Source organism: Mustelus asterias, chromosome 15, assembly GCF_964213995.1.
Source record: "Mustelus asterias chromosome 15, sMusAst1.hap1.1, whole genome shotgun sequence".
Taxonomy (NCBI): Eukaryota; Metazoa; Chordata; class Chondrichthyes; order Carcharhiniformes; family Triakidae; genus Mustelus; species Mustelus asterias.
In genome coordinates, this window is record NC_135815.1 from 2878351 (window position 1) to 3022529 (window position 144179).

General features: G+C 46.8%; 3 protein-coding genes across 4 annotated transcripts; 1 reads left to right on the plus strand and 2 right to left on the minus strand.

Annotated features, from left to right (window-relative positions):
• Positions 1–11024: 11024 nt before the first annotated feature.
• LOC144504273 (guanylate-binding protein 1-like) lies at positions 11025–39912 on the minus strand. Its single transcript, XM_078229370.1, has 10 exons — positions 39855–39912; positions 37018–37224; positions 36199–36326; positions 34924–35033; positions 28540–28727; positions 27060–27308; positions 22199–22476; positions 21396–21608; positions 20603–20705; positions 11025–11507 (listed from the first exon to the last, which is right to left on the minus strand). The coding sequence occupies exons 2-10, from the start codon at positions 37208–37210 to the stop codon at positions 11260–11262; spliced, it is 1710 nt and encodes a 569-aa protein (XP_078085496.1). The 5' UTR covers positions 37211–37224; positions 39855–39912; the 3' UTR covers positions 11025–11259.
• A 4653-nt stretch (positions 39913–44565) lies between these two features.
• LOC144504269 (guanylate-binding protein 3-like) lies at positions 44566–77237 on the plus strand. The gene is made up of 10 exons (XM_078229366.1): positions 44566–44751; positions 52473–52663; positions 53880–54007; positions 57608–57717; positions 59843–60027; positions 64799–65026; positions 65773–66035; positions 69886–70101; positions 73080–73182; positions 76916–77237. The coding sequence occupies exons 2-10, from the start codon at positions 52492–52494 to the stop codon at positions 77035–77037; spliced, it is 1527 nt and encodes a 508-aa protein (XP_078085492.1). The 5' UTR covers positions 44566–44751; positions 52473–52491; the 3' UTR covers positions 77038–77237.
• A 32006-nt stretch (positions 77238–109243) lies between these two features.
• On the minus strand, positions 109244–128557 carry LOC144504271 (tripartite motif-containing protein 16-like). 2 transcript variants are annotated; one of them, XM_078229367.1, is made up of 6 exons: positions 127816–128557; positions 120689–120784; positions 119705–119938; positions 117668–117839; positions 114978–115073; positions 109244–111474 (listed from the first exon to the last, which is right to left on the minus strand). In XM_078229367.1, the coding sequence occupies exons 1-6, from the start codon at positions 128524–128526 to the stop codon at positions 110942–110944; spliced, it is 1842 nt and encodes a 613-aa protein (XP_078085493.1). In that variant the 5' UTR covers positions 128527–128557; the 3' UTR covers positions 109244–110941. The 2 variants fall into 2 exon arrangements, with proteins under 2 accessions (XP_078085493.1, XP_078085494.1); XM_078229368.1 differs by having other exon boundaries at positions 109250–111474; positions 119756–119938; positions 127816–128444.
• Between the last annotated feature and the right edge of the window lie 15622 nt (positions 128558–144179).

Sequence of the window (144179 nt, forward strand, 5' to 3'; positions counted from 1 at the left end):
CATCCCTGCCCTGTGAAACAAAGCGGATAGCTTGCAGTATCTGGGCAAGCTTTTCCTCCCTCCTTTTGGGACCCCTCGCATGTAGGATCTGTGGGGTTTACAAGTCCCACACATCTCCCCTGCAAACCTCTTTTATATTTGCCAACTTGTCCCTTACAGGATGTTTCTGATGCATCTACAGTATATAAGTCATGAGGGGTCCACCCAGGGGTGGCTACAAATAGGGCTTCTACAGATTGTGTTAACGGGTAACATACAGTTCGATTCCCATGTAAATGTATGCGAGCTTTATTATTATCTTCCAGCCCAGTCAAATTTACAGTTGCCACAACGCAAAATAATAGTTACATACGCGATTACATACATATCCGCAACAGTCATAAAACTTAACACCATAATTCAATTTTTTACAAGTTATTTTGTTTATTAACCCGCGCACGCCGGCTCTTGCTTGCAGTCTTTGCCTGTGTTGAGGAAAGCAGTTCTGTTAGTTCATCAATTTAGCTACTTATCTCCTTTGTATAATTTCAGTTGCAAGTACAGTGCTTCCAGACACCTTTCCCTCTTATGTCTATACAGGCACAGGTGTCCCCACTAATTATGATTTCATATGGCCCATTCCACTTTGGTGCAAACCCTGGTTTGTCGGGTAGTGTTTTCACTAGGACGTGACTTCCCACTGTTGGGACGTCAGGGAGCATTTCCAGCTCTCTCTCTGCGTCTTTTATTTCCTGATTATCTCTTACCAATTTGTGCATCCCTTTTAGCTGGATGCTCAGGTCCAGAACGTATCTCTTGATTTTATCTTTTAGTGGACCGACATCGGTCCCACCTGTTATGATGCTTTCTGGTAATTGCATCGCCCGTCCTGTCATTAGCTCATAAGGGGTTAATCCGGTTGTCCGGTTTGTGGTAGCTCTTAATTTCATTAGTATGGTGGGCAATACCTCTGTCCACCTTCTCCCTGATGTCTGCATGGCCTTAGCAAGTGCATTTTACATTTTAACTCTCTATCCCCCTTCCATAGAAAGCTTAGTGTGAATTTGATAACACTTTGTAGTGGCCTTTTTTGGCTGCAGTTGGACATCCATTCATTTGTATGCAATCTTATCAAAAGACATCGCTTTCCCCATTAAAATCACATGCCATACAGTTCCGATCTTTATATGATGTACTCTTACATTATCTCTAATTTGATCATTTGTTTGTGTGCAAGCGCTGCACCATAGTACTTCACAAAATAATTATGTCTTTATCAATGCCCAATATAGTATATGAATATATCATACAAAGTTGGTTAAGGCTTTTCAGGATTTGATGTTATTCTTGTGTCTATATGGCAGTGCTATACTGTATAATAAAAATAATCAAGCGGCAGTTGTATCATACCACTTTACACATCGTAACCGTGATATCCAAACCCTTTTAATTCAAGCCGTTTCCATTTTTAAACTGAGCTCCAGATCAAAACCCCTGCACCCTAGGGAAAATAACAGGCGCCGAATCAAAATCAAAGTAGGTACAATACATACCAGTTATTTGATTAGGAACATTTTGGTTTCTTAACTGGCTAGATTTTAAGCTTTGCAGTGTTTTTATATTTGGCAAACCTTGAACAATAAATGGCACATGAAATTCCGATGGCAGTACATAATTTTAACCAGTTCAGAATACTAAACTATCTGACGTTCGTAAATCGCGATATTCTGCGATTAATACTGTATTTCACTGACTTTATATACTTTAAACTGACTCATAGACAATATATTTACCTCAGTCTTTTGTTCCTGCTTTTCTACCTTTCCACAAAATTACTTATTTTCTTCTCTTAACTCCTCAACTAACTCTTATAATTTCTACTTCAAGACAAAGGAAAGAGCACATGCTTCCTTCCAAGGTTTAAATTCTTTCTTAACATTAAAACATTAAAGCAAACAACAACAAAACATCCACGCAACCACTTTGTTTAAACACACACACACACACACACATGAAAGCTTCCAAAAGTCATTCCACAGCACATCCTTTTTCATTCAAACTTATCATTTCAAACTGGGATGAGTGTAAAACATTCAAAGAGAATACAGAACATTGATTCAAACAGTCGCTTTTATTCTTCTTTCTTCCAAACTGTAATTGACTCAAAACAGAAGTAAATTCAAGAAATCTTATCACTTTAATCTTTAACAGTTTTAACACTCTCCCAGCCCCCTGAGGCTAAACCAAGGTGCAATGCACTGCACCCACTGCCTGCAACAGACATTCCACAGGAACAAACAGGCTTCTCCAGCTCCCGGCTCTCAATCTAATACAACAACAACCACCTACATTCGACAAGCTACCAGATCTCACAAACACACTGAAATACAAAAACTAAGATCTCTCCTATCCATCTCCAGGTATGCCACTAGCCCATTCTACCAATTCATCGTAATCACTCCCATTTTTAGGATGACCTGGTGAGAACTAGAGAGTCCATCCTTAAAAGCCTGGATGAACGCTCGATCTCCTCGCCCTGGATTCCCTTGTCCTGAGCACTCTTGGTATATCCGGAACAGTCGTTCCCCATACTCAGAGGCTCCTTCTCCTTTTAGTTGCTTTGTGGTGGTAATTCTGCTCCAGTTAGTGGGAGCAATCCCTAAGACCCTCTGAATTTCTTCTTTAAACTGTAAGAAGGGTGCCTGTTGGGCATCTAACTCTTCTGTTAGGGGAATTACATGTGTCCACCGTCCCCCATTATAATCCTGTGCTATAGGGGCAACGGGTCCCCCTGCTACCTGCCTCCACTTATCCACTGGACAGGCTGCCCTGACCAGCTGGTGTATGTCTCTTAGGTGTAATTGGTGTCCTACCCAGATTGGGTCTAATTCTTCCCAGAATGTAGTGTTCGCGCTTCTAGTTTGTAATTTGCCCAGGGAAGCCATTATCTGCTGTCTCTCCCCTGGGGTAAAGGGTTTATAATTTGCCTTTGGTCGCGCTGCTGTCCCCCCTCTAGTTATGGGCGCTAAGTTGTGTTCCAGCTGTTCCCATTCTTCTGAGGGAGCGGTTGGTCCTTGCTGGGTAGACTCATAAGAAGGTAGAGGGTCAGTTTCTCCTCCCCATTGCCTTTCTAAAACCTGATTTTGTTTTTCCAATTCCCTCACTCGGGATTCTAATTCTCTAATTCTTTCTTTATCCTCCCTCCATTTCCTTGTAGAGGCAGCTACTTGTTCAATTAGACCTGCTAACTGATGTGTTAACATTATTCCTATTTTCTTCGTTCTGTTTCTTTTTTCCTTATCTATCCACTTTCTCTGCTGCTCTAAGGTTTGAGAAGTATCCCAGCCATCCTTTTGCATTCTCTTTATTAACTCCTTCCTGTCTGTCATGTAGATTTCAATCAGGGAACCTGTAGATCCCCTTTTAACTTCACTATCTGCCATTTCGCAGATTTCACTAACCCCGGCTACAATTATTCTTTAGTAAAGTGTGCTCTCTACCGTAGGGACTTCACTACCCCCGGCCACTATTGCTATTCTCACACCGTGTTTCACTGCCGTTACAGGGTTTCAAGTTATACTCACGGCTTCCACGATTACCACTTCGGCAATGTGCTTCTCCACCGGAGTCCGGTTTAGGTCAGAGTTGATCAAACTCCTGTTCCGCCCCGCTTATCACAATATTGACAGTACAGTTCCCAACTTTTCAATACTTTCATGCAATCAGATGGCAACTCTGCGTCCGTTCGCCACTACAGAGTTTGATGTTAAACCGACTTCTGCCCCTTTGTGCTTCACAATCCTTTAGTGCCCTTGGTGTCTCTCATTCACTTCAATTCCTGACCTTCACGTGGCAGATTTCTGCTCTTAATAGCCAGTCTAAGGCAGAGGTTTTGAGACAGGCACTACCTTGTCCTTTTGTCGATCAGCACAAATCACAGTTACTTATTACTTTCAGCAGTTAGTATTTATCACTATAACAAATACTATCACAAATACACAGTACAAATATTTCCCCCTTATAAACCGTATTTTCTGATCCAGTCTGACTGTCACAGATTCCGCGATCTCTACCCCGGCTGCAACCGTGGCCAATCGATCTCACCAGTAATAGGATCCTAGCCGACTACGCCATTTGTTGTGGGAAAAATCCACTAGTAGTCAGACTTCGAGATTCAGAAAATACGATTTATTAAACGGAGCTCCGTGGAGACAAGGCACATGTCTGTAGCAAACCTTCTCTCACTAGTATGTCGGGAGCGGTTCATTTTTATACCCTTTACACAATGGGTAAGCCGGTGATTCGAACATTATCACATCGTTTAAGTGAGTACAAGCAAATATAGACATTTAACATTTTATGAATGGGTACATTTCCTCATGTCTGTATCTATCAATGGTCAGTTTCGTCTCATTCAGGTGCTAATTGGTTTCCTCGCATTCATATTTTCCCGCTCTCCTTTAACGTTAATCTCTGCTCTTTGTTTCGATTTTTCCTTATCTTAAAAGATGTTTTGACCCTTGGCTTGGCTTCCTGAGGTGTTTGTTTGCTATGAGTCACTGTCTGTGATTTAGGAATGGCTTGTCTGTTAGGTTTTGATTTAAAGTGATTTCTGAACAGCGGGAGCCTGTGTCTGCTCTTTTGGCTTCTTTCCCAGTTAACCCTTTATGTGCCAGGCAGCCATTTTAAAGTGTGCTCCCTTGTATTTTTCCCCTTACATCAGTGATAGACAGCTTGGTTTTTTGAAGGAGATAGTTTTTCGAGGAAGTGACGAAGATGATAGATGGGGGAAAGGCAGTGGATGTTGTCTACATGGACTTCAGTTAAGCCTTTGACAAGGTCCCTCATGGCTGACTGGTACGAAAGGTGAAGTCACACGGGATCGAAGGAGGGCTGCCAAGATGGATACAGAACTGGCTTGGCCATAGAAGACAGAGCGTAGCAGTAGAGGGGTGCTTTTCTGAATGGAAGGCTGTGACTAGTGGTGTTCCACAGGGATCAGTTCTGGGACCTTTGTTGTTTGTAATATATATAAATGATTTGGAGGAAAACGTAGCTGGTCTGATTAGTAAGTTCGCAGGTGACACAAAAATTGGTGAAGTTACGCATAGTGAAGAGGATTGTCAGAGGATACAGCAAGATATAGACCGGTTGGAGACTTGGGCAGAGAAATGGCAGATGGAGTTTAATCCAGACAAGTGTGAGATAATGCATTTTGGAAGGTCCAATGCATGCAGGAATTATATAGTAAATGGTAGAACCGTTAGGAGTATTGACAGGTAGAGAGATCTGGGCAGACATGTTCATAGATATTATGTTCATAGAATCCCTACAGTGCAGAAGGAGGCCATTCGGCCCATCGAGTCTACACCGACCACAATCCCACCCAGGCCCTACCCCCACATATTTTACCCGCCAATCCACGCATCTCAGGACTCTAAGGGACAATTTTTAACCTGGCCAATCAACCTAACCCGCACATCTTTGGACTGTGGGAGGAAACCGGAGCACCCGGAGGAAACCCATGCAGACACGAGGAGAATGTGCAAACTCCACACAGACAGTGACCCGAGCCGGGAATCGAACCTGGGACCCTGGAGCTGTGAAGCAGCAGTGCTAACCACTGTGCTACCGTCCACCGATCACTGAAAGTGGCAATGCAGGTGGATAAGTTAGTCAATAAAAGCAGCTGGAGTGGTGGTTCAAGTGATGAGAGCTCGTAGGTAAGAGGTATTTTTAACTTACTCTTTTTTTCGGAGTTTTTTTCTCTAAGGCAACCGGGAGTGTAAAACCGGAAGTAGGCCCCAGTGAAACCTGGAAAGTTTTTTTTCCTCTTAAAAGGTACTTACCTTAGAGGGTTCGACGTCATTGTTCCAGAGGAGCAGTTAGAGTGGTGGTTCAAGTGAGGAGAACTAGTAGGTAAGAGGTATTTTTAACTTACTCTTTTTTTCGGAGTTTTTTTTTCTCTAAGGCAGCCGGGAGTGTAAAACGGGAAGTAGGCCCCAGTGAATTCTTTTGAGTCGGAGCAAGGGAGGCAGCGAGTGGAACGCGAGACTGCGCAGGCACCTGACGTCAGCCAGTAGCACGCGGAAGGTTTAAAAAGCAGGCCACTCTATCCAGCGGGCAGAGTTGTGAGCGGGTGGCGGAGTGAGAGGGAGCAGAGTGGGACAGCTTTGGCTCAAACAGGCTTCGGCGTGAATGGGCAGAGGCGAGGGTAGGTTCCGGTAAGTTGTTTTTGTTTCTTCAGAGTAGAAAGAATGCCAGGCAGGATGTTGGAATGCTTCTCTTGCAGGATGTGGGAAGTCAGGGAGACCTCCGGTGTCCCTGACAACAACACCTGCAGGAGGTGCATCCAGCTGCAGCTCGTAACAAACCGCGTTAGGGGACTGGAGCAGGAGCTGGGTGACCTCCGGATCATTCGGGAGAATGAGGAGTTTATAGATAGTAGCTTCAGGGAGGCAGTTACGCCAAAGGCACAGAGCACAGGTAATTGGGTTACCGTCAAGCAAGGGAAAGGGAAAGGGCAGGCTGGCCTTTCCCCTCCACAACAAGTATACCGATTTGGATACTGTTGTGGGGGATGCCTTACCTGGAGCAAGCTGCGGCAGCCGGATCTCTGGCACTGAGTCTGGTTCTGCAGCGCAGAAGGGAGGGTGGAAGAAGAGGAGAGCGTTAGTGATAGGGGACTCGATAGTCAGAGGTACAGACAGGAGGTTCTGTGGTCGTGACAGAGACTCCCGGATGGTTTGTTGCCTCCCGGGTGCCAGGGTCAGGGATGTCTCTGATCGCGTGCACAGCATTCTGAAGTGGGAGGGTGATCAGCCAGATGTCATGGTTCACATCGGTACCAATGACGGAGGAAGGAAGAGTGAGGAGGTCCTGAAGAGTGAGTATAGAGAGCTTGGTAGGAAGTTAAAAAGCAGGACCCCGAGGGTAGTAATCTCAGTGAGTACCAGTGAGGGTAAGAGTAGGATGCTCAGGCAGATGAACACGTGGCTGAGGAACTGGTGCAGGGGGCAGGGTTTCAGATTTCTAGATCATTGGGACCTCTTCTGGAGCAGGTAGGACCTGTACAAGAGAGACGGGTTACACCTGAACTACAAGGGGACCAATATACTTGCAGGGAGGTTTGCTAGTGTTATTGGGGAGGGTTTAAACTAGATTTGCAGGGGGATGGGAACCAGAGTGCCAGAGCAGATAGTGGAGCAGGGGTGAAAATAAATGATGTTAATAGTTGATGCAAAATCACAAATAGAAGGGTTGTGTGTGGTGGTAATAATCTTCTGAGGTGTGTCTATTTCAATGCCAGGAGTATTGTGGGGAAGGCAGACAAGCTGTGGGCGTGGATAGACACATGGAATTATGACAGTATAGCCATTAGTGAAACTTGGCTCCAGGAGGGGCAGGACTGGCAGCTCAATGTTCCAGGGTTCCGATGTTTCAGACGTGATAGAGGCAGAGGGATGAAGGATGGGGGGGTGGCATTGCTAGTCAGGGAAAATGTTACAGCAGTGCTCAGGCAGGACAGATTAGAGGGCTTGTCTACTGAGGCCATATGGGTGGAGCTGAGAAACAGGAAAGGTATGACCACATTAATGGGGGTGTATTATAGACCACCCAATAGTCAGCGAGAATTGGAGGAGCAAATCTGCAGAGAGATAGCAGGCAACTGCAAGAAACATAAAGTTGTAATAGTCGGGGATTTTAATTTTCCACATATAGATTGGGACTCCCATACTGTTAAAGGTCGAGACGGGTTAGAGTTTGTAAAACGTGTTCAGGAAAATTTTCTAAATCAATATATAGAGGTACCAACTACAGAGGATGCAATATTAGATCTCCCATTAGGAAACGAGTTAGGACATGTGACGGAAGTGTGTGTAGGGGAACGCTTTGGTTCCAGTGATCATAACGCCATTAGTTTCAACTTGATCATGGATAAAGATAGATCTGGTCCTCGGGTTGAGGTTCTAAACTGGAAAAAGGCCAAATTTGAAGAAATGAGAAAGGATCTAAAAAGCATGGATTGGTCTGTTCTCTGGCAAGGATGTGATTGGTAAGTGGGAGGCCTTCAAAGGAGAAATTTTGAGAGTGCAGAGTTTGTATGTTCCTGTCAGGATTAAAGGCAAAGTGAATAAGAATAAGGAACCTTGGTTCTCGAGGGATATTGGAACTCTGATAAAGAAGAAGAGAGAGATGTATGACATGTATAGGCAACAGGGAGCAAATAAGATGCTCGAGGAGTATAAAAAGTGCAAGAAACTACTTAAGAAAGAAATCAGGAGGGCTAAAAGAAGACATGAGGTTGCTTTGGCAGACAAGGTGAAGGATAATCCTAAGAGCTTCTACAGGTATATTAAGAGCAAAAGGAGAGTAAGGGATAAAATTGGTCCTCTTGAAGATCAGAGTGGTCGGCTATGTATGGAACCAAAAGAAATGGGGAGATATTAAATGGGTTTTTTGCATCCGTATTTACTAAGGAAACTGGCATGGAGTCTATGGAAATAAGGCAAACAAGTAGGGAGGTCATGGAACCTATACAGATTAAAGGGGAGGAGGTGCTTGCTGTCTTCAGGCAAATCAGAGTGGATAAATCCCCAGGACCGGACAGGGTATTCCCTCAGACCTTGAAGGAGACTAGTGTTGAAATTGCAGGGGCCCTGGCGGATATATTTAAAATGTCGGTATCCACGGGTGAGGTGCCGGATGATTGGAGAATAGCTCAAGTTGTTCCGTTGTTTAAAAAAGGCTCAAAAAGTAATGCGGGAAATTATAGGCCAGTAAGTTTGACATCAGTAGTAGGTAAATTATCGGAAGGAGTCCAAAGAGATAGGATCGACAAATATTTGGATATTCAGGGACTTATTAGGGAGAGTCAACATGGCTTTGTGCGTGGTAGGTCATGCTTAACCAATCTATTAGAGTTTTTCGAGGAGGTTACCAGGAAAGTGGATGAAGGGAAGGCAGTGGATGTTGTCTACATGAACTTCAGTAAGGCCTTTGACAAGGTCCCATGTGGTAGATTAGTCAGGAAGGTTCAGTCGCTAGCTATACATGGAGAGGTAGTAAATTGGATTGGACATTGGCTCAATGGAAGCTTATGGTATTTGCTACCAAATAAATCTGTTGGACTTTAACCTGGTGTTGTGAGACTTCTTTCAATGGAAGAAGCCAGAGAGTGGTGGTGGAGGATTGCTTCTCTGAGTGGAGGCCTGTGACTAGTGGTGTGCCACAGGGATCAGTGCTGGGTCCAGTGTTGTTTGTCATCTATATCAATGATCTGGATGATAATGTGGTCAGTTGGATCAGCAAATTTGCTGATGATACAAAGATTGGAGGTGTAGTGGACAGTGAGGAAGGTTTTCAAAGCTTGCAGAAGGATTTGGACCAGCTAGAAAAATGGGCTGAAAAATGGCAGGTGGAGTTTAATGCAGACAAGTGTGAGGTATTGCACTTTGGAAGGACAAACCAAGGTAGAACATACAAGGTAAATGGTAGGACACTGAAGAGTGCAGCAGAACAGAGGGATCTGGGAATACAGATACATAATTCCCTAAAAGTGGCGTCACAGGTAGATAGGGTCGTAAAGAGCACTTTTGGTACATTGGCCTTTATAAATCAAAGTATTGAGTAGAAGAGTTGGAATGTTATGGTGAGGCTGTATAAGACATTGGTGAGGCCGAATTTAGAGTATTGTGTGCAGTTTTGGTCACCTAATTACAGGAAGGATATTAATAAGGTTGAAAGAGTGCAGGGAAGGTTTACAAGGATGTTGCCGGGACCTGAGAAACTGAGTTACAGAGAAAGGTTGAATAGGTTAGGACTTTATTCCCTGGAGCGTAGAAGAATGAGGGGAGATTTGATAGAGGTGTATAAAATTATGATGAGTATAGATAGAGTGAATGCACTTCCACTGAGGCTAGGGGAGAAAAAAAACTAGAGGACATGGGTTAAGGGTGAAGGGGGAAAAGTTTAAAGGGAATATTAGGGGGGGCTTCTTCACACAGAGAGTGGTGGGAGTATGGAATGAGCTGCCAGATGAAGTGGTGAATGCGGGCTCACTTTTAACATTTAAGCAAAACTTGGACAGGTACATGGATGAGAGGGGTGTGGAGGAATATGGTCCAGGTGCAGGTCAGTGGGACTAGGCAGAAAAATGATTCAGCACAGCCCAGAAGGGCCAAAAGGCCTGTTTCTGTGCTGTAATGTTCTATGGTTCTATGCTTGCTTTCATCGGTTGGGGTATTGAGTATAAAAATTGGCAGGTCATGCTGCAGCTGTACAGAACCTTAGTTGGGCCTCATTTGGAATATTGTGTACAATTCTGGTCGTCACACAACCAGAAGGATGAGGATGCTTTGGAGAGGGTACAGAAGAGGTTTACCAGGATGTTGCCTGGTCTGGAGGCTATTCGCTATGAGGAGAGGTTGGATAAACTTGGTTTGTTCTCACTGCAATGACGGAGGTTGAGGGGTGACCTGATAGAGGTCTCCAAGATTATGAATGGCATGGACAGAGTGGATCGTCAGATGCTCTTTCCAAGGGTAGAAATGTCAAGTACTAGGGGACATAGGTTTAAGGTGCGTGGGGGCAAGTTTAGAGGAGATGCGCGAGGCATGTTTTTTACACAGAGGGTGGTGAATGTCTGGAATGCGCTGCCTGGGGAGGTGGTGGGAGCAGGTGCGATTGTGGCATTTAAGGGACAACTAGACGAACACATGAATAGGATGGGAATGGAAGGATGTGGACTCAGTAAGTGCATACGGTTTTAGTTTAGTTCGGGCATGATGATCGGCGTAAGCTTGGAGGGCCGAAGGGGCTGTTCCTCTGCTGTACTTTTCTTTGTTCTTTGTTTTGTCCTTTGTACATGTGACTCCAGAGCCACAGCGATGTGGCTGACTCGAACTGCACCTCTGAAGTGGTCAGTTCAGGGACAATTAGGGATGAGGAACAAATGTCGGCCTTGCCAGTGACACCCACATCCCATGGGAGAATAAAAGAATTTGTCTGTGTGCAGCCTCAACTCTCAAACACTGGCACACGTCTCAGTTGCAGCCTTTATTGATTGAAAATAATTGACAGCAGAGCAAGTAACAGTATTGTATAAAATTACAGCAGACATGTGTGTGATACAAATCAAAGTTTCATTGCAAATCCACCTTCGATTGTGCTGTATGAAAAATAGGTTCACCATGGTTACTTGAGTAATTATTCTCCATTTTGACTGAAATACCTCACCATGTTAGTCTAACTCCTACCTCCTCACCATATTAATGTTCTTCACTGTATGGTACAGGGGGGAGAATTACTTTCTTTTTCCATTTTTGCACGCTCTCTAAGCTTTAGTTCATCAAGTTCCATCGTTTGTCTCTTTGCTGCTTCCCTCTCATCCTCCAAAATTTTCATGAATTTGTTCATCATTTGTTCATTGCTCCGTGCCACAGATTCCATCATCTCTTTCATCATTTGCAACTGATGATCATTTGCAGCTTTTTGCAGCTCCAGCTGGGCCTGTTTTTCTTTCTCAGCTGTAAAAATTACAAATATTAATCCTTGAGGATTTTTAACAACATTGGATGAATTAATCACAACTTATTAAACTATGCAACACAGTGATGTCATAATGCTTCCACCTGGTTACATATGAAGGTGATCTTAAGGTACAAGACATTGGTATGGCCGCATTTGGAACACCGTGAACAGTTCTGGTCACCCTATTATAGAAAGGATATTATTAAACTAGAAAGAGTGCAGAAAAGATTTACTAGGATGCTACCGGGACTTTTGATGGTTTGAGTCATAAGGAGAGGCTGGGACTTTTTTCTCTGGAGTGTAGAAGGCTGAGGGGTGATCTTAAAGAGGTCTATAAAATAATGAGGGGCACAGATCAGCTAGATAGTCAATATCTTTTCCCAAAGGTAGGGGAGTCTAAAACTAGAGGGCATAGGTTTAAGGTGAGAGGGGAGAGATACAAAAGTGTCCAGAGGGGCAATTTTTTCACACAGAGGGTGGTGAGTGTCAGGAACAAGCTGCCAGAGGTAGTAGTAGAAGTGGGTACAATTTTGTCATTAAAAAAGCATTTGGACAGTTACATGAGTAAGATGGGTATAGAGAGATATGGGCCAAATGCGGGCAATTGGGACTACTTAGGGATTTTTAAAAAAGGGTGGTATGGACAAGTTGGGCCGAAGGGCCTGTTTCCATGCTGTAAACCCCTAAGGCTCTATGACTCTATGACCTGTGACATGATTCAGATTATGGATTAGGATTGTAACGCACGCCCTAGTTCTCATTAATTGTCATCTAATTTGCAATGGTTTAACACAACTGAGTGTATTGGTTTGTGAAGTCACTTCAAAAGGCTGTTATTAAGTATGTAGGACTGGAGTCACAAAGGTTAGAATGCTGGCCATGTTCCTCACCCCCTTCCCAAGACCAGCTTCCAACTCCCCAATCTCACCACTCACCGTGTTAGTCTAGCTCCCACTGCCTCACCATATTAATTTCTTTCCATCTGTACATTGCTATTTCAACTTGATGACTTCTTATCTATTCCAGCAGCCTCCTGACCAGCCTCCCACATGTTCATCTCCATAAACCCGATCCCAATCCCTCTCAAACTTTTGTCTGTTTTAGATTTAGACCGGGTCTCTCGCCGCACTAACAAAGAACAAAGAACAAAGAACAATACAGCACAGGGACAGGCCCTTTGGCCCGCCAAGCTCACGCCGCTCCCTGGTCCAAACTAGACCATTCTTTTGTATCCCTCCATTCCCACTCCGTTCATGTGGCTATCGAGATTATTCTTAAACGTTCCCAGTGTGTCCGCCTCCACCACCTTGCCCGGCAGCGCATTCCAGGCCCCCACCACCCTCTGTGTAAAATACGTCCTTCTGATATCTGTGTTAAACCTCCCCCCCGTCACCTTGAACCTATGACCCCTCGTGAACGTAACCACCGACCTGGGAAAAAGCTTCCCACCGTTCACCCTATCTATGCCTTTCATAATTTTATTCACCTCTATTAAGTCTCCCCTCATCCTCCGTCTTTCCCGTGAGAACAACCCCAGTTTACCCAATCTCTCCTCATAACTAAGCCCCTCCATACCAGGCAACATCCTGGTAAACCTCCTCTGTACTCTCTCTAAAGCCTCCACGTCCTTCTGGTAGTGTGGCGACCAGAACTGGACGCAATATTCCAAATGCGGCCGAACCAACATTCTATACAACTGCAACATCAGACCCCAACTTTTATACTCTATGCCCCGTCTTATAAAGGCAAGCATACCATATGCCTTATTCACTACCTTCTCCACCTATCCATCTTCTCCATCCTATCTCTAAGAATCCTCTCCAACAACTTCCCTACCACGGACATCAAGCTCACCAGCCTATAATTTCCCGGGTTATCCTTCTTACCCTTCTTAAATAACGGGACCACATTAGCTATCCTCCAATCCTCTCGGACCTCACCTGTGTCCAGTGACGAGACAAAGATTTGTGTCAGAGGCCCAGCGATTTCATCTCTCGTCTCCCTGAGCAGCCTTTTCCCTCTGAAATTTCAATTTCCCTGACAGTTTCTTTTATCATCTTGGCTATCCACAATTTATCTTTTTATTTATGGCTTATCGGCGAATCAATAAGAACAGCAACTATTTTCATTTATATAACACCTTTAACTTTGTTCAAACATCCCAAAGTGCTAATGCACAGTGGCATTATTAAATAAATTTTGACATTGACCCATATGATGAGATATTAGAAAACATGACAAAACTTGGTCAAGGATGTATGTTTTAAGACCACAGGAAATAGGAATGGGAGTAGGCCATTCGGCCCCTTGTGTCTGTCCCATCATTCAATAGGGTCATATGCAACAATTTGGAACTCGTGCAGCATTATATGAGCTAATTTATATCGCTCTGTACAAGCTCAAAACCCTGGTATACTGTGTCACCCTGAACTCCTGCACTAGGTACAATTCCAAAGTTACACCTCATTCCATTATCATGGGTATGTGTGAAAGACAGAACCCATTGAGATGCCGTTGTCATGGGGAAAACTACAGTGACATCACATATTTTAAGTGGACATTGTGTGGAACATCTAATTAGCCTTGAACTGAATTAAATTGGTGTGGAACAGTCCAGTGAAGAGGTTTCAATGATTTTTTTCTGTGTTCTTGCTGCAGTAGAAACAATTTGTGGGCCATGGCCCTCCTGGCCCAGGTGATGTCTGATAACAACCCACAATTCGCAAACAAATACTTTGCCCAATTTTCCAACAGTTACAGCTTTCAACACCATACCAGCTCCCCAAGATACCCACAATCGAATGATAAGACAGAAAGAGACATCTGCACTCTTAAAACTCTCCTGTGAAAAAAATGACACCTTACCAACAGCACATCCATTAACTCACACATCCATCCCAAAGCAATGTGGGCTAGTCCCACAGAACTCCTGATGGGCAGAGAACTCAATTCCCTTCCTCTCAAAGAAACTAATCTCAAGATTGACAGTCATTAACAACCAAAATATTCAGGACTGAGAACAGACCTACAAAGAGCAGCAGGCTTCCACATACATTGCAAGGTATTGCCAAGTTATTACAGGTACCATACCAGAAACCTGCCTCAGTTACCGAAAGGGGACAGAGTATGAACCAGGAACCTTGAAAGAGAGGGCTCTTTGTCTGCACGGGGAATAGTCAGCCAAGGTCACACGTCATCCATTCACCGAGAGTTACGATCAGGATGAAGAGAAGAAGCCTCTTCCTCATCCCTCAAGGTAAACCTCCTGCTATCTGCTTGAAACTATCAGAAGAAGATGATCAAGTGCCAGAAAGACAAGCAGATGACAGAACCCCCAAGTAAACAAAATTTTCCCCAATCAATGGAGCAAAGTCATCATGCACTTCTCCGATTGTGACCAGAATGAGATCTGGAAGATTCATCAAACCTCCAGACTGCCTGAATCTGTAAAGTCAGAGACTTGAGGGGAAGAAGAAGAGACAGCTCAATTATAAGGTAAATGCATTAGTTAGAAATTTAGGGGAGGTGTAGTATAAGGGTATCTGGCATAGCAAGGGTTAATGTGGGACTGGGTACAGTGCCGCCTACAGTGACCTGTAAAGGGTTACAGGACTTGAGACTGGAGAGAGTTGTGGACCAGACAGAGGCCTGTACAGAAGTAAGCATGGAGTTAGCGCATAACTGTTTATTTGTACTTAGTTATGTGATACCAATGAACACTTATGATTAGCAATACAAGACTAAGAACCTCTTCATGAGACCTACTGAATATAAAGCATACAACAGCTATTATCTCATCTGTACGGCAGAACAGGCATCAGAGGACAAATGCTCTGCTCCTGTTCTTGTTTTTTAAAGTTCTTACACACATGAAAGGGTTAATAATCACATAAGTTTAAAAATCACAGAAGCTGCTATAAAAGAAACCAGAGGTCTTTATTAAAGTTGACCAAATAAGCATCAAGGTCCTTAGTTTTTGTTCAATCATGAAACATGGGCATCGCTGGTCAGCATTTATTGCCCATCATTAGTTGCCCTTGGAGGGCAGTTGAGAGTCAACCACATTGCTGTGTGTCTGAAGTCACATGTAGGCCCGACCAGGTAAAGATGGCAGATTTCCTTCCCTTAAGGACATTAGTGAACCAGATGGGTTTAAGTCTGAGAGAATTGAGTCAGTCAGACATCTGAGAAGTGATTGATATCCACAAACACAGACACAAGCTGGGACGTCAATAATAACTTGTAACAATGATGAATTAGGGCAGCTAACATGACTAAGTCTTCATGCTGATTGGATATTATAATTAAGAAAGATTTCGATGGTAGTGATTGGTGTTTAACATTTGTAACTTATGCATGATGTAATCTAAATCAATACTTGTGACGGGATAGAGATCACTCCTATACCTTGATTGGTACATGTTAGTTACTTGTAATCAAATTTGAAACTATATCTGCTTGTGTGTTCCTCAGTTCTGTACTCTAGCTGGTCACAGATGAAAAGATAGAATTCTATAGCTATAGAATGAATGATCATTGTGAAATAATCTATGGCTCTGTCTGGGTACTTGAAGGAAAAAAAGTAGTAAATGCACTAAAAGGTGGAACATCAAAGAAAACTCCACAACACCACCAATCACATTGCACTGGATACCAATCCAGAATTTAATGCAAGGGTTCTGGGATAGGCTGGACTGGGGTTTGAACTTTTTACTTTGAATGCTGACACTAAAATGAGGGCTTGATCCAGCAGGATACTAAATGCTGCATATTCTATCAGTGTTATAGTAGTTATGGGGATACAGTGCTGGATATGAAGTTTTCTCCGAAGTGTTTATAGAATTTATGTCAACTGGATTAGGAGCCAATAGCAGCACGATATAAGAACATAAGACTTAGGAGCAGGACTTGGCCATCTAACCCCTTGAGCCTGCTCCACCATTGAATAAGATCATGGCTGATCTTTGTGGATTCAGCTCCACTTACCCACCCGCTCACCATAACCCTTAATTCCTTTACTGTTCAAAAATTTATCTATCCTTACCTTAAAAACATTCAATGAGGTAGCCTCAACTGCTTCACTGGGCAGGGAATTCCACAGATTCACAACCCTTTGTGTAAAGAAGTTCCTCCTCAACTCAGTCCTAAATCTGCTTCCCCTTATTTTGAGGCTATGCCCCCTAGTTCTAGTTTCACCCACCTGTGGGAACAACTTCCCTGCTTCTATCTTATCTATTCCCTTCATAATCTTATATGTTTCTATAAGATCTCCCCTCATTCTTCTGAATTCCAAAGAGTATAGCCCCAGTCTACTCAGTCTCTCCTCATAAGCCAACCCCCTCAACTCCGAAATCAACCTAGTGACTCTCCTCTGCACCCCCTCCAGTGCCAGTATATCCTTTCTCAAGTAAGGAGACCAAAACTATACACAGTACAGTTTTGGTGTGACCTCACCAGCACCTTATACAGCTGCAACATAATCTTGCTGTTTTTAAACTCCATCCCTCTCGCAATGAAGGACAAAATTCCATTTGCCTTCTTAATTTCTTCTGAAAAGGAAGAGGGAAGCTTATGTAGGGATGAGGAAACAAGGTTCAGATGGCCCGATTGAGGGTTACAAGTTAGCAAGGAATGAGCTGAAAAAGGGGCTTAGGAGAGCTAGGAGGGGACATGAGAAGTCCTTGGCGGGTCGGATCATGGAAAACCCCAAGGCTTTTTACTCTTATGTGAGGAATAAAAGAATGACCAGGGTGAGGTTAGGGCCGGTCAAGGACAGTAGTGGGAACTTGTGTATAGAGTCAGTAGAGATAGGCAAGGTGATGAATGAATACTTTCCTTCAGTGTTCACCAAGGAGAGGGGCCATGTTTTTGAGGAAGAGAAGGTGTTACAGGCTAATAGGCTGGAGGAAATAGATGTTCGGAGGGAGGATGGCCTGGCAGTTTTGAATAAACTGAAGGTCGATAAGTCCCCTGGGCCTGATGAAATATATCCTAGGATTCTTTGGGAGGCAAGAGATGAGATTGCAGAGCCTTTGGCTTTGATCTTTGGGTCCTCGCTGTCCACGGGGATGGTGCCAGAGGACTGGAGAGTGGCGAATGTTGTTCCTCTGTTTAAGAAAGGGAATAGAAATGACCCTGGTAATTATAGACCGGTTAGTCTTACTTCGGTGGTTGGTAAATTGATGGAAAAGGTCCTTAGGGATGGGATTTACGACCATTTAGAAAGATGCGGATTAATCCGGGATAGTCAACACGGATTCGTGAAGGGCAAGTCGTGCCTCACAAATTTGATTGAATTTTTTGAGGAGGTAACTAAGTGTGTTGATGAAGGTAGGGCAGTTGATGTCATATACATGGATTTTAGTAAGGCGTTTGATAAGGTCCCCCATGGTCGGCTTATGATGAAAGTAAGGAGATGTGGGATAGAGGGAAAGTTGGCCGATTGGATAGGTAACTGGCTATCTGATCGAAGACAGAGGGTGGTGGTGGATGGAAAATTTTCGGACTGGAGGCAGGTTGCTAGCGGAGTGCCACAGGGATCAGTGCTTGGTCCTCTGTTCTTTGTGATTTTTATTAATGACTTAGAGGAGGTGGCTGAAGGGTGGATCAGTAAATTTGCTGATGACACCAAGATTGGTGGAGTAGTGGATGAGGTGGAGGGCTGTTGTAGGCTGTAAAGAGACATAGATAGGATGCAAAGCTGGGCTGAAAAATGGCAAATGGAGTTTAACCCTGATAAATGTGAGGTGATTCATTTTGGTAGGACTAATTTAAATGTGGATTACAGGGTCAAAGGTAGGGTTCTGAAGACTGTGGAGGAACAGAGAGATCTTGGGGTCCATATCCACAGATCTCTAAAGGTTGCCACTCAAGTGGATAGAGCTGTGAAGAAGGCCTATAGTGTGTTAGCTTTTATTAACAGGGGGTTGGAGTTTAAGAGCCGTGGGGTTATGCTGCAACTGTACAGGACCTTGGTGAGACCACATTTGGAATATTGTGTGCAGTTCTGGTCACCTCACTATAAGAAGGATGTGGAAGCGCTGGAAAGAGTGCAGAGGAGATTTACCAGGATGCTGCCTGGTTTGGAGCGTAGGTCTTATGAGGAAAGGTTGAGGGAACTAGGGCTGTTCTCTCTGGAGTGGAGGAGGCTGACGGGAGACTTAATAGAGGTTTATAAAATGATGAAGGGGATAGATAGAGTGAACGTTCAAAGACTATTTCCTCGGGTGGATGGAGCTATTACAAGGGGGCATAACTATAGGGTTCGTGGTGGGAGATACAGGAAGGATATCAGAGGTAGGTTCTTTACGCAGAGAGGGTTGGGGTGTGGAATGGACTGCCTGCAGTGATAGTGGAGTCAGACACTTTAGGAACATTTAAGCGGTTATTGGATAGGCACATGGAGCACACCAGGATGATAGGGAGTGTGATAGCTTGATCTTGGTTTCAGATAAAGCTCGGCACAACATCGTGGGCCGAAGGGCCTGTTCTGTGCTGTACTGTTCTATGTTCTATGTAATTACGTGCTGCACTTGCAAACCAACTCCTTCAGATTCCTGCACAAGGACACCCAGGTCCCTCTGCACAGCAGCATCCTGCAATTTTTTACCATTTAAATAATATTCCATTTTGCTGTTATTCCTACCAAAGTGGATGACCTCACATTTACTAACATTGTACTCCATCTGCCAAACTCTCACCCACTCACTTAAATTATCTATATCCCTTTGCAGACTTTCAGCATCCTCCGCACACCTTGCTCTTCCACCCATCTTAGTGTCATCTGCGAATTTTGACACACTACACTTGGTCCCCAACTCCAAATCATCTATGTAAATCGTAAACAATTGCGGTCCCAACACTGATCCCTGAGGCACATCACTGGTCACTGATCGCCAACCAGAAAAACACCCATTTACCCCCACTCTTTGCTTTCTGTTAGTAAACCAATCCTCTATCCATGCTGATACATTACCCGTAACACTGTGCACCTTTATCTTATGTAATAGTCTTTGGTGCGGCACCTTGTCAAATGCCTTCTGGAAATGCAGATACACCACATCCACAGGTTACCCATTGTCCACTGCACATGTAATGTTCTCAAAGAATTCCACCAAATTAGTCAAACATGACCTTCCCTTCATGAACCCATGCTGCGTCTTCCCAATGGGACAATTTATATCCAGATGTCTCGCTATTTCTTCCTTGATGATAGATTCAAGCATTTTCCTTACTACAGAAGTGAAGCTAACCGGCCTATAGTTACCTGCCTTTTGTCTATCTCCTTTTTTAAACAGTGGCGTCACATTTGCTGTTTTCCAATCTGCGGGAACCACCTCCGAGTCCAGCAAATTTTGGTAAATTACCACCAGTGCATTTGCTATTTCTCCCGCCATCTCTTTTAGTGCCCTGGGATGCATTCCATCAGGACCAGGAGACTTGTCTGCCTTTAGCCCCATTAACTTGCCCAACACTACCTCTTTCGTGATAATGATAGTTTCTAGGTTCTCACCTGCCAAAGCCTTCCTGTCATCAATTTTTGGCGTGTTATTTGTGTCTTCCACTGTGAAGACCGACACAAAATACCTGTTCAATGCCTCAGCCATTTTCTCATTTCCAGTTATTACATCCCCCTTCTCATCTTCTAAAGGACCAATGTTTACTTTCGCCACTCTTTTTCGTTTGATATATTTGTAGAAACCTTTGCGATCTGTTTTTATATTCTGAGCAAGTTTACTCTCATAATCCATCTTACTTTTCTTTATAGCTCTTTTCATGGCTTTCTCCTGATCTTTAAAGATTTCCCAATCCTCTAGGTTCCCACTAATCTTTGCCAGTTTGTATGCATTTTCGTTCAATTTGATACCCGCCTTTATTTTCTTAGATATCCATGGCTGATTATCTCATTTTCTACAGTCCTTCCTTATCACTGGTATATACTGGTGTATCACTGATGTGTACCTGTGATATGTACACATGTCACGGGGATTAAGTTTGAAACACTTCTGGTAAAGTTATGGAATCAGAGTGAGAACAGTTCAAAGGAAGTTCCTGGCCAGAGGAATTAACATGTTTGGAGAAAATTGCTTGCCTTCTATTCTCTTTTGTTGTTCTGTGAGTCCCTGATCCATCTGTCGAATGCACTCCGATTCAGACATTTTCTGATCGAGAAACTCTTTAAGAATTTCCTTTGCCTATTGAGTGAACAGATAAAAAATCTTAACATGATGATTTCAAAAAGACTGCGCCTTCACACCCTTCCCAAAGAGTGGTGCTAACCCCAGACCACCACAAATCTCATCCCCAAATGCCTGCCCACTGAATTTAAAACATTTACCTTCTCTCTGGCTTTAAACTTGCTTGCTTTATGGCACATCCTAGTCCTAGATTCTCCACGTCATGCTTTATGGCAGCCAGTGCTGTAAAAATTAGGGCGTGGCTTCCTTACATTCGACTCACCTAGACTTGAGTGTAGGACTCAAGGAGCCCTCTGCACTAGAGTGGCCTCACCTGGCCCTGAGCTGGAAGATCTGGCAAGACAGGAGCGTATTTACTTTCCAGAATGGAAAGAAGAGTGGAGTGGCGATCCAACTCAACTGCAACTCCGAAAGAATTTGCAGGCCAAGACTTTTACAAATTTATCATGCATTTCTCACCACATAAAAAAAGATTTCTATCACTCATGTCTGTCCCAGGTGAAAATGGTGTTGAAGAATGAATGTGTCCACTTGATTCCTCTTGTTTCAGGCATCATAGTCCCACCAAATAAACCCACAACAGCTACATTATTTCAGATGATCAGTCTAAATAGTCCTAACAGACAAAAACTGCATCATATTATTATGAACAATCATTTTGATTATATGAAAAGTCTTAACAATTACCTTAACTCCTTTTTGTGGATTTGAATTATAACTTTTCACAGCATCTTTTCGATCTGTCAGATACTCAACGTATCCTCCAGCCTTTGCATAGCTGTTACTTGTTATTTTTGTATCTATTTCCTCAAATAGTTCCTTCAATAGGTCTTTGCATTTTTCCTCAGATTTCTTTTCATTTCTTTTACTATAATCTTCAAAGATTTTCTTAACAACAGCCTGTGAATGTCAAGAGAAGTTAATTAGGTTACAAACATGCAAACGTGGGCCAGGATGAGGCCATTCAGCCCATTAAGTCTGCTTGGCCATTTAATAAGATCGTGACTGATCTGATAGTAATCTCAAATCTGTATCCTGCCACTCCTGATAACCTATCACCCCATCGCTGACCAAGAACCTATCCACTTCACCTTAAAAATATTCAAAGACTCTGCTCTCACCACTGTTCTAGGAAGAGAATTCCAAAGACCCACAACCCTCCGAGAAAACTTTTCGCATCATCTCTGTCTTAAATGGGCGATTCCTTATTTTTAAACGATAGTGCCTAGTCCTAGATTCTCTGACAAGAGGAAACATTGTCTCCACATCCACCTTGTCGATACCCCTTAGGATCTTAGATCACCTCAATCAAGTCACCTCTTACTCTTCCAAACTCCAGTGGACACAAGGTTGAATATTCGTCTGCTTCATAACACAATTCCAATCACAATATTTTTATTGTATTTGGAATTGTGATTATAATTTTTCTGAAACTATTCTTGCCATTGATAGTAAAGTTGATGTGTTACATTTGTTCAGCTGGTACAAACCTCCAGTTTGTCTTTGTGCTTCTCAGTGCTCCCTAAAGCACGTTTCAGGAAAATGTCAAATGCTTCTTTGTGACACTTTTCATGAATGTTATTCAGTTCCGCAGCAGTTTCTGTTGGGAGAACCACCTCCTGATTCATATTCACTTCATAGTGTTTCTTAGCTTCATTCACTGCTTTCTCATTCTCTGCTTCAGCCAACGTCGCAACAACTTTGTCAAGAATGGCAAGCTTTCCACTGCCAATTGTGTCAACATATGTATTCACAAGATGTGCAAATACTAGAGAAACCAATAAAAATATCACATTGAGAAATTAAAATTAAAAACAATGTTTTTCAGATGCTGAAAATCTGAATTACAAACAGTAAATGCTGGAAACACTCAGCATCTTCAGGAAGAAATGTTGGGGTAGAAACATCAGGGTGACGTTTTGTGTTGATGGCCTTTCTTCACAACTCAGAAATACAGTAAAGAGTTCAGGAGGATGTAAACAGACTGATGAAATTGGCAGACACATGGCAGGGTCCCCGAGGCAAAGGCAAAGGTCGAGTGGTATTATCGCCAGACTATTCATCCAGAAACCCAACTAATACTTTTGGGACCCGGGTTCGAATCCGCCACGACAGATGGTGGAATTTGAATTCCATTAAAAATATCTGGAATTAAGAATCTTCTGATGACCATGAAACCATTGTCAATTGTCAGAAAAACCCATCTGGTTCACTAATGTCCTTTAGGGAAGGAAATCTGCTGTCCTTACCTGGTCTGGCCTACATGTGACTCCAGAGCCACAACAATGCGGTTGACTCTCAACTGCCCTCCAAAGGCAACAAGGGATGGGCAATAAGTGCTGGCCAGCCAGCGATGCCCATGTCCCACAGATGAATAAAAAGGAAATTTAGTCCAGAGAAGTGTCGAGTGATACATGTTGATAGGGAGAAAGGCTGAGCTGGAACAATTTTAAAGGCAGTTCTGGAACAGAGGCTTGAAGGTTAATATAGACAAATCTTTGAATGTGACAGAACAAGTTCAGAAGGCTGTTAACGTGCCAATTGCCCCATTTGGCTCTCCTCATTTTTCCTACCAGAGCTTTATCACATTTTTCTATGTTAGATTTCATCTGCCATGTATTATAGAAACATAGAAACAAAGAAAACTACAGCGCAAAACAGGCCCTTTGGCCCCACAAGTTGTGCCGAACATATCCCTACCTTTTAGGCCTACCTATAACCCTCCATCCTATTAAGTCCCATGTACTCATCCAGGAGTCTCTTAAAATACCCTATTGAGTTTGCCTCCACCACCACTGACGGCAGCCGATTCCACTCACCCACCACCCTCTGTGTGAAAAACTTCCCCCTAACATTTCCCCTGTACCTACCCCCCAGCACCTTAAACCTGTGTCCTCTCGTAGCAGCCATTTCCACCCTGGGAAAAAGCCACTGAGAGTCCACCCGATCTGTGCCTCTCAACATTTTAGATACCTCTATTAGGTCTCCTCTCATCCTACGTCTCTCCAAGGAGAAAAGACCGAGTTCCCTCAGCCTATCCTAGACCATAAGACCATAAGACCATAAGACATAGGAGCGGAAGTAAGGCCATTCGGCCCATCGAGTCCACTCCACCATTCAATCATGGTTGATTTCAACTCCATTTACCCGCTCTCTCCCCATAGCCCTTAATTCCTCGAGAAATCAAGAATTTATCAATTTCTGTCTTGAAGACGCTCAACGTCTCGGCCTCCACAGCCCTCTGTGGCAATGAATTCCACAGACCCACCACTCTCTGGCTGAAGAAATTTCTCCTCATCTCTGTTCTAAAGTGACTCCCTTTTATTCTAAGGCTGTGCCCCCGCGTCCTAGTCTCCCCTGTTAATGGAAACAACTTCCCTACGTCCATCCTATCTAAGCCGTTCATTATCTTGTAAGTTTCTATCAGATCTCCCCTCAACCTCCTAAACTCCAATGAATATAATCCCACGATCCTCAGACGTTCATCGTATGTCAGGCCTACCATTCCTGGGATCATCCGTGTGAATCTCCGCTGGACCCGCTCCAGTGCCAGTATGTCCTTCCTGAGGTGTGGGGCCCAAAATTGCTCACAGTACTCCAAATGGGGCCTAACCAGTGCTTTATAAAGCCTCAGAAGTACATCCCTGCTTTTGTATTCCAAGCCTCTTGAGATAAATGACAACATTACATTTGCTTTCCTAATTACGGACTCAACCTGCAAGTTTACCTTTAGAGAATCCTGGACTAGGACTCCCAAGTCCCTTTGCACTTTAGCATTATGAATTTTGTCACCGTTTAGAAAATAGTCCATGCCTCTATTCTTTTTTCCAAAGTGTACGACCTCGCACTTGCCCACGTTGAATTTCATCAGCCACTTCTTGGACCACTCTCCTAAACTGTCTAAATCTTTCTGCAGCCTCCCCACCTCCTCAATACTACCTGCCCCTCCACCTATCTTTGTATCATCGGCAAACTTGGCCAGAATGCTCCCAGTCCCGTCATCTAGATCGTTAATATATAATATATATATATCCTCATAAGGCATGCCACTCAATCCAGGCAACATCCTTGTAAATCGCCTCTGCACCCTTTCAATCTTTTCCACATCCTTCCTGTAATGAGGTGACCAGTATTGAGCACAGTACTCCAAGTGGGGTCTGACGAGGGTCTTATATAGCTGCATCATTATCCGGACTCCTAAACTCAATCCCTCGATTGATAAAGGCCAGCACACCATACGCCTTCTTAACCACCTCCTCCACCTGCGGGGCCGATTTTAGAGTCCTATGGACCCGGACCCCAAGGTCCTTCTGATCCTCTACCGTACTAAGAGTCTTTCCCTTTATATTGTAACCCTTCATCCCATTTGACCTGCCAAAATGGACCACTACGCATTTATCTGGGTTGACGTCCATCTGCCACTTCTCCGCCCAGTCTTGCATCCTATCTATGTCCCTCTGTAACTTCTGACATCCCTCCAGACTATCCACAACCCCACCAACCTTCGTGTCGTCGGCAAACTTACCAACCTATCCCTCCACTTCCTCATCCAGGTCATTTATAAAAATGACAAACAGCAAGGGTCCCAGAACAGATCCCTGGGGCACACCACTGGTGACCGACCTCCATTTAGAAAAAGACCCATCTATACACACTCTCTGCTTCCTTTGGGCAAGCCAGTTCTGGATCCACAGGGCAGCAGCCCCTTGGATCCCATGCCCTCTCACTTATCCATTATCCATTTCATCATTCTGACAATAGCCTCCTGAGGTCTATTACTGTCTTCCTCATTGTTGAAAAAGAAATAACACTTCCAAGTTTCGCTCTATCTTCAAATTTTAAATTTTGCTCTGCACACTCCAAGTCTAAGTGATCAACATCAGAGACAACTGGGGCCCAGGAACTGAATTTGGGTAATCCCACTTCCCTCCTGTCTGAAAAAAAAGTCATTCACAGTTTCCATTTTCTATCCATTAGCCAATTTTGTCTCCATACTGCTTCTTTTATCACATGGATTTCATTTTTGTTAACAAGAGGATCTTGCCAAAGCAACAAACCATCTGACATGGACACATTTCCCTTTTACTTTTTTTTATTCATTGATGGCCGTCATGGTCTGGGAGAGCATTTATTGCCCATCCCTAATTGCCCTTGAACTGCATGGCTTGCTAGGCCATTTAAGAGTCAACCACAATGCTATGGCTCTGGAGTCACATGTAGACTAGACCAGGTGAGGACAGCAGACTTCCTTCCCTAAACAACATCAGATCATTGGTCATTAATACACAAAACCCACTGCTCTGCTCTCATCCACCTTTCCTGCTCTCACCAGAAAGCTGAATTGGATTAGCCAAACATGATTTGCCTTTAATAAATCTGTTCTTTGCTAGCCCACACATATCCTCAATGGCTGTTAATTTTTTCCCAGATTATAGTTTTTAAAAGATTTCTCACCTCTGAGGCTAAACTAACTGGCTGCAGTTGCCAGATTTAACCATCACCCCTTATCTGAGCTTATCCGAACAACTGTCATCCAGTATTTTGGAACCACCCTCTTACCTTAGAACACCTACAGTGCAGAATGAGGCCAATCAGCCCATCAGGTCTGAACCAACTCTTCAAAAGAGCATATTACCCATGCCCACCCCACCCCCATGCCCTATCCCCGCAATGCCACGCATTTACCACGGCCAATCCGCCTAACCTGCACATTTCTGGACACTAAGGGGCAATTTAGCATGGCCAATCCACACAACCTGATGCAGATACAGGGAGAATGTGCAAAGTCCACACAGTCACCTGAGGCCAGAATCGAACTGGTGTCCCTGGCTCTGTGAGGCAGCAGTGCTAACCACTGTGCACTCCCCCCCCCCCCCCCCCACCGCTCCCCCCCCCCCCCCCCCACCCCACCCCCCCGCCCCACCACCACCCCATGATACTGGAAGATTGTGGCCAGCACCTCTGCAATTTCTATCTTCACTCTGATATCAATCACTTGTAAATGAATCAGATGCATGAAGTTGAAGGAATGCATTTAGATGGATGTATCTAAAACAGGAGGCCATTCGTTAACGGCAAGGTGCTGCTGGAGGTGGAGCTGGAGAGAGAAACTGAGGGAGTAAAACAAAAGGTGAATGCAGGCAATATTTTCATGCACCTTAGATTTGTGTCAATGGTTTCCTTGTAGCTTGTGATTGTTACTGTGACCAGAGCCAGGAAACTGCTTCAAGTACACCAACCAATAGCAAAATCTCAAAATCAACCCAAACAAGTTGTATGGTCGATATTCCGTCCTGCTTTTTTACTTATTGGGCAGCTTTGATGGTTTAGACAGAATTCAAAAGGACTTACTGCCACCAGTCACCACCTTGTTCCCACAGTTAGGAACTGTTTTCCCCTTTGCCTTTGTGTAAATGAAGTCACAGAATTTATTGCATGCTTGAACAAAACCTGGTTCCAGTTTACTCTCATTGACTGTTTCCACGTTCTGAAGAACGTGTCTATTTCCAGGGCAATCAAGCACAAAGCAATTCCTGGAGCGAAAGTAATATCTGATACACTGTTTCGGCAAATTGAACTTCTTGGATTTCTCATCTGAACCTGTAACAGAAAAAAAAAATCACTTATTGTTCATACAGATCAGTGCCGAATGAGAAATGCGACGGGGCAGAATTCTAACTGTCAAGGGGAAGCTCATCTGGTTTATTACTTTAATAGTGATGGTAAGCTGCAGGTTCCTGCTTTTCATTGTGACACATCTGGCTCCCGACAGGTTTTGCCTGACGATTGAGCCAACACTTTCAGCATTCAGGTTCAGTTTGCAGATTCAGTTGCAGCAATGAATTAATGTAAACAGATCAATGTGAACAAGATCAAAGGTCAAATCTAAAGGATATCTCGGAAACTGGTAAACAAAAAGAATTTTAATAAAGGAGGAACAGTTCATTATAGAATCCCTACAGTACAGAAGGAGGCCATTCGGCCCATCAAGTCTGCACCAACCATAATCCCACCCAGGCCCTATGCCCGTAACCTCACATATTTACCCTGATAATCCCCCTGACACTAGGATCAATTTAGCATGGCCAATCAACCTAACCCACACATCTTTGGGCGGGGCTGAGATGAGGTGAGACAATAGAAATATCAGGAAAATGTAATGATTGAAAATGGCCGATCTGATTAAAGAGAAGAGTAGGCAGGATTAAAATGGAAAATGTAATTAATAAAAGGAAGAGGATATTGGCTGGGCAACTGAACACAAAACTGAAGAAAAGATCAGCGATGAGTTTGATACGAGCCTGATGAAATATGAAGCTGAAATTTGGACACTGAGGTCAAGAAGGTCAGCATCCAATGAGATGTGCATTTGGAGATACACAGAGAAAGTAAACTAAATAGATAAGAAAAGTACTGAAACGAGAGGACCCAATATTGGTTGATATCAGAAAGGGCAAAGGAATTGGGTTGCACATGGGATTTGGGATCAGATGTTGAAGCGATGATAGAAGGATGAATGGAAGCGAAGAAACTAAAGGGAGATGTTTCTGCACAACCCAAAGAGAGTGGGATTGTACAGAGAACTGAGAGAGGCATCAGACAGGATTGTAGAGAAAGGAGATTGGAGACAGATCCTGCCTCAGGCAGCCCATTGATGATGATGTCAACTGGAGAAGGCGATCATGTGAGGCTCCGACCATTGCTGATGTTTCTCAATATTGCTTTTGCCCAATAGGATTGTGCAACATGCCCAATGAAGATTAGCGTCATTTATTAAATTTGCATAGCACTTAATTACCCGCGAGTTTTATCAATTGTTTCACTTCCTTACCAGGTTTCAGTTGAAGGGCATTCTCCAAATATTGATCTGCTGTTATTGATTGCTTATCAATTTTCAGCTCCAGAGTAAAATCTCGCACAACCCAGACAAAACCAGGAAAATATTCCATGAAGTCTTTTCCTTCGTCATTTTCTGTTCCAGACTTGGTTTGAATGATGCTGGTCAGTTGCGTCACGTAACTGATCGACTGTTAAGCAGAATAACTAAGAAATAGGTGAACACAGTTCTCACTGCACACGGAGATCTCATGCTGCAACAAAGAGTAATATTGAAAATAGCAACAACGGAAAGATGGTTTTATGAGTGCGATTGCATTAATTGAAGCACGTACAGGTGGAAGGTATTGGTACAATACTTAATAACTGAAACTTGATATTAAACACCTGTCAAACCCTAAAGTCTATGCATGTGTGAGATTTGTGCACAATTGAATCATTTGAACACAAGTTGAGACTCTAGAATTCCTAGATTGAATTTCATTAGTTTTTCAAATTCCATGACATATTCTTCAGTGGACCGATTGTCCATCTTCTTATCAAATATTGACAATGCCTGCTCGGCTTCCAACAAGTTTTTTTTAAAGTTTATTAATTAGTGTCACAAGTCGGCTTACATTAACATTGTTATGAAGTTGCTGTGAAAATCCCCTAGTCGCCACACCCTGTTCGGATACACTGAGGGAGAATTTAGCATGGCCAATGTACCTAACCAGCATGTCTTTCGGACAGTGGGAGGAAACTGGAGCACCCGGAGGAAACTCATGCAGACACGGGCAGAATGTGCAAACTCCACACAGAAAGTGGCCCAAGCCAGGAATTGAACCCAGCTCCCTGGCACTGTGAGGCAGCACTGCTAACCACTGTGCCACCGTGCCACCCCCTAGGCATCGTTTTTTTGTTTTAAAAAGTAATATTTTTTTGTAAATTCTGTCCATGAATTGCATTGGGATCATTAATCCCTCTTTGATGTCTTAAGTCTGTTCCATTCAGTTCCGAAATTGCTTTATTTCTAATCTTATTTCTTCCTGATGAAGACAAGGCCAAAGCCTGACCTTGCTTCATGTTGGCTGGAGAAGTGAATTGAGTCTGCATCTTCACCTCGTTTTTCCATTGTTCATCCGATTCCATAAGACATAGGAACAAAAGTAGGCCATTCGGCCTATTTGAAATGCCCACCATTCAATGAGATCAGGACAGATCTGAGGTGATAATCCTCAACTCCACTTTCCCCTTTGAACTCTATAACCCCTCATTCCCTCAGTGAGTAAAAATCTGTCTATCTCTGCCTTGAACATACTTAACAAGCCCAGCCTCTACAGTCCCCTGTGGTAAAGAAGTCCACAGTGTTCTGATGACCATAAAGGATACGGGGAATCATCGATAGATCTCCACATGGGCTTAATGGAATACGAACTTCCTTACTGAGTGAGTGGAGGCTCGCCCAATGAGAAGCAGACAGTGGGGGCTCGTAAACCTGCCTCTCAACCCAGATCAGTGTTGTATGTCCCGAGGCGTAGACTATCCTGCTGTAAGGCACAGGCACGGCCCTTCTCCTTGGTGGATAATTAAAGGTGTTGAGTGATGGGAAACTGGTGTTTGGCTAAATTACTGCACACAGATTCCTTACCCTCTGGAGGAGAAATTCCTCCTCACCTCTGTCTTAAATGGGTGACCCTCTCACTCTGAGATTATCCCGTCTGGTCCGAGACTCTCCCACAAGGGGAAACAAACTCTCAGCTTCTACCCCTGTCAAGCCCCCTGAGAATCCTATCTTTTTTTGAAAGTTTATTTATTAGTTACAAGTAATGCTTATATTAACACCGCAATGAAGTTACTGTCAAATTCCCATAGTTGCCACAGTCCGACGTCTGTTTGGGTCAATGCATCTAACCAGCACGTCTTTCAGAATGTGGGAGGAAACCAGAGCACCCGGAGGAAACTACGCAGACACGGGGAGAAGGTGCAGACTCCACACAGACAGTGACCCCAAGCTGGGAATCAAACCCAGTTCCCTGGTGCCGTGAGACAGCAGTGCTAACCATTGTGCCACTTTCAATAAGGCCACTCTGATTCTTCTAAACTCCAGTGAGCACAAGCCCAACCTACTCACCCTCTCCTCATAAGAAAATGCAATTCCGAATTACCTGGGGGTAATCATTGTTTGTGTTCCTGCAGCATGACTCGGCCACTTCACCTGAAAAGCACCTCGAGCTTTACCTTTATCAGAAACAGGGACTGGTTTCTGTCTCTTCCCACCTCAAGACACTGACGTCAATCCCCTGCTATCATGTATCGTGCTGGGGCGGCACGGTGGCACAATGGTTAGCACTGCTGCCTCACAGCGCCAGGGACCCGTGTTCAATTCCCAGCTTGGGTCACTGTCTGTGCGGAGTCTGCACATTCTCCCCGTGTCTGCGTGGGTTTCCTCCGGTTTCCTCCCACAGTCCGAAAGACATGCTGGTTAGGTGCATCGGCCGTGCTAAATTCTCCCTCAGTGTACCCAAACAGGTGCCGGAATGTGGTGACTAGGGGATTTTCACAATAACTTCATTGCAGTGTTAATGCAATAAATAAACTTTGTTTTACAAGTAAATATCCATTTTCTGAATTAGGCAACATTCTGATGATTCACCGAGATTTTATTGTAATATTACAGTTCAATGCTGACACTGATTTCCAATCTTCCCTTTTGAATCCTCCCCCTTTAAAAGCATCCCCCAACAATTGGATCCCAGGCTGCTGTGGGAGGCAAGGCAGGAAACTGCAGGGACTCTGACGCAAATTGTGAATTCCTCTCTGGCCAGGGGGAAGTCCAGTAAGAAGTTTAACAACACCAGGTTAAAGTCCAACAGGTTTATTTGGTAGCAAAAGCCACACAAGCTTTCGGAGCTCCAAGCCCCTTCTTCAGGTGAGTGGGAATTCTGTTCACAAACAGGGCATATAAAGACACAAACTCAATTTACATGAATAATGGTTGGAATGCGAATACTTACAACTAATCAAGTCTTTAAGAAACAAAACAACGTGAGTGGAGAGAGCATCAAGACAGGCTAAAAAGATGTGTATTGTCTCCAGACAAGACAGCCAGTGAAACTCTGCAGGCCCAGGCAACTGTGGGGGTTACAAATAGTGTGACATGAACCCAATATCCCGGTTGAGGCCGTCCTCGTGTGTGTGGAACTTGGCTATCAGTTGCTGCTCAGCGACTCTGCGCCGTCGTGTGTCGCGAAGGCCGCCTTGGAGAACGCTTACCCGAATATCAGAGGCCGAATGCCCGTGACCGCTGAAGTGCTCCCCAACAGGAAGAGAACAGTCTTGCCTGGTGATTGTCGAGCGGTGTTCATTCATCCATTGTCGCAGCGTCTGCATAGTTTCCCCAATGTACCATGCCTCGGGACATCCTTTCCTGCAGCGTATCAGGTAGACAACGTTGGCTGAGTTGCAAGAGTATGTACCGTGTACCTGGTGGATGGTGTTCTCATGTGAGATGATGGCATCTGTGTCGATGATTCGGCACGTCTTGCAGAGGTTGCTGTGGCAGGGTTGTGTGGTGTCATGGTCACTGTTCTCCTGAAGGCTGGGTAGTTTGCTGCGGACAATGGTCTGTTTGAGGTTGTGCGGTTGTTTGAAGGCAAGAGGTGGGGGTGTGGGGATGGCCTTGGCGAGATGTTCGTCTTCATCAATGACATGTTGAAGGCTCCGGAGGAGATGTCGTAGCTTCTCCGCTCCGGGGAAGTACTGGACAACGAAGGATACTCTGTCCACTGTGTCCCGTGTTTGTCTTCTGAGGAGGTCGGTGCGGTTTTTCGCTGTGGCGCGTTGGAACTGTTGATCAATGAGTCGAGCGCCATATCCTGTTCTTATGAGGGCATCTTTCAGCTTCTGGAGGTGTCTGTTGCGATCCTCCTCATCCGAGCAGATCCTGTGTATACGGAGGGCTTGTCCGTACCCTTCGTTGTCCAGTACTTCCCCGGAGCGGAGAAGCTACGGCATCTCCTCCGGAGCCTTCAACATGTCATTGATGAAGACGAACATCTCGCCAAGGCCATCCCCACACTCCCACTTCTTGCCTTCAAACAACCGCACAACCTCAAACAGACCATTGTCCGCAGCAAACTACCCAGCCTTCAGGAGAACAGTGACCATGACACCACACAACCCTGCCACAGCAACCTCTGCAAGACGTGCCGGATCATCGACACAGATGCCATCATCTCACGTGAGAACACCATCCACCAGGTACACGGTACATACTCTTGCAACTCGGCCAACGTTGTCTACCTGATACGCTGCAAGAAAGGATGTCGCGAGGCATGGTACATTGGGGAAACTATGCAGACGCTGCGACAATGGATGAATGAACACCGCTCGACAATCACCAGGCAAGACTGTTCTCTTCCTGTTGGGGAGCACTTCAGCGGTCACGGGCATTCGGCCTCTGATATTCGGGTAAGCGTTCTCCAAGGCGGCCTTCGCGACACACGACGGCGCAGAGTCGCTGAGCAGCAACTGATAGCCAAGTTCCACACACACGAGGACGGCCTCAACCGGGATATTGGGTTCATGTCACACTATTTGTAACCCCCACAGTTGCCTGGGCCTGCAGAGTTTCACTGGCTGTCTTGTCTGGAGACAATACACATCTTTTTAGCCTGTCTTGATGCTCTCTCCACTCACGTTGTTTTGTTTCTTAAAGACTTGATTAGTTGTAAGTATTCGCATTCCAACCATTATTCATGTAAATTGAATTTGTGTCTTTATATGCTCTGTTTGTGAACAGAATTCCCACTCACCTGAAGAAGGGGCTTGGAGCTCCGAAAGCTTGTGTGGCTTTTGCTACCAAATAAACCTGTTGGACTTTAACCTGGTGTTGTTAAACTTCTTACCGTGTTTACCCCAGTCCAACGCCGGCATCTCCACATCAGGGGGAAGTGCCAGAGGACTGGAGGACGGCGAACGTGGTTTCCCTGTTCAAAAAGGGTGGTAGAGATGAGCCAGTGAGCCTCACGTGACTGGTCGGGAAACTATTGGAGAAAATGCTGAAGCCTGTTTGGCTGCATTAGCAACGCCTTCCTTCAAGGCCAGGCCGTCCTGGGGTGGGACTCGAACCTGGAGCTTCCAGCTCAGAGCAAAGAACAAAGAACAAAGAAAATTACAGCACAGGAACAGGCCCTTCGGCCCTCCTGCCTGCACCGACCATGCTGCCAGGCTGAACTAAAACCCCCTGCCCTTCCGGGGACCACATCCCTCTATTCCCATCCTATTCTTGTATTTATCCAGACACCCCTTAAAAGTCACGATCGTATCTGCTTCCACTATCTCCCCTGGCAGTGAGTAGGGCTGTATGGTGGCACAGTGGTTAGCACTGCTGCCTCAGCGCCAGGGATTCGGGTTTGATTCCCGGTTTGGGTCACTGTCTGTGTTGAGTTTGCATGTTCTCCCCATAGCTGCGTAGTTTCCTCCGGGTGCTCTGGTTTCCTCCCACATTCTGAAAGACGTGCTGGTTAAGTGCATTGACCTGAACAGGCGCCGGAGTGTGGCGACTAGGGGAATTTCACAGTAACTTCATTCCAGTGTTAATGTAAGCCTTACTTGTGACTAATAAATAAACCTTTTTCCAGGCACCCACCATCCTCCGTGTGAAAAAACTTGCCTCGTACATCTCCTTTTGACCTTGTCCCTCACAACTTAAACCCATGCCCCTGAGTAATTGACTCTTCCACCCTGGGAAAAAGTTTCTGACTATCCACCCTGTCCATGCCCCTCATAATCTTGTAGACTTCTATCAGGTCGCCCCTGGACTTCTGTTGTTCCAGTAGGAACAAACCAAGTTTCTCCAACCTCTCCTCATAGCTAATCCCCTCCATACCAGGCAACATCCTGGTAAATCTTTTCTGTACTCTCTCCAAAGTCTCCACATCCTCCTGGTAGTGTGGCGACCAGTGGCGACCAGGATTGAACTCGATATTCCAAGTGCGGCCTAATTAAGGTTCTATAAAGCTGCAACATGACTTGCCAATTCTTAAACTCAATGCCCCAGGCGATGAAGGCAAGCATGCCGTATGCCTTCTTGACTACCTTCTCCACCTGCATTCCCACTTTCAATTACCTGTGTACCTGTACACCCAGATCCCTCTGCCTTTCAATACTCTTCAGGGTTCTGCCATTTACTGTATATTTCCTATCTATATTAGACCTTCCAAAATGCATTACCTCACATTTGTCCAGAGACAGGGTCAGAGGTAGGGACACTACAAACTGCACCACAAGATCTCCTCATTGTTAACCATTCCAGAGTTTTAGTGTCATTTTGAGTTAAATGCAATCAATTGTTATTTTCTGATAAAGAGAATTAAGAATCTCATGTGAAGGATACTCGATGTCCTGCAATGCCTGTTGATCGATTGTTCCCTTGCTGTTGTACACTAACATACTGCTCAGCAGAATGGCTAAAGCGAAAAGCTTGTTATCATTGCTTTCATCACCCTACAGTACAGAGGTAAACAGTGACTGATATTAATCATCATGGTTTATTGAATCAATTACAATCCAATGTTTCAAATAAAACTCTGAAAGTGAAGATAAGGCACCCCAGAGATGAATTCCTAATATTTAAATGGAAAACATACTGAGTGAAATGGATTGCTGTTTGCATTTCAATTCCAGTTTCACAATCAGTAATTATGAGACTGGAGGAAGATGATAAAGCTTCACTTCTCAAACCCTTCCCACCAATTCCTGGGCAGATGAGGTCGAGGGTTGTGTTTGGGCAGAGCTGAAATTTGTCTTGGTGATGTTCCATTGCATGTCCCTGTCTCCTCCCAAGCTGTGAAAATGTGTCTGATCTCAGGCTGAGGATATGAAACAAACAGGCCAAATATTGGGCACATTTCCCAGCATCTGCATCACACGGACTGTCTGTTCACCCCGGTTCCAGCGTTTACATTTACAGACTCCACAAGAAAGAAGAAATATGAAAGGCTTTCGCTGGTACCGGAACCTCTCACGCCATGGGGACAGTAACGTCATCGTAAGAATTATTTTCTATTAATTGGATGTTGATATTCTAGGGCATGTCAATATAAAAACAAAGGAGGTGTTGGGTACTTAAAAAGGATCTATCCCAGAATACTGAGCAAGGTGAGGGAGGAAATTGCTGAGACCTCGTAGGAAATCTTTCTATCCTCTTTCGTAGAGTTCCCAGAGGACTGGAGAATAGCCAATGTTGTTCCTTTGATTAAGAAGGGCAACAGGAATAATCCGGTAAATTATAGGCCGGTGAGCCTTACATCCGTGGGAGGGAAATTATTGGAGAAGATTCTTGGGGACAGGATTTACTCACATTTGGAAATATATGGGCTTATTAGCAATAGGCTGTATGGATGTGTGTGTGTGGGGACGGAGCGGGGGGACGGGGGCGGGGGGGATCTTAAATGTGTTCAACCACGGGGCAGCCACTACCCTCTGGGAAAGTGAATTCCAAAGATTCACAGCCCTCTGTGAAGTGATTTCCCCTCACCTCAGCCCTCAGTGATCGCCCCTTACCCTGAGACTGTTGAATTGCGGCAGATAGAATGTGTGCATTTATTCAGAAGACAGTAGACGTGTAAACATTGTTCTCCATGTTGCTGTGAAAAGTAAACATTTCTACCTTTTCCACATCTCCAAGACCTTCAGTGTCCAACAGCACCAAGCAGTGATCGGTCATCCGTGGATGTGGGCGACACCATATCCAGATTCCCTTGGTTTTTGACTGTACACTTCCTCCAAGAGCAAATCCTGGTGAAATAGGATAAATTATAAGATGTGTGAGAATTATTTTCTCGCTGGTATTTAGCGCAACGTTCTTGACAGTTTTACTCAGTTAATAGTTTGTCTTTTTGTCAGAAGGAGTTGTCTTTGAGACCAATGCCAGCATTTATACACAGAGCCTAGGCTGCTACATGCAAAAGTGAAGGACTGACAACCTTTTAAAGATTACACCTTGCAGATTAATCTGAAAACAAAAGTCTCACTTGCCTGTAAACATTAATATTCCTCAACAAAATGTTTTACTCAATCAAGACGAACCAAAAGTAGATATTTGCCATGATGAGTTAACAAATGCATTATTGTAGTGTCACATGATCCCATTGAGTCTTTGGTTGAGTGGTAACATTTCTAGAGGGAGACAGTCACATTGCGGCACACGCCCCCACTCCCAATGTTTCTCTGCAACACATAAAGTTCCGGTCCATCCATTTTGGCCAAATTCTGAGCCAAGGAGGAAATTCTGGGCTCTTGGGGATGAGGTCATTGTTCACACTGACTGAGTGCTGAATCGGACATTCTAACATCATAAAAGCTCCTTCCCATTTGCTGCAGGGCCACCCACCCCCATCAACATTCCTTCAGTCTTCAGCTCACAGAGTCAGTCATCAGCCTCCACAATGGGCAGGAGGCGTCAATTCTTTCACAATCTCACACTTACCTTCCTGTTTTCCTGCAAGTCGGTTTAGCAGAAATGATTTTCCTGTGCGGTATTTTCCAACAATCGCCACAACAACCAAAGGCTGGCCAATTCTCTTTAACGCGTCCACAGCATCTTGGCACACAGACAGGCTCCCTTCTGCCGAGTTCTTAATCAGAAGCATTGGAGATTCTATTTCTGTGTATGGTGCCATCCTGTTAACTGAGACTGTATAGGATTATTGCAGAGAAATACGATATACATGCTGTAACTACTGGCATTACTAGTGTCATGTGGGTGTACTTTTTAGAAAGCTTTTTTTTAAAGTCATGCAGCTTGCAGCTTGAGCGATGTCATTGGGGGTGGAGCTAAGCTGTGGCAGTCAGGTGATAGCGGTAGTTTCCTTTGGGCTTTCAGTTTCATTTTGGGAAGTTTCATTCTGGGAAGCAATTTGGCAGCAAGCTAGGAAGCAGTCTCTCTCTCTCTCTCTCTCTCTCTCTGTTCTTCTGTTTAAGAAGCTGTGTTTTGGGAAATAGATTCGATTACAACTTTCTTCACAAGGGATTTTCAGCATTCAGCCCAGGAGGCGGGATTCCTGTAATGAGTGGGCATTAACCTGTGCTGTATTGTGCTTATTTGGAGGGTTTTGTGTATTGGATGTTGGCTTTGTTTGGAGCACATTAGAGATATTTCCTGAAGTGTTATACATTATCGTAGTTGTTGTGTTTCTTGTTTGTAATTGTTAAAAGTTCTGGCTAATTGTCTTACTATACATGTTAACAATATTCTTAATTAAACTTTGTTTTTGATAAAAGCTCCTTGTGGGTCAGTTGAATCACACCTGAAGTGAAACCTCCCGTGCTCATCCTAGCCAAATTCAATGTAAAACATGACAGGTCAGGCGAGCTTCATGGAACACCTTGGAGTATCCGACCTGACTTGTAACACTAGGCTGTTAAAATATCACAGGAATTCATACAAAATATTATAGTTGCTCCCTTACTGGGCATCTTCCTTAATACATCCCACAATTCACAATCAAGGCTTTCACGCTGCCCTGGGGTCTATTGTTTATCCCAATGATAGTTGACTTCAGTTTTCATCTATTAATTCTGCCCAAAATGATTCCATGTTGAACCTGTTCTTTTTTTTGTATCTTCTCTCTCACATGTTCTAAGATTTGAGTTTTATATAGACTGTCACCCCCGCTCATTTTGTTCCAGTGTGGTCTCTTCTAAACAATTATATATTTGAAGATCTGTAACTCACTGATTAGAATCTTAACACCAGTTCTTTATGATGTTAATAATGTCGACTCGATCAGCCCTTCTCAGACACTCATTATTTGTCTCTCATCATTTCAGTTAGACTTGGACAACTTTGGTTCATATTTTCACAGGTACATCTCAATGTTCTCTCCAATTGGTGTCGATGTTTTCTGTATCAATCTGAACAACTGGGGCAGCTTGGTGGCACAGTGGTTAGCACTGCTGCCTCACAGTGCCAGGGACCTGGGTTCAATTCCCAGCTTGGGTCACTGTCTGTGTGGAGTTTGCACGTTCTCCCCACGTCTGTGTGGGTTTCCTCCAGGTGCTCTGGTTTCCTCCCACAGTCCAAAGATGTGTGGGTTAAAGTTTATTTATTAGTCACAAGTAAGGCTTACATTAACACTGCAATGAAGTCACTGTGAAATTCCCCTCGTCGCTACAGTCCAACGCCTGTTCGGGTACACTGAGGGAGAATTCAGCATGGCCAATGCACCTAGCTAGCACGTCTCTCAGAATGTGGGAGGAAACCCACGCAGACACGGGGAGAACAACGAACAGTACAGCACAGGAAACAGGCCCTTCGGCCCTCCAAAACGTGCAGACTCCACACAGACCAAGCCGGGAATCAAACCCAGGTACCTGGCGCTGTGAAGCAGCAGTGCTAACTGTGCTACCTACCCTGCTGCCCCAGGAATAGGTGGATTGACCATGCTAAATTTCTCCTCGGTGTCAGGGGGTTAGTAGGGTTAATAAGTAGGTTATGGGGATAGGGCCAGGGTTGGATTGTGGTCAGTGCAGACTCGATGGGCTGAATGGCCTTCTGCACTGTAGGATTGTATGATTCTATGAACTCAGTATCTAGTTTACTCACTCTCCTGCTATTCTCCCTACCTTGCTTAAAAATACATCTCTCCCCACCCTCCACTTTGTTTCGATGGAAACTATTCAATATTTACAAACTCCCTTGATTGAAAATTGTTTGAAGAATTAATACCCTGATTCTGAGTATCAAATTGTGAGCCATGGTTTGTTTTGTGTATTTACCCTCAGTCTGGATTCTCTCGAAAGTGGCACAGGGAGCAGTTCAGCAAAAACTACACAAAATGTCCTGAATTCTAGTCTCCCTGTATCCAGAGGATTTATTCTCACGCTGAGAACAATTGTTGCCCTCCTACTCCCTGTAGCGTTCTAACAACTCAGAACATCAGATTACCGACCTGTGCGGCGGCTAACAGATAACATTCACCCCCACCCCGGGTCTCATTTACACACAATTCTAACTGGAAGCTGAATAATCGAATCCTCCAACACTGCATCTTGTCTCCGAGTCTGTCTTTGCCTCCCTTTCCCGAACAGGCTGCGGGAGTACCCAAGGGTACGGGAGGAGGGAGAAGTACCCACCACTGTCACCTCTTGTCTGACCTTCATCTCTGCCCCCACCCCACTCTCTGGCAGAGATCCCTCTCCTGTCGGTACCAGGGGGACCCCTCTCCTACACCGAGCCTCAGATTTAAATAGGACATTTTGCTGTTTCACACTTTATATTTTCTTTCACTGTCTGATCTGTCTGACACGTGTTGAAGTACTCACCACTCCGCTGTTCAGATTCTGTCTTGTTCTGTCCCAGTCAGTGTGAAGATGAGTCACTGCCTGTTCCTGGAAATGCTCCAGTATTTATAATGCAACTCAACCAATCACAGTAAAAGCTGTTTTTACATGTAGTAAGAAGTTGACAACACCAGGGTAAAGTCCAACAGATTTATTTGGCAGCAAATGCCACCAGCTTTCTGAGCGCTGCTCCTTCGTCAGGTGGAGTGCAGATATCTGCTCACAAACAGGGCAAGAGTTTTAACAACACCAGGTTAAAGTACAGAGACACCTTTAAATGCAGAACAGGAAAATCTTTTTAAACAGCCACTGTAAAAACCTAGTCTCAGCAAAAACTACAAGAACTGGTTAGAAACAGGAACAACTAGAGGAGGAGGGAGAAGGAACTTTCAAATCACCTCGGGATTGTCTCGAAATTCACACTTTAAATTCCCAGCAATTCTAAATTTTATCATTAGTTAGAGATAATTTTGCCAATATTTTTAGAAGGGATGTGGGTGTCAGAATTTCTTGCCCATTTTCTCTCCCCACAGATTCTGTCTGACCTGTTGAGTTTGTCCAGCGTTTTCTGTTTTTACCCCAGATTACCCAGGAAGGGTGAGGTATCTGAAAAAGTTACAGCGAAAGGTAAAACTAGCTGTATCATGCTGCTAATGTGCAGTAACAACACGAGTTGTACTTAAGGCACAAAGATGTTTTGCCCACCATTTGTTATGTCAACATGACTGCCAGTGCGATGCCAGCGACATAAACCGTACAACTAAATGGCAGGTGTCTTAGAGGCAAAGAGCTGACATGCCACATTTTCTTAGTCTTCTGAGAAAGTAGAGGCTTTCCTAACTATAATGTTGGCATGGGGGGATCAGAACAGGTTGTTGGTGATCTGGACACATAAAAACTTGAAGCTTTCAACCCTTTCTACTTCATCCCCATTGATGTAGACAGGGGCATGTTCTCCTTTACACTTCCTGAAGTCAATGACAATCTACTTCATTTTGTTGACATTGAGGGAGAGATTATTGTCGCCAAACCAGTTCACCAGATTCTCTATCTCATTCCTGTACTCTCTCGTAATTGTTTGAGATTCAATCCACTACAGTGGTGTCATCTTGAAAATCGAATTGGAGGGGAATTTGGCCGCACAGTCATCGGTGTATAAGGAGTATGGTAGGGGGCTGAGAACACAGCCTTGAGGGGCACCGATGTTGAGGATGATCGTGGAGGAGGTACTCTTGCCTATCCTTACTGATTGTGGTCTGTGGGTTCGGAAGTTTAGGATCCAGTCGCAGAGGGAGGAGCCAAGGCCCAGGCCACGGAGTTTGGAGATGAGTTTCATGGAAATAATAGCGTTGAAGGCTGAGCTGTAGTCAATAAATAGGAGTCTGAGATAGGTGTCTTTGTTATCTAGGTGTTCCAGGGTTGAGTGCAGGGCCAGGGAGATGGTGCCCGCTGTGGACCTGTTGCGGAGGTAGGCGAACTGTAGTGGATCCAGGTAGTCCGGGAGGCTGGAATTGATTCGTGCCATGACTAACCTTCCGAAGCACTTCATAATGATGGATGTCAGAGCCACCGGCCGATAGTCTTTAAGGCACGCTGCCTGGCTTTTCTTTGGTACTGGGATGATGGTCATCTTCTTGAAGCAGATAGGGACCTCAGATTGTTGTAAAGAGAGGTTGAAGGTGTCTGCGAATACCCCCACCAGCTGATCCGCGCAGGATTTGAGTGCTTGTCCAGGTACCCCATCCGGGCCAGTCGCTTTCCGTGGGTTGACCTTTGAGAAAGCTGCTCTGACATCTGCACTGGTGACCCCAGATACAGGTTCATCCAGGGCTTCCAAGGTGGAGGGCATGCTCTCACTGACCAGTCCAAAGATGTGCGGGTTAGGTTGATTGGCCAGGTTAAAAATTGCCCCTTAGAATCCTAAGATGCGTAGGTTAGAGGGATTAGCGGGTAAATATGTGGGGGTAGGGTCTGGGTGGGATTGTGGTCGTTGCAGACTCGATGGGCCGAATGGCCTCCTTCTGCACTGTAGGGTTTCTATGATTTCTATGATTTCTTGCTCAAAACCGGCATAGAATGTATTGAGCTCATCAGTGCGTTGGAGCCGGCAATTTTACACACCTTCATCTTGTAACCTGCTATGTGTTGCAAGCCTTGCCATGGTCGGCGGGGGTCCGTGTGGCTAGCTTGGGACTCTAGCTTGGTCCGGTTCTGTCTTTTGACATCTTTGATGGATCTCCTTATATCGTATCTGGATTTCTTGTATAAGTCAAGGTCGCCTGACTTGAACGCCTCAGACCTGGACTTCAGCAAGCAGTGGATATCCCTGTTCATTCATGGTTTCCGGTTGGGAAATACACGGATTTGCTTCTTTGGCACAGAGTCTTCGACACACTTACAAATGAAGTCAGTTTCTGTAGTGGCGTACTCGTTCAGGCTGGTCGCAGAGTTTTTAAATACTGACCAGTCCACTGACTCTAAGCAGCCCCATAGGAAACATCCGATTCCTCAGACCAACATTGCATGACTTTCTTTAATGGATTCTCCCGCTTCAGTTTTTGCTTGTAAGCCGGGAGCAGGAGCTTGTGGTCTGATTTGCCAAAGTGTGGGCGGGCGATAGAGCGGTAGGCATGTTTGATATTTGTGTAGCAATGGTCTAGGATGTTTGGGCCTCTGGTGGAACAGGAAACGTGTTGGTGGTAACTTGGTAGTACGCTCTTGAGCTTGGCCTGATTGAAGTCCCCGACCACGATGAACAAGGCCTCGGGATGTTTTGTCTCAAGGCTATTTGTAGTTGTGTATATTTCATCCAGCACGATCTTCACGTCCACATGGGGTGGAATGTAAACTGCTGTCAGGAGAACGGAGGTGAACTCCTGCGGAAGGTAGTAGGGGTGACACTTTAGCGTCAGGTATTCTAGGTCAGAGGAGCAGAAACTCGCCAGTGTTGCTACATCTAGGCACCATGAGGAAGCAGACCCCACCTCCCCTAGCCTTGCCTGAGGCCGCTGTACGGTCCATTCGATGGATTGAGAAGCCCTCTGGTTTAGGGCACTGTTCAGTAAAGGAGGAATGAGCCAGGTCTCTGTGAAACAGAGCACACAGCAGTCCCTCACTTCTCTTTGGGAAGTGAGTCTGGTTTTAAGTTTGTTGAGCTTGTTTTCCAGAGATTGAACATTTGCCAGGAGTGAGCTGGGGAGGCGGGGGAGGCGGGGTGGGGGGGGGGGGGGCCTTGTGACTGCGCTGTTTCACTCTCACCTGCAGGCCTGCACGTTTCCCATGCTTCCTAAAACTACATAGACCCCGGCAGGACTGGAAAGAGACGGGGGGGGGGGGGGAAATTCCATCTTAGGACACCCAGAGTTAAGGTTTTGGGTAAGGCATACAGGAGGAATGTAAGGAAGATGGGCAGCATGGTGGCACAGTGGTTAGCACTGCTGCCTCACCGTGCCAGGGACCTGGGTTCAATTCGAGCCTTGGGTCACTATCTGTGCAGAGTCTGCACATTCTCCCCATGTCTGTGTGGGTTTCCTCCGGGTGCTCTGGTTTCCTCCCACAGTCCAAAGATGTGCGGGTTAGGTTGAAATAAAAGCAAATCACTGCGGATGCTGGAATCTGAAACCAAAAGAGAAAATGCTGGAAAATCTCAGCAGGTCTGGCAGAATCTGTCAGGAGAGAAAAGAGCTGACAGCTTTGACAAAGGGTCGTCTGGACTCAAAACTTCAGCTCTTTTCTCTCCTCACAGATGCTGCCAGATCTACTGAGATTTTCTAGCATTTTCTCCTTTTTTTTTAATTTGGTGGATTGGCCATGCTAAATTCCCCCTTAGTGCCTCAAGGTGTGTAGTTTAAGGGACGAGCAGCATAAAGGTGAGAGGTTACAGGGATAGAGCAGGTGGTGGGCCTGGGTAAGATTCTCTGTCAGAGAGTCAGTGCAGACTTGATGGGCCAAATGGCCACCTTCTGCACTGTGAGGATTCTATGGGGCAGGATACTCAGGCTGTTCATGCCAGCAGGGTTTTCCAGTCCCGCTGCAATGAATGGAGATTTGGTTGAGTGTCAAATTCTCCGTCCTCGCTGGCAGAGGCGGGGGGGGGGGGGGGGGGGCGGGGGGAAGGGGGGAGATGGCAGAAAAATCTGGCCTATGATTCAATGAAGAAACTTTTAACAGCAAATGGCAGTGACCCAGAACCTGCTACCCCTGTGGAGATGGTCAATGGTTTCAAAAGGAAATTGGATGGGCATTTGATGGAATTACAGAGGAGACAGTGTCCTCAGGGTTACAGAGATCGAGGGGAGTCAGGGGAGGAAGTGGGTTGTTCTACAGAGGACTAGCATGGACCTGATGGCCCGAATAGCCTCCTTCGGTGCCATAATGATTCTGTAACTCTAGTGAACCAGATAATCCAGAGTTTCAGAAACTGAGTTCAATATTTCAAACAGCCAGGTTGGAATTTGAACTTATCAGAAACATCAGCACTGTGCACTTACTGATCAGAGTTCAAACTGAGTAATTTCCACACGAAAAAATTAACATTGACAATATCAAAAAACATCGAGGATATTTAGAATTCCTTCGTAAAAATGTCCATCTCTATACAATGTTTTATTTCCATTTGTACGATCACATTGAGTTTTGGGGTAATTGCGAAGATTTTATTACGAGTTTAAATACCGACAGATCATGCATTTCAGGTTCCAGTTTCACTGTGTTGTGGTTTCGATTTGAATCAAGGGCTGAGTAGACACAAGTTGATTGTTTGACCTGAAGCTCCCTCTGTCGTTAGGTACATCCCGTCTCACTGAGTGCCTCCTATAGAAAGCCCGGAGACTTCCGAGTCTCAGCACACCCCACAGAACCAGCCAAGTGACACAGCCTGGTGAGTGCCTTAGCTCTGCTTTTACCCTCTCTCACCATTTCTGTCGTTCCAGCTCTCCTCTCAAATCTTCCCTGCCTTTGAATATTCTCACTCTGTGTCCTCTGGATGTGAGGAATGTTTCTGACAATGGAAATGTCTTTCAATCTTCTCTCCGCCTCAATCCCCCCGCTCTCACTGCTGCCTCCTTTACTCTTCTCTTTGGAGGAGAATTGGCGACCTATTTCTGATTGAAATATTCATAGTTCATAGAACATAGAACAGTACAGCACAGAACAGGCCCTTCGGCCCACGATGTTGTGCCGAGCTTTATATTCACTTGTAAATATTGGATCTATTTCCTGAAGGAAAATTGTGCAAACCAGTTCGTTATTTTAGGCTCAGTAAATTTGTGAAAACACTAAGTAATTAATTAGAAAGTCACAGAGCCCCGAAATCACAGAGAAATTTGAGCGACCGTTTTAAGGTTTTTAATCTGTTTTCATTGTGACATTTATTACTGTTGATATGAATTGAAAAGGGTTTTCTTGTCTGAATTCACATTTCCACAGCCTGTTTATGAAACTTATCCACTCCATCTGACAAAGGAGCTGTGCTCCGAAAGCTTATGGTATTTGCTACCAAATAAACCTGTTGGACTTTAACCTGGTGTTGTGAGACTTCTTACTGTGTTTACCCCAGTCAAACGCCGGCATCTCCACATTATGAAACTTCAGGCAGGGGCAGTGCAATTAGATGTTTAGTGATGTGAATGTACTGAGTTAGTTACCACATTGTTCAAATCCTTTAACTTCATACAGAGATGAAGGGATGTAAATATCAATGTTTAATAGCTGCAAACTCCAGTTCATCTTCCTGACACTGCCGCTGTGAAAGGTGCAGACTCCAATAGAGTGAAAATTGCCCCTTCTGTGGGAACTGGCTGGAGTTTTCACAAAGCCCACCCCCCTCCCCCTGTTAAAAAACTGGAGAAAAGCAATTTTTTTGAAAATTCCAATTCAATCAAATCAAGTCCAATTCAGAGTCTCTTGAGACATTCCCGATCCAAGCTGACAAGACAGGGCTCTCACCTCCTGTAGTCCCCTCACAGATGGCTGCCAGACCATAAGACCATAAGACCATAAGACATAGGAGCGGAAGTAAGGCCATTCGGCCCATCGAGTCCACTCCACCATTCAATCATGGTTGATTTCAACTCCATTTACCCGCTCTCTCCCCATAGCCCTTAATTCCTCGAGAAATCAAGAATTTATCAATTTCTGTCTTGAAGACGCTCAACGTCTCGGCCTCCACAGCCCTCTGTGGCAATGAATTCCACAGACCCACCACTCTCTGGCTGAAGAAATTTCTCCTCATCTCTGTTCTAAAGTGACTCCCTTTTATTCTAAGGCTGTGCCCCCGCGTCCTAGTCTCCCCTGTTAATGGAAACAACTTCCCTACGTCCATCCTATCTAAGCCGTTCATTATCTTGTAAGTTTCTATCAGATCTCCCCTCAACCTCCTAAACTCCAATGAATATAATCCCACGATCCTCAGACGTTCATCGTATGTCAGGCCTACCATTCCTGGGATCATCCGTGTGAATCTCCGCTGGACCCGCTCCAGTGCCAGTATGTCCTTCCTGAGGTGTGGGGCCCAAAATTGCTCACAGTACTCCAAATGGGGCCTAACCAGTGCTCTATAAAGCCTCAGAAGTACATCCCTGCTTTTGTATTCCAAGCCTCTTGAGATAAATGACAACATTACATTTGCTTTCTTAATTACGGACTCAACCTGCAAGTTTACCTTTAGAGAATCCTGGACTAGGACTCCCAAGTCCCTTTGCACTTTAGCATTATGAATTTTGTCACCGTTTAGAAAATAGTCCATGCCTCTATTCTTTTTTCCAAAGTGTACGACCTCGCACTTGCCCACGTTGAATTTCATCAGCCACTTCTTGGACCACTCTCCTAAACTGTCTAAATCTTTCTGCAGCCTCCCCACCTCCTCAATACTACCTGCCCCTCCACCTATCTTTGTATCATCGGCTGAGATTTTCCAGCATTTTTTTCTTTTGGTTCCCCTACCCCTGTTGTCTATTCGTGCAGTATCGACATGCTGTGCTTGGTTGAAGTCGTTCGGTGACATTTTAGCTTCATTTGAAGCAATTTTGAAAAGCGGCATCTCGGCCTTTTGGCTAAGATGCAAATGAGGTCAAGCCTTGGAGGAGGTGAAATGCCTGCTCCAATCAGCTTGGATCATGTAGATCAAGCCCAATAAGAAGTTTAACAACACCAGGTTAAAGTCCAACAGGTTTATTTGGCAGCAAAAGCCACACAAGCTTTCGAAGCTCTAAGCCCCTTCTTCAGGTGAGTGGGAATTCTGTTCACAAACAGAGTTTATAAAGACACAGACTCAATTTACATGAATAATGGTTGGAATGCGAATACTTACAACTAATCAAGTCTTTAAGAAACAAAACAACGTGAGTGGAGAGAGCATCAAGACAGGCTAAAAAGATGTGTATTGTCTCCAGACAAGACAGCCAGTGAAACTCTGCAGGTCCACGCAACTGTGGGCGTTACAAATAGTGTGACATGAACCCAATATCCCGGTTGAGGCCGTCCGCGTGTGTGCGGAACTTGGCTATCAGTTTCTGCTCAGTGACTCTGCGCTGTCGTGTGTTGCGAAGGCCGCCTTGGAGAACGCTTACCCGAATTTCAGAGGCCGAATGCCCGTGACCGCTGAAGTGCTCCCCAACAGGAAGAGAACAGTCTTGCCTGGTGATTGTCGAGCGGTGTTCATTCATCCGTTGTCGCAGCGTCTGCATAGTTTCCCCAATGTACCATGCCTCGGGACATCCTTTCTTGCAGCGTATCAGGTAGACAACGTTGGCCGAGTTGCAAGAGTATGTACCGTGTACCTGGTGGATGGTGTTCTCACGTGAGATGATGGCATCTGTGTCGATGATCCGGCACGTCTTGCAGAGGTTGCTGTGGCAGGGTTGTGTGGTGTCATGGTCACTGTTCTCCTGAAGGCTGGGTAGTTTGCTGCGGACAATGGTCTGTTTGAGGTTGTGCGGTTGTTTGAAGGCAAGAAGTGGGGGTGTGGGGATGGCCTTGGCGAGATGTTCGTCTTCATCAATGACATGTTGAAGGCTCCGGAGGAGATGCCGTAGCTTCTCCGCTCCGGGGAAATACTGGACAACGAAGGGTACTCTGTCCACTGTGTCCCGTGTTTGTCTTCTGAGGAGGTCGGTGCGGTTTTTCGCTGTGGCGCATTGGAACTGTTGATCAATGAGTCTAGCGCCATATCCTGTTCTTATGAGGGCACCTTTCAGCGTCTGGAGGTGTCTGTTGCGATTCTCCTCATCCGAGCAGATCCTGTGTATACGGAGGGCTTGTCCGTAGGGGATGGCTTCTTTAACGTGTTTAGGGTGGAAGCTGGAGAAGTGGAGCATCGTGAGGTTATCCGTGGGCTTGCGGTACAGTGAGGTGCTGAGGTGACCGTCCTTAATGGAGATGCGTGTGTCCAAGAATGCAACCGATTCCGGAGAGTAGTCTATGGTGAGCCTGATGGTGGGATGGAACTTGTTGATGTCATCATAGAGTTGTTTCAGTGATTGTTCACCATGAGTCCAAAGGAAGAAAATGTCATCGATGTATCCAGTGTATAGCATCGGTTGAAGGTCCCGTGCGGTGAAGAAGTCTTGTTCGAACCTGTGCATGAAGATGTTGGCATATTGAGGTGCAAATTTGGTCCCCATGGCTGTTCCGTGTGTCTGGATGAAGAACTGGTTGTTGAAGGTGAAGATATTGTGGTCCAGGATGAAGCGGATGAGATGTAAAGTTGCATCTGGAAACTGGCAGTTGTTGGCGCTGAGCACTGAGGCCGTTGCAGCAATGCCATCGTCATGGGGGATGCTGGTGTAGAGTGCCGAGACATCCATTGTGACGAGGAGCGCTCCTGGTTCAACTGCTCCATGTGTGCCGAGTTTCTGTAGGAAGTCCGTCGTGTTGCGACAAAAGCTGGGGGTTCTTTGTACAATGGGTTTCAGGATGCCCTCGACATAGCCGGAGAGGTTCTCGCACAGGGTCCCAATGCCCGATACGATGGGACGGCCGGGTGTGTTTGCCTTGTGTATCTTCGGGAGGCAGTAGAGATCTCCAACGCGGGGAGTACGTGGGATGAGAGCACGGAGGGTGTTCTGAAGGTCCGGATCAAAGGTCTTGATCAGAGTGTTGAGTTGACGGGTGTGTTCTTTGGTCGGATCTGCAGGTAACTGTCTGTAGTGTTCCTCGTTGTTGAGTTGTCGGTACACTTCTTTGCAGTAATCTGTTCTGTTCAGTATGACGATGGCCCCTCCTTTGTCTGCTGGTTTGATGACAATGTTGCGGTTGGTCTTGAGAGCGTGGATGGCGTTACGTTGTGCTTGGGTGATGTTCGGGGCTGTCTTGTGAGTGCGGCTGATGAATTTGGTGTTGACGCACCTCCTGACGGCTTGGGCATACATGTCAAGTCGAGGGCAGCGGCCTTCCGGAGGAGTCCAATTCGACTCTTTCCTCTTTGGATGCACTGCGGATCTCTCTGTCGGCTGTTCCGGTTCATTGGCTGTCTCATTGTGTTCGTTGTTGGCCTCTTGGGGTTTGTGGAAGAACTCCCTCAGCCTCATTCGCCTGATGAATTCCTCTGTGTCTGCTGCGAGACTGATGGGGTCTATTTTGGTGGTGGGGCAAAAATTAAGCCCTCGGCTGAGAACTTCGATTTCATCTGGCTGAAGTGTGTAGTCGGACAAGTTGACAATGGACTTCCCTGCAGTGGTACTGTTTTCTACTGTGGTACCGGGGGAGGCTTGGTTGCTGCTGGTGGTGATGCCGAGTTTCTCAAGTTTCCTGTTCTTGGTGTGCATGTCGATGGTGTAGTTCCTTTGTCTCGTCTGCTTGGCAGAGGTTCGCAGCTCCTCCGGAGCCTTCAACATGTCATTGATGAAGACGAACATCTCGCCAAGGCCATCCCCACACCCCCACTTCTTGCCTTCAAACAACCGCACAACCTCAAACAGACCATTGTCCGCAGCAAACTACCCAGCCTTCAGGAGAACAGTGACCAAGACACCACACAACCCTGCCACAGCAACCTCTGCAAGACGTGCCGGATCATCGACACAGATGCCATCATCTCACGTGAGAACACCATCCACCATGTACACGGTACATACTCTTGCAACTCGGCCAACGTTGTCTACCTGATACGCTGCAAGAAAGGATGTCCCGAGGCATGGTACATTGGGGAAACTATGCAGACGCTGCGACAACGGATGAATGAACACCGCTCGACAATCACCAGGCAAGACTGTTCTCTTCCTGTTGGGGAGCACTTCAGCGGTCACGGGCATTCGGCCTCTGATATTCGGGTAAGCGTTCTCCAAGGCAGCCTTCGCGACACGCGACAGCGCAGAGTCGCTGAGCAGAAACTGATAGCCAAGTTCCGCACACACGAGGACGGCCTCAACCGGGATATTGGGTTCATGTCACACTATTTGTAACGCCCACAGTTGCGTGGACCTGCAGAGTTTCACTGGCTGTCTTGTCTGGAGACAATACACATCTTTTTAGCCTGTCTTGATGCTCTCTCCACTCCCATTGTTTTGTTTCTTAAAGACTTGATTAGTTGTAAGTATTCGCATTCCAACCATTATTCATGTAAATTGAGTCTGTGTCTTTATAAACTCTGTTTGTGAACAGAATTCCCACTCACCTGAAGAAGGGGCTTAGAGCTTCGAAAGCTTGTGTGGCTTTTGCTACCAAATAAACCTGTTGGACTTTAACCTGGTGTTGTTAAACTTCTTACTGTGTTTACCCCAGTCCAACGCCGGCATCTCCACATCATGATCAAGCCCAAGACAGGAGGTGAGAGCCCTGTTTTGTCAGCTCGGATCGGGAATGTCTCACTTGTTGAGACTCTGAATTGGACATGATTTGATTGAATTGGATTTTTAAAAAAATAAAGATTGATGTCAGTTGGAATCTGGAATGAACTCCCTCAGGGGGATGAGCTAAAATTTATCTTCTCAAACCCAGACTTGCTCAATTTTCTGTGTCACCCAAATTGGTTCGATGGTGGATGACAGGAAGGAGCTTGGTATCAGATTGTTATTGTGATTTGATTTATTATTTTACATGCATTGATATAGAGTGAAAAGTATTGTTTCTTGCGCACCAAACAGACAAAGCATACCGTTCATAGAGAAGGAAAGGAGAGAGTGTAGAATGTAGTGTTACAGTTATAGCTAGGGTGTAGAAAAGATCAACTTAATGCAAGGTAGGCCCATTCAAAAGTCTGATGGCAGCAGGGAAGAAACTGTTCTTGAGTCAGTTGGTACGTAGCCTTAGACTTTTGTTTCTTTTTCCCGACAGAAGAAAGTGGAAGAGAGAATGTCCAGGGTGTGTGGGGTCCTTAATTATGTGGCTGCTTTTCCGAGGCAGTGGAAAGTGTAGACAGAGTCAGTGGATGGGAGGCTGGTTTGCGTGATGGACTGGGCTTCGTTCACAACCCTTTGTAGTTTCTTGCGGTCTTGGGCAGAGCAGGAGCCATACCAAGCTGTGATACAACCAGAAAGAATGCTTTCTATGGAGCATCTGTATATATTGGTGAGAGTCGGAGCGGACATGCCAAATTTCCTTAGTCTCCTGAGGAAGTAGAGGCATTGTGGGCTTTCTTAACGATAGCATCAATGTGGAGGGACCAGGACGGGTTGTTGGTGATTTGGACACCTAGAAACCTGAAGCTCTCGACTATTTCTACTTTATTCCCAGGGATTGTTTTGGTCCTCTAACACAGGGAGAATAGACGTTGAATTCCTGTCATAAATCCAACCACCAGTACTGAACACAAGCCTTGTGTTTCTGTGTCAGTTATTACCGTTTGTTACATCCTGTAACTTACAGAAGTTTGAAATAATCAGATTATTTTACACAGATACAGGAACAGATACCAAATATATTTCTCAGATCTCATGCTGTGCCCTCGAACAATCTTCCCCCAAAAATTCCAAGTGTCATCAAAGTCTGAAAAGCAGAGTGTTTCACTCTGGTTTCATCAGCGAGTTACTCCGTGCAATCTTCCCACACTCAGTTGTTTGGCAGTCGGGAGTTTCACGCCGGTGGAAGGGGGGGCGGAGTCAAAGCTCACCGGGGAAGCCGGCTGCTGAGCACTCGGGCGCAATCATGCTGGCGCTCCGATGGGAGACCTCCTGCCATCCCCATCTCCCCACAGACATCGGACAATCCCCTATCATTGGCAGCAGTGTAACCTCCCCCCCGCAATGGCAACATGGGTCACCAGCATCGGGGCATTGGGACCCTTTCAATGTGTCCCCTGTCATGACCCCCTCCGCAGCCCCCCCCTGCAAGCCCCCCCCCCCTACCTTCCCCAACCCCCTCACCCCAGCGCCCCCCCCCCCCCCCCCCCCCCCCCCCCGCCGCCCCCCCTGCCCCCAGCCCCAACTTTGTCGATCACCCTTCATCTGCCAATGTGGCGTTCTGGATATAATGTACATTATACGCTCATTGCATTTAAAAAGCACCTGGATATGGACATGAAGTGACATAACCTACAGGACTACAGGCCAAGGGCTGTAAAGTGGGATTAGATTGGATAACTCCTTTTTGTGCCAACAGGAACTCGATGGTGAACTGGCCTCCTTTTGTGCTGTAGATTTTTCAATGTTTTCCTCTTTCAAACAGCTTGATATTTTCCAGTCAGATGGAGGCTCCCGTTTGTCTCATTCAAAACACAAACGATGGGAAGTTTGTCCCAAGACCTGATGCTCTGAAAATTCTCATTTCTCTCAACCAGCCATTGGTTATTGTGTCTCTGGTTGGGAAATACGGCACGGGAAAATCCTACCTACTGAACATACTCGCCAACAGAAATGGTAAATATTCGAGTAATAAACTTGTTCAATCAACATACATAAGAACATAAGAACATACGAAATAGGAGCAGGAGTAGGCCATCTCACCCCTAGATTAGTTTAAATCCTGGATTATAAATGTTTGAGGAATTGTTACCATTTAAAACATATTTTAAACAGTTTTGATCTTAAACAAGTGATTGATCCGAGGATTGTTGTCCCACTGTTGAAGCCGTGAGTTATGAACCTGGGGAATTAGCACCAGCAATTCAACAGGAACAAGTGTCAATCATTAGTACGAGAGTGTGAGTCAACTGGAGCAGCAGCACGACACGGAGCTGGGAAAAATATCCAGGGATTCCAATGACAAAATCCTGACGCCTCTCAGCTCCAATAAAAACAGAAATAAAAGAAACAGAACCTGTTGGAAATCTAAACCGGGAACAGAAATTTCTAGAAATCCTGAACAAGCATCAGGAGGGAGAAAGGATAGGCTGATCTGTCAGTTATGAAATCACAATAAAGAGTCCATCTCCAGAACATTATCTTGTACATGGGAGACCGAGATGGACATTGAAACCTAACTCGCCAGAGGACTCGGCTCACAAGCCCACCCAATTTTCATAGAACCCCTACAGTGCAGAAGGAGGCCATTTGGCCCATCGACTCTGCACCGACTCTCTGACAGCCCCCCTTCCCCCTCCCGCTCCCCCTCCCCTCTCCTTTCCCCTCTCCCTCCTCCCCTCACTCCCTCCCCTCACCCCCTCCCCCCTCACCTCACTCCCTCCCCTCACACCCTCCCCTCACCCCCCCCCCTCACCCCCTCTCCTCATTCCCTCCCCTCACCCTCCCTCTCCCCCTCCTCCCTGGTTATTTCCCCCTAACCCATATATTTTGGTACTCTAAGGGGCAGTTTAAATTTAACATGGCCAATCCACCTCACCTGCACATCTTTGGATTTTAATGGTTTTCATCAAGAAAAAAAACAAAGAATTGAACCGAACTCACCCAGCAATTAAATTAAAAAATACTCCCGAAATATTGGTGACTCTTGCGTCATAACCGGAGAAATGTACTTGTCCCCAATTACATAATAAACACAGTGTTCTGGAGACGTTTGAACAATTTATTCTCACCACGGGAGATTCTCACAAATCCTGCAGATAGTTAATAATCTAAACACAGTCACATTTTGTCTCTGACAGCAAATTCAAATTAAATGTATTTTTCTGCTCAGGTTTTTCAGTTGGAGAGACGGCACAAGCTCACACAAAGGGTATCTGGATGTGGTGTGTCCCACACCCTCGCAAACAACATCACTGCCTACTGCTGTTGGACACAGAAGGTCTCGGAAATGTCGAGAGTGTACGTCAGCTTCATATCCTTAAGCACAAGCTGCAAAACATCCACATCGAGGGAGTACTGTGTCCTGAGCTCCTGCCATCAGTGAGGAGACAGTAAGAAGTCTCACAACACCACGTTAAAGTCCAACAGGTTTTATTTGGAATCACGAGCTTTCGGAGCACTGCTCCTTCAACAGGTGAGTGACTCAGCCAACTCAGCTCAGGACTCATCTGAGGAAGGAGCAACACTCTGAAAGCTGATGATTCCAAATAAACCTGTTGGACTTTAATCTGGTGTTGTGAGACTTCTTACTGTGCCCACCCCAGTCCAATGCCAGCATCTCCACATCAGTGAGGAGACGAGCCCACCAAACCGGATATGATGGGCAGAGTGGTCAAGGGTTCTGACTATGCCTTGCTCGTGGACAAGGCTGCCCTTTGGTAGAATTACCTTGAGTAATTAGCACCGTGGATGCAATAGTATCAATGTCACCCACAATGCTGTTCGGGAGGGATCAGGATGTGTCAGTGTTATTTCTGGTGCCAAGGTCGATGCTGGGTCTTATTCCTATTTAATTTTCTGTGGTGGGTTGGTACAGCTGAGTGTCTTGCCACGCCGACTGAGAGGGCAGTTAAGAGCCAACCACATTGCTCTGGAGTCAGCTGTAGGCCAGACCTGGTAAGGATGGCAGATTTCCTCCCCTAAAGGGGAATTAGTGACCCAGATGGGTTTTGACAACCCAATAGTTTGTTGGTCACGGTGATTGAGAATACCTTTTCATTCCGGATTTATTCATTCATTGAATCTAAATTTCACCAGCTGTCACTGTGGGATTTAAATTCAAGCTCCCAGAACATTAACCCTGGGCTTCTGGATTGTGGTCCAGTAACTTTCGCAATGCCACCATTAACAGTATGGAAAATAATGATTCATGGAGTTGGGAATATTTTAGCCGGGATGGAAGATCGGTTAACAGAGTAGATGCAGAAAGCAGGAGAAAATGGGACATTTGTAAATTGACAGCCTGTAACTGATAGACTGCCTCAAGGATCAGAGATGAAGCATCAATGATTACAATCTGTGTCAATGACTTAGACACAGGGACCGGGAGTAAGGTATACAGGTTTGCTGACGATATAAAGCTGGGTGGAGATCTAAGCTGCGAGGAAGACCATTATGAGCAGCTCCAGGTGAGATTCGCCAAGTTATTGATCCGAGCGAGACCCCTCGATTCGTCACCATGTGGCTGGAATAGCCCCGATTGTCACAAACCCGGCTGGGGGAGGGGTGACTGCCTTTATGTCCTTATTCCACACCCCCCCCCCCCCCCCCACCCCCTTCCCCCCCCCCCACCTCTCACCCTCTGCTGGCAGCAACAAAGGTTTAATCCAACAAGGGTCCCTTTCGCTTGGATACCTTTTTCAGACCCGATGGTTAATTTTATAAAGGCTTTCTTGAGTTAAGATAGAATAAGTTTATTAATTACTAAATGGATAAGGAGAAATAGGAAAATACATACAACTAGATTCAGATGGATTCGCAATAACTCTGAATAAAAAGTTACACAGGAGTCTTTGAGTTGCGCGGAGTGGAGGATGACACTTTGCAACTGTTTGCCATTTTTTGAATGCAGTTGGTTTCTGCTGCTGAATAGTCGATTCTTCGGTTCAGGCATCCTGAAGTTTGACAGAGAGATTATCTACCATATGCACCATTTTCCCCAGTATCCCCATATCTCTTGATGTCATGAATCTCCAGAAATCAATCGATTTCTGTCTTGAACCTGCTCAGTGACTGAGTGTCCTCTGGGATACAGAATTATAAAGATTCACTTCACATTCTTTCAGTGAAGCAATTTCTCCTCACTTCAGTCAGAAATGATTTTCCCTTCATCCTGAGATTGTAGCCCCTTGTTCGAGATTCTCCAGCCAGGGAAACATTCTCTTTGCAGGCCCTGTCCTGGTCACTCCAGTGTGCAGTGACTTTCTGCTGCTGTTTCTCAGCGCACACCCAGACCAAGCAACAGGCCGACAGAGAGAGAGAGAGCGGGGAGGGAGGCAGAATCACAAAATGGCTGAATGGCAGCCTAGTTTTTAACTCCCCATATATATATCCCAAATGGGGGCTGCAATGTACTCTATCTGTCTGGACCATTTTATGATGTGGAGATGCTGGCGTTGGACTGGGGTGAAAACAGTAAGAGTTTTAACAACACCAGGTTAAAGTCCAACAGGTTTATTTGGTAGCAAATATCATTAGCTTTTGGAGCGCTGCTCCTTCGTCAGATGGAGTGGAAATGACATTTGACAAAGATATTGTGACATTTCCACTCCATCTGACGAAGGAGCAGCGCTCCGATAGCTAATGGTATTTGCTACCAAATAAACCTTTCGGACTTTAACCTGGTGTTGTTAAAACTCTTACTGTGTCGACCATTTTAGACCGGAAAGTCCATTTGTCTTCGAGAGCTGATAATTAGACAGAATGTGTTTACAAGTACCTTAAACTGTCTGGAAGTACAGGAAGATCCCATTGCTCCATACAGACCCTCTGGACCTTCAATATCTCTTGTCCATTTAAAAAAAATATACAACTCATGTTCTTTCCATGTCAGACTCCAAGTTTTTTCTCCACCACCGTAACAGGACACAGGCTAAATAACAAGTGAGTGGGCAACATGATGGCAGACGGAATATAACCTGAGGAGCTGTCAGGTGTTTTGATAGTAGGAATAAGAAAACAGTCTTTTCTTTAAAAGGCGTGAAATGTGAAATGTTGCTGTTCAGGGAGACTTGGCATACTTATACAATGTTCACACAAATTAGTACGCAGCGACAGAAGCAACTGGAAAAGCAAAAGGCCTTTATTGCAGGGAGACTGGAGTACAGGAAAAACAAGCCTTACTATCATTTGAGCTTTGGTGAGGCCACACCTAGAATATTGTGTACAGCTTTGGTCTCCGTATTTAACAAAAGATTTATTCCTCTGGACAGCGAATGTTCATGAATTAGTTCCTGTGAAGAGAGACCCTGGACTGACTAAATTGGGCCAATAATCTCTGGAGTTTAAAAGAATGAGAGATGATCTGACTGAAACATACAATGTTCTGAAGGAGTGTAACGGGGTAGACACTGAGAGAATGTTTCCCTGGCTGGAGAATCTCGAACAAGGGGCTACAATCTCAGGATGAAGGGGAAATCATTTCTGACTGAAGTGAGGAGAAATTGCTTCACTGAAAGAATGTGAAGTGAATCTTTATAATTCTGTACCCCAGAGGACACTGAGCAGGTTCAAGACAGAAATCGGTCGATTTCTGGAGATTCATGACATCAAGAGATATGGGGATACTGGGGAAAATGGTGTATATGGTAGATAATCAGCCATGATCTGTTTGAATGGTGGATCAGGCTCGATGGGCTGAATGGCCGACTCATTCTCGTATTTCCTCTGTTCCTACATTTACCGAATTGCCACAGTGCAGATAGTGTACGATGCAGCCACTGTTTGGGAGGTTCCTGGATGAAGCAATATCTAGAATGGTATATGTATAGAAATGTTGTAATTATTATGATTTGAAGCTTCAGATTTCACAGGGATTCATTTCTTCTGCTGTTATTACAGGAAATCGAAGAGATTGACATGTGGATATGCGCTCTCGCTCTCTTGTTTAGTAATGCCCTTGTGTTTAACACTATGGACGTAATTGACCACGCTGCTCTGATGAAGCTTCAGTATCCTTAAAGTCTTCACGTTTTCATGGTGGATTTTATATTATTCCATCAGCCATTTGCTTCTTTCCGATCTTTGATGGGCTGCAGTATAGCAGAGGTAGGCTGGCGAGAAGCAGAATGACCTGCGAATGACTGTCCTGCCTCATTCTCTACATCTTCAGCGTGAGATGCCCAGCTTTGCTCAGCACCCCAGTGAAGGCGAGGGGGAGAAATCGGATTCCATTGCAACTGAATGGATCCATAAAACACCAATTCCATAGGGATGTCCCCAGTGTCCAAAATGTACTTGAAATATGACCAAGCCCGGATTAGGATCACACTTGAATGAGGAGGATTAATGCCTGATTTAGCTCCCTGTGCAGAGTTAGACTTCCCCGAGCATTAACTCGCTGTGTTGATCTTTTACTGGTGTTGATCTGACCAATAGCTGTCATCTAAACGGGAGGTACAAGTTTTATGTTAAGGTTGACAGGGAGTCAGGAGTCCCAGGAGAGCTCATTGAGAGACCAAAGATCACTTCCAACCCCCAGGGAGCCCTCCCCTATTGTCCTCACTCCTACATCTCAGATGGAGATGGTATCTCATCCTGAGCCAATGGACAGCAGCGTTGCACAGTAAGACATGTGTTCTCTATATTACTGCTTTGTGACATTAACGGAAATTATTGTTTCAAATTCACTTCAGTCAAATCAAACCTTATCAAAGGCTGCGATTAAGGGGCCCTCCCTCTCCAATCTGACAGACCCCTTGTTCTCTGGAGATTTCACTTCAAAATCCTTGTTCTTTGACAGCACAGAAAGAGGCCATTCAGTCTCTTTTCAATTCTCGTACAGGAGTCACTGAGCTGCTGTTTTCCCATCTCCGTGTTCTGTCCCCAGAGAGCAGTGTGAGCAGTGGAAAATCCACAAGTTGATTGACAGTCACGATGTGAACACTCCTGATACCAGGAACTGATTGGGCTAGCCCTACGCAGCAGGAGAGTTTTATTGGCTTTCACAACTCCATTCAATAGTTAGGGGCCACCCACAAGCACTGGAACATGGACCCCACCGGGTGTGGACCCAGAGCTCTGAACTGAAGATCCAGCCTCCAATGAAACGCACTGTATGAAATGGGATTTGAACTTTGAATAAGAGGGTGTCGAGGTAGAAATGCTGCCATTGAATTGTTACGATAAGGAACTGAGCTACTGATATTAATCAGTGAAAAAGACTCAACCTCAATGCATTTTTTATGATGAAATATTTTACTTTTATTTGAAAACATGGTCGGCTCTCTAAGTGACATCAAGGAACATAGAATCATAGAAACCTACAGTACAGAAAGAGGCCATCTAGCCCATCGGGTCTGCGCTGACCACAATCCCACCTAGGCCCTACCCCCATATCCCTACACATTTACCTGCTAATCTCTCTAACCTACGCATCTCAGGACACGAAGGGGCAATTTTAGCATGGCCAATCAACCTAACCCACACATCTTTGGACTGTGGGAGGAAACTGGAGTACCCGGAGGAAACCCACGCAGACACGAGGAGAATGTGCAAACTCCACACAGACAGTGACCCAAGCCGGGAATCGAACCCAGGTTCCTGGAGCTGTGAAACAGCAGTGCTAACCACTGTGCTACCGTGCCACCCTAACAGTGTTCTATGGTTACAGAGTGTTCCAGTAATTAGTGTCAGATGTCTTTGATGTATTTTACTGCACTCTTCCTCATGTTCCATTCATTGAATTGACTCTGTCCCAGAGGAAACCTGATGTGTTCATAATCACAGCTGCTTTCTGTTACTGTCCATTTTCAATTACATCAGATATTGTTAAAATCTTTGTCTTTTTTTCAAATAGGATTTTCACAGTAACTTCATTGCAGTGTTAATGTAAGCCTATTGTGACACGAATAAGTAAACTAAGAGCTAGTATCCATTCTGCACCACTGCCTGATGAATTTTACCTCATTTTAAACATCAGAATGGTTTCATTCACTAATGTGGCTGCTGCTTCTAATGATTGACAAGCAATGGAAGCATGACCTGTTGTCTAAATCATCCTGCTGGCTCTGTGAGTCTCGGTTGCTCCTTCAATGTAGACCGTGTTGTGGTTTGATCTCCTTAACCCTGAATCAGCAATGCAATGAAGTTGGTAGCAGTCATTAAAGAACGGCTCGAGGCCAGTGGAACTTGTGAAGATTGGTTAAGGTCTGTTCCTAACTTAGTCTGGGCGATGCGGGACTTTGCTTTGGATCTGAAAATCAATGGAGCGAAAGTAACATCAGATCAGTATTTAGAGCATATTCTTCAAAGAAGGGAAGGTAGGTGAACCCAAAGAACAGGATGAGCATGCAATTAACATGACCAATTTGGAATGATGTTTCAATAATTTTACCCAAGTTGTGATTTCAGTTAATGTAGAGTTTGGTTATTTGGACTGATCATTAGTTTATGTTCCTTTGCATATCTGAAACTATTTTTGAGGGGGATACCTGATAGTTCAGTGAATACCAACTTCGATCCAATTATATGCATTTTATTTGTTTAGAAATTAGATTTATCTTTGGTTGTAAAGGCAGATGTTGCATTGGATCACCCCAATCACGCAGCTACACTGTGCTGCCATCTGATTCCTTGATGTTCTTTTCAGTATAGACTTGATTCAGCTGATTCTGCTGGACTAGAGTAGTCCCCCCAGCAGCTCACCTGGCCAGACCCCCTGCCCTCACCCTGAACTTGTATCTTTCACCAGTTTCTCTCCCTTTTTTTATTCATTTGTGGGACATGGGCGTCACTGGCTGACCTGCATTTATTGTCCATTCTGATTGCTCTTGTTCAGAGCGCAGTTGAGAATCAACCATATTGCTGTGGGTCTGGAGTCACATGTAGGCCAGACCGGGTAAGGACGGCAGATTTCCTTCCCTAAAGGACATTAGTGAACCAGATGGGTTTTTCCGACAATCAACATGGTGGCATAGTGGTTAGCACTGCTGCCTCACAGCGCCAGGGACCCAGGTTTGATTCCTGGCTTGGGTCACTGTCTGTGCGGAGTCTGCACATTTTCCCCATGTCTGTGTGGGTTTCCTCCAGGTGCTCCAGTTTCCCCCCACAGTCTGAAAGACATGCGGGTTAGGTGCATCGGCCATGCTAAATCCTCTCTCAGTGTACCCGAACAGGCACCGGAGTGTGGCGACCAGGGGATTTTCACAATAACTTCATTGCAGTGCTAATGTAAGCCTACCTGTGACACTAATAATTAAACTTTAAACTTTACAAAAAGGTCAGGAGATGTAATCCACCTCCCGACCACCCTGCAGCCCCCCCCCCCCCCCCCACACCCCCCCACCCCCGATAGCCTGTCCCCCATCTACAAGGCACAAGTCAGGAGTGTGATGAAATCGTTCCCACTTGTCTGGTTGGGTTCGACTCCAACAAACTCAAGAACTTGATACCAGCCAAGACAAAGTGGCACCCCATCTATCACCTTCAACATTCACTCCCCCACCACTGACACACTGTGGCAGCAATGTGTATCATGTTCAAGATGCACTGCAGCATCTGACCAAGGCTCCTTTGACAGCATCTTCCAAACCCCCAACCTCTACCACTGTTACATATTTAAAAGGGTTGCAGGTTGCTTGAAGAACTGATCACATGATTTGATAGTGATGTCATTTGGGTGTTTGCAGAGGCTGCTGTTTTATTTTCTGAGCAGGGAACATTTATTTCAATAAAACCTGTAGTGTGTTATTTTGAATCTAAGTGTGCAAACCACATTATTTTCTTTCTGTTAATACCTACCATCCCTAACACAGTCAGGATAGTACAACCCCATAGAAGGACAAGGGTAACACCTACAAGTTCCCCTCCAAGCCACACACCATCTTGACTTATAATCACTGTTCCTTCACTGTCACTGGGTCAAATTCCTGGAACTCCCTCCCTAACAGCACTGTGGGTGTACCTACAGCACATGGATTGCAGTGCTTCAAGAAGGCAGCTCACCACCCCCTTCTCAAGGCCATTTCGGGATGGAAAATAAACGCTGGCCCAGCCAGCAACACCCATACCTCCAAAGAATGCTCCCAAATTAGTGCCTAACTCTACTGAAACTCCATGCTTGTATTCAATCGGCCATCTGTTTCTGAGCTGTGCTGAAATCAATCTTATCAAAGTCGCAGATGATATGCTATGTAATTGTCCCACAGATAAATTATCCATCCCTGTTCTTTGTAGCCCATCTGTAGACTTTAACATGATGAACCAAACCATCTCCCTCCAAAGCCTTTCCTCCATCATTCAGCTGGGTGAGTCCACACTTGCCCGGTTCCATTCTTACCTATCTAATGCAACCAGAGAATTGGCATCAATAGTTTCTCTTCCCAGTCCCACTGTTATCTCTGGAATGCCCTAAGGATCTTTCCTTGGCCCCTCCCATTGCTCATCTACATGTTGCCCCTCAGTGACATCTTTCAAAACCATGGTGCCAGTTTCCACAGTGCCACTGATGAGGCCCAGCACCATCTCGCCACCAACGCCTCCTCCACTCCTCTTGAATACTGCTCAACATCCAGTTCTCGGCAGGACACATGTTGTGACATTGGAGACTTGCTGTGTCAACATATCAATATGACACTGACTAAAAACACAACACTGGAAATACCCCGCAGGGCAGGCCGTGTCTGTGGAGAGGCAAAGTATCATAGTTTCTGGTCAAGCCCTACCTGCCTTTTTGTGGGATTTCTGGAACATTCCTTGATCCAGTGCTACACACTGATGACTGTATGGGTGCCATTGCCTGCTGTCACCACAAACTGGAAAATATCACTGACTTTGTCTCCAAGTTCCACACTTCTCTCACCTTCACCCCCTCCATCTCTGACTCTTCGCTTCTCTTCCTTGACTTCTCTGAATCTTTTTCTGAGGAAATACATTCAACAAATAGTCAGGTCTAATCTCTACCTTTAACTTGTGTCCTCAGCGCACTCACTGCTGATGGATGAGGGGGGACATTCCCAGTTGTTGTCCCACTTTAATGCCACTTTTCCCAGATTTCTGCTGCTCTTCCATCGACAGATGAATGGGACAATTTTAGGAAAATCACCCCCTCTTCCTGATGAAATTGCTGGGCCTCTGACGGAAATCTTTGTCGCTTCTTTGGACACGGGTGAGGTCCCTGAGGATTGGAGGATAGCGAATGTGGTCCCGTTGTTTAAGAAGGGTAGCAGAGATAACCCAGGAAATTATAGGCCGGTGAGCTTGACGTCCATGGTAGGGAAGTTGTTGGAGAGGATTCTTAGAGACAGGATGTATGTGCATTTAGAACGGAACAATCTTATTAGTGACAGACAGCATGGTTTTGTAAGAGGAAGGTAGTGCCTTACAAATTTGGTGGAGTTTTTTGAGGAAGTGACAAAAACGGTTGATGAAGGAAGGGCCGTGGATGTCGTCTATATGGATTTCAGTAAGGCATTTGACAAAGTCCCACATGGCAGGTTGGTTAAGAAGGTTAAGGCTCATGGGATACAAGGAGAAGTGGCTAGATGGGTGGAGAACTGGCTTGGCCATAGGAGACAGAGGTTAGTAGTCGAAGGGTCTTTTTCCGGCAGGAGGTCTGTGACCAGTGGTGTTCCGCAGGGCTCTGTACTGGGACCTCTGCTATTTGTGATATATATAAATGATTTGGAAGAAGGTGTAACTGGTGTAATCAGCAAGTTTGCAGATGACACGAAGATGGCTGGACTTGCGGATAGCGAAGAGCATTGTCGGGCAATACAGCAGGATATAGATAGGCTGGAAAATTGGGCAGAGAGGTGGCAGATGGAGTTTAATCCGGATAAATGCGAAGTGATGTATTTTGGAAGAAATAATGTAGGGAGGAGTTATACAATAAATGGCAGAGTCATCAGGAGTATAGAAACACAGAGGGACCTCGGTGTGCAAGTCCACAAATCTTGAAGGTGGCAACACAGGTGGAGAAGGTGGTGAAGAAGGCATATGGTATGCTTGCCTTTATAGGATGGGGTATAGAGTATAAAAGCTGGAGTCTGATGATGCAGCTGTATAGAACGCTGGTTAGGCCACATTTGGAGTACTGCGTCCAGTTCTGGTCGCCGCACTACCAGAAGGACGTGGAGACGTTAGAGAGAGTGCAGAGAAGGTTTACCAGGATGTTGCCTGGTATGGAGGGTCTTAGCTATGAGGAGAGATTGGGTAAACTGGGGTTGTTCTCCCTGGAAAGACGGAGAATGAGGGGAGATCTAATAGAGGTGTACAAGATTATGAAGGGGATAGATAGGGTGAACGGTGGGAAGCTTTTTCCCAGATCGGAAGTGACGTTCACGAGGGATCACGGGCTCAAGGTGAGAGGGGCGAAGTATAACTCAGATATTAGAGGGATGTTTTTTACACAGAGGGTGGTGGGGGCCTGGAATGCGCTGCCAAGTAGGGTGGTGGAGGCAGGCACGCTGACATCGTTTAAGACTTACCTGGATAGTCACATGAGCAGCCTGGGAATGGAGGGATACAAACGATTGGCCTAGTTGGACCAAGGAGCGGCACAGGCTTGGAGAGCCGAAGGGCCTGTTTCCTGTGCTGTACTGTTCTTTGTTCTTTGTTCCTCCTTACACTCCTTGTGTGCCCAGAATGGGAAATGTTGCCTCGCACAGCACTGACCTCTCTGACTTTGCTCAACAAATTGATATCACTGCTGTCTTCTTTCAATGAATGGAAATTCTACATTTAGGGAAAGAGGTGCATTCCAGGAATGCAGGTAAGAAAGAGCCAGAATTGATCTGGGGTGGCACAGTGGTTAACACTGCTGCCTCACAGCGCCAGGGACCCAGGTTCAACTCCCGGCTTGGGCCACTGTCTGTGTGGAGATTGCACGTTCTCCCCGTGTCTGCGTGGGTTTCCTCCGGGTGCTGCTGTTTCCTCCCACGGTCTGAAAGACGTGCTGGTTAGGTGCATTGACCCGAATAGGTGCCGGAGTGTGGCGACTAGGGGAATTTCACAGTAACTTCATTGCAGCGTTAATGTAAGCCTTACATGTGACTGATGAATGAGCTTTACTTTTACTTTACTTTACATCAGGTTCCAAAGGGAAAACACAGTTCAATCAGGCAACGGAATCTTTGCGGAGATCCTTTCCCAATCGGAAATGTTTTGTCTTTGCTTTTCCTTCAACAAATCGGAATCAGAGATGCCGAGGCAAAGCTGGAGAGGAGGAATTCATTGATGATTGTCAGACATTTTGCAACTATATATATGGACTTGACCCAATAAATCCCTCCGCAGCTAGCAACAAGGCCAGTGGTGAAAGTAAGTCATTGAGCGTGATACACAGTTCGACATTAAACAGAGGCACCATCTGTTGTGGCCTGGTTTATAAGCCAGTGTCCAATGGGTTACAATCTGCTGGACAATGGTTTATAATATGCTGTTTAAATCAACTGCAATCTGATTGATGAGCTATTCTGTGCCAGTTTACAAGCTTTGTCTGATAATTTATGATCTATCCTGTGTTGGTTTATGATTTGTTTTACAATAGTTGAATGTCCTTTGTAAAATCAGCCTGTGAATCAGCCTGTGAATCAGCCTGTGAATCAGTCTGTCAATCAGTCATTGAGACTGTAGTTCAGGCTGTGAATCAGCCTGTCAATCAGTCTGTCAACCACTTTCCTATTCAGCCTGTCATTCAGCCTGGCTGCTGTGTTGGGGGCCACGGGAGAATGTCCGGGGCTTTGAGAACCCAAACGTCTGGGTTTTTCAGACATAAACTCTTCCCCTCTTCCAGTGAATAGCAGCGGGGAGAGGGGTGGGTGGAGAAAGCAGTTTAATGTTGTCCTCAAAGGCTAACGGATGTGAGGAATAGGAGGGTGAATGGGGAAAGTGGTGAAACCAGCAACAATCATGAGTGAGATGTGATTCGCTGCATTTCTGGAGAGAGAAGGGATTGAGGCTGGGGTTACAGGGATTGACTAGTTGGACTGATTTTGCCTTTATCTGCTTTTAAAATGTCTTCAATTCGAAGAGTTAATCTTTGGCACTCACCCTGTTCCCTGCAGGATTCGCTACATTTGTGAAAGACTGCGTAGGTCTGCTGATCTCCTGCCATAACACAAGTCTGCCACCACAATCTCCAGACAGAAATGTTGAAGTAACTGTGCCACCTAAAAAAATGCCACGTTCCAGCAGCAGCAGCAGCAACATGGAGAGTTTTCCCAATGGAATTACAGGGCCATTCCCCAACAGTTACGATATGTCAACCTGGGAAAATGAGGCTGCATGTAATGAGAGCTCCAATACGGTACAACTCGTAAAGATGGAGGTATGTGATAAGGTTGTGGGTTGTAGAACTTGTCGCATGTGTACAAAACAAACTGACTGTCAATATTCAATTCACTCCAGTAAAACCCTTGGACCGCCATTCTCCTCTCTCATATACACAAACTCAAAATGATTCATAGAAACGTAAAAACTAGAAGCAGGAGTAGGCCATTCGGCCCTTTGAGCCTGCTCTGCCATTCATCATGATCATTGCCGATCATCGAATTCAATATCCTGATCCCCTCTTCCCGCTCATATCCCTTGATCTCTTTAGCCCCAAGAACTATATCTAATTTCTTCTTGAAATCAGACAACGTTTTGGCCTCAACTACATTCTGTGGGAGTGAATTCCACACATTCACCACCCTTTGGGTGAAGAAATTTCTCCTCACCTCAGTTCAAAAATGTTTACCCCTTATCCTCAAACGATGTTCCCTAGTTCTGGACTTCCCCACCATCGGGAACATTCTTTCTGATTCTACCCTGTCTAAACCTGTTAGAATTTTATAAGTTTCTATGAAATCCCCTCTCACTCTTCTAAACTCCAGTGAATATAATTCACACCGACTTAGTCTCTCCTCATATGACAGACCAACCATCCCGGGGATCACCCGGGTAGACCTTTGCTGCATTCCCACTGTCGCAAGGACATCCTTCCTCAGATACGGACACCAAAACTGAACACAATATTCCAGGTGTGGCCTCACCAACCCCTGTACAATTGCAGCAAAACATCCCTATTCCTAAACTCAAATCCTCTCACTCTGACAGCCAACATACCATCTGTCTTCTTTACTACCTGCTGTACCTGCATGCTTACCTTCAGCGACTGATGCACAAAGACACCAAGGTCTTGTTGAGTATCTATCTCTCTCAATTTACACATCTTCAAGTAATAATCTGTCTTCCTATTATTACTACCAAAATGGATAACCTCACATTTATCCACATTACACTGCAGATGCCCAAACACTCAGCCTGCCAAAATCACACTGAAGCATCTCTGCATCCTCCTCACAGCTCACCCTCCCACCCAACTTTGAATCAACTGCAAATTTGGAGATAATACATTCAGTTCCCTCTTCCAAATGTGAATAGTTGGGGTCATTGCACAGATCCCTGCGAAACCCCACTCGTTACTGCCTGCCAATTGGAAAAAGACCCATTCATGCCAACTCTTTGCTTCCTATCTGCTAACCAGCTTTCTATCCATCTCAAGACATTACTTGCAATCCCATGTGCTTTAACTTTACATAGTAATCTGTTATGTGAGACTTTGTCGAAAGCCTTCTGAAAGTCTAAATAAATTACATCTATTGGTTTATGCTACCAGTTACATCCACAAAAAATTCCAATAGATTCATCAAGCATGATTTCTCTTTTGTAAATCCATGCTGACTTTGTCTGATTATAGCACTGCCTTCAAATGCTGAGTTATAAATGTCTCAGTTTTATCATGTACAGATTAGAGCTTCCTTCTTACACCACTTATATTTATTTGTTTTAACCAGTCTTCTGAGTGTAGACATTGCTGGCTCGGGCGACATTCGTTGACCATCCCAAGTTGTCCAGGATTTATCTACTTGAAAGAAAGGTGGACGCAAATTCAATTGCAAACTTCACATTGGAACTGGATCAAAAATTTAACAGGAAAAATGTGCAGGGCTGCTTGGAAAGAGCAAGGGAATGGGACCATTAGGATAGCTCTTTCAAAGAGTGGGCAAGATGGGCTAAATGTCCTCCTTCTGTGTTGCATGATTGTAAGGTGAAGTGATCCTTCTTCTTGAATCACTGTAGTCCATAGTGTAGGTACAACCAAAGTGCTATTAGAGAGGGAGTTCAGGATTCTGATCCAACGACAGTGAAGGAATGATATAATTCAGGATGGGGCTTGGTTTGGAGGGGAAGTTGGAGATGGTGTGATGCCCATGCACTCTCTGCCCTTGTCTTTCTTGGTGATGGAGGTCGCGTGTTCGGAAAGTGCTGCCATAAGAACCTTGGTGAGTTCCTGCAGTGCATCTTGTAGTTGGAATAATGGGGAAGTGATGGGAGGATTCCCAAGCTGATTATCAGCCCATTGAACCATCCTAAGAACTAGCAAGTCATAGACACCAAATCCTGGGACTGGACTTGAATCTGGTGCTTCTGGTCCAGAGGTAGGGGCACTACCATTGTGCCAACAGAACTCCTTGCCATAGGGTGATAGCGATCCAACCATTTGAGGAAATAATCCAAGAAGAATTCAGCCAGGGAACAAACAGAACTTTGAGAACTTGGAACACGTGGAAACTGAAAGCAGCAAACTCAAGTGTCAATGACGACATTGGCATTGTCCATAATCTTCAGAGTTCAGAGTTTGAAACAGGGAAAAGTGTTAATGAAACTGGGGCAGAAGTAGAGACATTCCTCAGGCTGAACGAGAGATTGAAGAGGTTAAGATAAGGGTAGAGGCCAGGGTATCACTAGAGGAGTAAGGACCATTGTAAAAACCCTAGTGACACAATGTTAATGCAAACATTAATTCTCAATGCAGTGAATCTAGCTGTTGGCTGCGACAGTGAAGGGGATTCCATCCAGACATCCATTTAAATGATCAATATTTCTGCATACATGCATCATTCACTGTCTCAGGCCATTCCAAATCTAGTTACAACCAATGAGATCTTTTTGATGTGATCATTGCTGTCATGCAGGAAGATAAGAGAGAGAGTTTTACACAGACTCTCCTGCAACTCTCTTCATCTTTCCAGCTTCAGTAAATTCAACATTTCCCAATTTTAGAAGCAAGAAAGGAAAGAAAAATTGACAAGCAAGTACCAGCACCTGCACGAGGTGGCACGATGACACAGTGTTTCGCGCTGCTGCCTCACAGCGCCAGGGACCCAGGTCACTGTCTGTGCGGAGTTTGCATGTTCTCCCCGTGTCTGCGTGGGTTTCCTCCGGGTGCTCCCGTTTTTTCCCACAGTCTGAAAGACGTGCTAGTTAGGTGTATTGGCCATGCTAAATTCTCCCTCAGTGTACCCGAACAGGTGCCGGAGTGTGGCAACTTGGGGGTTTTCACAGTAACTTCATTGCACTGTTAATGTCAGCGATTTGTGATACTAATAAATAAACTTTAAAAAAAACTTAAAACCTGCGCTCGGAGTCGTGGACTGAAAACTCCATTCACCAAATAGTCCCATATTTTAATAAATGTTTTCGTAAAAGGGATTGCCAAACTGTTAGATTGTCACAGAAACCCATTTGAGTGGCTAATGTTCTTTAGGAAAGGGAACTTGCTGACCTTACCTGGTCTGGGCCTGTTTGTGACTCCAGTCCCTCACCAATGTGGCTGACTCTTTTTTTTAGAAATCATAGATAGAAATCATAGAAACCCTACAGTGCAGAAGGAGGCCATTCGGCCCATCGAGTCTGCACCGACCACAATCCCACCCAGGCCCTACCCCCACACATTTACCCACTAATCCCTCTAACCTACACATCTCAGGACTCTAAGGGGCAATTTTTAACCTGGCCAATCAAACTAACCCGCACATCTTTGGACTGTGGGAGGAAACCGGAGCACCCGGAGGAAACCCACGCAGACACGAGGAGAATGTGCAAACTCCACACAGACAGTGACCCAAGCCGGGAATCGAACCCAGGTCCCTGGAGCTGTGAAGCAGCAGTGCTAACCACTGTGCTACCGTGCCGCTCTTAACTGACTTGACCTGAAAAACGGAGTAAATGTATCCTCAGCAGCGCTGCCCATTTCCTGAGTGAATAATTAAAAGCAGCATTCTAATGTAACAGTGACATATTGATTCAATAATGACACATCAATCTTGTTTGAACTGATGTCTCCAATTCAGATTCAGCATCGTTGCCAAGGTCATGACCCTGAACATAATGAAGAAGATGAAGAATTGACAGAAAAAAATCAAAATCTCTTAAAATCTCTGTTTGAACCAGTGGATGACAAGTTAAAGGCCGGTGGCTATGCTGTGATTGAAGGTTATCAGAGATATGTGTGTGAACGAGCTGAATTGGAAGAAAGATATCGCTGCGACTCGGGCAATACAATGAAGGTATAAATATTAATCATCCTGAATTGCCTTTGAGAAGGTGGTGGTGACCCAACTCTTAACCTGCTGCAGTCCGTGTGGTGTAAATACACCAGAGCGGGTCTGGAACTGAGTCATTGGCAATTTGGAGACAGTGAGAATTCGGAGAAAAGGGGAATGATCGAGTATATCAAATCAATCCATATATATTCGATGATGATTTCGTTTGATTTATTATTGTCACATGTATTAACATACAGTGAAAAGTATTGTTTCTTGCGCATTATACACACAAAGCATACCGTTCATAGAGAAAGAAAGGAGAGAGAGCCGAATGTAGTGTTACAGTCATAGCTACGGTGCAGAGAAAGATCAACTTAATGCGAGGTAGGTCCATTCAAAAGTCTGATGGCAGCAGGGAAGAAGCTGTTCTTGAATCGGTTGTTACGTGGCCTTAGACTTTTGTATCGTTTTCTCGATGGAAGAAGGTGAGGAATGTCCAGGATGAATGGTGTCCTTAATTATGCTGGCTGTTTTTCCAAGGCAGCGGGAAGTGTAAACAGAGTCAATGGATGGGGGCTGGTTTCTGTGATGGACTGGTCTTCATTCATGATCCTTTGTAGTTCCTTGCGGTCTTGGTCAGAGCGGAAGCCATACCAAGCTGTCTTTCTATGGTAATCTGTAAAGGTTGGTCAGAGTCGTAGCTGACATGCCAAATTTCCTTCGTCTTCTGAGAAAGTAGAGGCATTGGTGGGCTTTCATAACTATAGTGTCGGCATGGGGGGACCAGGGCAGGTTGTTGGTGATCTGGACACCTAAAAACCTGAAGCTCTCAACCGTTTCTATTTGATGCCCATTATATAGACAAGAGCATGTTCTCCTTTACGCTTCCTGAAGTCAATAACAATCTTCCTCGTTTTGTTGACATTGAGGGAGAGATTATTGTTGCCGCACCAGTTCACCAGATTCTCTATCCCTTTCCTGTACTCTGTCTCGCTGCTGTTTGAGATCTGACCCACTACGCTGGTGTCACCAGCAAACTGGAAAATTGAGTTGGAGGGGAATGTGGCGACACAGTCATAGGTTTATAAGGAGTATAGTGGGGGGCTGAGGACACAGCCTTGTGGGGCACCGGTGTTGAGGATGATCGTGGAGGAGGTGTTGTTGCCTATCCTTACTGATTGTGGTCTGTGGGTTCGGAAGTTCAGGATCCAGTCGTAGATCCAGTTGTGATAGTCAGAGAGGACATGCCGAATTTCCTCAGTCTTCTGAGAAATAGAGGCGTTGGTGGGCTTTCTTAACTATAGTGTCGGCGTAGGGGACCAGGGCAGGTTGTTGGTGATCTGGACACCTAAAAAACTGAAGCTCTCAACCATTTCCACTTCGTCCCAGGTTACAGCTACAGGAGCTGGCCTGTGAGGGAGCACTGATGCAGAGCACTCCCTACACACACGGGAGGTAACTTGTTTTCTCTACTTTAAAGCTACATTAAGGTGAGAGTTCTCGGTCTTTTTTAAACAAAGAACATTAAATAAATTTCTAATGGGCATATATTTAACATAAGTATCTTTAGACTAAAGTTACGGCGGGGAGCTCAGTCCTGTGTGTTGTACCGCCTGCAGTAGATGGGAATTCCTAGATGCTGCTTGCAGTCTGGATGACCACATTTACAGGAAGTGCCATCGGTTTGATCAGCTTGAGTTGCGGGTTTTGGAGTTTGAGCATCGGCTGGAGGCTCAGCGATGCACCCGCGAGGGTGAGAGTTACGTGGACAGCAGGTTTTAGATGTGGTCACCTCGCAGCTTAAGGAAGTGCAGTCAGAGAGGGAATGGGTGCCCATCAATCAGAAGAAGGGAGGCAGGCAGCTCGTCAGGAAAGCCCCAGAGTGCATCTCACTCAAGAACCGTTTGTCTGTGTTGGAAATGGTGAGAGTGACGCTTCCTCTGGGGAGTGCAGCCAGAGTTTCCACTCTGCATAAACTTGTGCTCATCCAAAACTCTGTACCCTCAAGACATTGCCTGCAATCCCATTGTGCTTTCACTTTGCATAGTAGTTTGTTATGTGAAACCTTGTCAAAAGCCTTCTCAAAGTCTAAATAAACCACATAAACCTAGTTTTGCATGCCTGTTACATCAGGTTTCTATCTGTTCCCATTCCCTCTCCCAGGTGAGGTTTGCACTGCTGCCAGATTCACCCAAAGTTTCCAGTTTACTTACCGTAGAACAATTCAGTGATTCAGATTGAATAGTTGGTTAAGAGATTCTGTCTGAACTGAAATCTACGGTTGGACGGGGACTGAGCTCCATGGAAACAGTGCAGAAGGAGGCCATTCGGCCCATTGACTCTGCACTGAGCACAATCCCACTCAGGCCCGATCCCTATAACCCCATGCAGTTACCGTAGCTAGTCCCCGTGACACGAAGGGCCAATATAGCACGGCCAATCCACCTATCCCGCACATCTTTGGAGTGTGGGAAGAAACCAGAGCAACTGGAGTAAACCCACGCAGACACGGGGAGAACATGCAGACTCCACACAGTGACCCAAGCCGGGAATCGAACCCGGGTCCCTGGTGCTGTGAGGCAGCAGCGCTAACCACTGTGCCAACGTGCTGCCCCACTTATATAGACTCCTTTTCAAAGTGACCTGGGCCCCTCATTGCCCAGGTCATATACAGCTGGAGTGGAGATGTCGATAATCTCAACACATCTGTCACACATGATTGCAGGTCTGTCGCATTTTCTTGGATATTTTGGAAATATTTGCCCCTTTCGTGGTGAGAAACACATTTTCTGATGTACAAATTAACATCTGAACTGCAACAAATGTATCTGAAAGTTCACCAACCATGTAAATACCGATGCCTACTTCCTCATTCCAAGACTGTTGGGAATGATCTAACTCTTGTGTCTCAGGGAGGTGTTATCTGCGCATAATAATCATGGCGATATTCTCAGTACACAGGTGTACTTTCTCACTCACATGTTTTCTTTTCAAAACAGGCAAATGAAGTTTTGGAGAAGTATTTGAAAGAAAAAATCACTGAATCCGAACTGGTTCGAATGATGGATAAATTAATAGCAGATAAAGCGAGGGAACTAACAGGCAAGTTACATTTTGATGATTGTGTTTCATGCTGGAGCAACAGTGATGAATTATTGATCCTCACCACCCTGACTTGGAAATATATCACCGTTCCTTCACTGTCATTGGGTCCAAAGCCTGGAACTCCCTCCCTAACAGCACTGTGGGTGTACCTACAGCACATGGACTTCAGCGGTTCAAGAAGGCAGCCCCCCCATCACCTTCTCAAGGGGTAATTAGGGATGACTAATAAATGCTGGTCGAGCCAGTGACACCCACATCCTGCAAATTAATAAAAATAATATATGTCCATTTTTCAAAACTAAATTTCAAAATTGAAAGTCCAATATATCTGTCTGTAATTCAATGTTTTTTTCTCTGTCATTGTGACAATGTCGAATCTCTCAACAGTGACTTTTAGACATTTGTGGGATTATAATTCAGATTTTCTTGGCAATTTGATGTAAGGTTCTTTCTGAGGTATAACATTCGCAATAATTGCTCATTTTTTTCTTTGAAAGAGAATAATTTTGATTGTAAAAACTCACTTGTTGAGGTAATTTTGACCTTAAGCAGGGGTGCAAATTGGCCACCTGTTATATACCTGGTGTGAATTCCATTTCCATTGAAGTCAGTGGAGAGAAGAATCAGGAAGACACGTAACAGATAAACAACCTGCTGCCGTCTGGTTTCCTCCCCTGTTCAAAATGAGAAAGAATTCTGTCGTAGTTTTCACTTCTCTAAACTTCTAAACATAAGTTCAGGTTTCTTTACTCATTAACACCATTTTGTCCCATCTAATAACTATGTGAATGGAGGATTTGGTTGTTGTGTTTCCAATGATCTGGTTCCTAACATGTGGCCACTTCCAGGTGAATGTTTCCAAATTGATATCCTGTTCAATACTTGTGACCCATACACCGTCTTGTGATGTTGTTCATTCTATAGAAGCTTAAAGTCTGGCACCAACTCAACAAGAAAGGAAGACAAGCGTCGCCTTCACTGGAAGGCTGACTGTCTGGAAAGATGTCCTTGACATTTGTGTGTACAGCTAGATGGACAATGTTTAAAACAAACACATCATTCCAGCCTTACGGTCTCAACATCAAATTCAACAACTTCAGATGATTAGCTCTACCCCACCTCCACCCCTTTGTTTTCATTTTATTTAATTTTTAACTGTTCTCTACCTTTTATTTATTGTCTTTCTTTATTCCCCCCCACGCTTTCCCCTTATTTTATCCCCCTTTTCTTATCTTTTCTCCCCATTTTTCTCAATTTTACCTCTCTCCCACCCATTCCCCCCCTCTCCCCACATCTCCATCTGTCACATCTTACCCTCTGATTTCAGCTTCTCTGCTGTTTGGCCATTCACACCCTTTATTCTCTCTATGAGCTGCCATTAGCAGCCTTTCCCCTGGTTTCTGTGGCGATGACTCATCTTTCATTCCCTCACCCTCCATTATAAATATCTCCCACTTTCGATGCCTTTTAGCTTTGACAAAGGGTCAAGTGACTCGAAAAAGGGTCTGGACTCGAAACGTCAGCTCTTTTCTCTCCCCACAGATGCTGCCAAATCTGCTGAGATTTTCCAGCATTTTCTCTTTTGCTTTCAGATTCCAGCATCTGCAGTAATTTGCTTTTATCCATCTTCAATGTTCCTGAGTAATTGCAGTCCAGTTCAAAGTGCACCCCAGAATGTTCTTGAGCGTACCACCAAATGAAAATTATTTTAGACTGGCTCGTTTTGTTGGGGAAATGTTGGTTTTTGGATATTCTGGGCCTCACTCAGGATTCCTCAGCACGACTCACAAGGCTGAAACTGATCCGGGGTCAGATATTGGCGATGGAATTCTTTTGAAATCTTCAAGTGGACACCGACTGCTTGGACTCTGACGAATTTGAGAGAAGGGCCATTAACCCCCCCAACGCCAGATAGAAAGTCTGGGAAGAACACAAAATCAGAGATCTTTCAAATCTTTAGGGAACTTGAGTGCTCTTCATTGACATTTGACAGAGAAAGTTATGAGGCTTCTCCTGGAGTTTAATTGGGACACGGACCAGATCCCAACTTCCAGGATTTCAGGCAAAACATTTTTAAGGTTGAAGGGTGGGATTTTTGGAGCGATCCAGAAACTCTCCAAACATAATCCTTTGGCACAGCATGAGGGGTGGACAGTATAATCCTGGGCCCATAGGAAAAGGCTGCTTGGAAAATATATAGAGCAGTATCGTAACAGAACCAGGCCCATTTTCCAGCTCTGTCCAGCAAGAATACTACTCTGAGCAGACACAGGAACAGTACTCACTGAACAGATGCATTGGGTAGATCATTCAATCCCTACAATGCAGAAGGCGGCCATTTGGCCCATTAAGCCTGCACTGACAATCCCACTCAGGCCCTATCCCCATACCCCCTCCTATTTACCCTGCTAATTCCCCTGACACTAAGGGGCAATTTGCCATGTCCAATCAACCTAATCCACACATCTTTAGAGTGTGGGAGGAAACCGGAGCACCCGAAGGAAACCCATGCAGACATGGGGAGAATGTGCAAACTCCACACAGACAGTGACCCAAGCCGAGAATCGAACCCAGGCCCCTGGAACTGTGAAGCAGCAGTGCTAACCACTGTGCCACCGTGCCGCCCTGACAGTGTTCTATGGTTACAGAGTGTTCCAGTAATTAGTGTCAGATGTCTTTGATGTGCCTTATTCCACCCTTCCTCATGTTCCATTCATTGAATTGACTCTGTCCCAGAGGAAACCTGATGTGTTCATAATCACAACTGCTTTCTGTTACTGTCCATTTTCAATTAGATCAGATATTTTTAAAATCTTTGTCTTTTTTTCAAATAGGATTTTCACAGTAACTTCATTGCAGTGTTAATGTAAGCCTATTGTGACACGAATAAGTAAACTAAGAGCTAGTATCCATTCTGCACCACTGCCTGATGAATTTTACCTCATTTTAAACATCAGAACGGTTACATTCACTAATGTGGCTGCTGCTTCTAATGATTGACAAGCAATTGAAGCATGACCTGTTGTCTAAATCATCCTGCTGGCTCTGTGAGTCTCGGTTGCTCCTTCAATGTAGACCGTGTTGTGGTTTGATCTCCTTAACCCTGAATCAGCAATGCAATGAAGTTGGTAGCAGCCATTAAAGAACGGCTCGAGGCCAGTGGAACTTGTGAAGATTGGTTAAGGTCTGTTCCTAACTTAGTCTGGGCGATGCGGGACTTTGCTTTGGATCTGAAAATCAATGGAGCTAAAGTAACATCAGATCAGTAACCAGGGTCCCTGGCGCTGTGAAGCAGCAGTGATAACTGTGCCACAATGCCGCTGTAGAGATTCCCATCCCACCTCCAGTCAGATTCCTGGTGGGCGGGAACAGAGAATCCTGCAGAAGGTTTTAAACCCACCACCATAAAAACAGTTTGTAATTCTCCTGATAATGGCTTACTGACAGGTCGCTGATGACACTATGTGTAGCGGTCTGAATTCAATTTGTGTTCACTGAAATCCCGTGAATGCCCATTGAAGCAACTGCTCACTGCAATCTCCTCACACTTTCCATGTACATCATGGTGTGGGAAATTACGTCAGCCTCAAATCTGTTTGAAAATGAGTGGTGTGCACAGGTCAGACATTGGTTCCCTTGTGACGTTGAGGCGAGTGTAACATAAGGAACGCCCATGGGATTTCATCCCTAAATTCTTTGTGGGTGAATAACTTTTATTCATTTTCTGCAGCTGCAACTGGACAACTTGCTCTCAGTGAACAAGAAAACAGAACGCTGTGTCTGAAATTGGAGGAGAAAGAGCAAATTATCAAGCAACTGAAAGCCCAACTCGGGTACCACGAGGGAAAGTGAGTCACTTCAAGAGATGATGATGCAGGAATTTGCAGCCACTGAGTCTCTCATTAATGTTGCCTACAGCGCGACTTTGTCCATCTGTGCGATTATATTAGAAAACAGAACTCACTGCGAATGTAAATCGCTGAATATAAATTTGAATAAATTGATATGTTCTGTTCTTTAATCACAAGCAAAAATAAACCTTGATCGATTCATTTGAGACTGAATTGATTTTAATGAAGTGTTGTTGTATCTAATGTGTATAAAATGCTTCTTCTTTCATCAAGTCCACCTCCAGGTCAGATTGTGTCTGATAATACTCCTGTGAATCATCTTCAGTTTCCTGGATCAAAAACTCTGGAAATTAAAATCAGATTCGTAGAAACTCACATCAGGAAAGAAAGGAGGCCATTGGGCCCATTGTGCGTGTACTGGGTCTTTGTGCTTCATCCCACATTCCTGCTTTTTATCCACAATCCTGGCAATTCCTCATCCTCCAGCACTTGTCCAACTCTCTTTTCCGATTATTTCTGGAATCAGCTTCCATCACATTCCCAGCTCGAGTATTCCACATCCCGACAATTCTCATTTCTCTCCATCTGCCCTCGAGATCTTTATGATGTGGAGATGCCGGCATTGGACTGGGGTAAACACAGTAAGAAGTTTAACAACACCAGATTAAAGTCCAACAGGTTTATATGGCATTTGCTACCAAATAAACCCTGTTGGACTTTAACCTGGTGTTGTTAAACTTCTTACTCTAGATCTTTACCCAGTGATTTGAAATCGATGATCGCTGGTTATTGATCCGTTCGCCAGAGGGAATAGATTTTCTATCAAAACACCACCATCTGAAAAATCTCCATTCAGTCACCTGTTGACCTTCTCTGTTTTAAGGGGAACCCCAGTCTAAACTTTTCCAAACTCCCCTCATCTTGGTAAATCTCCGCTGTGTCTGAAACCTCGACATTTTTGATTCAGTGATTTATAGCGTTCCATCTGATCTCTTTGCCTTTACATTCTATTCTGATCTTCACAGACACGAGTAACCCACATGTTTTATTCCCCCACCTGATTGATTCGCAATGCTACCTTTAAGGATTTGTATAAATGCTCATCAATGCGTTTCTGCTCATTGGCACTTGCCAAAACCAGACCATTTTTGGTAAACTGTCTTTGCAAATGCCCGGTTCACTGGTCTGTCTCCGACATCCTAAAATCTATAACTAGCCTCAAACCAAGGGGGCAATTCTCCCAAAAGTGCGGAATTGGTGAGAAAACTGGTCTCGATCACGACTGTTTTTTCAGTGCAACCTGAGACCCGAATCTCCGCACTCTGCACCGCAGAGGTCACAATCACGAATCTCATTAGAAACCCAGGGCAGGGCCTATTCATGCCGGAGTCTGACAGTTCCGGAACTCTGCACATGCGCAGTGTCCCCGATCTGTCAGTCTCCCCAATCGCTGGCCAGCCTGGGACCCCCGCAGTGCTGCCCTTCCAGCTCTTCCCACGGCCCAATCGCGGCCCCCAGAACCCCTGTCCAGGAGCACCCTAATGTCCAGTCCACCCCCCAAGCAGTGGCGATATCCCCCCCCCCCGCTGACCCCATCTGGCAGACAAACCCCCCCCATCCCCCAAGGCAGACAAACCCCCCCCCCTCCCTGCCCCCCGCAGCCTACCCTGATTACTGTCCACCCTGAAGCCCAGCCCGATCCGTTCTGCAGAGTAGCAGCGGGATCCCCCACTCCCACCAATCGCCCCCTAGGCCCCACCCCCTTGGCACTGTTTGATGGGCAGTGCCAAGGTGCCCCTGGCCATGGGCATTTTGCCTCTTGGGCAGTGCCGGGGCACAGACTGTCTCTGGGTGCCCATGTCCAGGGGACACCCCCCCCCCTCCCCCCCCCCCCCCCCCCCCCCCCCCCCCCCCGCTCCAGCCACCCGACCTACTGGGGTGCCCCGATTGCCTCCCCTTCACTCCATCGGGGTCTCCCGCTAATTCTCTGAACGTGGGAAGCTACTCTAAACGGAATGAAATACCTCTCGCGGGGTGGGAGATGCTATCGGGCCCGGCAAGTTAAAATAAATTCAAAATATATTTAAAACAGATTAAAATCACTTGCCTGTCTTCCTGTTGGTTTCCAGCGCGGTCCCGACCTTGACTGCTCTCTGGCTCTGGGAGACGCGCATGCGTCAGGAACACAAGCGCGAATTCCGCGAAATGGCCGACACACGATTGTCCTGACCCGACCCGCCAGAGAAGTTTGTATCATCTTCAAATGTTATAATGCTGCTCCTTACACCCGAGTCTAAATCTAGTAGTGGACACAAAACTGATCCTTAGGAAACACCACTGTAAACCACCTCCCACTCTGTAATAGGAGGCAATGGTCTAGCGGTATAGCTGGATTATCAATCCAGAAACTCAGCTAATGTTCTGGGGATCCAGGTTCGAATCCCACCACAGCAGATGGTGGAATTTGAATTCAATAAAAAATACCTGGAATTAAGAATCTGCTGCTGACCACGAAACCATTGTCGATCGTCGGAAAAACCTATCTGGTTCATTAATGTCCTCGAGGGAAAGAAATCTGCCGTCCTTCCGTGGTCTGGCCCACATGCCGGCAGTCGCACAGTGCCACGTCACAGTACCTGGTTTCCACTGGCGGCTTGGGTCACTATCTGTGTGGAGTCTGCATGTTCTCCCCGTATATACGTAGGTTTCCTCCGGATGTTCAGGTTTCCTCCCACAGTCCCAAAGACGTGCTGGTTAGGTACATTGACCGTGCTAAATTCCCCCTCAGTGTACCCGAACAAGTGCCGGGAGTGTGGTGACTCGGGGATTTTCACAGTAACTTCATTGCAGTGTTAATGTAAGCCTATTTGTGACACTAATAAACTTTAAAAAATGTGACTCCAGAACCACAGCAATGTGGTTGACTCTCAACTGCCCTCTGAAATGGCCGAGCAAGACACAGTTGTATCAGTGTTTCAAGAAGACAGCTCACCACCAAGGGCAACTAGACATGGGCAATAAATGCTGACCAGCGACGCCCATGTCCCACAAATAAAGAAATTGATGAGCAATTCAGCAAAAGTCAAGGCAACATAGATATGGAGATGGTTAATGGCACTTACAGAACAAGAATATTACTTGCCACTCATCAGACAAAGCCTGAATGTTGCCCTGGTCTTTCTGGACACTAATGCTGACTGCTTCAGCATCTGAAGAGTCACAAATGGTGCTGAACTGATGCAATCAACAAATGTACTCACTTTTGATCTGATGATGGAGGAAAGATCATTGATGAAGCAGCTAACAATGGTTGGGCACAGAACACTACCCTGACAAACTCCTGCAACCATGTCCAGGGGCTGAATATTGACCAGCAACCACATCCAGCCTTCCTGGTTCGACGCCAATCAATGGGACTTTTTACTGCATTCTCACAGAGTTTAATTTTATCTGGGTTTCCTGATGCCACACAGTCAAATTCTCCCTTGATGTCAAGGGCAGTCACTAACCTCACGTCTGAAATGCATGTTGTTCACATCTGGCTGTGATGATCTCTGGAACCGAGTAGTTCTGGCAGAATGCAATCTGAGCACTGATGAGCAAGTTATTGGTGAGGAATTACCACTTGGTAGTTCTGTCGATGACCCCTTCCATCACTTTGCAGAATTGGATTTGTGTTGCTTTTTGTGGGAATGATATAGCCCAGCAATGTTTCATTGTTGAGTAGATGTCAGTGCTGTAGCTGTACTGGATCAGTCATGGATCGGGGCGCTGCTAGTTCTGGTGCTTATCTTGAGCATTACAGCTGGAACATTGTCAAGGCTCCCAGCCGTAACATCACGTGGAGTGAATTGGCTGGTGACTGGCATTAGTTATGGTGGGAAACGCAAGTGGAGACTGAGAACACCACAGCACATATGTAACATACAGCCTCAGGAAAGCATGCTGACAGCAAACCAAGTTATCAACCCTCCAGGATTTGGAAATTAGAAATCTCCTGTACAATGCTGCAAGCAAAATCCGGGAGAGATCATAGATATTCAGAAATATATTTTCTTTTGCAGTTTGAACATTTATTGATAAAAATGTTGGGAGGTGGTTTGAGAATTTATTTGGATGATTTTTGACTGTTGGTCAATTGGGTGAAGAGTTTGCCTGTTTTCCAATTGGCTGTTTGAAGTCGGGTCAAACTGAGGATGGATGCATCAGGTAGCCAATGACATGAGACAGGACCACTGGGGAAGGGAATCACAGTGAGACGCACCAGTCATGTGGTTTGTGTAGAATTTCTCATTTTTATAGATGTTAGAATGAATATTAACAGTGGTCATCAAAACAAATATGTACAATAGTGAGGATCAATGTGGAACATTTTTCTGATAGCTTCACCTGAGCAAACAACCAAAATGGCCAGGTAACCAAGGTCTCCCACCTGATTAAAGGTGCAACACCTCTAACAACTTGACCTGGGACATTGATAATGCCTGGATTTTGGTGACTAAATCTAAACGAGTTAAGTTTGAAGCTGAAAATGAACTGAAGCAATTAAATAATCAAATGTAAAGCTGTGTGGAGATTGTGGCCAGCAAATGGTCTTCCTTTTGAAAAAGGAGCTGGCTGCAGGTCTGTATTCGACAGGAGGCTGTTAGCAAGATCTGTCAGATATTTCATCTGGTAATTACTGCCAGGAATAACTCCCCGTGTAGCTCCGTGCATCCCATTTATTGCAATCCCAATCTTCTGCTGTCTCCCCTGATGGTAAAACTCCAAAAACACAAACATTTTGTACGGATGGGGGGGGCGGGGAGGTTACAGGAGAAAGCGAGACAATCGCGGAGAGAAGTGATCAGCTCTGTTCTGGTCCTGGTGGCATCGTGGGAACCATCCATGTCACTGATACAGATTCTAACATCACAGCGACACCTGCAGCAGTTGTAGCTGGATGAACTAGAAGGATTGTACCAGTTTGACCTTCCCTCAGGGCACGTAGCAAACTGGCTAGAATCCAGTGCAAACAGTTCATGGCCATCAAACACTCCCAAGACAGGTACAGCATGGGGTTAGATACAGAGTAAAGCTCCCTCTACACTGTCCCCATCAAACACTCCCAGGACAGGTACAATCGGGGGTTAGATAGAGAGTAAAGCTCCCTCTACACTGTCCCCATCAAGCACTCCCAGGACAGGTACAGCACGGGGTTAGATACAGAGTAAAGCTCCCTCTACACTGTCCCCATCAAACACTCCCAGGACAGGTACAGCACGGGGTTAGATACAGAGTAAAGCTCCCTCTACACTGATCCCCATCAAGCACTCCCAGGACAGGTTCAGCACGGGGTTAGATACAGAGTAAAGCTCCCTCTACACTGTCCCCCATCAAACACTGTAAAAAGTTTAACAACACCAGGTTAAAGTCCAACAGGTTTATTTGGTAGCTAAAGCCACACCTACCAAATAAACCTGTTGGACTTTAACCTGGTGTTGTTAAACTTCTTACTGTGTTTACCCCAGTCCAACGCCGACATCTCCACCCCATCAAACACTCCCAGGACAGGTACAGCATGTGGTTAGATACAGAGTAAAGCTCCCTCGACACCATCCTCATCAAACACTCCCAGGACAGGTATAGCACGGGGTTAGATACAGAGTAAAGCTCCCTCTACACTGTCCCCATCAAACAGTCTCTTCTCTCTGTGGCTCCCAATGAAAAGTGTAAGTTGAACCCAGGTCCAACAATGGGGATACTTTGCTCTGTAATGTTGCCAATGACATCATGTTGAATGGGTGAGTAGTGGGACTGGGTTGAATCCAGAGTTCGTACCTCCTACCTTGATGGTGATATCCATCAAACACTCCCAGGACAGGTACAGCATGGGGTTAGATGCAGATTAAAGCTCCCTCTACACCGTCACCATCAAACACTCCCAGGACAGCGACAGCACGGGGTTAGATACAGAGTAAAGCTCCCTCTACACTGTCGCCATCAAACACTCCCAGGACAGGTACAGCACGGGGTTAGATACAGAGTAAAGCTCCCTCTACACTGTCCCCATCAAACACTCCCGGGACACGTACAGCACGGGGTTAGATACAGAGTAAAGCTCCCTCTACACTGTCCCCATCAAAACTCCCAGGACAGGTATAGCACGGGGTTAGATACAGAGTAAAGCTCCCTCTACACTGTCCCCGTCAAACAGTCTCTTCTCTCTGTGGCCCCCAATGAAAACTGTAAGTTGAACCCAGGTCCAACAATGGGGATACTTTGCTCTGTAATGTTGCCAATGACATCATGTTGAATGGGTGAGTAGTGGGACTGGGTCGAATCCAGAGTTCTTACCTCCTACCTTGATGGTGATATCCTTGTAGCTTTTGCCTGAGGTAGCACTGACATTCACTCTGTATGTCCCTGTATCCGATAGGCTAATATTGTTCAATCTCAGTGACACATTACCTTCTGCAATCTCATTCTCAAACATCTGGGTTCTCTTTCGATAGGCCGCATCCTGTTGGTCAAGGAGACTCCCGCTCATATGGTATTGATGAACCAATCTCCTGGGCCCCAGTCTCTCCCACAGAACGGAGATAGGTTGTGGTTCGTATTGTGAATAGAAGTAACACGGTGTGATCAGATCCTCTCCAACCCTGATTGTGAGCTTGTCACTGTCACATCCCACAAGGAACATGCCTGGAATTGCAAACACCACTCAGTTCATATTACCGTTCATGACGGAGTGTAACAGAGAATACTTAGACACAGAGACACAGCCCCCCCATCAACAGGAGCAGGTCAAACACCCAACAATCACACACATCCCTCAGTCAATATAACACAGACCCCACACAGTCCAACACAGACTGCACTCTAACACAGAGCATACACAGTCCAACACAGACCCACTCTGCCGCAGACCCGACTCTAACACAAACCCCACTCTAACACAAACCCCATTCTAACACAGACCGCACTCTAACACAGACCGCACTCTAACACAAACCCCACTCTAACACAAACCCCACTCTAACACAAACCCCAATTGAACTCAGACCCCTCTCTAACGCAGCCCACACTCTAACACAGACCCATCTCTAACACAGACTCTGCTCTAACACAGACCCCACTCTAACACAAACCCCAATTGAACACAGACCCCACTCTAACGCAGCCCGCACTCTAACACAGACCCCACACAGTCTTACACAGACTCACTCGGACACAGACCCCACTCTAACACAGACCCCATCTAACACAGACCCCACTCTAACACAGATCCCACTCTAACACAGATCCCACTCTAACACAGACCCCACACAGTCTAACACAGATCCCACTCTAACACAAACCCCACTCTAACACAGACCCCACTCTAACACAGATCCCACTCTAACGCAGACCCCACACAGTCTAACACAGATCCCACTCTAACACAAACCCCACTCTAACACAGACCCCACTTTAACACAAACTCCACTCTGACACAGACCCCACTCTAACACAGACCCCAGACAGAACACGGATCCCACTCTAACACAGACCCCACACAGTCTAACACAGATCCCACTCTAACACAAACCCCACTCTCACACAGACACCGCTCTAAATTAGCTGATGATATGAAGATAGGTGGAAGGGCAGGTTGTGATGAGGATATTGTGATTCTGCAGTGGGATATGGATAGATTGGATGAATGGGTGAAAACCGGCAAATGGAGTTTAATGTGGGCAAGTGTGAGGTCATGCACTTTGGTCGGAGGTATCAAAAGGCAGATTATTATCTAAATGGAGAAAGACTGCAGGTGAGTGAAGTGCAGAGGAATCTGGGTGTTCTGGTGCATGAGTCACAAAAAGCTAGCGGGCAGGTCCAACAAGTAGTTAAGAAGGAGAATGGCATTTTGGCCTCTATTGCAAAGGGGTTGGAGTTTAAACATAGGAAGGTTTTGTTGCAATCGTACAGGGTGTTGGTGAGGCCTCGCCTGGAATACTGTGTACAGTTTTGGTCCCCTTATCTTAAGCCAGGACTGTTAGTAGGACAGTTAGTAAGCAAGATACGCACGCATGAGGAGAGCCTCAACCGGGATCTTGGGTTCATGTCACACTATGTGTAACCCCCATCATTTGGCCTGGGCTTGCAAAATCCTACTAGCTGTCCTGGCTTGAGACAATTCACACCTCTTTAACCTGTGATTATCCCTCTCTCCACTCACATTGTCTGTACCTGTAAAGGCCTGATTACCTGTAAAGACTCGCATTCCAGTCATTAGCTTGCAATTGAGTCCGTGTCTATATATGCCCTATTTGTGAACTCAACTCTCCACTCATCTGATGAAGGAGCAGCGCTCCGAAAGCTCGTGTTGGGCTTTAACTGGTGCTGTGAGACTTCTTACTGTGCCCACCCCAGTCTAACGCCGGCATCTCCATATCGGGAGTGCAGGAGATTGGGGACCAGGGGCAACACTGGAGGCTGGAATGGAATCATAGGGAGGCCTCAGCTGGGTCAATCTGACAGGCTGTGGCGAGAGGATGGTGGGCAGCGGTTCGGCGGATTGAGGTTATTGCATTAAAACATTTGTGATTTTAAGGCGGGGGGGTTTAACAATTTATTTCCCCTCACGAGAGGATCAGGAACTGGGGGAACAGTTTCACAGGCTGAGATGAGGAGGATTTTGTTTTCTATCAGAGGGTCGGTCATTCATCTGTAGAATTCTCTTCCTCAGGGAGCAGTGAGAGGTGTTATAGTCATAGGGTCTGACAGTAAAGAAAAGGCCCTTCAGCCCATCGAGTCTGTACCAACACCGGGTCATTGAACATATTGCAGGTTGAGTTAGACAGAGTTTGTATCAAGAAGGGAGTCGAGGGTTTTATGGGATCGACAAGGCTACACAGCAATGCAGATAAGATGCACACAGCAATGCAGATAAGATGCACACACAGCAATGCAGATAAGATGTACACAACAATGCAGGCCCCAGTCTGTTCAGCGGGAAATAGTCCTGCATTTTCACTGTTGCTTTTCGCAACCCCAGCATATCCCAAAGTGTTTTACAGTCAGTACAGCACCTCTGTCACTGTTGTAAGGTAAGGAAACACTGGAAGCCAATTTACACACAGTAAGATCCCACACACAGCAATCTGATAACGGCCAGATTATCTGTTTGCCTGCTTGAGCTGATTGAGTGATAAATATTTAACACCTTATTTAGCATGGTGGTAGTGGCACACATACGGGCACACACAGATACTCACACAAACATGAACATGCACTCACAAGCTCTCACAAACACACTCACACATACACACGCACTCACACTCTCACACACACGCACACATTCTCCCTCACACACACACACACACACACACATACATACACAGTCTCTCACACTCTCTCACACAAACACATCATACACAGTCACGCACTCTCTCTCACACACACTCACACATACACACGCACTCACACTCTCACACACACGCACACATTCTCCCTCACACACACACACACACACACACATACATACACAGTCTCTCACACTCTCTCACACAAACACATCATACACAGTCACGCACTCTCTCTCACACACACTCACACATACACAATCACACTCTCAATCTTATCACAAAGACACAACTTGCTCACCTGTATTTGAACAGCTGCCCTGATACGGTGTGATCAGATGGATCAACAGCAAGATAAAACAATTCATCCCACTGTTCCGACACTTCCTGTTAAATGTCCCCAGCAACTTCCTGAAGGTGAGAAGCCTAACCTGCAGCCTGTGTAAAACACACTTTCTTTATTGTCTGCACACACAGCAATGCAGATAAGATGCACACACAGCAATGCAGATAAGATGTACACAACAATGCAGGCCCCAGTCTGTTCAGCGGGAAATAGTCCTGCATTTTCACTGTTGCTTTTCGCAACCCCAGCATATCCCATAGTGTTGTGCCCAAGCTTTAAGCCATGTTACCTCCCCGAGGTAGTGCATGGTTACAGAGAGTCAGCCTTGGCATGTACGGAGCAGAATAATGTGCTGATAGTGATGTCAGCGGACAATTGTTTACAGTGTGTGGTGGCAGCAAAGTTGGGCTGGAGCTGGTTGGCCTCAGGATCGACACAAGGCTGGAACAGTGGGTGCCAAGCAGACAGGAGATGCTGTCTAACAACATCAGACACAAACTGCCCATTACTGAACTCAACAGAACCAATGAAACAGAGTCTGAGCCACGCACCATGTGCCTTTAAACGATAATGACCCGTCTGTTTAATAATTATGTTGCTAGGTCCTGTAACATGAACATATTTCCTTTGGACATTGCAGTGTTCTGTCACCTTGTTACAGGTGTATTTATGCCCCAGACACTATAATTGGTGCTGTCATCGAGCCTCCCAATGGGAGCACAGAGACCTTTGTTACATTTTAGATCCAGTGGATCGACCAGTTACATTACTTGGACCAGTAACAAGCAAAGTGGATAATGGGGTTGCTGTAGATGTAATGTATCTGGACTTCTGGAAGGCGCTTGATAAGTTGCCGCACAAAAGGTTAATTGACAAGGTTTGATCACCTGGGATTGGGGCTAATTTATGAGCTTGGATAGGTGATTGGCTGATGGACAGAAGGCAGAGAGTTGGGATAAATGTTTTTTTTCTGGATGGCAAGAAGTACCTAGTGGGGTGCCACAGGGTTCAGTCCTGGGACCCCAGCTATTTGCAATCTATATTAATGACTTGGATACTGGGATAGAGGCTCTGTAGCCACATTTGCAGATGACACAAAAATAGGTGGGACAGTAAGTTGCAATGAGGAAATAAGAACCTTACAAATGGATATAGATCGGTTAGGAGAGTGGGCCAAAATGTGGCAGATGGAGTTTAACGGGATAAGTGTGAGGGTGTGCATTTTGGTTGGAAAAATGGGAAGGCGACTTATTATCTAAATGGGGAGAGACTTTGGGGAGCTCCGGCACAGAAGGATCTGGATGTCCTCGTTCATGAGTCACAGAAAACTAGCATGCAGCTACAGCAGACAATAAAGAAAGCGAATGAAATGTTGACATTTATAGCTAAAGGAATAGAATATAAAGGTGAGGAAGTATTGCTGCAACTATACAAGGCATTGGTGAGGCCGCACCTGGAGTATTGTGCACAGTTTTGGTCCCCGTATTTGAGAAAAGATGTCGTGGCATTGAAGGCAGTTCAGAGGAGGTTCACTAGATTGATTCCAGAGATGATGGGTTTGTCGTATGAAGAGAGATTGAACAGTTTAGGCCGATACTCTCTGGAATTTAGAAGAATGAGGGGAGATCAGTTTGAGGTATACAAGATGCTAAAAGGTTTGGATAAAGTAGACGTGGAGCGAATGCTTCCTCTTGTGGAGCATTCTAGGATGAGAGGTCATAGTCTCAGGATAAGGGGCAGCAAATTTAAAACAGAGTTGAGGAGAAACTACTTCTCCCCAAGGGTTGTGAATCTGTGGAATTCGCTACCCCAAAGTGCGGTGGATGCTGGGACAGTGAGTAAATTTAAGGAGGAGTTAGACAGATTTTTAATTGGTAATGGGCTGAAGGGTTATTTGGAGGAGGCAGGAAAATGGGGATGAGGAGCATATCAGCCATGATCGAATGGTGGAGCGGACTGGATGGGCCGAATGGCCTAATTCTGCTCCTATATCTTATGAACTTATAAACAGTAATGTAGAAGCCTCATTGGATTGAAGCATGTCAGGTCACACAGGCTTGATAAAGGAGCCCCCCCCACTCCCACCCCCCACTCCCCCCCACTCCCCCCCCACCCCCCCACCCCTCGCTCCCCCACCTGCCTGCCGACCTGCTACATTCTGCACTCCCTTCCTTCTCTAGGAACAGTATGCTTTGTCTGTATAGCGTGCAAGAAACAATACTTTTCACTGTATGTTAAAACATGTGACAATAATAAATCAAATCAAATCATGGTTTCAATTACTCTCATTTCTGATTATCCGCACTTACAAACGGTGACTAATAATGGCAAAAGGCGATTGGTTTGCGTGGTATCTGAACTTTAATATTGACTCAAAATACACCAAATTTTCAGCTGACAAGTTTAACAGTGAAATTGGTAACTGAACAGTTATTGCAAACACGGGACAGAATGATGATTTAACCCCATTCAATACCACAATATGAATGTACGAGATTGTAGAGATGGATTTTATAGAATAGACAGCTCAGAAAGAGGCCATTCAGCCCATCAGCATTGCGCTGCTGACGATAATGCACACCAAAAATGGCTCCAAATTGATGCAAAACATTTGTGAATTTCTCTGACATGTGAATGATGCTATAAAGAAATATGGCAAATATCAGAAAGAATATTATTCAAAAATGTAAAAAAAAGACATGAGAAAGTTGCAGCTGTGTTGAATTTTCCCCAATAACTTCCCTTTCTCCTGATGTTGGGGGGGTTCGGGATAGGAGTGTCTGCGATGATTTGAATTCTTGGTTCTGATCTCTCAGAGCTCCCGTCGTGAAGCCTGAGCAATGAGGAGGAACAGTCTCCAATCCGCTAACATTTTTACACCTATTAATGCCGATTTAATACACAGCAGACTCAAAGGGGATGAAATCAGGACTGCTATATAAATACTATTATAATCAGGCTGTAATATCAGCAGTGTAATATAATCCTCCCTGATCAAGACAGCAGTGATCAGTTCTTTCACTGTCGCTGGGTCAGGATCTTGGAACACCCATCCTAACAGCACAGTGGGTGTACCTACACCTCAGAGACTGAAGCAGTTCAAGAAAGCAGCTCACCACAAATTATCAAGAGCAACTAGAGATGGACAATAAATGATGGCCTGGCCAGTGATACCCACATCCCGTAAATGAATTTAAAAAAGAGGGACAGAGACAGGGGACAGTGAGTGACAGAGATTTGGGACGGTGAGTGACAGAGACTCGGGACAGTGAGTGACAGAGATTTGGGACGGTGAGTGACAGAGACTCGGGACAGTGAGTGACAGAGATTTGGGACAGTGAGTGACAGAGACACGGGACAGTGAGTGACAGAGATTTGGGACGGTGAGTGACAGAGACTCGGGACAGAGAGGGACAGAGACTCGGGATAGAGAGGGACAGAAACTTGGGACAGAGAGGGACAGAGACTCGGGACAGTGAGTGACAGAGACTCAGGACAGAGAGGTACAGAGACTCGGGACAGAGACGGACAGAGACTCGGGACAGAGACTCGGGACAGAGACCCGGGACACAGGGGGACAGAGGCACGGGACAGTGAGTGACAGAGACTCAGGACAGTGAGTGACAGAGGCAAGGGACAGTGAGTGACAGAGACACGGGACAGTGAGTGACAGAGATTTGGGACGGTGAGTGACAGAGACTCGGGACAGTGAGTGACAGAGACTCAGGACAGAGAGGGACAGAGACTCGGGACAGAGAGAGACAGAGACTCGGGATAGAGAGGGACAGAAACTCGGGACAGAGACTCAGGACAGAGGGGGACAGAGACTCAGGATAGAGACTGATGCGCGACAATCAAGCACGAGGAACAAGGCTTCAGCTATTCAAGGCTTTTATTAGCAGACAATGGAACTAACTAACACGAGTACACCAATTCAGACTGGAGGGGTCCCGCCTGAGCAGAGGGTCTTATACCTCTCCCCAGGAGGCGGGGTCCGACCAGGAGGTGCCATAACAACATCTACCACAGGTAAACACCCTAACCCAACAACATTATACAACCCCCACAGTGGCAACACCCTAACCCAACAGTAACATAGGAATAACCCACAGTGGTAACCAACGATGGTTCACCACATTCACCCCTCCTTTAAAAACAAAGGCCGGCGGGGTGCGAAAACAGGTCACATATATACAAAATTCACAAGTCCAGACGGTCTGGAGGACCGCACCGTCGCTGTGATCTCCTCAACACCGGTTGCGACACCGGAGCAGGTGCTTGCGGTGGCGTTCTCTCCAAAACAGCGTCCGGCTGTCCCCTCGAGGACTCCCGGGCCGGTTGACCCTGGTGAGGCGATGGTGCAGGGGATCCTGGAACCTTCTGTGGTGGCGCCGATCTCCGAGTCTCAGGCAAGCTGTACATGGGAGTATAACTGTTATGTACTGGTCCCGGTGCTGACCGCGCCACGTCTGGGGAAGAAATAAGTGATAGGGGATTCGTGACAGGGGGTATGGGAGCGACAGGAGTTGCTACGTCCCTTGCGGGCGCCAGGTCTTGAATCGAGACTGTGTCCTCTCGCCCGTCAGGATATGCCACATAGGCATACTGAGGGTTGGCGTGGAGGAGTTGGACCGGTTCGACCAAGGTGTCGGACTTGCGGGCCCTCACATGTCGCCGCAGAAGGACGGGTCCTGGGTATGTCAACCAGGCTGGTAAGGAGATCCCCGAGGACGACTTCCGAGGGAATGAGAACATCCTCTCGTGGGGAGTAGCATTGGTTGCCGTACACAGGAGGGAGCGAATGGAATGAAGCGCATTTGGAAGGACCTCCTGCCAACGGGAGACTGGAAGGCCCCTGGATTTCAGCGCCAGTAGGACAGCCTTCCAGACTGTAGCATTCTCCCTCTCCACCTGTCCGTTACCCCTAGGGTTGTAGCTCGTGGTTCTACTAGAGGCAATCCCGTATGAGAGCAGGAATTGCCTCAAGTCGTTACTCATGAACGACGAGCCCCTGTCGCTATGTATGTAGCAGGGGTACCCGAACAGGGTAAAAAGATCACTGAATGCCTTAATCACTGTGGCAGTCGACGTGTCCGCACAGGGGACAACAAACGGGAACCGGGAGTATTCATCTATTATATTGAGAAAATAGACATTCCGGTCCGTTGAGGGAAGGGGGCCCTTAAAATCCACACTCAGCCTCTCGAAGGGGCGAGTGGCCTTGACCAATTGTGCCCGGTCCAGTCGATAAAAGTGCGGTTTGCAATCCGACAGCTTCTTGTTACTGACCTGACATCCTCCACCGAGTAGGGCAGGTTGCGGGCTTTTACGAAGTGGTAGAGTCGGGTGACTCCAGGATGGCACAGGTCATTGTGGAGGGCCTTCAAGCGGTCCTCCTGCATGATGGCGCATGTTCCGCGTGAGAGGGCATCCGAGGGCTCATTGAGCTTCCCTGGACGATACATAATATCGTAATTATAGGTGGAGAGCTCAATTCTCCACCGCAAGATCTTATCATTCTTGATCTTGCCCCTCTGCGTGTTACTGAACATAAACGCCACGGATCGGTGATCCGTGATCAGGGTGAACCGCTTCCTCGCCAGGTAATGGCGCCAGTGTCTGATGGCCTCCACAATGGCCTGAGCCTCCTTCTCCAACGCTGAGTGCCGAATTTCGGGGCCTTGAAGGGTGCGGGAAAAAAACGCGACGGGCCTGCCTGCCTGGTTTAGTGTGGCGGCCAGGGCGAAATCAGATGCATCACTTTCCACCTGAAAAGGGATGGATTCATCCACCGCGTGCATCGTGGCTTTTGCAATGTCGCTTTTCAAAGCCTTGAAGGCCAATTGGGCCTCCGGCGTGAGTGGGAAGGTCGTGGACTTGATGAGCGGACGGGCTTTGTCCGCGTAGTTGGGGACCCACTGCGCATAATACGAAAAGAAGCCGAGGCATCTCCTCAGTGCTTTTGTGCTAGCGGGCAAGGGAAGTTCAGTAAGGGGGCGCATACGGTCTGGATCAGGGCCGATGACCCCGTTTTCCACCACGTATCCAAGGATAGCTAACCTGCGCGTACGGAATACGCACTTCTCCCTGTTATAGGTCAGATTCAGGCGAGATGCAGTGCGCAGAAAGTTTTGGAGATTCGTGTCATGGTCCTGCTGGTCATGGCCGCAGATGGTGACGTTATCCAGGTACGGGAAGGTAGCCCGCAACCCGTTCTGGTCCACCATTCGGTCCATAGCACGCTGGAAGACCGAGACCCCATTGGTGACACCAAATGGAACCCTAAGAAACTGGTATAGACGACCATCCGCCTCAAAAGCCGTGTATTGTCGGTCCTCTGGGCGGATGGGGAGTTGATGGTGGGCGGAATTAAGGTCTATGGTAGAGAACACCCGGTACTGCGCAATCTGATTGACCATATCAGATATGCGTGGGAGAGGATACGCATCCAGCTGCGTATAACGGTTAATGGTCTGACTGTAGTCGATGACCATCCGAGGTTTGTTCCCGCTTTTAACCACCACGACCTGCGCTCTCCACGGACTAGCACTGGCCTGTATGATCCCTTCTTTGAGGAGCCGCTGAACCTCAGATCTGATAAAGATCCGGTCTTCAGCGCTGTAACGCCTACTCTTAGTAGCGATGGGCTTGCAGCATGGTACCAGATTCTTAAATAAAGAAGGTGTGGTGATTTTTAGTGTGGAGAGATTGCATGCGGGGCGCTTTGGGCAATTTGGAGGCTGCGGCTGATTCCCTACTGCCAGTGAAGGGAGTGGCCCACCGTACTGTAGGATCACACTCTTCATGTGGACCATAAAGTTTAGTCCGAGGAGAATTGGCGCACAAAGGTGCGGTAACACAAGGAGCCTGTATCGCTCGTACATTGTGCCCTGCACCTCTAGGGTTACCACACAACGTCCTTGGATCGGTACAGACCGGGACCGTGATGCCATGGAAATTGTCTGTTTGGCAGGTAGAACCCGGAGTCCACACCTTTTTGCAGTGTCAGGGTGAATAAAACTCTCGGTGCTCCCACTGTCAAACAGACAATACACAGTACGACCATTTACCTTGATGTTCATCATGGAACTGTCAAGCCTGTGGTACTTTGGCTGGTCCAGAGAGATCGACGCCACCGTTGGCCCCTGGGCGTCACTGCATGCAGCCGAGGTTGATACTGAGGACCCCTGCTGGTCGCTCCTAGTCGTCGTTGACCATGATGGCCGCCCCCATGAATCGCACGTGGGTGAGGGCGCCAAGCGTAGCGACTCCTGGTGGTCTTCCTCCTCCTCCGTCAGCCACAATGGCGTCGTCCTGGGTTCGCACGTGGTCGGACCTCGTGGGTACTGCGACGCCGAAGGAGATTGTCTCCGCTCTGGAGGGTCACAGGCTGCACTGCCGTTTTTGGGCTTCGACCTGCAAACTTTAGCATAGTGCCCCTTTTTACCACACTGACTGCAGATCACCGTTTTTGCAGGACACTGTTGCCGTGGATGCTTGGCTCCGCTGCAAAAATAGCATCGCTGGCCGCCTGGAGCTGCCGCCGTCGTCGGATCGATATGGGAGCGCGAGCCCGTGGGGCGAGGAGGGATTTGTGCTTGCTCCTGCCACGTTGTCTCCACGTGGTCTTCGGGGTACAGAGCCAAGCTTTTCGACGCTGCCTCCAGCATCTCAGCCATCTCCATCGCTTGGGACAAGTTGAGGTTCCCTTTCTCTAATAACTTAAGCCGGATGTACGAGGACCCTACCCCTGCTACGAACGCATCTCGGGCGAGGTCGTACATATATTGCTCTGCCGACACATCTTTACAGTCGCAACCCCTGGCAAGCTGCAAGAGCTCATTGGCGTAGTCCTCCATGGTTTCGCCCGACTGCCGACGTCGTGTAGCGAGGAGGTAACGAGCGTGGATCTCGTTGGGTGGTCTCGTGTATTGTTTTTTCAAGAGCTCGATGGCCCTCGGGTAAGTGGTGGCCACACGAATCGCAAGATAGACCGTGTCGCTTACCCTCGCGTGGAGGACCTGGAGTTTGTCGTCGTCTGTAGTAACAGCTGCAGAGGCTGCCAGGTAGTCTTCGAAACACTTCCACCAGTGGTCGAAGGTGTTAGCGGCACCGACCGCACGTGGGTCCAGCGTCAGACGCTCTGGTTTTAGTATTTGTTCCATACTCCCTTTACTGTCGAGAGTTTTATGTTTGCTAATAAAATTGATGCGCGACAATCAAGCACGAGGTACAAGGCTTCAGCTATTGAAGGCTTTTATTAGCAAACAATGGAACTAACTAACACGAGTACACCAATTCAGACTGGAGGGGTCCCGCCTGAGCAGAGGGTCTTATACCTCTCCCCAGGAGGCGGGGCCCGACCGGGAGGTGCCATAACAACATCTACCACAGGTAAACACCCTAACCCAACAACATTATACAAGCCCCACAGTGACAACACCTTACCCAACAGTAACATAGGAATAACCCACAGTGGTAACCAACGATGGTTCACCACAGAAACTCAGGACAGAGACTCAGGACAGAGACTCGGGACAGAGACTCGGGACAGAGACTCGGGACAGAGACTCGGGACAGAGACTCGGGACAGAGACTCGGGACAGAGACTCGGGACAGAGACTCGGGATAGAGATGGACAGAGACTCGGGATAGAGACTCGGGACAGAGACTCGGGATAGAGACTCGGGACAGAGACTCGGGACAGAGACTCGGGATAGAGATGGACAGAGACTCGGGACAGTGAGTGACAGAGACTTGGGACAGTGAGTGACAGAGACTTGGGACAGAGAGAGACAGAGACTCGGGACAGAGAGAGACAGAGACTCGGGACAGAGACTCGGGACAGAGACTCGGGATAGAGACTCGGGACAGAGACTCGGGACAGAGACTCGGGATAGAGATGGACAGAGACTCGGGACAGTGAGTGACAGAGACTTGGGACAGTGAGTGACAGAGACTTGGGACAGAGAGAGACAGAGACTCGGGACAGAGACCTGGGACAGAGACTCGGGACAGTGAGTGACAGAGACTTGGGACAGAGAGAGACAGAGACTCAGGACAGAGACTCGGGACAGAGACTCGGGACAGAGACTCGGGACAGAGACTCGGGATAGAGATGGACAGAGACTTGGGACAGTGAGTGACAGAGACTCGGGACAGTGAGTGACAGAGACTTGGGACAGTGAGTGACAGAGACTCGGGACAGAGACTCGGGACAGTGAGTGACAGAGACTCGGGACAGAGACCTGGGACAGAGACTCGGGACAGAGACTCGGGATAGAGACTCGGGATAGAGACTCGGGACAGAGACTCGGGATAGAGACTCGGGACAGAGAGGGACAGAGACTCGGGACAGAGACTCGGGATAGAGACTCGGGACAGAGAGGGACAGAGACTCGGGATAGAGATGGAGACTTGGGACAGAGACGGACAGAGACCTGGGACAGAGAGTGACAGAGACTCGGGATAGAGACTCGGGACAGAGACTCGGGACAGAGACTCGGGACAGAGACTCGGGATAGAGATGGACAGAGACTTGGGACAGTGAGTGACAGAGACTTGGGACAGAGACTCGGGACAGAGACTCGGGACAGAGACTCGGGACAGAGACTCGGGACAGAGACTCGGGACAGGGACTCGGGACAGAGACTCGGGATAGAGACCTGGGACAGAGACTCGGGATAGAGACTCGGGACAGAGACTCGGGATAGAGACTCGGGACAGAGACTCGGGACAGAGACTCGGGACAGAGACTCGGGACAGAGACCTGGGACAGAGACTCGGGACAGAGACTCGGGATAGAGACTCGGGACAGAGACTCGGGATAGAGACTCGGGACAGTGAGTGACAGAGACTCGGGACAGTGAGTGACAGAGACTTGGGACAGAGAGAGACAGAGACTCAGGACAGTGAGTGACAGAGACTTGGGACAGAGAGGGACAGAGACTCGGGACAGAGACCTGGGACAGAGACTCGGGACAGAGACTCGGGACAGAGACCTGGGACAGAGACTCGGGACAGAGACTCGGGATAGAGACTCGGGACAGAGAGGGACAGAGACTCGGGACAGAGACTTGGGATAGAGACTCGGGACAGAGACCTGGGACAGAGACTCGGGACAGAGACCTGGGACAGAGACTCGGGACAGGGACTCGGGACAGAGACTCGGGACAGAGACTCGGGACAGAGACCTGGGACAGAGACTCGGGACAGAGACTCGGGACAGAGAGGGACAGAGACTCGGGACAGAGACTCGGGACAGAGACTCGGGACAGAGACCTGGGACAGAGACTCGGGACAGAGACTCGGGATAGAGACTCGGGACAGAGACTCGGGACAGAGACTCGGGACAGAGACTCGGGATAGAGACTCGGGACAGAGAGGGACAGAGACTCGGGACAGAGACTCGGGATAGAGACTCGGGACAGAGAGGGACAGAGACTCGGGATAGAGATGGAGACTTGGGACAGAGACGGACAGAGACCTGGGACAGAGAGTGACAGAGACTCGGGATAGAGACTCAGGACAGAGACGGACAGAGACTTGGGACAGTGAGTAACAGAGACTCAGGACAGTGAGTGACAGAGACTTGGGACAGTGAGTGACAGAGACTTGGGACAGTGAGTGACAGAGACTCGGGACAGTGAGTGACAGAGACCTGGGACACAGGGGGACAGAGGCACAGGACAGTGAGTGACAGAGACTCAGCATAGAGACGGACAGAGACTCGGGACAGAGACTCGGGACACAGGGGGACAGAGGCACAGGACAGTGAGTGACAGAGACTCAGGACAGTGAGTGACAGAGACTCGGGACAGTGAGTGACAGAGACTCGGGACAGTGAGTGACAGAGACTCAGGACAGAGACTCAGGACAGTGAGTGACAGAGACTCAGGACAGAGAGTAACAGAGACTCAGGACAGTGAGTGACAGAGACTCAGGACAGAGAGTAACAGAGACTCAGGACAGTGAGTGACAGAGACTCAGCATAGAGACGGACAGAGACTCGGGACAGAGACTCGGGACACAGGGGGACAGAGGCACAGGACAGTGAGTGACAGAGACTCAGGACAGTGAGTGACAGAGATTTGGGACGGTGAGTGACAGAGACTCAGGACAGTGAGTGACAGAGATTTGGGACAGTGAGTGACAGAGACTCAGGACAGAGATTCGGGACAGTGAGTGACATAGACTCGGGACAGAGAGTGACAGAGAAAACATCTTCTGTGTTCTTGTTTTTGTCCCAATTTTGTTGAATTTATGAAATGAGACCTAAGCACACAGGAAACTAGTTACACATTAAATAAATGTTTCCAGAGCAATGTGTATGTTAATATTTATTTGTGTTTATCTTGTCAGAATCCTGAAGGAAGACAATAGAACATAGAACATAGAAAGCCACAGCACAAACAGGCCCTTCGGCCCACAAGTTGCGCCGATCACATCCCCACCTCTAGGCCTATCTATAGCCCTCAATCCCATTAAATCCCATGTACTCATCCAGAAGTCTCTTAAAAGACCCCAACGAGTTTGCCTCCACCACCACCGACGTCAGCCGATTCCACTCACCCACCACCCTCTGAGTGAAAAACTTACCCCTGACATCTCCTCTGTACCTACCCCCCAGCACCTTAAACCTGTGTCCTCTCGTAGCAACCATTTCAGCCCTTGGAAATAGCCTCTGAGAGTCTACCCTATCCAGACCTCTCAACATCTTGTAAACCTCTATCAGGTCACCTCTCATCCTTCGTCTCTCCAGGGAGAAGAGACCAAGCTCCCTCAACCTATCCTCATAAGGCATGCCCCCAATCCAGGCAACATCCTTGTAAATCTCCTCTGCACCCTTTCAATGGCTTCAACATCTTTCCTGTAATGAGGTGACCAGAACTGCGCGCAGTACTCCAAGTGGGGTCTAACCAGGGTCCTATAAAGCTGCAGCATTATCTCCCGACTCCTAAACTCAATCCCTCGATTAATGAAGGCCAGTACGCCGTACGCCTTCTTGACCGCATCCTCCACCTGCGAGGCCGATTTAAGAGTCCTATGGACCCGGACCCCAAGGTCCTTCTGATCCTCTACACTGCTAAGAATGGTACCCTTCATATTATACTGCTGCTTCATCCCATTGGATCTGCCAAAATGGATCACCACACACTTATCCGGGTTGAAGTCCATCTGCCACTTCTCCGCCCAGTCTTGCATTCTATCTATGTCTCGCTGCAACTTCTGACATCCCTCCAAACTATCCACAACACCACCTACCTTGGTGTCGTCAGCAAACTTACCAACCCATCCCTCCACTTCCTCATCCAGGTCATTTATGAAAATGACAAACAGCAAGGGTCCCAGAACAGATCCCTGGGGCACTCCACTGGTCACTGACCTCCATGCAGAGAAAGACCCCTCCACAGCCACTCTCTGCCTTCTGCAGGCAAGAATGTGAACATTCTTTCTCCATGTGCCCCTTGCAACTGCCTCATGTGGACAGTTCCAGAATCGTAATACTTTACTGTCCAGGCAGCTTCACTGGAAGGTCAGGAAAAATTCCTCAACACACCGGGAATTCACATCGTGTTTAAAGTTTATTTATTATTGTCACGAATAGGCTTACATTAACACTGCAATGAAGTTACTGTGAAAATCCCCTATCGGCCACACTCCGGCACCTGTTCGGGTACACTGAGGGAGAATTTAGCACAGCCAATCGTCTAACTAGCACGTCTTTCGAACTCAGGGAGGAAACCGGAGCACCCGGAGGAAACCCACTCAGACACGGGGAGAATGTGCAGAACCTTGAACCCAGGTCCCTGGCGCTGTGAGGCACAGTAAGAAGTCTCACAACACCAGGTTAAAGTCCAACAGGTTTATTTGGCAGCACAAGCTTTCGGAGTCTTGCTCCTTCTTCAGGTGAGTGAGGAGTTGTGTTCACAAACAGGGCATATACAGACACAAACTCAATTTACAAGATAATGGTTGGAATGCGAGTCTTTACAGGTAACCAAGTCTTAAAGGTGCAGACAATGTGAGTGGAGAGAGGGTTAAGCCCAGGTTAAAGAGATGTGTATTGTCTCCAGCCAGGACAGTCAGTGAGATTTTGCAAGCCCAAGCAAGTCGTGGGGGTTACAGATAGTGTGACATGAACCCAAGATCCCGGTTAAGGCCGTCCTCATGTGTGCGGAACTTGGCTATCAGTTTCTGCTCAGCGACTCTGCGCTGTCGTGTGTTGTGAAGGCCGCCTTGGAAGATCAGAGGCTGAATGCCCGTGACTGCTGAGGTATTCGCTGACTGGAAGGGAACACTCCTGCTTGGTGATTGTCGATTGGTGGTTCGAACCACTGTGCCACCGTGCTGCCCGACTATTGCTCATTTCCAGCGGTGAAGCTGTCTGAGAGTGAACAGGATCTGGCCAGCTGGTTCACAGCAGCGTTTAAGGAGTGGATGCTATGGTTTGGGTTCAGAGTCAGGACTATAATACAGCGGGAAACTGGAAAGCAGCAGGGAGTGACAGAAACCCTCGACAGAGACAGAATGAAGAGAGGTTCACACTGCTCCGACTGAGGTGATTTAGAGAATGACTGGAGGTGAAGAAACACTCAGTAGCTTCACTGATTAAAATTGAAGTAATTCAGCACAGGGTACAGCTTGTCCAGGCTGGAAGGACTGGGGCAGCAGATCAGATCACCCGGCTGCACAATCGACCCAATGGAAACAGGAGGACACAACACGGGGGCAACAGTCACATCCAAAACATTTCAAATATCATTCAGTTCCATTTCAGGCTTCACCAGCAGAGAGAGCAGTCATCAAACAAAAGCGAAAGGAGTGAATTTTCTGGGAATACAGAGGGATTCCCGGCCACTCACTGTCATCAGACAGATGTTATTTATACAACACAGGAAGTGAAAGGCTGATCAAACAACAGCAGCACCAGCACTGGGAGGGGGGCTACAGGGGAGATACCCGCACTGGGAGAGTGGTCTACAGGGGAGATACCCACACTGGGAGAGGGGTCTACAGGGGAGATACCCGCACTGGGAGAGGGGTCTACAGGGGAGATACCTGCACTGGGAGAGGGGTCTATAGGGGAGATACCTGCACTGGGAGAGGGGTCTATAGGGGAGATACCCACACTGGGAGAGGGGTCTATAGGGGAGATACCTGCACTGGGAGAGGGGTCTATAGGGGAGATACCTGCACTGGGAGAGGGGTCTATAGGGGAGATACCTGCACTGGGAGAGGGGTCTATAGGGGAGATACCCACACTGGGAGAGGGGTCTCCAGGGGAGATACCTGCACTGGGAGAGGGGTCTATAGGGGAGATACCTGCACTGGGAGAGGGGTCTATAGGGGAGATACCCGCACTGGGAGAGGGGTCTATAGGGGAGATACCCACACTGGGAGAGGGGTCTACAGGGGAGATACCTGCACTGGGAGAGGGGTCTACAGGGGAGATACCCACACTGGGAGAGGGGTCTACAGGGGAGATACCTGCACTGGGAGAGGGGTCTATAGGGGAGATACCCGCACTGGGAGAGGGGTCTATAGGGGAGATACCCGCACTGGGAGAGGGGTCTACAGGGGAGATACCTGCACTGGGAGAGGGGTCTATAGGGGAGATACCCGCACTGGGAGAGGGGTCTATAGGGGAGATACCCGCACTGGGAGAGGGGTCTATAGGGGAGATACCCGCACTGGGAGAGGGGTCTATAGGGGAGATACCCGCACTGGGAGAGGGGTCTATAGGGGAGATACCCGCACTGGGAGGGGGGTCTATAGGGGAGATACCCGCACTGGGAGAGGGGTCTACAGGGGAGATACCCACACTGGGAGAGGGGTCTACAGGGGAGATACCTGCACTGGGAGAGGGGTCTATAGGGGAGATACCCGCACTGGGAGAGGGGTCTATAGGGGAGATACCCGCACTGGGAGAGGGGTCTATAGGGGAGATACCCGCACTGGGAGAGGGGTCTATAGGGGAGATACCCGCACTGGGAGGGGGGTCTATAGGGGAGATACCCGCACTGGGAGAGGGGTCTATAGGGGAGATACCCGCACTGGGAGAGGGGTCTACAGGGGAGATACTCACCCTGGGAGAGGGGTCTATAGGGGAGATGCCCGCACTGGGAGAGGGGTCTATAGGGGAGATACCCGCACTGGGAGAGGGGTCTACAGTGGAGATACCCGCACTGGGAGAGGGGGCTACAGTGTGTATCAGGGTGTGAGCCATTTTTGATGACAGTTAATATTTGCCCCGTGTCACAAGAATTGCGAATTGCTGATGCAGGAAGAGAGTGTCTGGTTAAAATTGGTATCATTAGTGCTGAGTTTGCAATTTAGAAATGAAATTCTAACAGAATGTCAGGTCGCCCCTCAGCCTCCATCGTTCCAGTGAGAACAAACAAGGTTTCTCCAAATTCTCCTCATAGCTGATGCCCTCCATACCAGGCAACATCCTGGTAAATCTTTTCTGCACCCTCTCCAAAGCCTCCGCATCCTTCTGGTAGTGTGGCGACCAGAATTGAACACTATATTCCAAGTGCAATTAAAGAATAAGTAATTCATTCACAGATATGTTTGAAAGGCTGGAAATGTAATAATGTAAAAATCACCAAGGATTAATTAATCATATTCTAAACTTTGAACAATGAGTTGGACAAAGAGTAAAGCTCTCTCGACACTGTTCCCATCAAACACTCCCAGGCCAGGTACAGCACGGGGTTAGATACAGAGTAAAGCTCTCTCGACACTGTTCCCATCAAACACTCCCAGGCCAGGTACAGCACAGGGTTAGATACAGAGTAAAGCTCCCTCTACACTGTCCCCATCAAACACTCCCAGGACAGGTACAGCACAGGGTTAGATACAGAGTAAAGCTCCCTCTACACTGTCCCCCATCAAACACTCCCAGGACAGGTACAGCTCGGGGTTAGATACAGAGTAAAGCTCCCTCTACACTGTCCCCCATCAAACATTCCCAGGACAGGTACAGTACAAAGTCAAGACAATAGGACTAGAAAGGTTATTCAGTATGTGTCAGGGTGTGAGCCACTTCTGATGACAGTTAACATTTGTTTTGTGTCACAAGAATTAAGAATTGTTGATGTCGGGAGAAAGTGTCTGGTTAAAGTTGTTATCATTTGTGCTGAGTTTGCAATTTAGAAATGAAACTTTACACACAACAGAATGTTAGTCACCATAAATCTCCCTCTGCTTTGTGTGAACTAAAACTCATTCCCTTACTTCATATATTCTTTTCCATGGCACAAAATAAAGAATTGTCTTTTCACCTTGGATTTTGGCAAGTCCTCCATGGTCTTCTGTCTACTCTGCAAAGCAGGGAAGGTCCCATCCTCTGACTGGTACATTCAGGTTAAAAGGAGCATTTGGATTTACTTACATAGAAGAAACATAGAAAACTACAGCACAAAACAGGCCCTTCGGCCCCACAAGTTGTGCCGAACATATCCCTACCTTTTAGGCCTATCTAATAGAAACATAGAAAAAAATAAGATAATCTTGAAAAATCAAACATCAACATAAAGGAAACTAGTTACACATTAAATAAATGTTTCCAGAGCAATGTGTATGTTAATATTTATTTGTGTTTGTCTTGTCAGAATCCTGAAGGATGGCAATGTGAACATTCTTTCTCCATGTGCCCCTTGCTAACTGCCTCATGTGGACAGTTCCAGAATCGTGATTCAATCAATTACTTTAGTTAGTGTCTCACTAACTTGATCGAGTTTTTTGAGGAAGTGATGAAGATGATTGATGAGGGTAAGGATGTTGTTTACATGGACTTCAGTAAGGCCTTTGACAAGGTCCCTCATGGCAGACTGATGCAGAAGGTGAAGTCGCAGAAGTGAGCTAGAACATAGAAGACAGAGGGTAGCAGTGGAAGGGTGCGTTTCTGAATGGAGGGCTGTGAGAAGTGGTGTTCCTCAGGGATCAGTGTTGGGACCTTTGCTGTTTTTTATATATATATAAATGATTTGGAGGAAAATATAACTGGTTTGATTACTAAGTTTGTGGACGACACAAAGGTTGGTGGATTTGCAGATAGCGATGAGGACCATCAGAGGATACAGCAGGATATGGATCAGTTGGAGACTTGGGCGGAGAGATGGCAGATGGAGTTTAATCTGGACAAATGTGAGGTAATGTATTTTGGAAGGTCTAATACAAATAGGAAATATACAGCAAATGGCAGAACCCTTAAGAGTATTGATAGGCAGAGGGATCTGGGTGTACAGGTACACAGGTCACTGAAAGTGGCAATGCAGGTGGAGAAGGCAGTCAAGAAGGCAAATGTTGTTCCTCTGTTTAAGAAAGGGAATAGAAATGACCCTGGTAATTATAGACCGGTTAGTCTTACTTCGGTGGTTGGTAAATTGATGGAAAAGGTCCTTAGGGATGGGATTTACGACCATTTAGAAAGATGCGGATTAATCCGGGATAGTCAGCACGGATTCGTGAAGGGCAAGTCGTGCCTCACAAATTTGATTGAATTTTTTGAGGAGGTAACTAAGTGTGTTGATGAAGGTAGGGCAGTTGATGTCATATACATGGATTTTAGTAAGGCGTTTGATAAGGTCCCCCATGGTCGGCTTATGATGAAAGTAAGGAGGTGTGGGATAGAGGGAAAGTTGGCCGATTGGATAGGTAACTGGCTATCTGATCGAAGACAGAGGGTGGTGGTGGATGGAAAATTTTCTGACTGGAGGCAGGTTGCTAGCGGAGTGCCGCAGGGATCAGTGCTTGGTCCTCTGCTCTTTGTGATTTTTATTAATGACTTAGAGGAGGGGGCTGAAGGGTGGATCAGTAAATTTGCTGATGACACCAAGATTAGTGGAGTAGTGGATGAGGTGGAGGGCTGTTGTAGGCTGCAAAGAGACATAGATAGGATGCAAAGCTGGGCTGAAAAATGGCAAATGGAGTTTAACCCTGATAAATGTGAGGTGATTCATTTTGGTAGGACTAATTTAAATGTGGATTACAGGGTCAAAGGTAGGGTTCTGAAGACTGTGGAGGAACAGAGAGATCTTGGGGTCCATATCCACAGATCTCTAAAGGTTGCCACTCAAGTGGATAGAGCTGTGAAGAAGGCCTATAGTGTGTTAGCTTTTATTAACAGGGGGTTGGAGTTTAAGAGCCATGGGGTTATGCTGCAACTGTACAGGACCTTGGTGAGACCACATTTGAAATATTGTGTGCAGTTCTGGTCACCTCACAATAAGAAGGATGTGGAAGCGCTGGAAAGAGTGCAGAGGAGATTTACCAGGATGCTGCCTGGTTTGGAGGGTAGGTCTTATGAGGAAAGGTTGAGGGAGCTAGGGCTGTTCTCTCTGGAGTGGAGGAGGCTGAGGGGAGACTTAATAGAGGTTTATAAAATGATGAAGGGGATAGATAGAGTGAACGTTCAAAGACTATTTCCTCAGGTGGATGGAGCTATTACAAGGGGGCATAACTATAGGGTTGGTGGTGGGAGATATAGGAAGGATATCAGAGGTAGGTTCTTTCCGCAGAGAGTGGTTGGGGTGTGGAATGGACTGCCTGCAGTGATAGTGGAGTCAGACACTTTAGGAACATTTAAGCGGTTATTGGATAGGCACATGGAGCACACCAGGATGATAGGGAGTGGGATAGCTTGATCTTGGTTTCAGATAAAGCTCGGCACAACATCGTGGGCCGAAGGGCCTGTTCTGTGCTGTACTGTTCTATGTTCTATGTTCTAAGGCATACGGCATGCTTGACTTCATCGGCCGGGGAACTGAGTTTAAAAATTGGCCAGTCATGTTGCAGCTTTATAGAACCTTAGTTAGGCCGCACTTGGAATATAGTGTTCAATTCTGGTCGCCACACCTACCAGAAGGATGTGGAGGCTTTGGAGAGGGTACAGAAAAGATTTACCAGGATGTTATCTGGTATGGAGGGCATTAGCCATGAGGAGAGGTTAGAGAAACTTGGTTTGATCTCACTGGAACGATGGAGGTTGAAGGGCAACATGATAGAAGGGGCATTGATAGAATGGATATTCAGAAGCTTTTTCCCAGGGTGGAAGAGTCAGTTACTCGGGGCACAGGATTAAGGTGCAAGGGGCAAGGTTCAAAGGAGATGTACGAGGCAAGTTTTTTACACAGAGTGTGGTGGGTGCCTGGAACCCGCTGCCAGGGGAGGTAGTGGAAGCAGATACGATAGTGAGTTTTAAGGGGCATCTGGACAAATACATGGATAGGATAGGAATAGAGGGATATGGTCCCCGGAAGGGTAGGGGGTTTAAGTTAAGTCGGGCGGCATGGTCGGTGCAGGCTTGGAGGGCCGAAGGGCCTGTTCCTGTGCTGTAATTTTCTTTGTTCTTTGTTTTACTGTCCAGGTAGCTTCACTGGAAGGTGGAGAGAAATTCCTCAACAAACTGGGATTCAGGTATTGCTCATTTCCAGCGGTGAAGCTGTCTGAGAGTGAACAGGATCTGGCCAGCTGGTTCACAGCAGCGTTTAAGGAGTGGGTGCTATGGTTTGGGTTCGGAGTCAGGACTATAATACAGCGGGAAACTGGAAAGCAGCAGGGAGTGACAGAAACCTTCGACAGAGACAGAATGAAGAGAGGTTCACACTGCTCCTACTGAGGAGATTTAGAGAATGACTGGTGGTGAAGAAACACTCAGTCGCTTCACTGATTAAAATTGAAGTAATTCAGCACAGGGTACAGCTTGTCCAGGCTGGTAGGGCGGGGATAGCTGAGAAGACAATGCTGCATAAGATTGTGATGAGTTAACCAGGTGCCAGCTCCCGGGCATGAGGACAGCACTCGGAGCACAGTTGTGACACTATTTACATCATCTGTATCTCTCTGCCTCAGCAGATGTGTGCTGCTGCCCCAGTGCAGACTGCAGATGAATCAAAATCATTCCATCTCATACACATCAATCTATCTCTCAGACTGAGATTTTTGTTCATTGATACCTTGCCTGACTCCCAATCCTTTCTGCTGAAGCCACAGTTGCATTGGAAGAAATGCATCTTCATATCCCTGACGTGGAGATGCCGGCGTTGCACTGGGGTGGGCACAGTGAGAAGTCTCACAACACCAGGTTAAAGTCCAACAGGTTTATTTGATAGCACGAGCTTTCGGAGTGCCGCTCCTTCATCAGGGCACGCACCAGATGAAGGGGCAGTGCTCCAAAAGCTTGAGCTACCAAATAAGCCTGTTGGACTTTAACCTGGTGTTGTGAGCTTACTTACTCTTCATATCCCAAAAGACATTTCCGTCCATCCCCCATCTCACACACTACCAACCACCGTGTCACATCAGATTCCGCGGAACTCCATCGACTGGGTGCAAAGGAAAAAACCGCATCCACAATGCAAACTTCAAAAATAATATTGTTCCATTCAACCAGCAGAGGGAGCAGACATTGAGCAAAAGTGAAAGCAGTGCAACTCGAGTGTGATTTCTCGGAAATACAGAGGGATTCCCGGCCCCTCACTGTAATCAGACAGATGTTATTTATACAACACAGGAAGTGAAAGGCTGATCAAACAGCAGCAGCACCAGCACTGGGAGAGGGGGCTACAGGGGAGATACCCGCACTGGGAGAGGGGTCTACAGGGGAGATACCAGCACTGGGAGAGGGGTCCACATGGGAGATACCTGCGCTGGGAGAGGGGTTTACAGGGGAGATACCTGCACTGGGAGAGGGGGCTACAGGGGAGATATCCGCACTGGGAGAGGGGTCTACAGGGGAGATACCCGCACTGGGAGAGGAGTCTACAGGGGAGATACCAGCACTGGGAGAGGGGTCTACAGGGGAGATACCAGCACTGGGAGAGGGGTGTACAGGGGAGATACCAGCACTGGGAGAGGGGTTTACAGGGGAGATATCCGCACTGGGAGAGGGGTCCAGATGGGAGATACCTGCACTGGGAGAGGGGTCTATAGGGGAGATACCTGCACTGGGAGAGGGGTCTACAGGGGAGATACCCGCACTGGGAGGGGGGTCTACAGGGGAGATACCGGCACTGGGAGAGGGGTCTACAGGGGAGATACCGGCACTGGGAGAGGGGTCTACAGTGGAGATACCCGCACTGGGAGAGGGGGCTACAGGGGAAATGACCCGCACTGGGAGAGGGGTCTACAGGGGAGATACCCGCACTGGGAGAGGGGGCTACAGGGGAAATGACCCACACTGGGAGAGGGGTCTACACCTGACTCACATAGAGCTGTGAATATTCAACAGCACACTGACTGATCATCCTTTTAAACATTCCCATATGAGCCCCACAAAGCCATTCAGCCCTTCTACAAGCCCCTACCATTCCATCAGTTCATTGGTCAGTCGGTCTCTCAGCCTCTTTCCTTGCCTTTCTTCGATTTCCTTTAACTCCCTGACCCAGAAAAATCTATCAATCTCCATCTGGAGAACTTTCATTGACTCCCCGAACCCGCAGCCTCTTGGGGAGACAGTTCCTGAATTCCGCCCCATTTTGTGTGAAAATTGTTTTTCTGATTTCATCCCTGGACTGTTTGGATTGAATTTGAAGAATGTGCACCACCCCTCCCGCCCCCACCTCTTCCCTTCCCCCCAATTTCACCCCCCCCCCCCCCCCACACCCCCACACCCACCCTCTTCCCCACCTGAGGAATTAACTTGAATTTAACCGATCAAATCCTTTTAATATTTGGTGTCCTTACCCAACATCACAACTCAACCTGTGAAAGTCAAGGGAAGGAATGCAGTCCATTCAAACTCCCTTCATAATGTCAGGATTTTAAGCATGGTCTCATTCTGGTGAATCTGTCTCTGAATCTCTCTGGGGTTCTACACATTTCTTACTAAAGTCCAGTGCCTGGAATTGAACAGTTATTCCTGGTGTGGTCTAACCCAAACTCTATCAATGAAGACTCTGCAAATCCCCTTTGGATTCCAGTCACCTTGAGAGAATCACCCCTTTACCGCGATGGGTTCCAGTGTGAGCCCAACACTGTGTCAGCACCTCGTGTTGTTGCAGGGTTCAGTGTCGGAATTGCCTTACCTGGGCAGGTGTTTGATTTCCCGTTTGAACAGAAGCAAGGGAAGGTGTGAAAGAGGGAGTTCAGGTCGAAGTGGAGAAGAATCCTGAAGGGCATTGGGAACAGAGATTCAGCGAGTCCTTGGGCTGGACGCAAAGACCCCAGTACAGTACCAGGGCCAGTACCATGGAGTGCACTCATTGCGCCATTCCTGATCACCTCCATCCAGCTATTAGACTGCCCATGTGTTTTTAAAGATGGAGGCTTATGTTGCACCACTCACTGTGGACCATCTGAACTGGCATATGTGCTCCCTCCACCCTACTCCTGCAACACCCCCAGCCTTCTGCTTTTGGATGGGACCAGCCACAGAAAGATTCCGGGTTTCACCACTTTAATTGCAGCAAGTTAGCAGTCCCTGCAAAAGCCTCGGGAGAATCCGCAGAACTTCCTGTGGCAGACAGCGCTGCCACCATGTTGTATTATTGGCTTAAATCCAAACATCACAAACACGACACAATGATTGTTAATATAAACGAAGGATTCTTTATTGAAGAATGACAGGATGGCGAGAGCTCTTGCATACACGTGACACCTTCTGATCAACACAGCTCCAGTCATGATATCATGTCACTTTCTGAGGTGATGTATCCCAAACAAGTTACATAGTCAGCAGTATATACATCCGTATTTAAACTACATGCAGCACAAAGCAATATCACAACACACATAACTGCCTCGCTGAGACTCAGCCTCTCACCCAGAGAACCATTCCTCAGGCAGCAGGGAATCGGCTCCTGGGCCCCCGTAACCACATATCTGAGCTTTTCCCTTCCACCCATTACCCTACAAAGGCACCCATATGTGGACCTTGCTCAATCTCCCTCTCTGAAAGGGTCTCACAGTAAATCACAGTAGACCAGGATTCCCCCACAGTGCTCCAAGTCGGATCAGGTGAAATAATTTCGGGAGGGAAAAGGTAAAATTTAACAAAATTAGCCCAAAGACAATCAGTTCACATCGGCAGTTCTGACTGGCTAGGCCACTCTTCCAGTTGGTTCTAGGTTAGCTGAATAATATTGGGGTTTTGGAGATGGGCAGAGATCAGGAACAATAATATTGATATTAATGCCGGATATGGATTGATTTATATTGATATTAATACTGGACTTGTTCACAATTGATATTTATAATAGTGGATATGCCCCTAACTCCCTTAATAAATATAGACAAGCACCCTGGATCGATCCCAGGAATCTAATCGAGAGTAAAACCCCAGAACTCTTAATCTGCGCCTTTCTAATTTCTCCTGAATTTCAGCCATCACTCCCACAAGATCCGCCAAATGATTCCTTGCTCCTACTAACTGCTGAGCACTCAGACTCCTGAGCTAGCTGCCTCGCTGCTGGACATTGTAAGTGGTTCACATTCCTCAGGTAAATCTACCCATTTAATCACCAGTTCTGATGTGGAAGGAATTGTGGCTCTGAGATTTAGCACGGGTTCCATTCGGGAAAACTGTCTCCAACACAGGACCAGAGCAGGGATCTGAATTCTGTATCTCTGCCGTCTGGGCACCGGGAGCAATACCAAGGGTGCCAGCTGTTCCGTACTGGGCATGAACTGCCCACCAGAGGTAAAGTGGCAGCCATCGAGTTATCCCTTCCTGAGCTTGTTTAACATCGTAACCTCCCAGCGGGTCAATACTGTCCAGGACTACCTGCTGATACTGAACCCATTCAATATGTGCGAGGAACCCAGGCCATCCTGCTAGTGCCTCTCTCACCAGCTCATGGAATGGGTTCCATTATCCACAATTGCCCACTCAGTCGCCTCGATTTAGTTCTGAGGCTCAGTTTCATTTCATTCTGCTGGATATTGAGCTCAAGTCCCGCTCCCAAGGCTTGATCAAAGAGAGAATCCCAGCTGACACTCGGGAGAGCAGCACTGAGGGAGTGCGGCATGGTTAGAGGTGCTGTCTTTCAGATAAAGCTGTAAACTGAGAGCCTGTCATCTCGGGAGGGATGTAAAGATCCCACAGTTACTATTTCCAAAGAGGAACAGGGGAGTTCCTATTCATCCCTCTATCATCAACACTAAAGCACATTATCTGGCAATGATGATGTGGTGGCCTCCTGCACTCTAACTTCTGGCTGCATTTCCTAGATTACAACATCGATTCCTTTCTGCGTTTTAACGGTGCTTTGAGATGACCTGAGCATTTATGTGAACTGGCAAATGCTGAGAGTTGTGTCACAGTAAATCCAAAAGGCTGGGTACATGGGTTCAGTGAAGACAGCGTGGAATTGGTGTATGAGGGAGATCTGGTCAGAAACACCATAAAAGGACAAGGTACCGGCCGGGCAGTTCAGATACAAACCAATCTTTTCGAACCTCTCCACCTGCAGCCTGGTTTCTTTGTTGTCGTGCCAGGCTGACACATTATTGTACCAGAATTCAATGCACCACGAGAAATCGTTCCGTCCGAGGATACAGCAATTTTCCGACCCTTTCCTCCTGATCCGCTTGTCAGTAATTCCGATCATGGCATCCCCATCATTCAGTTCCACCTCCCAGTAAAACTGCCCAGTGCTCAAACTCTCCCTGCATAGCACCTGGGTGCACAGGTCAAACCTTTCGGGGCACAGCTCATAATCCTCCGACCTTGGGTAAATGTTGGTCACTCGCCGGTTTCCCTCACTCAGGCACAGCTGCCGTTGGATGGTGTTGGGGTCCAATGTAATCTGATAACAATCTGCAGGAGATACAACACAGCTGGGCTGCTGAGTCTGTTTGGCAAAGGCAGCTGGTACTGGGCTTGCATAACAACATCAAGTGGCATTTATACAGCACCTCTAATGTAGCGAAACGTCCCGAGGTGCTTCACGCAACCAATTGTCAAACAACATACCACACTGAGCCATGTAGAAAAATATTAGCGACATGAAGGCTCAGTGAGAGAGGGAGATTTTACAGGCTATCAAAAAGGAGGATTGAGAGAAGTGGGGAGGTGTTTAGGAAGGGAATTCCAGAGCTTACAGAGAGCTGAACTGATGACAACAAAGGAGACTATCTGGTCATTATCAGATTGATGTTGGTGGGATCTTGCTGTGTGTAAATTGGCTGCCACATTTTCCTACAACAGTGACTACTCTTCAAGTACATCACTGTCTCTAAAGGATGTCCAGTGGAGGTGACAGGCGTTATGAAACTTCTTCCCACTCAAGAACATGGCCCCAACAAGCTGAGTAAGGATTGCAGTGAGGGAGAGGTTTCTGAAGTGTCTCAGATATAGTTAACTATATAGGGTGTATTGGAGGTCTATACCGGTAATGTATCGCTCTGTAAATAAATCTTCACCAAGTAAAGATTGGTTTCAATTTCATCCTTCATCAACTCGATATCAGGAGGATATTAGAGATTTTCAGGACAAGGTGGTAGACGTTGAGGTTCAAAGTGGCCTCATTAGGGCGGAGAAAGCACTCCTGCTTCTCTTGGCCTCAATGTGACCTGGGCTCCTCACAGCGACAGCCTTCTTCACTGTTACATTTCACTGGCAGTAGCCATGATTGGGTTTGATCTGTGCATCTCGATGACAAAGTGGGACTTAGGTCCAAGCTGTGTCAGTAGCCCCAATCCTTAAACCTGTCCCCTCCCTGCCCTGGTTGCCTCAGCACACCACATACCTTCCCTTTCACCCAGCGGTTAAAATGGCAGAGCTGGGGCAGAGCTGGACAGGGCTGGACAGGGCTGGACAGGGTTGGGCAGGGCTGGGGCAGGGCTGGGCAGGGCTGGACAGAGCTGGACAGGGCTGGACAGGGCTGGACAGGGCTGGGCAGGGCTGGGCAGGGCTGGACAGGGCTGGGCAGGGCTGGGCAGGGCTGGACAGGGCTGGACAGGGCTGGGCAGGGTTGGGCAGGGTTGGGCAGGGCTGGACAGGGCTGAGCAGGGCTGGACAGAGCTGGACAGGGCTGGGCAGGGCTGGGGCAGGGCTGGGCAGGGCTGGACAGGGCTGGACAGGGCTGGACAGGGCTGGACAGAGCTGGACAGGGCTGGACAGGGCTGGACAGGGCTGGGGCAGGGCTGGGCAGGGCTGGACAGGGCTGGACAGGGCTGGGGCAGGGCTGGGCAGGGCTGGACAGAGCTGGACAGGGCTGGGCAGGGCTGGGGCAGGGCTGGGCAGTGTTGGACAGAGCTGGACAGGGCTGGGCAGGGCTGGACAGTGTTGGACAGAGCCGGACAGGGCTGGACAGGGCTGGGCAGGGCTGGACAGGGCTGGGCAGGGCTGGGCAGGGTTGGGCAGGGTTGGGCAGGGCTGGACAGGGCTGGGCAGGGCTGGGCAGGGCTGGGCCGGGCTGGGCAGGGCTGGGCAGGGTTGGGCAGGGTTGGGCAGGGCTGGACAGGGCTGGGCAGGGCTGGGCAGAGCTGGACAGGGCTGGGCAGGGCTGGGCAGAGCTGGACAGTGTTGGACAGAGCCGGACAGGGCTGGGCAGGGCTGGTGGTGTCCCTGAATACAGCAGCTAAACATGGCTTGCACTATTATAACCTTGTCCCTCTCCTCACCTCTCCTGTTCCCATGATGGATAGAGTTAAAATCGGGGTTATATAAACTCCAATATCAGCAACGTAAAAATAAAATACTGCGGATACTGGAAATCACAAATAAATACAGAAAATTCTGGAAATGCTCAGCAGTCAGGAACATTTATGGAAAGAGAAGCAGAAGAATTGGGCGGAACGGTAGCACAGTGGTTAGCACTGCTGCTTCACAGCTCCAGGGTCCCGGGTTCGATTCCTGGCTTGGGTCACTGTCTGTGTGGAGTTTGCACATTCTCCTCGTGTCTGCGTGGGTTTCCTCCGGGGGCTCCGGTTTCCTCCCACAGTCCAAAGATGTGCGGGTTAGGTTGATTGGCTCGGTTAAAAATTGCCCCTTAGAGTCCGTAAATTCGAGGGATTAGTGGGTAAAATGTGTGGGGGTAGGGCCTGGGTGGGATTGTGGTCGGTGCAGACTCGATGGGCCGAATGGCCTCCTTCTGCACTGTAGGGATTCTATGATTCTATGAAGAATTAACATTTCTGGTTGAAACAACAAGTCAATGATCTAAACATAAGAACATAAGAAATAGGAGCAGGAGTAGGCCATCTAGCCCCTCGAGCCTGCCCCGCCATTTAATAAGATCATGGCTGATCTGACGTGGATCAGTACCACTTACCCGCCTGATCCCCATAACCCTTAATTCCCTTACCGCTCAGGAATCCATCCATCTGCGCTTTAAACATATTCAGCGAGGTAGCCTCCACCACCTCAGTGGGCAGAGAATTCCAGAGATTCACCACCCTCTGGGAGAAGAAGTTCCTCCTCAACTCTGTCTTAAACCGACCCCCCTTTATTTTGAGGCTGTGTCCTCTAGTTTTAACTTCCTTACTAAGTGGAAAGAATCTCTCCGCCTCCACCCTATCCAGCCCCCGCATTATCTTATAAGTCTCCATAAGATCCCCCCTCATCCTTCTAAACTCCAACGAGTACAAACCCAATCTCCTCAGCCTCTCCTCATAATCCAAACCCCTCATCTCCGGTATCAACCTGGTGAACCTTCTCTGCACTCCCTCCAATGCCAATATATCCTTCCTCATATAAGGGGACCAATACTGCACACAGTATTCCAGCTGCGGCCTCACCAATGCCCTGTACAGATGCATCAAGACATCCCTGCTTTTATATTCTATCCCCCTCGCAATATAGGCCAACATCCCATTTGCCTTCTTGATCACCTGTTGTACCTGCAGACTGGGCTTTTGCGTCTCATGCACAAGGACCCCCAGGTCCTTGTGCATGAGACGCAAACCTCAGTTTCTTTCTCCACAGATGCTGTCAGACGTCCTGAGTGTTTCCAGCATTTTGTGCTTTTATTTCCCTCAGAGCCAAGTGATGCCTTTGCTCCTGTATTTATCTCAAAGCTCTTGTTTCACACAGATGAATCTCCGGGGTTCCAGCAGACTCCATGGGGCCACTGATCACACATTTAACCCTCTTTACCTCCCAGTCCCTGTTGTCCCACTCCTTCCTCTGCCTTCACTCTCCCCCACTCCATTGCCTCCCCTACCTCCAAACTCTTTCCCTTTCCATGTCTTACCATCCAACCAACTCTCCACCACATTCCTGTCACCTCTAATCCCCCACTGCACCCTCTCTCCCGTCCCTACTTTCTGCCTCCACCCACCCTGTTCCCAGTTTGGTGTTGGCTGGCTGTTACTCACACGGCAGCAGGTCCTCCCTGTGTCTTGTTTCGGGGGGCATTGGCTGCTCCTCGGGGGCCGCACTGAGGGCAGGCATTGTGCTTCTCTCTTCATCATCTGTGAACACAACCAATGAATAACATCAAGAAATACACAAATTATACCGGGGAATTTTCACCAGCTCTGTCTGAACCAACAGCCGAGAGACTGATAAACTCGACACTGACTTGAGGATTTGAACATCAGGATTTGAAACTCTGGTTCATATTTATTTGATTTTTTTTATTTATTTGAATTATTATTGTCACATGTATTAGCATACAGTGAAAAGTATTGTTTCTTGCGCGCTATACGGACAAAGCATACCGTTCATAGAGAACATAGAAATAGAACATAGAAAACCTACAGCACAAAACAGGCCCTTCGGCCCCACAAGTTGTGCCGAACATATCCCTACCTTTTAGGCCTACTTATAACCCTCCATCCTATTAAGTCCCATGTACTCATCCAGGAGTCTCTTAAAATACCCTATTGAGTTTGCCTCCGCCACCACTGATGGCAGCCGATTCCACTCGCCCACCACCCTCTGTGTGAAAAACTTCCCCTTAACATTTCCCCTGTACCTACCCCCCAGCACCCTAAACCTGTGTCCTCTCGTAGCAGCCATTTCCATCCTGGGAAAAAGCCTCTGAGAGTCCACCCGATCTATGCCTCTCAACATCTTATATACCTCTATTAGGTCTCCTCTCATCCTTCGTCTCTCCAAGGAGAAAAGACCGAGCTCCCTCAGCCTATCCTCATAAGGCATGCCACTCAATCCAGGCAACATCCTTGTAAATCGCTGCTGCACCCTTTCAATCTTTTCCACATCCTTCCTATAGTGAGGCGACCGGAACTGAGCACAGTACTCCAAGTGGGGTCTGACAAGGGTCTTATATAGCTGCATCATTATCCGCGGACTCCTAAACTCAATCCCTCGATTGATGAAGGCCAGCACACCATACGCCTTCTTAACCACCTCCTCCACCTGCGGGGCCGATTTTAGAGTCCTATGGACCTGGACCCCAAGGTCCTTCTGATCCTCTACAGTACTAAGAGTCTTTCCCTTTATATTGTACTCCTTCATCCCATTTGTCCTGCCAAAATGGACCACTACGCATTTATCTAGGTTGAAGTCCATCTGCCACTTCTCTGCCCAGTCTTGCATCCTATCAATGTCCCTCTATAACTTCTGACATCCCTCCAGACTATCCACAACCCCACCAACCTTCGTGTCATTGGCAAACTTACCAACCCATCCCTCCACTCCCTCATCCAGGTCATTTATGAAAATGACAAACAGCAAGGGTCCCAGAACAGATCCCTGGGGCACACCACTGGTGACCGACCTCCATTTAGAAAAAGACCCATCTATAGATGAGAGAGTGCAGAATGCAGTGTTACAGTCACAGCTAGGGTGTAGAGAAGGATCAACTTAATGCAAGGTAAGTCCATTCAAAAGTCTGACAGCAGCAGGGAAGAAGATGTTCTTGAGTCGATTGGTACGTGACCTCAGACTTTTGTATCTTTTTCCCGACGGAAGAAGGTAGAAGAGAGAATGTCCGGGGTGCATGGGGTCCTTAATGATGCTGCTTTGCCGAGGCAGCGGAAAGTGTAGACAGAGTCAATGGATGGGCGGCTGGTTTGCGTGATGGATTGGGCTACATTCGCGACCTTTTGTAGTTCTTTGGGGTCTTGGGCAGTGCAGGATAGATAGCAAGCTGTGATACAACCAGAAAGAATGCTTTCTATGGTGCATCTGTAAAAATTGGTGAGAGTCGTAGCTGACATGCCAAATTTCCTTAGTCTTCTGAGAAAGTAGAGGCATTGGTGGACTTTCTTAACTATGGTGTCAGCATATACCTTTTCTAGTACAGCATCCAGTCTTGTTAACATCAGATTTCCAGCACAGGTACAGCACGGAGTTAGTTACAGAGTAAAGCTCCCTCTACACTGACTCCATCAAACACTCCCAGGACAGGTACAGCACGGGGTTAGTTACAGAGTAAAGCTCCCTCTACACTGACTCCATCAAACACTCCCAGGACAGGTACAGCACGAGGTTAGATACAGAGTAAAGCTCCCTCTACACTGTCCCCATCAAACACTCCCAGGGCAGGTACAGCACGGGGTTAGTTACAGAGTAAAGCTCCCTCTACACTGACTCCATCAAACACTCCCAGGACAGGTACAGCACGGAGTTAGATACAGAATAAAGCTCCCTCTACACTGTCCCCCATCAAACAGGTACAGCATGGAGTTGAAACTGGTGCAATTTTTACTTTATACTTTAAGAGGGACAGGTAAGCTTCATTCTTCCCATCTTAATGGCTTCTCTGAATGAGAATTTCAGGGTGACAGTTAATACAGGATAGTGAGCAAGGTTGGCTCTGGATATTAACTGGATTTGTAGAACCCAGATAAAGGCAAAATACTGCGGATGCTAGAATCTGAAACAACGACAGAGAATGCTGGAAAATCTCAGCAGGACTGACAGCATCTGCGGAGAGAGAATAGAGCCAATGTTTCGAGTCTGGATAACCCTTCTCACCTCTGATGAAGGGTCATCCAGATTTAAAACGTTGGCTCTATTCTCTCTCCATAGAGGCTGTCAGACTGCTGAGATTTTCCAGCATTTTCCGTTCTTGTTCCTTAACGCGCAGGTGACTGACCTGTGGAGACGACATTCTCCAGATTCTTCATCCATGCAGATTGGAAATGCTCTTTGATAAGAGTCGACAATCTTGCAACAGCCTGCTCAACTTTGCCAAGTTTTGTTTCCAGTCCGATGGTTGAAGATGGTGAGCTGGGATTCTCAGTGATTTCATTAAAATTCAGGTATTCCTGCGAATGATGGGAAGGTCAGAAATGTTAAAATGTAGCTCGAGTCAGTAATCTGTACCAAATTATCAAAGCTACTTGCTGCACAGCTGCCCATTTGAATAAAACACACAGAACCTGTGTACATGCAAAGGACTTCCTGAACAATAAACTTCCTGAATCATAGAATCCCGACAGCACAGAAAGAGGCCATTCGGCCCATTGAGTCTGCACCAACCACAATCCCACCTCGGCCCCATCCCCACAACCCCACGTATTTACCCTAGTTAATCCCCCTGTCACTAAAGGGCAATTTAGCACGGCCAATCCACCTAACCCGCTCATCTTTGGACTGTGGGAGGAAACCAGAGCATCCAGAGAAAACCCACGCAGACACGGGGAAAACTTGCAAACTCCACACAGACAGTGACCCAAGTCGGGAATTGAACCCAGGTCCCTAGCGCTGTGAGGCAGCAGTGCTAACCACTGTGCCACCCAGAGATTAAAGGGCACAAGCCCAACCACCCCAGCCAGACCTCAACGTATGATGGAAGAGAGAGACTCGCAGCTCAGAAGCCATGTGTCCTGATAATATTTGCTGGAATGATAGGATGGCTGGTGACACTAATGCACGCCTGGTGCAGATGGAGGTCCTCATGAACTGACAAAGTTGTGGCGAGTTTTCATATGGAGCAGTAATCCAGTGGTGTAGTAATAGATTTTTATCACAATAGGACTCACTGCATGGCCACAAGCTGTTAAAATTACCTACCCAACCAACAGTTTTCTGTAGCTGCTTTCGTGATAGCGCACTTATCTTAGAGTCAGGGTGGATTCAAACCTCATTTTCCACTGGGAGATATGAAGCCGACATTCCAGTGTGCTACTGAGGGAATGCAACACTGCCTGAGGTGTAACCTACATCCCAACAATTTGAAAGTACTTCATTGGCTGTGGGAGGCATATTCTTTTTGAGTTATTATCTTTTATGAATTATTCTCGAAATGATTGGTTTGATCATTTATCTGATCAAGAACCTCACCACCGCTTTGATCTGAGAACGTTCTAAGCAGCCATTTCCTGTCTCAGAGGAGTGTTCCGCCCTTTCGTTTCTTCAAATGCTGCCATTTCCCTTTGAACTCCGTCACTCAGCCTAAGCTGTCAAGGCTGATCACTCTGAAATTTTGGAGGTTTTGATGTGGGGGTAATTTCAGCGCAGTGGGAGCAGATGGCAAGAACTTTCACCCTACTTGCCAGCATTAAGAAGTCCTGAAAAAAACAGGCTTTGCCCTATCCTTGTAACCCCACATATTTACCCCGCTAATCCCCCTAACCCTCTCATCCTCGGACACTCGGGCAATTTAGCATATCCAATCAGCCTAACCTGCACATCTTTGGAGACTGAGGAAAGCGGAGCACCCGGAGGAAACCCATGCAGACATGGGGAGAGCGTGCAAACTCCACACAGGCGGTGACCCGAGGCCGGAATTGAACCTGGGTCCCTGACGCTGTGAGGGAGCAGTGCTAACCATTGTGCCATCGTGCCGTGACAATCAACAATGGTTTCACAGTCACCAGTAGACTTTTAATTCCAGATTTTTATTGAATTCAAATTTCACCATCTGTCGTGGTGGGATTCAAACCTGGGTCCCCAGATCATTACCCTGGGTCTCTGGATTACCAGAGCATTATCTGAGACAATGTACACGGAACTGGATTAAAATAAAATCAAAATGAAATTGCTTATTTACAAGATCCAAGTGGAATCCCTACAGTTCAGTAAGAAACTCACAGTCAATAACAACACATCCCACCTCTGCTGCACCCACACACTCCATCAACAAGAGCCCTCTCCCCAGCCACCCTGCCTCTGGTCCTGCCCCTCTCACCTGTGAGATGCAGATGCTGTCATTGGACTTGGACAAAGCTTCCAGACGCACCTTCTCGTGTCTCAGCTCTGTCCACTTCTGCTCCAGTGCCTTCTGGGCAGCTTCAGCGTGGTTAAGCTCAGCACGCTGCTCCCTCTCTATAAACGCCATAGCCTCACTCTGGGCTTTCTCGACCGCTCGCAGTAACTCTGTGAATTTACTTAGAGCATTACTCTTTACTCTTTGGGCAGATTCCTACAGAGGACAAGAATAGAACATTACATTAACCCCTCATGCCGTGTGTATTGTGAACACTGGGAGCACAGTACTGGGATGGACAACTGTGCTCAGTCCAAGTCCCAGTCTGAGGAAGGAGAGTGAACTGACCCACAGGGAGACAGGTTAGACCAGAGTCACCTATAGCCACACAACTCCCAGCCACAGCTCATTAACCCAGCCATCCCAGGGTGTAACACCCCCGTCACCCTCCCAGTCAGTGTAACACCCCCGTCACCCTCCCAGTCAGTGTAACACCCCATCACCCTCCCAGGGTGTAACACCCCCCATCACCCTCCCAGGGTGTAATGCTCCCCTCACCCCAACATGGCCAATCAGTATCACTTGCTTTCAACAACGAGTCACTCCCCTCCCCTCCTCCTCTCCCTGACTCACTCTCTTTCCCCCACCCCCATCCCCCCAGTCAGTACCGGTCACTTTCGACAATTAGACATCCCCCTTTCCACCCCTCCCAGTTGTCCCCATTCAGTGTCACCCCCTCCCCCACTCCAATGTCACTCACATTTCCTCATCTTTGTCACTCTCTCATTGTCTCTGCCAACAGCCCCCCCCACCCTCCCCCCCCCCCCCCACCGAGATGGTGGGGAGGATGATGTTGATGGGGCAGAGTGCACTATCCTCTTCTCTGCTCTCATCAGTTTACCCGGTTGAAGGTTTCCGACCTGGGATCAGACGGATGGATTTACGAGACCGAGTCTCCGCCCTCACCTGGATGCAGTCAATGTTTTGTTTCCATTTTGCAATCGTATCGGCTGTGATCTGTAGGTGTTCCTGCAATTCCATTTTCCGCGCTGTGATTAATTTCTGTGCAAAAAATAGAAAATAACTCAGGTGTTGTCTGTCTGTCACCCCCTCAGCGGAATGCCCTCACTCCTCCCCACAATTCTCACTCCTCTCCCCAATCCTCCCCTTGTCCCCTCAATCCCCACTCCTGCCCTTAATCCTCACTCATCCCCTCAATCCCCACTCCTCCCCTCAATCCTCACTCTTCTCCTCAATCCTCCCCTCATCCCCTCAATCCCCACTCGTCCCCTCACTCCCCACTCCTCCCCTCAATCCCGACTCCTCCCCGCAATCCTCATTCCTCCCCTCACTCCCACTCCTCCCCTCAATCCCCACTCCTCCCTCAATCCTCACTCCTCCCCTCAATCCCATCTTCCCCTCAATCCCTACTCCTCCCCTCAATCCTCACTCTTCCCCTCAATCCTCACTCCTCCCCATAATCCTCACTCCTCCCCATAATCCTCATTCCTCCCCTCAATCCCCACTCCTCCCCTCAATCCCCACTCCTCCCCTCAATCCCCACTCCTCCCCTCAATCCCCACTCCTCCCCTCACTCCCCACTCCTCCCCTCACTTCCCACTCCTCCCCTCAATCCCCACTCCTCCCCTCAATCCCCACTCCTCCCCTCAATCCCCACTCCTCCCCTCAATCCCCACTCCTCCCCTCAATCCCCACTCCTCCCCTCAATCCCCACTCCTCCCCACAATCCTCACTCCTCCCTCAATCCTCACTCCTCCCCTCAATCCCCACTCCTCCCCTCAATCCCCACTCCTCCCCTCAATCCTCACTCTTCCCCTCAATCCTCACTCCTCCCCTCACTCCCCACTCCTCCCCTCAATCCCCACTCCTGCCCTCAATCCTCACTCCTCCCCTCAATCCCATCCTCCCCTCACTCCCCACTCCTGCCCTCAATCCTCACTCCTCCCCTCAATCCCATCCTCCCCTCAATCCTCACTCCTCCCCTCAATCCCCACTCCTCCCCTCAATCCTCACTCTTCCCCTCAATCCTCACTCCTCCCCATAATCCTCACTCCTCCCCATAATCTCCACTCCTCCCCTCAATCCCCACTCCTCCCCTCAATCCTCACTCCTCCCCTCAATCCCCACTCCTCCCCTCAATCTCCACTCCTGCCCTCAATCCTCACTCCTCCCCTCAATCCCATCCTCCCCTCAATCCTCACTCCTCCCCTCAATCCCCACTCCTCCCCTCAATCCTCACTCTTCCCCTCAATCCTCACTCTTCCCCTCAATCCTCACTCCTCCCCATAATCCTCACTCCTCCCCATAATCTCCACTCCTCCCCTCAATCCCCACTCCTCCCCTCAATCCTCACTCCTCCCCTCAATCCCCACTCCTCCCCTCAATCTCCACTCCTCCCCTCAATCCTCACCCTCCCCTCAATCCCCACTCCCCCCACAATCCTCACTCCTCCCCTCACTCCCCACCCCCTCACCCACCCCCCCTCAATCCTCACTCCTCCCCTCAATCCTCACTCCTCCCCTCAATCCTCACTCCTCCCCTCACTCCTCACTCCTCCCCTCCAAATCCTCACTCCTCCCCATACCTCATTTCCTCCCCTCACCCCACTCCCCACATCCCCACTCCTCCCCTCAATCCCCACTCCTCCTCTCAACCCCACTCCTCCCCTCAATCCCCACTCCTCCCCTCAATCCCCACTCCTCCCCTCAATCCCCACTCCTCCCCTCAATCCCCACTCCTCCCCTCAATCCCCACTCCTCCCCTCAATCCCCACTCCTCCCCTCAATCCCCACTCCTCCCCTCAATCCCCACTCCTCCCTCAATCCCCACTCCTCCCCTCAATCCCCACTCCTCCCCTCAATCCTCACTCCTCCCCTCAATCCCCACTCCTCCCCTCAATCCCCACTCCTCCCCTCAATCCCCACTCCTCCCCTCAATCCCCACTCCTCCCCACAATCCCCACTCCTCCCCACAATCCTCACTCCTCCCCTCACTCCCCACTCCTCCCCTCAATCCCCACTCCTCCCCTCACTCCCCACTCCTCCCCTCAATCCCCACTCCTGCCCTCAATCCTCACTCCTCCCCTCAATCCCATCCTCCCCTCAATCCCCACTCCTCCCCTCAATCCCCACTCCTCCCCTCAATCCTCACTCTTCCCCTCAATCCTCACTCCTCCCCATAATCTTCACTCCACCCCATAATCCCCACTCCTCCCCTCAATCCCCACTCCTCCCCTCAATCCCATCCTCCCCTCAATCCCCACTCCTCCCCTCAATCCCCACTCCTCCCCTCAATCCTCACTCTTCCCCTCAATCCTCACTCCTCCCCATAATCTTCACTCCACCCCATAATCCCCACTCCTCCCCTCAATCCCCACTCCTCCCCTCAATCCTCACTCCTCCCCTCAATTCCCACTCCTCCCCTCAATCCCCACTCCTCCCCTCAATCCCCACTCCTCCCCTCAATCCCCACTCCTCCCCACAATCCTCACTCCTCCCCTCACTCCCCACTCCTCCCCTCAATCCCCACTCCTCCCCTCAATCCCCACTCCTCCCCTCAATCCCCACTCCTCCCCTCAATCCCCACTCCTCCCCTCAATCCTCATTCCTCCCCTCAATCCTCACTCCTCCCCTCAATCCTCACTCCTCCCCTCAATCCTCACTCCTCCCCTCAATCCTCACTCCTCCCCTCAATCCTCACTCTTCCCCTCAATCCTCACTCCTCCCCATAATCCTCACTCCTCCCCTCAATCCTCATTCCTCCCCTCACTCCTCCCCTCAATCCCCACTCCTACCCTCTCCAGACACTAAAACCACCTCCCTCACATTGGCCCTGACACCAAGGACAAGATCATTGGAATTGGTTGGTGGATAAATACTGATCAAATCTAAAACAATGCCCTTGAATATTCGACATCCATCAGGAAGGACAGCAAGGGACTCGGCTGGAAGCTTCATGTGACAGATACAACACGGCCATTTCCCAGCAGGTGTTGATACAGACAATTCACAGTAACTGAGCCATCAGGCACAATTTCACATTGAGTCACTGAAGGAGATATCAGAACAGCTGAACAAATGTTTGGTCAAAAGGGTAGGTCTTAGAGAGGAGTCTGAAATGAGAAAGGGGAGATGGAAAGTATAAAAACGCCAGGAGTCGGCTGGAAAGGAACCGTGCTTTATTGCACAAAATAAAGTAAAGCAAAAGCCACAGGCCTGTGATGAACACAACAGGTCCCAAACAGGACAATGGAATAATGGACCCACTCAGGGGCCTGCTTTATACAGGGCTCGGTCTACGAGCTCCACCTGGCTGGTTAATTACCAATCCCCAGGGAGCTCATATTCAACGAATCCTACAGAAAGGCCAATCGGTGATTCCCCTGGGGGTTATCACAGAGAGAAAATTTCACAGATGAGGGCAGCTGACCACAGGGCTGTCAATGATGGAGCTATTAAACTGGCTTAGCTGTCCATCACAGGCTGTGTGCAGGATCAGGGCACCCATTCCACCTGGATCACTCTCTCTGTTTCTGCTTTCTCTCCTGAATCTTTCATTGTAACACCAGCGTACCCTGTCCACTCCCCTCACTCTCTCCCCTAACTCCCTCAGAATTTACAGTGCTCTGCAATCTCATGGCTAATCTGAACATTGTGATTAAATATGCCAACCAGGACGCCAATGTTATTTAGTAAAGAGAATATCCACTCCTCGACATCACCCCTGATTCCCCCTCCACACAACATCAAACTATCAGTAACCTCAGATACAGGGAGGTTTCCTATCAACTGTCTCCAACCTCGAACCCCACAAAGCGTCACCGTTTATTTTACCTCCTTCCCAAAATCCACAAACTGAGCTGCTCTGCTCACCTGTTCCTGCTCCACACTGATGTGATTTCTGCCCAACTCTCCCGTTGTCCGGTCTCTTTCCATCTATTCTGTGATTCTTCTGACGGTTTTTGTCATGTTTCCAGTTTGCTGGGCCTAATTGTCTCCTCGTTATCGTAGACTTCCAACCCCTCCACATCTCCATTCTCCACCAGTACAGTCTGAGGGCTCTCTGCTTCTCCCTAACAGAGGTCCAGCCAGTCCCCATCATCCACGTCCTTCTCCACCTGTCTGAATGTGTTCTCTCTCTGAACAACTTCTCAACTTCTCCTTCAACTTCACTCACTGCCTCCAGATAGAAGGTGTTGTTATGGGAACCTGTTATACTAGTGAATACTAGTTATGTCTGCTTTCTCATGGGCTATGTGCTACATTTCTTGTTCTAGTTTTACTGAGGTCTCCTGATTCCCCTTCCTTTCACTATACTCCGTGTTCTCTCCCTGAACTGGAATATTTCATCATTTCCACCCCTCTCCCACCTTGACTCTGCCAATCTCCAAATTCCTTTTCCTTCCTTGACTTCCCTGTGTCTATTTCTGGAGACAGGCTGTAACTGAGTATTCCGTATAGTCCCAGAGACTTGCCACCCCCACAGCTATCTGGCCGACACACCCTCACACGCTGCTTCCAGTCCATTCTCCCAGTTTCTCAGTCTCTGGTCTGACAATGTCACCTTCCAGACCTATGAAAACATCACAAGGTATTTGATGGAGAGTGTTATCCAGAGAAATGCACATTGACCCGCTCAGGAGATATTAACAGCTGATTAAAAACGTGGTCAAAGAAGCTGGACTTACAGAATGCTTAAAGGAAGATAGAATGCTGGAGAAATGAAGAATTTGGGGAGGGTTTTCCAGAATTAGAGACTAGACAGCTACTAATGGTGTGGCAATAAAAATTGTCAATGTATCACACTGGCACCGTACCACACTGGCACTATACTGTACTGGCACTGTATTGCACTGGCACTGTATTGCACTGGCACTGTATCACACTGACACTGTACCACACTGGCACTGTACCACACTGGCACTGTATCACACTGACACTGTACCACACTGGCACTGTATCACACTGGCACTGTATCACACTGGCACTGTACTGCACTGGCACTGTACCGCACTGACGCTGTATCACACTGGTACTGTACCACCCTGGTACTGTACCACCCTGGCATTGCATTGCACTGGCACTGTACCACATTGACATTGTACCACATTGGCACTGTACTGCACTGACACTGTTCCACACTGGCACTACCACTGTTGCACACGGGCATTGTACCATACTGGCACTGTATCACACTAACACTGTACCGCAATGGCACTGTAGCATACTGGAACTGTATCATACTGGCAATATATTACACTAGCACTGTACCAGACTGGCACTGCAGCATACTGGCACTGTACCACATTGGCACTGTTTTGTACTGGCACTGTATCGCACTGGCACCGTACCACACTGACATTGTTCCAAACTGGCGGTGTACCACATTGGCACTGCATCATACTGGCACTGTACCATCCTGGCACTGTACCACACTGGCACTGTATTGCACTGGCACTGTGCTACAGTGGCACTGTGCAGTACTGGCACACGTGATTGAGTGCTTCTTGTCTCAGGATGGTTTGTACCTGCATCTCAAAATCATTTTGATCCAGTCAATGAGATAATGCAGTCCCTGCACTCCCTGTTCAATTCCGCAAATAGAATCCACTCACTCACAAGCTGCCACAAATCTGCAGAGTTTAGTGACACAAACAGGAAAATGGGCTTTCTGTAATTCGCAACATCTATAAACTTTTACCGGCAGTCAGTAATCATCCACTACCCAAGGTCCTAGTGCCCACGGTCCGAGTGCTCACGTCAGACTATCCAGAGTGAATGTACTTTGCTTCATCAAGTTTCCCCCTCACTTCAACATCGAGGGACAGATTCCCCCAAACAGGCTGGACTCTCTCCCCAAATAATCACCACTTTTATTTCCCTTTCCTTGTCCCTAATCCAGCCTCCCCGATCCCAAATCCATCTCCCTCTCCTGAACCCAAACTCCTTGATGCCAAATCTATGTCTATCTCCCTGATCCCAGATCCCTCTCTCTCTTTCTCACCCCTCTTCCTCTCTCGCCCCATGTACTCCCCGTGTTGGAGATCTCTACTGGCTCCCAAAAATACATAAGAAAAAGCAGAGACTGATAGCCAAGTTCCGCACACATGAGGACGGCCTCAACCGGGATCTTGGGTTCATGTCACACTACATGTCACCTCCACCATTTGCCTGGGTTTGTAAAATCCTACTAACTGTCCTGGCTTAAAACAATTTACACCTCTTTAACCTGTGCTTAACCCTCTCTCCACCCACGTTGTCTGAATCTGTAAAGATCTGATTACCTGTAAAGACTCGCATTCCAACCATTACCTTGCAATTGAGTTTGTGTCTATATATTGTGTCCAAAGATGTGCGGGTTAGGTTGATTGGCCATGCTAAAATTGCCCCTTAGTGTCCTGATTTGTGTAGATTAGAGGGATTAGCGGGTAAAATATGTAGGGATATGGGGGTAGGGCCTGGGTGGGATTGTGGTCGCTGCAGACTCGATGGGCCGAATGGCCTCTTTCTGCACTGTAGGGTTTCTATGATTTATATGATATGCCCTGTTTGTGAACCGAACTCTTCAGTCATCTGATGAAGGAGCAATGCTCCGAAAGCTCGTGCTACCAAATAAACCTGTTGGACTTTAACCTGGTGTTGTGAAACTTCTTACTGTCTCTCCCAGATCCCTCTCTCCCCTCTCCCTGTCCCTCTCTGGTACCCCTTTCCCTCCCCCTCTATGCTTTCCCCTTTCCTCCCCTTTCTTCCTCTCTCTCTCTTTCCTTCTCCCAGGTCCCTCTCCTCTGTCCCTCTCTCCCCCCTCCCTCTCCCAGATCTCCCTTTCGCTCCTCCCGCTCTCCTCGATCTCCCCTTCTCCCAGACCCCTCTCCCTCATCCCTCTCTCTCTTACCCTCTCCCTCCACTTTCTCCCTCTTTCCCTCCCTCTCTGTCTCTCCCAAATCCCTCCCTCTCCCAAATCCCTCTCCCCCAGCCCTTTCCTCCCCCTCTCCCCAGCCCCTCCCCCCTCTTACTCCCCCACCCCCTCCCTCGCCCTCCCTCCTCCCTTACCCTCTCCCCGCCCCCCGCTCCTACCTGCCTGCTGGCAGCCTCCTGGTCCACGGTGGTGATGTGGTGCCCGCGGTGCTCACTCAGGGCACACACCCAGCACAGGCAGCGGCTGTCGGTGCGGCAGAAAGACTCCAGTGGCTTCCTGTGCTGGGGGCAGCGGCGCTGCCAGAGGTTGGGGACGGGCTGGGTGAGGCGGTGCTCCCGGAAAGCCGGGCTGTCCAGGTGCGGGGCCAGGTGGCTCTCGCAGTAGGAGGTCAGGCACACCAGGCAGGAGCTGACCGCTCGCAGCCGCTCCTCCGGGGGGCACGAGTCACACGGCACGTCCCGGGGGCCGGCCAGGGGCTGGGAGCTGCTGCTGCCCGCCTGCCTCTGCAGGAAAGCCTCCACGATGTGGCACAGCACTGTGTTGGGGTGCAGGCAGGGCCGGGGGCTGAAGCTCCTGCGGCAGTGTGGGCAGCTGTACAGCCCGGGGCCCGCCTGTTGCTGCTCCCAGTTCTTGCTGATACAATCCTTGCAGAAGCTGTGCCCACACGGCAGGGTGGCAGGGGCAGTGAAATAGTCCAGGCAGATGGTACAGGTCAGACTGTCTTCAGCCAGCTTCACCGTGGCCATTCTCCAGCCCCTCAGCCCCACTCTCCAGCACTTCACAGAAAGGGAAAGTGAAACTTTCAGCCCCTTTAACAAGAAATGACTCAAAATGAAACTGTGAATTCCTCCCCACAGAACCCACCCCATCCAGCTTTCTCTGAACTAAACCCTGTGTCACAGTGAGGACAGACGCCCGCCCCCCAGCCCCCCCGAATCCCTGTACTAAACAAGATTCACTTCCGACACCACCCGCCCCCCCCCCCCCAACCCCCGTGCCCTTTGAAATGCACCATTGAATTGTTACAAAGGGAGGTCCCACCACACCAGGTTACAGTGTCACCTCTCAGCTTGTCCATCCCAGTCCAACACTGGCACTTCCATATCATTGAATTATTACAGCACAGGAGGAGGCCATTCGGCCCCTTCAATCTGTGCCAGCTCCCTGCAAGGACAGTTTAACTTGTTCCACTCCCCAGCCCCTTTCCAGTCAACATTGCAAACTCTTCAGCTCATTATTCAATTCCATTTCACCAGCTGCCATTGAATCTGTCTCCACCACACTCTCAGACAGTACATTCCAGATCCGAACCACTCGCTGTGTGAATCTGTCTCCACCACACTCTCAGACAGTGCATTCCAGATCCTAATCACTCGCTGTGTGAATCTGTCTCCACCACACTCTCAGACAGTACATTCCAGATCCTAACCACTCGCTGTGTGAATCTGTCTCCACCACACTCTCAGACAGTACATTCCAGATCCTAACCTCTCGCTGTGTGAATCTGTCTCCTCCACACTCTCAGACAGTACATTCCAGATCCTAACCTCTCGCTGTGTGAATCTGTCTCCACCACACTCTCAGACAGTACATTCCAGATCCTGATGACTTACTGATTTAAAGGGCCAGAATTTCTGGCCATGCTCATCCCAAAACCGGAAAATTTCGCTCAAGGTCAGTGGACCTCTTCATGGTCCGCCCGCCACCCCCCCCCCCTCTCCCCCCCACCCGCCCGCTACAATTCCTGTGGCAGGCGGGATGGGAAAATTCTCCCAAAAATCTTTCCCCTCATGTTATCACCCCTTATTTTGCTAGTTACCTGTGCCCTCTGGTCTCGATCCTCCCACAAATGGAAACAGTTTCTCCCTATCCACTCTGTCCAGACCCCTCATGATGACGAATACCTTGATCAAATCTCATCTCAATATTCTTCCCCCCCCCTCCTCCCCCCTTCCCCCCCCCCCTCCTCCCCCCCTTCCCCCAAAGGAAAACAATCCTAACTTCTCAATCTATCTTCATAACTGAAGTTCCTCATCCCTAGAACAATTCCCTGAAGCTTTTCCGCACTCTCTCCAATGCTTTCACATCTTTGCTAAAGTACGGTACTCTGAACTGGACACAAACTTCAGCTGAGGCCAAAGCAAAGGATTTTAAATTTTCATTCATGAGATCTGGGCATCATTGGCTAGGCCAGCATTTATTGTCCAAGGGGTAGGCAGCACACCTCGTGGAAGTCACACGGATGATCCCAGGAATGGTAGGCCTGACATACGATGAACGTCTGAGGATCGTGGGATTATATTCATTGGAGTTTAGGAGGTTGAGGGGAGATCTGATAGAAACTTACAAGATAATGAACAGCTTAGATAGGATGGACATAGGGAAGTTGTTTCCATTAACAGGGGAGACTAGGACGCGGGGGCACAGCCTTAGAATAAAAGGGAGTCACTTTAGAACAGAGATGAGGAGAAATTTCTTCAGCCAGAGAGTGGTGGGTCTGTGGAATTCATTGCCACAGAGGGCTGTGGAGGCCGAGACGTTGAGCGTCTTCAAGACAGAAATTGATAAATTCTTGATTTCTCGAGGAATTAAGGGCTATGGGGAGAGAGCGGGTAAATGGAGTTGAAATCAACCATGATTGAATGGTGGAGTGGACTCGATGGGCCGAATGGCCTTACTTCCGCTCCTATGTCTTATGGTCTTATGGTCGTAAGTTAGCAAACTGACCATCAGTCAGAGATATAGCTATCACTTCTTGACAATATAACATGCACAAGTTTTAATTGGATATTATACCCTTATGTATGCATGATGTAGCCTTAACTATGATTAGTCAGTGTTAGCACTGATTGACTGAGTGGCACAAGGTGCTTGCGGGTGATTCAATCACCTGCTACAATGCTGCTACAATGCTCATGCTGATCAGTCTGTACTCAGCAATGCCAAGTGTTACGACAATGAAAAGGTTAGAATGGAACTATTTATGAACATTTTTCAGAATAAATTGCGTAGAATAACCACAACAGGTCATTTTACTTCTTGAATGAGGAACAGGGAAATTAATGAAAATTCATGAATGATTCACAGGATGGAGTCTAAGCGATGATTTATATACAGAATGAAAGATACCCAAACTTAGTTACAGATTGGAATCTAATCGATGGGTTCGGGGAGGTGCGGTTGCGGTGCTGAGAGGGGTTTATATTTAGAATAACAGGTCATTTAAAATATATTGGAATCATATACTCCCATCTTAAATGAGGGAGGACCCAACCCATCAGTGTACAAGGCAAGACTGAAGCATTCTCAGCCACCTTCAGCCAGAAGTGCCGCGTGATTAATTTCAGCCTGACTTTAGCCAATTTGATTCACTCCACATTATAATCAAAAAACAGTTAAAGGCACTGGGTACTGCAAAGACCAAGGGCCCTGATAACATTCTGTCAATAGCTGTGCCCTTAGCCAAGCTGTTCCAGTAGCACTACAACACTGGCATCTACCCGGCAATGTGGAAAATTGCCCAGGTATGTCCTGTACACAAGAAACAGGACAAATCCAACCCAGCCAATTATTGCCCCATCAATCTCCTCTCAATCATCAGTAAAGTGGTCCAGTATGTAGTCTCACAACACCAGGTTAAAGTCCAACAGGTTTATTTGGTAGCACGAGCTTTCGGAGCATTGCCCCTTCATCAGTTGTGTGACTACTTACTGTGCCTACCCCAGTCCAACGCCGGCAACTCCACATCACAGTAAAGTGGTGAAAGGGGTCACAAACAGCACTATCAAGCAGCATCTGCTCAGCAATGACCTGCTCACGGACGCTCAGTTTGGGTTCCGCCAGGGTCACTCAGCTCTTGACCTCATTACAGCCTTGGTTCAAACATGGACAAAAGAGCTGAATTTCAGAGGTGAGAGTGACTGCCCTTGACATCAAGGTCATATTTGACCGAGTGTGGCATCAAGGAGCCCTAGCAAAACTGGAATCAACGTTAATCAGGGGAAAACTCTCCACTGGCACAAAGGAAGATGGTTGTGGTGGTTGGAGGTCAATCATCTCAGTCCCAGTTCACCACTGCAGGAGTCCCTCAGGGTTAGTGTCCCAGGCCCAACCATCTTCAGCTGCTTCATCAATGACCTTCCCTCCGTCATAAGTTCAGTAAGGGGAAAGTTCGCTGATGACTGCACAATGTTCAGCACCATTCACAACTCCTCAGATACTGAAGCAGTTCATGTCCAAGATCTGGACAATATCCAGGCTTGGGCTGACAAGTTGCAAGCAACATTCGTGCCACACAAGTGCCAGGCAATGACCATTGCCAGCAAGAGAGTATCTAGCTATCTCCCTTCATTCTGGGAGTTATTATTGACCAGAAACTGAATTGAACCAACCATATAAATACTGTGGCAGGTCAGTGACTGGGAATTCTGCAGAATCCTGACACCCAAAACCTGTCCACCATTTGCAAGGCACAAGTCAGGAATATAATGGAATACTCCCCACTTGCCTGGATGATGCAGCTCCAACAATACCCAAGAAGCTCGACACCTTCCAGGACAAAGCAACCCACTACATTCAACATTCACTCCCTCCGCCACACAATGGTAGCTGTGTGTACCATCTACAAGATGCACTGCAGCAACTCACCAAGGCTCCTTCAATAACATTTTCCAAACCCAGAATCTCTACCATCTAGAAGACAAATGCATGGGAACTCAACCACTTGCAAGTCCCCCTCTAAATCACACACCATGCTGAACTTGGAACCTTATCACTGTTCCTTCACTGTTGCTGGGTCAAAATCCTTACTTGCCCTTTCTTTCAACCTATCCTGCCACCTCCAATAACTTATTCACATACATACCCAGGTACCCCTGTTCAGAATTGTTCTTTTACTTCATATTGTCCCTCGATGTTCCTCCTATCAAAATAAATCACTTCACATTTCTTGACATTAAATGTCATCTGCCACCTATCCTCCATTTCACCAACTTGAATTTCCACACTATCCTCCTTGCATTTCACAATGCTTCCAAGTTTGAGTCATCTTAAAAGTTTGAAATTGTGTCCTGTGCCACCAAGGCCAGGGAAAGCAAGGGTCCCAACATTGATCTCTGGGGAACTCCACTACGAACCTTCGTCATGCCCGAGAAACATTTATTTGCCCTGACTCTGTACTGTGCTTCATGTCACTCACACAATGTCTTATTAATGTTGCTACTGTCCCTTCCACCCCATGAGCTATAAATTTGTTCACAAGTCTGTTGTGTGGCACTGTTTGAAAATGTCTTTTCGAAGTCCATGTAAACTGCATCAACAGCATTACCCTCATCAATCCTCTCTGTTACCTCCTCAAAAAACTCTCACAAGTTAGTTCAATTTTCCCTTAAGAAATCCATGCTGACTTTTCTTAATTAACCTATATTTGTCAGCGACTATTAATTTTGTCCCGAATTATTGTTTCCAGAAGTTTCCCATCACCAAAATTAAACTGAGTGGCAGTAGTTTCCGGGTTTATCTTTACAGCATGTTTGGAACAAGAGTGTGACATTTGCAATTCTCCAGTTCTCAGAGATCATCTCAAATCTGAAAAAGACTGAAACATTATGATCAGTATCTCCACAATTTCACATTCACTTCTCGCACTATCCTTGGGCACATCGAATTCAGTCCTGGTACCTTTTCAATTATAATGTGATGCTTCTGTGCCTTTAAGAAATGTGATTTTTATTAATTATGTTCTCTGCGGTTTGTAAGCAAACCTTTTGTTTTTGTTATTGGCACTGAGATGCCTGATTAGATGCCCTTTTATTGCTGGTTAAATGATTTAAATGGGGTTTGTTTATTTTCAATCTGGGCCTTGAGGTGGCACGGTGGCACAGTGGTTAGCACTGCTGCCTACAGCACCAGGGACCCGGGTTCGATTCCGGCCTCGGGTCACTGTCTGTGTGGAGTTTGCACATTCTCACTGCGTCTGCGTGGATTTCCTCCGGGTGCTCCGGTTTCCTCCCACAGTCCGAAGATGTGCAGGTGAGGTTGATTGGCCACGATAAATTGCCCCGAGTGTCAGGGGATTAGCAGTGGGTTATATGGGGTTATGGGAATCGGGCCTGGATGGGATTGTGGTCAGTGCAGACTTGATGGGCTGACTGACCTTCTGCACTGTAGGGATTCTATTCTATAATGCAATGCCCTGGAGTTTTATGAGTCTATGACCCTTTTTGAAGTGTTGTGGGAAGATTGATCGACAGGTCAAGTGGGACAGTTTTGTTTTTAAGTTTTACTTTCAGTTTGGCTCAGTTTTGGAGGTTGTCGTGGTTTTCAAGCTGCAAACAGGTTTTGTCTCTCCCGCTGGTATTTTGAGAAGCTGTTGGATCTGGAATGAAAAGCATTTCTCTGCCTCTTTCCTAGGTATTAGGAATTCTGCTGGCAGCTCTTTAGTTAGAAGGTGTGCTACTTCAGGCTGGATGCAGTGTTCTGTCTCTCTCTCCCTGGTGTTTTGGGAAGCTGTTCCGACTTCAAACTTGTCTGTGTGTGTGAAAGAAAGCTGCAGAATCCAGCAGCAAAACCATGTGAGCATCCTTCTTTTCAGTGTTAAACCTGGGACAGGTTTATAAGGAGGTTTGTTGTGTTGGAACAGTGCATTTAGATGTTAAGGTTTATACAATATCATGGGGTTTTTTTCTTGTTTCTAATTGGTAAAAGTTATTGATAATTTTCTTACTATACATGTTAACTATATTCTCAGATAAACTTTGTTTGAGAAAAGCTCCCTAGTGAGTCATTTGGATCATACCTGAAGTGAAATATCCAATGCTTACCCTAGCCAAGTTCAAATTGCAAAACTTATGGTCTAGGTTTGACTTCATAAAATACCTTGGAGTTTCTGACCTGGATTATAACAATAAATATTGACAGCCTATCCAATACCACCTCCTCATCAATTTTAAACACTTCTGGCAACTGAATTTCCACCTCTTTCGCCATGTCCTGTCCCAGGTAGTACCTTCTTCCTTAGTAAAGACAGATGCAAAGTCAACTATCTAATACATCAGTCATGCCCCTAGCCTCCATGTGTAAACCCCCTATTTGGTTCCTAATACCTCTGCCCCTTCCTTTTACCACCCTTTTCTGTTTATATGCCTTTAGAAGACTTTGGGATTCCCCTTTATGTTGGCTGACATTCTCTTTGCTTTTTAAAATTCCTTTGTCACCATCCTTCTGAACATTCTATATTCAGCCATTCAGCCTGGCTCCTAACTGTATTATCCATCAGACATTTGTCATAAGCTCTTTATCTTATTTATCTAATTTCTATCTCCTTTGTCATCAAAGGGTTCTGTCTTGATCTGCTCTAACTTTCCCTTTCGAGGGAAACATGCCTTGACTGCTTGAACTCTCTCTTCTTTGAAGGTAGTGCACTGTCCAGCCATCATTTTTCCTGTGAACCTTTAACTCCAATTTATTCAGCCCAGATGTGTTCTTACTCCATTGAAATTGGCTTTCCCCATTTAATTACTCTTACTCTGCATTGTTTTTAGTCCTTTCCTATATTCAGTCTAAACCCTTTGATACAATGATCACTGTTCCTTAAATGTTCTCCCGCTGACACTGGATCCATTTGGTCCCCCTCATTCCCAAGAACCAGCTTTAGCAGAGCCTGCTTTCTCATTAGGTTGGAATTTTTCCTGAACACACTCTCGAAACTTTTGACTCCCTCTGCCCTCTTACACTGCTACCATTAAAATATATAGTTGGACAATTAGAGTCCCCATTATAACTATTCTATAATTCTTGCACCTCTCTGAAACTTTCTTGCAAATTTGTTCCTCTTCATCCTTTCCATTATTTGGTGGATTTGTGAGCTCCAAGCGCAGATTGCCATGTGGAAATATAATGTTGTGGCTATAACGGAGACCTGGCTCAGAAAATAGCAAAAAATATTCCTGGATACAAGCTGATCAAGCAAAACAGGAAAGGAAGAAAAGGTGGTGATATTGGTTAAGGAGAGCATTACAGCACTGGAGAAAGAGGATGTTCCGGGGGACCAGGAACAAGAGAATGCATTTAGCTCTAGGTAAGGAACAGAAGCTGTAATTTTATTCTGAGCCACACTCATAGAAAATCATAGAACCCCTACAGTGCAGAAGGAGGCCATTCGGCCCATCGAGTCCACACTGACAACAATCCCACCTAGGCCTTATCCCCCACATATTTACTCAGCTAATCCTTCTAACCTTCGCATTCCAAGACACTAAGGGGCAATTTAGCATAGCCAATGCACCTGACCCACTCAAATCATATTGTCAACTTAACCTAAAATGTCTAAAGACACTGGCCAGGTGTGACCATCACACAAAGTTTCACACCCAATCGCATGAGGTAAGCTGGCCAAAAGCTTGTTCAAAGGAACGTCTTAAAGGAGGCTGAAAGCTTTAGGGAGGAAATTCCAGAAATAAGCACCCAGGCCAGAGGTACAGCCACCAATGGGGGAGCAATGAATACTGGGGGCTTCACAAGGGTTAGGGTTAGGTTAAGTGGATTGGCTATGCTAAATTGCCCCTTGGTGTCCCAAGATGTGTAGGTTAGGGGGACCAGCAGGGTAAATAGGTGGGGTTACAGGGATAGTGCGGGATTGGCCTGGGTAAGATGCTCTTTTGGAGAGTCGGTGCAGACTCGATGGGCTGAATGGCCTCCTCATGCACTGCAGGGATTCTATGATTCAATGAAGAACCTAGAATTGTAGAAGCAAAGACATCTCACAGGGTTGTGGTATCGGAGGAGATTATAGCGACAGAGGTGAGGCTTAGGATGGACTTGAAAACAAAGCTGAGAATTTAAAAATCAAGATCGGTGAGATGAGTGATTGCAGGGATGATCAGCAAATAAGAGTTGATATGAGTTAAGGTACAAGGATACAAGAAAAATACGACAGATGCTGGAAATCTGAAATAAAAACAGAAAGTGCTGGATAAACTCAGCAGGTCTGGCAGTGTCTGTGGAGAGAGAAACTGAGTTAGTGTTTCCAATTCCCGATGAAGAGTCATACTGAACTGGAAACGTGAACTCTGTTTGTTTCTCTCGCCACAGAAGCTGCAGACATGCTGAATTTATCCAACACTTCCTATTTTTATTTCAGATCTCCAGCATCAGCAGTATTTTGTTTCTAAAGGATGAGGTGATTTGGAGTGGCGTGAAACGCAATTAGACAATTTCAGTTTGGTTCCTCACACTAACTCACTTCACAAATGCTGACAAACAAGTGTTTCAATAGCTGAGGTCGTACCCACGCCCAACTGGCAAAACAGCCGAGAATTCAAAACTCAACATGGAACTAAAATCATTGCTGAACAAGGGGTTATAACAGAAGAGGCAGTTTCACAGTGACTGAACATTGTAACTGTTTTCCATTGCATTTGGTTGCAGGATTTTTATTGGTGTTTTTGAGACATTTTGCAACTCAGTTTATTCTGTGGAAACTGAAAGCCAATGATCTGACTTTAGGATGAGCATAATAATGAGGTAGACAGAGTGCGCAGTGGGACGTGATGTTGCCATGGCTTCCACTGGAGTAACATCAATAACCAGAAGTTAAAATACCCTGGAGGAATGAAAAAGCTGCCACATATAACTTTAAAAGGGCCAGTGGCTCTTAAGGTGCAAAAATTTTATTCAGTTGGGGGCTCCACCCTATCGAGAAACTGTTGACACATATTGAAGAATATTGCACTTTATCATCTGAGCCACATTGATGGAGGAAAAATACACGAAACCCACAGGCCAGTCTGGCAAGTGTGAAAAGAAGTCATTCTAGAGATAGCCGACTGAAGTGCATTCTTCCTCGTGAAGAAACTCCCGTGAATATCTGATTTCAGAACTCAAATGTTTTAGGAAATTACTTTTAGTTCAGAAATTGAATTTTAATATAAAGAAGTGGAATTCTAGAAAAGGTCCTGTGGCACAATAGGTAATGTCTTTGTCTCTGAGCTGGAAGCTCCAGGTTTGTGTCCCACTCCAGGACAAATAATGCGGTCAAGCAAGTTGAGTATCAACAGAAAATGCTGGATAAACTCAGCAGGTCTCATCAAATCCCTACAATGCAGAAGGAGATCATTCGGCCCATCGAGTCTGTACCAACCACAATCCCACCCAGGCCCTATTCCCGTAATCCTCATTTAGCCTACTAATGCCCCTGACACGAAGGGGCAATTTAGCATGGCCAATCCAACTAACCTGCACATCTTTGGACTGTGGGAGGAAACCAGAGCACCCGGAGGAAACCCACACAGACATGGGGAGAATGTGCATGCTCTGCACAGACAGGGGCCAGAATTGAACCCGGGTCCCTGGCGCTGAGAGGCAGCAGTGTTAACCACTGTGCCACCGTGCCAACCCACAGATATGCCAGATGCCCATGCCATCTAGCAACATCTATGGAAACAGAGTTAACATTTCGAGTCTGTGTGACTCTTCTACAGAAATGAAGGATAGAAATGTGATGAATTAGAATTGGATAGGAGGGTGGAGGAGGTAGGGCAGAATAGAAGGTATGGGGTAGATCAGAGCTAAGGAGAGATTGACAAAAATACCATGGACATAAGACAAAGGGAGTGTTAATGGTCGCGCTAAAGACTGAAGAAGGTGCTGATAGTGGCATAAAGTTAAGGTAACCTTATTTCCAGTTTTTAAGACTGACAGTACTTTGTTTTACTTTAACTCTGTGTCCTCTCATTTTCAATCTGGTAATAAGTGGGTACAATATCTGTCCAGACCCATCATGATTCTGGATACTTCAATCAAACCTCCTTCTCTGCGTCAATAAAAACAGCTCTAATATCTTCATAACTGAGCTTGTTAATCCCCAGAATCATCCTCATGAAACTTTTCTGCACTTTCTCCAATGCTTTCACATCTTTCTTACAGCACCCATAACTAGACACAATACTCTTACTGATACTAAAATGTGGCTTATATAAATTTAACATAATCTCATTCTCTTGTACTCTGTGCCCATATTAATAAAGATGAGGATACTATACGCTCTATTAACCATTCGCGCAACGTTTTCTGCCACCTTCAATGATTCATGCTCATATACACCCTCGTCCCTCTGTTACTGCATTCCATTTCGAACTGTAGCCTTTATTTTAACATCACCACTATTTCCATGGTCACCTCCCTTAGTACCCTGGGATTTGGATTATCACATCCTAGGGATTTACTGGCTTTCGGCAACATTTTTTTTTACTAATACTAATTTCCTTCAATTCCTTCTTCTCATCAGACCCTTGGTTCCATAGCATTATTGAGAAGATATTTATGTTTTCCTCTGTAAAGATGGAACTAAAGTAATTGTTTAATTGCTCTGCAATTTCCTTGTTTACTCTTATAAATTCTCCTGTTTCGGGTTGTAAGGGACATACATTTGTCTTCACTAATCTTTTTCTTTTTATTAACTTGTAGAAGCTTTTACAGTCCACTTTTATGTTACTTGCAAGTTTACTCTTACACTCTATTATCCCCCTTAATCAATCTCTTGGTCCTCCTTTGCTGAGTTCTAAATTATTCCCAATCCTCAGGCTTGCTACTTTCTCTAGTAACTTTATATGGCTCCTCTTTGGATCTAATACTATCCTTTATTTCTTTTTACAAGCCATGGCCGGGCTGCTTTCCTTAGTGTTATTCTTTTACAGTTGCAATGCACACATTCATTCCTTCAATACTAGATCATGATCTTCATGCCTTTTAATGAAGTTTACACTTTCATAGTTTCCTTTGTTTAGATTGAGGGCCCTCATTTCAGTTCAGATTTCTTCACTTTCTATCCTGATGAAGAATTCTATCATGCTATGGCTGTTGTTCCTTAAAGGACCCCACACAACAAGATTATTACTTAATCCCTTCTCACTGCGCAATACCACATCTAGGATAGCATGTTCCCCAGCTGCTTCCTTGACATACTGGTCGAAAAGGGAATTCCAGGAATTCATCCACCACAGTATTATTCCCAATTTGGCTGACCCAGTCTTTATGTCGATTAAAGTTATCCATGATTATTGCAGCATCCTTGTTGTTACATACAGCTCTAATTTCCTGTTTAAAGTCATCCCCAAGCTTGCTACTGCTCTTTGGAGGCCTATGGAAAGCTCCCAAAAATGGTTTGCACCCCTTGTTGCCTCTTAGCTCCACCCAGACTGATTCGACATCTAGATTTCCTGAGCCAATATCCTCTCTCTATCTCTCTATTGCTTTGACTTCATCCTTAACTAATAATGCCACCCATCTCCTTTCTCTTTCTGCCTGTCCTACTGAGTCTCCTTGTATATTCAATTCTCAGCCTTGGTCACCCTGCAGCCATGTTTCTATAATTGCAATCATATTGTACCCATGTATATCGCCTCGCACTGTTAATTTGTCAATATTCATTTAAGCTCCAGCTATGCACCTCTCTGCAGAAATCCCTCTTTTATTATCTCGTTGTGCACACTCCTTTTACTATATTCTATATATGTCAAGGTGAGGAGAAATTTCTTCACCCAGAGAGGGGTGAATCTGTGGAATTCACTACCACAGAAAGTAGACGAGGCCAAGACATTGTGTGATTGATATTATTGAGGGACCGATATCTCACTTGCTGTTGCATACAGTTGACCAGAAGAACATTATATTAACTCAAGTTATTAACAGCAGAGGGAGCTTTGAGCTGTATCCCGCTCACTGTGTGGGAGTGTTTAATGAAGCAAAGTTGAGGGAACCTTTTGGTACAGCAGGAAAAAGTATTTAAAAGGACATTTTCCCACAAATCGCACATGACTTTGCAGATTCCAGATAAGCTCAGGCTGGGTGAAAGCTGCATCCCAGATGCAGACTGAAGACTTGAGAATTGGAAAGACAGAGCAATGGATGATAAGAATACTGCACAATTCATATTCAATGTCCTGCTACAAGATTCTGCAACCAATGCCCCCCCCCCATGAATCTGGGACGAGGAATTGATTGAGAGTATTTTATTGTTATTCATAAATTATTTAAAAGAGTCTGATTTTTACACATTAAATTGGTCTTAATACAATTCAACAACTGGCACTGACTTATAATTTACTTCAAGGCACAACAGGTTAGATTGAAAGACAATGAATAAACCTGGTCAGGTGGCCGAGGACACTGGAAGATGTCACCCAGTAACCAGAGGGAGAGGCCGCTCAGTTCCAGATGACTCTCCAGCACAGGGGGAGGCACATTCACCTCCTTCAGAGATCCTCCTGGTTCTGGTCTTGACTACCTCCGGGTGAGATGTCTCTGCAATTGGAGCTACAATACTTCACCAGCTGGAGACCTCTCTGAATTGGTGAGCGTGGAGCAGGCCAGCTTTCTTCACTAGTCCAAGTCTTGGAGCTTTGCTTGGCCTATCATGGCTTGGAGTCAAGGCACCTAACCCAATAAACTTTGGCACTTGTAGAAAGTTGAGGAATGCATAGAACATCATATTCAATTGCTGACGTGACGGCCTCAGGCGGGGCACAACACACCGCTCACCTTCCAGCGCTCACTTTATAGCTGCCTCCTGCTATCTGACTGCTACATATTGTACAGATTACCTTCCTATTGCATTATGACAAACATCAATGTGTACATGTGTTGTATCAACTGTAAAACAAAATAAACCATTCCCTGTGCTATTGTAGAAGTAGCCACATATCCAGTAACTGGGATTGAAATGTTGGAAGGTCTGTTCAGTCACTGATTAGGAATTTTCTACTCAATCAGAATATACTCTGATCTGATTCAGTAATGTTCCCTGATTATTTTTATTTGTTGATGGGACATGGACGTTGCTAGCTAAGCCAGCATTTATTGCCCATTCCCAATTGCCCTCGAATGCAATGTCACCATGAAAGCATCCTGTGACTGACAAGGGTTAAATCTTTATGCATGCCCATTACTGAAGCATTAACCAGACCCACACTAACTGTGCTTAATTATGTTCACTGGCACTCAGTGCGGCCAGATTTTGGATTTAAAATAATTTAAGCTTGTATGGTCATTAACAACTGTACCTTTGTCATGTAGCATGGGGCAACGCTTTCTAAGAATGGCCATTAAGAACGGGCTCAACAATGCTGCGATGGCAGTTCTAGTGAAGCTATGGAACAGCAAAATTAAACTCGTTTCCTCTGACAGAGTAACAGGATCATATAAAGGAAAACACAACTTCCTTAAGGGGAGGAAGACAAATTAATCCGCTTTTAATTCGATTATCCTCACCCGAGGCAGACAGCTCTTGATATGGAATGCTTGTCCAATGATTGACCATTACAGGGTTTAAGGTAGCTCTGTGATTAATGGTAAACAAGAACTCTTAAAGCCAAACCACACAGATGTGACATTTTAAGCAAGAATGTGTTCAGTGAAAATCAAATTATTACTGAAAAGATCTACTACCGATAGTGTGGAATGTCTGCCCGGAGAAACGGTCACAGAAACTGGAAGACAATGGTGTTGGGGAGTTATTACATGCCTGTGGGCTCAGGGTACCTCCTTTCTTCTAACAGGGCAACTGCATTTGCAGGAACATCATCTCCACATAGTGAGGGAGCCTGAACATTCTTTGTATTCCAGTTCTCATCACCCTCTGTTGTGATAATGTTCAAAATCTTTGATTTGATTGACAGGCCATTACACATGAATGGGAGGAATCCGTCTTGCCCCTTACCGAAGCAAAATACTGCCAATTCTGGAAAACCGAAATAAACACTGTGACCTGAAAAGTTAATGCTGTTTCAGATGCTGCTTGACCTGCCGAGTTTTCCCAGCACTTTCTTTAATTCATTCAGCCCCTTAAGGTATGTTCCACAACTTACCTCCAGACATCTAACTTCATCTCATATCCCCTAATACATGTGGCTAGCAAAGATCTATCAACCTCAGGTTTAAAGTTATCAATGGATCCACCATCAATTTCAGTTTGCAGAACTTCAGCGTTCCAAACTTTATCATTTCAGTTAGTTTTTAACAATGAGTTTTCCAATTCCACTTCGGAAAGGTCTGACATTAATTTTAGAATATACCACTAATCCTGGTCTCCCCAACTAGCAAAACTAGTTTCTCTTCATCTGTTCTCCTGAATATATTAAAAACTTTGATTAACCAACCATGTAGACTTCTAAATTCCAGCAAAAACAACACTAGTTTATGTAATCTTACCTTGTAATTTGAAGTCCAGCTGTTATTCTGGTTAATCTACACTCCACTCCCTCCAAGGTTCATTTTATATCTCCCCTTAAGGTGTGATGCCCAGAGGAGCTCATAGTAACTCCAGATGTGTTCTGATTGGGGTTTTGTGTAGCTGAAGCATGGCCTTGACCCTCTTGTATTCCAGTCCTCGAGATGGAAAAGCCAATATTCTATTAGCCATTATTATTACCTCTGCCATTGAAGGTGGGTGAAGATAATGGCCGGCTGTTCACAGCACCACCCCCCACCTCCCCCAACCCTGGGGTCCCCAGTGGCGTTGGGGTGGAGTCAATTGGAAACCCCATTCACAGAAATCATAGAAACCCTACAGTACAGAAAGAGGCCATTCAGCCCATCGAGTCTGCACTGACCACAATCCCACCCAGACCCTACCCCCCATATTTACCCGCTAATCCCTCTAACCTACGCATCTCAGGACACTAAGGGGCAATTTTAGCATGGCCAATCAACCTAACCTGCACATCTTTGGACTGTGGGAGGAAACCGGAGCACCCGGAGGAAACCCACGCGGACACGAGGAGAATGTGCAAACTCCACACAGACAGTGACCCAAGCCGGGAATTGAACCCAGGTCCGTGGAGCTGTGAAGCAGCAGTTGATAGCGGCGGGACCAGAAGATCCCACCAATGGCATGCCAACTCCCGCCACGGGAAAGGTGGCACAGGGAGACCAGAGAACCACCCAATGTTTTCATCACTGTTTGTAAACAATATACCTCAAAAACTGATGAATGGATTTCAGTGAAACTTGGTACACAGATAGAGTACGGTCCAAGGAACAACTGATAACAAAGATGTGGATCAGAATTCTGGAATGTTTTAAAGGATCTGTTAACATTGAGAGATTGGGGCAAATTGACTTTCAAGTAGGTACTTAGAATATGGTTGTTTGTTTTAGAACCCTATGGATTATCTCTGCCGCTGTGGGGCAATTTGTCACAGCTGTGAAAAGGTGAGCAGAGTTTTCAAAGCAGCTTGTTGGAGGCGGATTGGTCTGAAGCCTCCTCAGATGGAAGCTTTTTAATACAAAGACTTATTTTGTCAGCTTTGTAGATACAAAGCTTCAACCAAGCCAGGGAAAAGACTGGAGAAGAGCTGTGTAATTGTAATAATGTTGAGTTAACACAGCAGGGCGGAGGTGTGCTCTCTACGAATGCCCTCTTCCCTTGTCATTCATTTTCTGCACCTGTTCATGCCACTTCAATGATCTATGTAGCTGGACACCCAAATCTCTTTGGACTGCCACTGTTTTCAGCTTGTCTGTATTC

What these genes read in the sequence shown, in the direction of transcription:
- LOC144504273 (XM_078229370.1), bottom strand. Translation starts at nt 37,210, where the DNA reads ATGGCACCATACACAGAAATAGAATCTCCAATGCTTCTGATTAAGAAC. An exon ending in TGCCCTTCAACTGAAACCTG is followed by an intron (nt 27,309 to 28,539) that starts GTAAGGAAGTGA and finishes TTTCTGTTACAG; the next exon opens with GTTCAGATGAGAAATCCAAG. An exon ending in CAAGGTGGTGACTGGTGGCA is followed by an intron (nt 22,477 to 27,059) that starts GTAAGTCCTTTT and finishes TGGTTTCTCTAG; the next exon opens with TATTTGCACATCTTGTGAAT.
- LOC144504269 (XM_078229366.1), top strand. Translation starts at nt 52,492, where the DNA reads ATGGAGGCTCCCGTTTGTCTCATTCAAAACACAAACGATGGGAAGTTT. An exon ending in CATACTCGCCAACAGAAATG is followed by an intron (nt 52,664 to 53,879) that starts GTAAATATTCGA and finishes TTTTCTGCTCAG; the next exon opens with GTTTTTCAGTTGGAGAGACG. An exon ending in TACAACTCGTAAAGATGGAG is followed by an intron (nt 66,036 to 69,885) that starts GTATGTGATAAG and finishes TCTCCAATTCAG; the next exon opens with ATTCAGCATCGTTGCCAAGG.
- LOC144504271 (XM_078229367.1), bottom strand. Translation starts at nt 128,526, where the DNA reads ATGGGGTGGGTTCTGTGGGGAGGAATTCACAGTTTCATTTTGAGTCAT. An exon ending in ACAGCATCTGCATCTCACAG is followed by an intron (nt 117,840 to 119,704) that starts GTGAGAGGGGCA and finishes CATCATTCGCAG; the next exon opens with GAATACCTGAATTTTAATGA. An exon ending in CAGGGAGGACCTGCTGCCGT is followed by an intron (nt 111,475 to 114,977) that starts GTGAGTAACAGC and finishes TATCTCCTGCAG; the next exon opens with ATTGTTATCAGATTACATTG.